This window comes from Gymnoscopelus braueri (assembly GCF_963280865.1).
Source record: "Gymnoscopelus braueri genome assembly, chromosome: 7".
In the NCBI taxonomy this organism is placed as follows: domain Eukaryota; kingdom Metazoa; phylum Chordata; class Actinopteri; order Myctophiformes; family Myctophidae; genus Gymnoscopelus; species Gymnoscopelus braueri.
In genome coordinates this window covers 37,637,915-37,782,093 of record NC_137608.1, presented here as the reverse complement: position 1 = coordinate 37,782,093, position 144,179 = coordinate 37,637,915, and the positions used below count along the sequence as shown (strand labels likewise).

The 144,179-nt window shown below is 40.9% G+C and overlaps 8 protein-coding genes across 13 annotated transcripts in view; 2 read left to right on the top strand and 6 right to left on the bottom strand.

The window, feature by feature from the left end:
- The window catches only part of kansl3 (KAT8 regulatory NSL complex subunit 3), a 25,196-nt gene extending 9,899 nt beyond the window's left edge, over positions 1-15,297 (bottom strand). For 3 of the 4 annotated variants that reach the window (XM_080432453.1, XM_080432451.1, XM_080432454.1), the window contains exons 1-14: positions 15,129-15,296; positions 14,204-14,478; positions 12,721-12,891; positions 12,493-12,583; positions 11,603-11,788; positions 10,829-10,960; positions 10,051-10,167; positions 9,855-9,953; positions 7,020-7,091; positions 6,824-6,898; positions 5,976-6,133; positions 5,786-5,849; positions 5,480-5,668; positions 899-1,055 (exon numbers count right to left, since the gene is read on the bottom strand). In XM_080432453.1, coding sequence (XP_080288579.1) covers positions 899-1,055; positions 5,480-5,668; positions 5,786-5,849; positions 5,976-6,133; positions 6,824-6,898; positions 7,020-7,091; positions 9,855-9,953; positions 10,051-10,167; positions 10,829-10,960; positions 11,603-11,788; positions 12,493-12,583; positions 12,721-12,891; positions 14,204-14,415 — 1,723 coding nt within the window. In that variant the 5' untranslated portion in view covers positions 14,416-14,478; positions 15,129-15,296. Of the gene's footprint in view, positions 1-898; positions 1,056-5,479; positions 5,669-5,785; positions 5,850-5,975; positions 6,134-6,823; positions 6,899-7,019; positions 7,092-9,854; positions 9,954-10,050; positions 10,168-10,828; positions 10,961-11,602; positions 11,789-12,492; positions 12,584-12,720; positions 12,892-14,203; positions 14,479-15,128 lie in introns of all 4 variants that reach the window. The other variant, XM_080432452.1, reaches the window with a different exon arrangement.
- A 1,560-nt stretch (positions 15,298-16,857) lies between these two features.
- Positions 16,858-46,294, top strand: antxr1a (ANTXR cell adhesion molecule 1a). Its single transcript, XM_080432872.1, has 18 exons — positions 16,858-17,340; positions 20,393-20,464; positions 20,916-20,987; positions 24,546-24,627; positions 24,995-25,028; positions 25,536-25,615; positions 26,374-26,442; positions 26,568-26,648; positions 27,706-27,766; positions 28,697-28,795; positions 32,160-32,229; positions 32,389-32,467; positions 32,633-32,728; positions 35,136-35,177; positions 37,562-37,657; positions 39,471-39,638; positions 41,495-41,575; positions 44,341-46,294. The coding sequence occupies exons 1-18, from the start codon at positions 17,177-17,179 to the stop codon at positions 44,770-44,772; spliced, it is 1,878 nt and encodes a 625-aa protein (XP_080288998.1). The 5' UTR covers positions 16,858-17,176; the 3' UTR covers positions 44,773-46,294.
- A 3,925-nt stretch (positions 46,295-50,219) lies between these two features.
- Positions 50,220-72,163, bottom strand: gfpt1 (glutamine--fructose-6-phosphate transaminase 1). The gene is made up of 19 exons (XM_080432547.1): positions 72,097-72,163; positions 69,376-69,483; positions 68,313-68,420; positions 67,893-68,018; positions 65,363-65,421; positions 64,421-64,555; positions 64,273-64,334; positions 63,678-63,757; positions 63,479-63,587; positions 62,693-62,856; positions 60,831-60,926; positions 60,207-60,304; positions 59,044-59,164; positions 58,499-58,656; positions 55,646-55,760; positions 54,454-54,581; positions 53,876-54,043; positions 53,234-53,395; positions 50,220-52,740 (listed from the first exon to the last, which is right to left on the bottom strand). The coding sequence occupies exons 1-19, from the start codon at positions 72,101-72,103 to the stop codon at positions 52,696-52,698; spliced, it is 2,049 nt and encodes a 682-aa protein (XP_080288673.1). The 5' UTR covers positions 72,104-72,163; the 3' UTR covers positions 50,220-52,695.
- LOC308088165 (GPI-anchor transamidase-like) lies at positions 65,444-67,881 on the bottom strand. Its single transcript, XM_080432548.1, has one exon. It carries the CDS (start codon positions 67,024-67,026, stop codon positions 65,827-65,829), a length of 1,200 nt encoding a protein of 399 aa, XP_080288674.1. The 5' UTR covers positions 67,027-67,881; the 3' UTR covers positions 65,444-65,826.
- A 1,018-nt stretch (positions 72,164-73,181) lies between the features above and the next one.
- Positions 73,182-76,099, bottom strand: LOC308088717 (NFU1 iron-sulfur cluster scaffold homolog, mitochondrial-like). The gene is made up of 8 exons (XM_080433276.1): positions 76,007-76,099; positions 75,083-75,189; positions 74,863-74,998; positions 74,362-74,428; positions 74,122-74,239; positions 73,968-74,031; positions 73,697-73,871; positions 73,182-73,576 (listed from the first exon to the last, which is right to left on the bottom strand). The coding sequence occupies exons 1-8, from the start codon at positions 76,063-76,065 to the stop codon at positions 73,541-73,543; spliced, it is 762 nt and encodes a 253-aa protein (XP_080289402.1). The 5' UTR covers positions 76,066-76,099; the 3' UTR covers positions 73,182-73,540.
- Positions 76,100-76,935: 836 nt separating this feature from the next.
- cUnh9orf78 (chromosome Un C9orf78 homolog) lies at positions 76,936-80,956 on the top strand. Its single transcript, XM_080432338.1, has 9 exons — positions 76,936-77,087; positions 77,986-78,045; positions 78,140-78,191; positions 78,308-78,378; positions 78,828-78,908; positions 79,113-79,310; positions 79,436-79,572; positions 79,676-79,786; positions 79,972-80,956. Exons 1-9 carry the CDS (start codon positions 77,011-77,013, stop codon positions 80,070-80,072), a joined length of 888 nt encoding a protein of 295 aa, XP_080288464.1. The 5' UTR covers positions 76,936-77,010; the 3' UTR covers positions 80,073-80,956.
- Positions 80,645-85,077, bottom strand: med22 (mediator complex subunit 22). 3 transcript variants are annotated; one of them, XM_080432339.1, is made up of 5 exons: positions 84,961-85,077; positions 84,232-84,391; positions 84,010-84,090; positions 83,453-83,661; positions 80,645-81,400 (listed from the first exon to the last, which is right to left on the bottom strand). In XM_080432339.1, the coding sequence occupies exons 2-5, from the start codon at positions 84,349-84,351 to the stop codon at positions 81,208-81,210; spliced, it is 603 nt and encodes a 200-aa protein (XP_080288465.1). In that variant the 5' UTR covers positions 84,352-84,391; positions 84,961-85,077; the 3' UTR covers positions 80,645-81,207. The 3 variants fall into 3 exon arrangements, with proteins under 3 accessions (XP_080288465.1, XP_080288466.1, XP_080288467.1); XM_080432340.1 differs by having other exon boundaries at positions 84,950-85,074; XM_080432341.1 differs by lacking the exon at positions 80,645-81,400 and having other exon boundaries at positions 81,480-83,661.
- A 25,243-nt stretch (positions 85,078-110,320) lies between these two features.
- Positions 110,321-143,724, bottom strand: aak1a (AP2 associated kinase 1a). Its single transcript, XM_080432124.1, has 20 exons — positions 142,899-143,724; positions 133,922-134,040; positions 132,768-132,876; positions 132,186-132,328; positions 131,935-132,056; positions 131,772-131,853; positions 131,205-131,337; positions 130,807-130,910; positions 129,905-129,987; positions 129,659-129,822; positions 128,177-128,361; positions 126,919-127,173; positions 126,134-126,321; positions 125,624-125,817; positions 125,460-125,528; positions 124,840-124,935; positions 122,356-122,460; positions 121,991-122,092; positions 121,000-121,182; positions 110,321-113,817 (listed from the first exon to the last, which is right to left on the bottom strand). Exons 1-20 carry the CDS (start codon positions 143,068-143,070, stop codon positions 112,934-112,936), a joined length of 3,492 nt encoding a protein of 1,163 aa, XP_080288250.1. The 5' UTR covers positions 143,071-143,724; the 3' UTR covers positions 110,321-112,933.
- Positions 143,725-144,179: the final 455 nt, after the last annotated feature.

Below are 144,179 nucleotides of genomic sequence, written 5' to 3'. Positions count from 1 at the left end.
TGTGTCATTGAATAAGGACTCTACGATATATGTGAAACAACGATGGGAAAAAGAACTTGACATTGACATAAGTGATGAAGTGTGGTCGGATTCATGGGAAACACAATCAACGACTACTAACTCCCTGACCTGGAGAGACTTTTGCTGGAAAAAACAAATCCGTTTCTTTATCACTCCCAAACAGAAATCTAAACAAACTGGGAACCAGCTGGACTGCTGGAGGGAATGTGGAGATACTATGGTTGACCATGCACATGTCTTTTGGTCTTGTCCTGCAATTCAACCTTTCTGGAAGGAGATAGCAACACTTATCTAAAAAATTCTGGGTTTCAGTATCGATAATACATTTGAATCTTTGTATCTTGGACAAACCTCGGATGGACTGAGTCCGAATGACTCTTATTTGCTTAAGATCCTACTTGCAGCAAGCAAAAAAGCTATTACAAAGAACTGGTTGCAGAAAAACTGCCCTACTATGGGACTATTTGTCAGTATTGTGAGACAATTGCATCTCTTAGAGCAGATGACCTACTCTCTGAGGCTCCAAAAGGAGTTGGGTGAAAAAAGATGGGGGAAATGGCTGGACTATTTAGATAGCGTGCCAGATCTCTGATGACGGCTGGTTGTCCTCCTATGGTATATTGTACTTAAAATCCTGCTAACATGTTTCAATCTTATTACTGGTACCAAATGTTCCCATGACCTCTTTTTATTTTCTCTTGTTCTTTTTTTGTATGTTTCTATTTTTACTGTTTTTTTTGTACTATTTGATTTTATGTATGTATGTATGTATGTATGTATGTATGTCTGATAAAACTTCTGAAAAATAAAGAGTTTTAAAAAAAAAAGAATGCTCACTGTGTATGTGTGTGTATGTGTGTGCATGCGTCCAACCAACCTTGAGCTTGTCTGTGTGTGAGTACCGTGCCGGACCGCTGCATGTGCGTCTTGAGAAGTTGTGTGGCTGTGATCAGGCTGGACTTCTGCGCTGGAGACAGGCCTGACGTTTTTGGTTTTGGGCTTGAGGTGGGACTGCTGCACACACTGGACAGATCCTAAATGGACATGGCAAAGAACAGGCACACCAATTGATGAGTAATAATGATTCTGCCATGGAAACTGAAACAATTAAGGATGTCCTCATCGTGGACTGTGATGCCATTCAGACATACAGCGGCTAAAAGCAATATTTTGGGAGAATCGTTCACTTGGTGATACAAGCGTGAAACTTGGTACAGATCATCTTTAGAGGTCATTTATCGATTTTTTTAATCGAGCCACTTGAAAATCAAAGATGGCGGCCATTTTTCAAGATGGCCGACATCTTAGTGGGCAGTTAAGTGATATGATGGTTTATTTGGTGATACAAGCATGAAAATTGGCATGAGCAGTCTCTGTGGGTCACTTGACAATAGGCCACCCACAGCTACTTGAAATTTCAAGATGGCGGCCATTTTTCAAGATGGCCAACACTTTAGTGGAGCAATTAAGTTATATAATGGTTTATTTGGTGATACAAGCATGAACATTGGCATGAGCAGTCTCTGTGGGTCACTTGACAATAGGCCACCCACAGCTACTTGAAATTTCAAGATGGCGGCCATTTTTCAAGATGGCCAACACTTTAGTGGAGCAATTAAGTTATATAATGGTTTATTTGGTGATACAAGCATTACATTTGGCATGAGCAGTCTCTAAGGGTTGCTTGACAAGAAAACACTCCCAGCCACTTTACATTTCTATTTTCAAGATGGCCGCCCCCTGGATCCTCAAAAGATACATTTTCTCATAGAAATGTATGTTTTTTTTTCATTAAGGACGATTATACGATTATTATTATTATGCTAAAGAACAACTTTTAACACATCACAATATAGTTGTGTTGATTTGTTGATCATAGATAGATTAGATAAGAGTGAATATCTGCACTACCAGGGCACACTGGTGATATATCACTGCTGTTAAACTCAGAGTGGGGTTCAATGTCAGCTAATTGAAAGTTGGTATCCCAAATGCTGTCTAATTTACCCCAAAACAGTTAGATAGCCGCACCTGAATTGACAGGTTGTGCCAGCACGGGAGAGCCGAGCCAAGGTTAATGGGGTTTTAGTTAACCGGATGGTGTACAGATCGCTCAGGATTTAAATGGCATTGGATGAACGATCGAACTAAGTGTAGGGTTAGTTAGTTGTATCCCATACATCAAAGTGCTTGGTAAAAGGTGGTAAAAGGATAAACCCTCGGCCTCTGCCTATGCTGCAGACATGGCAGAAGCCATCATAACAGTTGTGAAAACTAACTGGGACAGATGTTTAATTTGTCAGCAGGTCACCAAGGAAAAACTCATTCAGCCGAGTTTATTCAACAGAGAGCACGATCGTACTGGTTATGATACCATTGCAAGAAATGTTCCATTATTTCATAAGATCAATGCTCTGCCTATCTTACTTAGTCCAACCCGACTAGATGAAGGTGATGGCATAGAAAGCACATCGACAAGAAACAGAGCAAAATATAATTCAAGCTGTAAACTTAGGTTCAACAACACAGAGCTGGAAAGGGCCCAAAAGAGAGCATCTACATCTGCTGAAGACACTGAAGATACCAAAGATATCCATGTCAAGAGGCCAAGAAGATCTAATGTATGACCGGTCCAGCGATGTCACAACTGTGAACGAGGCCAGGCTTGATCTCTTTGCCAGAAAGCAAAGACAATATGACTTGATCCCACCAACTCAAGCAGCACTCAAAGAGCATGCCAAACATGCTTCTTATGAGGCTGGATACGTGTGGGGACAGGCATTGAAGCGACATCCACAAATGCCGAGCCCATCTGACTGGCGATGGGTGGAACAGGACGAGAAGTGGAAAGTCTTCTGGACTCCACTTCCACCTATTGCGGAGAGTTGTTGGGAGTTGACCAAATGTGAGTGCTCCAAGGCATGTACTGGAAGGTGTAACTGCTTCAGATATGGACTCAGTTTCACATGCCTATGTAGTTGCCCCTGCTAGAACCTATTTGCATGTTTATTTTGCCAGAGTTATTCCCTGTTGTCCTCTGTGTTTTCAAGTGGAGGCCTATGGCTCGGCTTCCCCTCGTCACATCGACGCATCATGTTTTACTTTTTATCTAGTCTATTACTGTGTAATTTTCAGTTGTTACTTTGTAACATTGCTTCCACTGCCTTCCACTGCCATATCTAACAGTGAAGCACATTTTCAGTTTAGTTCCTTAGTATCGTTTGTCATGGTTCCGTGGCTATTGCCATTCAGTATTAGCCATTACTCATAATTTTGGAGCACTGTCCGTTCAGCACCACAACTGTGCTTATCAGCACCACAACTGTGCTAATTTATTCATCTTATTTTTTGTATCCCCACCCCTTAGTATTTATTTGACACATGTAATGGCTGTTAGTTTAAAAAAACCAATATATATATATATATATATATATATATATATATATATATATATATATATATATATATATCCTCCCTTGTGACTGTTACCTTGTCGTGGTAAGGGAGCTTGTTTAGGCCTACCTCAGTGAACCCTGAGAGCTATGCCGGTGGGAGGCAACTCCTGACAGGTCTTACCAAACTGGACAGGTCGTGGGCGAGGAGTCAGACAAAACACAGTCAAACAACCTCTCTTGACAGAGCTTTTTGAGGAACCCAATACATTTCTATGAGAAAAGGTATCATTTAAAGATTGACATCTTGAAATTTCAAGTGGCTGTGGGCGGTTTCTTGTCAAATGACCTTTTGAGACGGCTCATGGCAATTTTCATGCTTGTATCACCAACTAAATGATTTCTTAAGCTTAACTAGTCCACTAAGGTGGTGGCCATCTTGAAAAATGGCCGCCATCTTGACATTTCAAGTAGCTGTGGGTGGCTTATTGTCAAGTGACCCACAGAGACTGCTCATGCCAATTTTCATGCTTGTATCACCAAATGAACCATTATATAACTTAAATGCTCCACTAAAGTGTTGGCCATCTTGAAAAATGGCCGCCATCTTGAAATTTCAAGTAGCTGTGGGTGGCCTATTGTCAAGTGACCCACAGAGACTGCTCATGCCAATTTTCATGCTTGTATCACCAAATAAACCATCATATCACTTAACTGCCCACTAAGATATCGGCCATCTTGAAAAATGGCCGCCATCTTGGATTTCTGAGTGGCTCGATTAAAAAAGTCAAAGAGTTGACCTAAAGGAATGTTCATGCCAATTTTCACGCTTGTATCACAAAGTGAACGATTGTTCCTACTATCTGCTCTACTTAATACAGTATTGTGTGTGAGGATGCTGGCTTTGAAAACATTAAGGATAAGGATAATTCCTTTTAACAGGACGTGCGGGCCTGTTTTAACAAGTCCTTGCAGGCCTGTTTCCAATGAGGGCCTGTGAGCAATTAGGGGTTAAGAGTCTTGCTCAGGGACAAATTTCATTTCATCGACACATATGCTGGCGTGGCCTGGAATCGTACCTGGGGCAACCAGGGCCTCTGGCTCCCTAGGCGGGCTCACTAACCACTCAGCTATGGCCGCCCCTAATTAGCTTGTGTTCACTTCCAGCATCCTAGCTTCAAAGTCTCCTTATCCACAAAATTGTTGTCATGCATCATTTAAAATGATCTGTAAATAAAAAACATACGGTACTTTCTTTTAAGATGACGTTCACGTTTTTGTTAATTCCATGCATTACATGTGTTGGACTAAACAGTTATGCTGATTATTCTCTTGGTTTGGCTACTTCACTCTCTTCCATGGATACACCGGACTAGCGCGAACACAGCTAATTGCTGGATTATGATATTAGGTACATACGTTATTCAACAACTCCAATCTGTTAACCGCTATGACTCCAATACTTTATGGGCTTTATCATAGCTAAATGACCGTTTTACTAAACTTGACATTAATGGTGGCCTCAAAATACTGCTGGTGTCATCTCCACCCACGGCAGCAGATGCTAATGTTTCATTGTGGATGATTCAAGCAGTCAAATACACAGGATTTCTCTGGTCTCTAATATATGCAGTGCACTAGATGTTTAGTCAAAAACACCCAAACAAACATTAGAAGCCTTTATAAAACTATTGCCAGAGCATGGGGAAAATAGGTGTTTGGACAGGACGACAAGCAAGTGCTTCTAAGCAGTCTAAATAAGTAATTGAAATGCATTCTTGAATCAAACCACTTGCTCCCGATTACCTAAAAGGACTGACACAACAACCAACCAACAACCGACCCCCAACCATACTAATTTTCCGTATTATGAGAGAGGGGATGACATGCAACAAAGAGCCTAAGGTTGGATTCCAATCCTGGCCAATTGCAGGAAGGACTATAGCCTTATTTACGTGATGTGTTATTACCAGGTGAGCCCTTCGGATTATAATTTTATACATGATTGATTGTGAAGACCCTACTCTACAGCTGTAGATACAACACCGTAAGACTATCAGACTGACCTCAGAGCCTGAGGGGGATATGGGGACTCTCAGAGCCGGGGAGGAGGGCCGTCCTCTCTCCATGTCAAACGGAAGCTCTCTTCGAAGCCTCTTCTTCTTCTCTGTGTCCATATCCCTCATCTCCCCCGAGCCGTGGCCATGGCCCTCCGCCCGTGCCAACACCCCAGACAGGAAATCAGCTATCTCATCCTACAGGAATACAAAAACAGCATTTAAAGTAACTAGATTTTAAGCTTTTATTTTCCACTCAATCACTCATTAAAAAAATACCTGCTTTGTACAACACGAGTAGTTATGTAGCCTCACCTGAATGCAGCGATCCACCATAGTCTGTGTCAGTCCCTCGGCTTTCATCTTTGTCGAGTTGATTCTGAGGAAGTAGATGATTTATTTTAAACTGTCGTGATAGTGATCATAATCACCCAACCTTGAATTATTAACACACACAAAAACACACAGACCAAATAAACAAACAGATAGGTGAATGTTAACCCACTTGAGGTTGTCATCAGCTCCTCCCACCACCACCATGCTGTTGTCTGCCCTCAGTCTCTCTCTGAAGTCCTCCATGTTGTCTATGCTGCACTGCAGAGCATTCTGGCCAACCACAAACAGCACCGAAGTCTTCATGTCCAACAGTGGGTCGTCCACATCCTGCCGGCAAGTAATACATTGACCAGCCATTAGGATCGACTTACCAAATGGCAAGACTTAAAACAGTCACGTAAAACAAATGCACAAAGCACTGTCGGATGCTACGGTTCTCCTGGCGACCTGTAATAGAAGTTTGCTAGTCTTACATTGTACCATGCAGAGGTGTCTAAATTTGTCCCCGATACATAATAGTAAAAATGCACTAGTAGTGTACTCGCCAGTGCAGTGAACACATAATGCCAATCTCACCAGTTCAATTCTGTCTGGAGATCAGTGTTACATGATACATGATACATCCTGTGTACTGGGCCCCTCAGCCATGATTCATGGAGTTAGGAGTTCCACTTCACGCTATGCGACTGTACATTCACCAAATACTGCCACCTACAATTCGGTCAATAGACAAATGCTATTAATAGGTGGCAGTATTGAATGAATATAAGTTTCTCTGTCAGGTGCATTTTAGTTTTATGTCAAAAAAGTGGATTTTACACAAACAGTAAGGTGCTGAGAGTCTCCACACTATGGAGAATAAGCTTTCAACACCATAAGACTGTCTTTGTAAGTGAGTAGCAAGAGTTATTTATTTTTATCTACAGTGTAGACATTGTACAACCGGGTCAATAAGGAAAATACATATACAGCCCCATTCTCAACTTTGGGCTACTGGGCGTCTCTTTCATTTCTTACCCCTCGTGATCCGTTGGCTGTTAACAGTGGAAACCCGAGACATATCACTGCTGTCAGATACTCCATAAGAGATACCTGCAGTTGAATGCAATAGCCATAGTTAGCCAACACAACAGGCATAAATTGAACATTTAGGTTTATGAAGAACTAAAAGTCATTATGGTGCAGAGTCACAAAGTGACAAAAAAAGCCTTACGTGACAAGCAATGAGAGCGCCCACATTCCAGCCAACCAGGATAATGGGTTTATGAGGGAAATGACTGTGAACCTGTAACAGACAAGTTAATATGGCTTTACTAACATGACTTTAACTTGGAGATCTACACGGTTGCAATGTAGTAGTGGCAGCAATATGTACAATAATTCCAAAACTATGTACAACGTATCCACAAAATCATAAAGACGAATCCTATATTAAAATTGGCTGATGGGAGGGCCGGCCAGCCGGCAGACCTATGACTCAGACATAACCCCGTCACTATGACTCAGACAATAACCATACATAGAGGCCGACCGGCGGCCCACCACTAGGACTCCGACATAATCCTGTGACATGCCCATGTATGGGCATATACTGATGACTTCAGGTATCTCTATATATGGGTATAAAAGGAACAGGGAATGACAGATAAAGAGATCTCCATAAATGGGCATATCGGTCGGATCTGCGTGTGAGGGCCGTGTGGTCGGCCCGAACAAAATGCATTGAATCTGTCATACATGGCAGACATAAATGCAAAGCTTTGACACAAAACACAGAAAATAAATATTAGGATTAAGGGTAACCTAGAGGTTAACACAGAGCTTGACCTTTGACAACCAAATAATTGTGATTGTTTCATGGTATGATGTTTAATTGGCTTTGTGTTGTAATTTGACTATAAAGAGTAGGGATGTGATCTCCAAGATCAGGACCGGCATCAAAGCACATTTGATGTAGCCTCGGAAACCCAGGCTTTTTTTTTTGTTACAAAAGAAAAAAAGCCTGGGGGAGCTATGCAGGAACGATGGTCTTGGACCTTCAGAGTCTCTAACCAATCAGAGTGCAGAGGGGCGTCGCTCTAAATCTGGTGACGTCAGCGTGCTCCGTGCACAGGCCGAGGGGGGGAGGGGAGGCGGGGACATAGATTGGAGAAGCAATAGGAAGCCACGCACAAATCCGGACGGCTGTGTTTGGATCCGCCCTTCAAGACCATGGATTGAGCTCGTAGCCTCAGGCTACATTTGATGTGACTGGGATATTTTGGGCCCAATCAAATTACAATCCTTTTAACATTTTACCCCATTGCACGCTATCTACAGTACATCAGTTGATATATTCATAATATATCATATCAGGGCATGAAGGGAGTCTTTTCCTGTTTAAACAGCGTTTCACTTTGAGGCTAATTGCTAATATTCCAGAAAGAACAGACAGAGAAGTTCTTATAAAAAAAAGAAGGTACAGACACACACTAGTTGTTTTTTATTTGCGCCAATAAAAAAGTGCTTGACTGCATTTGTGTGCTCCAGCTTCTTAATTGTTTGCAATGGATCACCCTACATCTGAGGAGGACCAGATGTTTTATCTTCCTCAATGGCATTTCCACATGATCTTCCCGACCACCCGATGCGCATAATATGGGATGCATATATTATGCGATTCGCAGATTATGCGATGCTGCCTTTTTGAAAAAATTATGCGCATAATCGCATATTAATCGCAAAATCACGTTTTTCTAGAAGGCCAATATATACTTCATTGCACATCAAATAACAAAAATAGCCAATTAACAAGCTCACAAGGTGTCACGTTGCAACATGTGAGCATGCAGATCTGCTATTTTCACTGAACATTTAACTTTTTGGGCCGAAGGTTTGCCTATTTTTGCATATTGCAACATAACCTGAATAGGGATGCTGGGGTTCATGTGATTAAAGGTGAGAGACATTCTGTTCCTATCAGCAAGTGGTGCGCACTATAAACACTATGTCCCGGTTGTCTCCTCTCTCTCTCCTAATAGCCTCTACACACTGCCCGACATTTGACCCGATTTGTCTCTCGGGGATATTTTTTGGTGATCGCCGAGAAAACCACCGATCTCAGTCCAGATCGGGCGTTCCTCGGCGAGATGTTGATCGCGCAGTGTGTAAGGTACTCCGAGAAGAAACACCCCGATAAATTGCGCTCGGCGAGCGGTTCCCGATAATTTTTACTTTTCTACCATGTTGGATATGAGCGAGCCTGCTCCACGACGGAATAGGGCTTGCAGACAGAGAGAGAGCTGTGTGTGTGTGTGTGTGTGACGCACGTATCTATCTCTGAACAGTATTGCCAGGTTTTGCGCGAGAAATAAGCAACCAGGTCTATGAAAACAAAGCCCAGCAAAGTGACTATAGGCTGCATGAGCACTTTAAACCTATATACAAATAAAATATCTACAAGCTCACAACGCGTCGCAACTACTTTCAAAGAAAAAAAGCAACATTAAGAAATAAAGCCAAATAAGTAACTACACCTTGGAAATAAGCTAAAAAGAAACGCAACCACCAATATTTTTTACCAGCAACTCGCTTATAATAAGCGGAGACGGCAACACTGCTTCTGAGCTGAACTCTGGTTGACTTTTGAAACGTGTGTGTGTGTGTGTGTGTGTGTGTGTGTGTGTGTGAGAGAGAGAGAAATAGGACGCTAATGATTGGCATTAAATAATTCTCTGTCTCACGCATATATCACGGGAGCCTTTCACGTTTTCGTGAGACGTTTGGAATAAAAACAAATGTATGTATTGGGTCGGGATCACATCGTGGTGAAATATCTTGTAATCAGTGAACCCCTGTCGTCGATCAATCAATCGTGCGAGAATCACAACGATATATTTAGCCCGATTTCAAGAGAAAAACTCGTGCAATGTGAAATGCTTAACGATCTGTTCACTCGCCGACCATTTCAAATGTCGGGCAGTGTGTAGAGGTCTTAAGTTGACAAAGATGTGCCATTGTTGTTTTTGGATGACCTCAGAGGGTATAAAAGAGAAATAGGAAGTCCTACCTCCATGACCTTTGCTCTGACTGTTCCCAGCATGTGCTCCAGGCACTGAGTAATGCCAACACTGGCTCCGCTACTCACATGTGTGTTCACTGGGATGACCTAACGGGGACACAGATGTTATGGGACCTTTTCGATGAGGAGCAATAAAATGATTCTCGGAAAACCATGTGGATAGTATTTGAGTGGGACTTCAAACCTTTCCCAAGCAGGAAAGCTGAGTTTGCCAGAATCTCATTCGGCGTGAGGTAGAGAGCGCAGGATTGGTAGGGCCCGATGGCGCAATCAGGATGAGCGGGGAGCCAGGAAGCTTGCTCTGAAAAATGGAGAGCAAAGACAGACGGACATGTGGCATTTACTGATACATCCTACTGCCGTTACATCCTACTGACTATAAATGAAGAAAACTGTCTGCTCTCAGTCCATTTTTCTCTACAGTGGGTTGGTCAATCGAAATTTTGTCCAAAATTTGTGAACTCTGTCTAAAAATTAGGGTTTGAAGAAAAACTAAACTGAAACTGTGTATTGTGTGTTTACAAATCTAACTAAAAATCATAGAGAATATTTTCTTAGTTTTAGTCTTTATCAATATTTCATACATAAGCCTAATATTTTTGGTGGATATGAAATCTTCCAATATTTTAGCTGCAGCAGTTTTTAGGTGTGTGGATTGACCATTTTCTCACCCCTTACTTACACAACTCACAAAAAAAACTAAAACACTAAAACGAATTAAAACTTTTTTTTAAAGAATAAACTAGCAAACCCACTTTGACAAATAATCCAAATTAACAGAAACTAAAAAGTTAAAACAAAATAAAAATGAAAGCTAATGAAATACTAATAGCAATACTATAATAACTATAACTACTAACTATAACTTTGGTCTGCACCTAGTTAGTGTGCATGCATCTCCAGTATGCGCTAGTCATTATAAAACCAATAAACAGAAAAAAGGAAAAAAAAGAGAGGCCTACTGGTTTGTTGTGAGACAGAACCCCCACAGCTGGGTCCCATGGTCGTTTCAGTAACAGCGAGAGGGCCTCTGAACTCGGGGCTCCACTCTTGGCTGATGACATCAACAGCATCCTATCAATCAGTGAGGGCAACTACCCAAACATAGAATAACAGCAAGTTAGTCCCAATTATTTTTCCACTTCTCTGTAACAATTTCCAAACATTCATTATTTTGTGTATACACTAGAACTATATAACACTATATAATAGCTAAGACTGATAATTACAATGTAGGCATTTGTCATTTGCCCTGGATAAGAGCAGACGCTCTTATCCAGAGAGACTTAGAATAAGCCAGGTTACCACATACATCAAATGCAGAGACAGTGTAGTGCCTCACTAAACTAGGATCACAGGTAAACCAAGGACCTAGCATCAGTCTAAACAACATAGTATCAAAATAATAATCTTTACATTTAAACTATTGGACACCAGGTAAACAATGAACCAAACATCCGTTTAAATAACATGCCATCTAAATTACATTTTTAACATTGGGGTCAAGAAAAAACAAACAAACATGAGAACAAACATTGAGTTGGTAGGTACTTCACTGGAAATCTGTGCACATATGATAGCAGTATACATATCTAGAATACGTTTTTGGCCACACAGGGATGTAAACCTAAATTCCTTTTTTGTAGACTTCATTTATGTATATATTCGTTCCGCTGCTTGCTGATGTAATAACTATATTCACACGTGTTTGTCTGAGAACAAGTATCAATACATACCTTGCTTTTGAGAGTTTGTAGCACATCCAAGTAAGCAGCCAGCATTGCAAGACTCAGGGATTCAATCATGGTGATGTGTAACCACTGTGTCAGCTTGGTGTCCCAGTTCACACTGGCTAGTGCATGACGCACCTTCCTGGCACACTTGTCCACGGCAATCCTACGCAAGACTGGCTCATTGGAGGCCTAGGGAAGAGTTAGTCGATACAGTATGAGTGAATCAATACAATACATATTTAAAATGGTAAATGGTGCATTTATATAGCGCCTTTATCCAAGGTGCTTTTACAATGATTGTGCATTACATTCACCCATTCACACACACACTTCATACACCGATGGCGGAGGAAACCATGTAAGGCACCAAACTGCTCATTGGGAGCAATTAGGGGTTCAGCATCTTGCTCAAGGACACTTCGACACTAACTTGACACTAGAAGTAGTAGCAGCGCAAAAGTAGGGAAACGCATCATACACTTTTCCAAAGGTGGATGACTGTTCTAACGAACATAATTTACATATTTATTAGGGATAGGCATGAAAAGTAGACAATGTGGAAATGATAGTAAATAGCCAATGTGGAACAGTTAGTGCCTACAAGTTTGCAGTAAAGCAGCTGTAGCACCTAACACTATGGTATTAATGATAGAAATGCTGACTGCGACATCACGAGCACCTCTACAATCATGTCACACCTGCTGAAAACCAAATCATTCCAAGAGGCTCAGTGCCCTTGCTAAGCTGTGGGGCAGACGGTCAACAAACAGGTTCTGAACATTCCTATCCTAAAATTGCCTAATGTGTCGGCGGGCCGGCCAGTGGACAACTGCGGCCCTTGGGGGCCCCAGCAGGTAAATGTATTAAAAACTAACAAACGGACAAATACTCACAGTTTCATTGGCCAGTCGGGCTAGTCTTTCACCTTGCAGAGCTTTAAGCACTTTATTGAACAACTTGTTCTGAGTCACAGACCATCCAGTTCTGAAACAAAAGAAAAATGTAAGGGATACTGGCCATTTTGTGAAAAGACACATGTGAGAAATGATGGAAGTTACAAATGTCTACAGTATAAGAATGAGACAAAGAGTTAATTGTGGACAAACTAAGTGTTTACATACTTGTTTACGTGTTCTTCCCAGTCATCAGGGGGTGGGGGGTTATCAGCCACAGTACGAGCAAACAAGACATGGCGTTCACATTCCTTCATCACACTCAGAGCTTTATGGTTGTCATAGAGGGGAACAGGCGTAGGTGTGACCGTTTCCACATCAATTAAAGTGTCAGACTCTCTGCAGAAAAGATAACATTTTATAAGTCATTAGAGGCGAGCACCTATCAAACTGACCAACATATCACCTGGGCCGCTTACAGGAGTCAGCATTCAGGCAACTGACACGTATCTAGGCTATTAGAAGTAGGGCTACATCAGTGGTGCGTGGGTTGACTCAAGTACACCCCCTAGACATGACCCAATCCAACCATTGATGCTGAGGAGGGAGGCATTGGGTACCATTTTCATAGTCTTTATTTAATTGAATATTGCGAACCCACCAAATTGAACAGCTTCAGCTAGGCATTGCTCAACCAGAGTGGGGACCAACTGCGTTATGATATTTTGTTCTGGCCATTTGACTTTTGAATTTCAGTTTATATTATTGATTTACAAATTACAAGCATAACACCCCCCCCCCCCCACCCAAGGATCTACTGTATATCAGGGATGTAAAGGTACACCGTTTTAAACAGGTATACCACGGTATCAAACAACCAAGATAATGTGAGCATTTCCGTGACCACGGTATTGGTGCATCTCAGCACCCATAACACATTTCAGTTTAATATAGTAATAATTTTCTACAAAATCTTTTTTTTTGTATAGGCCATTGGAAATTAATACCAATGAAATACCATATGCTGTGGCATTTTGTTAAGATACCTAACCGTACTGTGAAACGTCATATTGCTACATCCATATATCATTCTTTTGAAGTCCACAAGTGCCACCCGTGACTTCTGGATCTCATGCCACAGAGAGCGTAGACAGTATCCAATAACTAGGGCATAAAAGATGCCCACCATAGACACATACTCCACACACTACATCCCATAAGCCTGGACGGAGAATTGATCTGTTATTGCCTAGTTAGATCTTAGGCCAACTGAGGCTGACCAACACTGTAACTTCAGTCAGTCAGTTAGTCCAGTCATTCTCAAACTGGGGTCCGGGGACTCCCAGGGGTCCAATTTGGTTCCATTTGTACACTCTCAGAGTTAGGATTACATTGTATAGACAGGGGGTCCCGGGGTCCCAGAGATAGCAAATGGTATCAAATGGGGTTCCGTGACCTAATGCTTATCATTATTAGTTATTAGTCTTATTAGTCTATTGGTCTGGCCCTGCAGTGCTTGTCCAGCCAAAAAGACAGACCGGCGGTGCAACATCACTAGCCTTCACGTCATTTTCCTTGATGCACATCACTAGCCTTCACGTCATTTTCCTTGGTGCACATCACTAGCCTTCATGTAATTTTCCTTGGTGCACATCACTAGCCTTCGTGTACTTTTCCTTGACCAAGTTTTGCACGTTTTCTTAACACTCACAATGAGGAATCAGGTTGGCGACGGGTGACAAACAGGGTCCTGGTGGGCCGGGCACTGCTTGCATCCGGGTGGGCATTCCACGGCTTGGAGTAGCTGTGGTCCAGGTACACCAGGTCGAGCTCTCGTTCGTGAGCAGACAACTGGAACAGCAGGGAGGTACCCATCTTCCGAGCTGACGTCTGGAAGTCCCTGTCTCCTCCACCACGGTACATCCTCTTCCGGGCCCCGCCACCACCAAAGGGCCCTAGAAAGGGATGGGGATTCACACCAACCACCTGGGAGGAGGAGGAAGGTTGACAATGTTCAATAGGAAAATAGTCCATAGTATTACCGACAAATAGCCGATCTACAAGCTCACAATGCGACGCATTGTGAGCTTGTGGGTCTGCTATTTTTTATAGCCTTAGATCAAGACTATCGTAGATGTATTTTATCGAGTCTGACTTTTACTTCGTAGATATATATTTTTTTTAATCGATCAAATACGTCTACGATATTCTTAATCTAAGGCTACTATTTTTTATACATGTTATACATTTGAAAACTTGAGTTTCCACCGAATAACTGAAGTACTGTGTTTTAGTTTTCTAGAAAGAGATAAGTAAACAAAATATCAATATTAAGAGGTAGTAGTTCTACTACTGCTATGCAGCCCAGCAGGTGCTGCCTTATAGACAATAATGTACACGCCAGTGATCGACTTGTGATGATGTTATTATCATATACTGTATACACAATCCTTTAAGCTATTGTGTCACTGCTGAAAACCACTGTTGAAATAAAACGTATAAACAAAAGATATGCATAAAAAAACAACCTAACCCAGAACATTTACACATCTAGCAGCCATATCTAGATTCTAGTTAGCCGCAGACTGGCTGGTTAGCACCATGCTAACCAACGTTAGCGTAACTCTATTACTTACCTTTAGGCCTTATTCCAACCTATTATTCATGAATTTGGAGGGTTTATAAATCTTCTTCACACCAAAACGGTGTAAAACGAGGCAGTAATCCCGTATATATGATCAGATATCGCAACCAGAATTTCTAATGCGCACACAGTCTCACTTCCTTTTGTTGTGTGAGCGGTTGCCATGTTTCGTTCTTCCAACCCCCTTCTACGCAGTGTTGCCAGGTTTTGCGAGAGAAAAAAGAAACTTACTATGAAAACAAGCCCAAAAGAAGCGACATAACATAAGCGCTTGAAAATAGCAGATCTACAAGCTCACAACACGACGTGTTGTGAGTTTTTAGATCTACTATAAAAAAAAAGTGAAACATTTTGGATATTTTTTTAAACATTTTAACAACACAAATCTATGGGGCGGGGGTTCCTGGCACAACATATTTTAGATAGGGGGGGGGGGTAGACACATTCATATAAATTTGGGGGTCCTTGACATGAAAATGTTTGAGAACCACTGGTTTAAACTACATTAGGAAACAAGCCTAAATAAGCAAGTTCACTTTAGAAACAAGACCAAAAAACCGCAACCCCGCAACTACCAATATTTACTAGCCTGGCTCCACCCCTGCCTGAATGGAGTGAAACGAAATGAAAATTCAGGCTGAGTGTCAGGCTAAATATTTACAAGCAACTTTACAGAAAAACAAGCACAAAGTCGCTTATAATACGCAGACATGGCAACGCTGCTTCTACTACGTCTTTAAAAGAGTGCTGCAAGAGTGAAAGCTGACACCGTGGCGTGGAGCTGTTTTTCCAACCTGGCAACTGACTTTGTGGCGCGCCAGACTGTGTCTGATGCAAAACATGGGCTGGATTTGAACAGACAATACGTCTGTTTACTTGTTTTGATCTTACATGGACTAATTCTAAAGGAAGGGAGTAGTCATATAAATTATGACACATATTTCCCAATTTTGTTTTGATGAACAAAAGCTATAGCAATATACTGTAATATTTCCTTGCAGCGTTTACTTTCAGGATAGATACATTTACGTAATTACGTAAGTTTAACTACTGTAGTGTATCTAGTACACAGTAATGGAAACAAAAAACTGCAACTAGGCTGATGCGATGCCAGCTGGAAATGATGGTAACTAGGCTGATGCCAGTTAGTTGGAACTGATGATGGGAACGCTTGCCCCCGGCGTTATGTCAAAACATCAAAAGATTATTTGTCATCTCAACACACAGTAGCCTAACTCTGACAATTATTCAATTATATGTAATTGGTGTTTGTATATTTCAACTGTAGCTGGCTTCTATGCGTGTAGATCACCATACATTGAGAGAGTAGGCCTATCTCTAGCTGAAACCATGCGTCTCAGTTTTATATTAAACCTGATCGTTTTTACGCTGCTTGAAGCTTTATGAAACATTAACTATATATGACCACTAGGTGGTAGTGCTAGCCCAGATATTTAATCATTACCCCAATGAAGCCATTTGTAGGAATTCACTGAAGACTTCATCATCCTCTTCTTGGCAGAGCGGGAGAGAGAGAGGGAGGGAGAGAGAGGGAGAGAGAGAGAGGGAGAGAGAGAGAGAGAGAGAAAGACTTGCAAAGCAACTTTGAGTTAGACATTCAATAACAAAGCCCATTGCAGAGCTTTCTGAACTCCACTGGCCAGTGTCACAGCCTTGCTGCAATATTGTACACAAAACAAATGAATAGAGAGGTTGGAAGAGGATGTGGAGCCCACTGCATGACCTTTGTGTATGGTACCTTGGGACCCGGTGGTGATGAGTGTCTCCTCACTGCTTTAAGACACATCTGATCCACACCATTCATGCATTCTCTTTTTGTGCTGCAGTCTCACAGTCACACTCTCTGCAATTTGATGGATTACTGCTATTTCCAGTACTGAAGAACCCTGAAGAGAGGAGTTTTCCAGAAGGATTATTTTTGCAATTTAAAAGGATTCTGTATTTTTTTTATTTTTTTTATTTTTTTTAAGTGGCTGTATCTGTCATCTCATCTGAATAAGGATTTCTCAAACAGGGATAATGCTGAAGATGTGCTACGGTGGATGGTCCTGGTGGTCCCCAGTGGTCTTTGGAGTTGCCCTGGTGGTTTTGACTGCAGGAAACCCAGGAGAGACCCAGGAAAGGGGGCACATCGGGTCATCATCATGCTTCGGAGGCTTTGATCTCTATTTTGTTTTGGACAAGTGAGTTGGTCCCTCTGCTCTACCTGACACACTAATGGAGCAATAATGACTAGCATGGCATCCGTGAAAACAATGCAGAATCAAGTTAATCTGAATCATATAACCTATGATATGTCATCATAACACCATTTAACTCTTTATTTCACTTATGGCTAATGTATGAGCTTCATGGCTCACTCAAACAAAACACAATAACAAATATTCCCATTGAATACTTCATGTTTGAATAGGGAGGCTATGACAGGTCTTTGCAATGGGCGTTTTGTTGTTGTTGTTGTTTTGCATGGACATCATGCCTTTCCATCAGTGTAGCTCAAGCAAGATTTGTTAAGTGCCATGTTGTGTTTTATTGTCAATATGCTTCCTGCTATCCTGCCCTTCCACATAGGAATAGATTACTGCCATGGCTAAATAGAAATTCATAGTCACACACCACAGAGAACAATAAACTGCATGTCATACAGTACACTTTTGTGTGCCGTGCATTAACCCTGACTTCAGCAAATTTTCAACAACAACAAAATTAATCCCACCCCTTTTAAAATATTTTCAAAAGAGTGAAAATAGAATTTGTATAAGCTCACAACGTGTGTCACAATGCGATATGACAATGATATTTTCGCTATTTGTTGTACAACAAAGTACATAGGGCTTAAGTGGTTAAACAGCTAACCATGATGGCAGATGGCAATGAGCAGTGTTAAGTATTGGCTATTTCCTTATTCAGCGATCAGCTGTGCAGAATACAGTTCCATACATGAATGTTGTTCTATATCCTTAACATAAAATATACTATGACACAGACTCTTTTATTCCAAAAGCATTTCACAGTAGCATAAAATGCATGTTTTCATCTTATGATTCCCCAATGAGAATCAACACCTCTAACCCATGCACTTCCTGTTGAGCTATCTGGATATAGGACCACAAGTCTAATGACATCAAGTTAAGTAATTTTTCTCAGTTCATGTGTATGTTGCTCAATGAAAACAGGTAATGTCTGCACAATCATAGTTATGATTCTATTCCGTGCTTAATTGATTCATTAATCAATTACTTTTTTTGCTGGTCAATGAACCTTGTCATCAGTCTCTCTAAAACTAATTTTATCAACCAGTTCCTACAACTGAAATGTCCTGTTTCCAAAGGGCAAGAACACATGGCCTACAAATGACTATAACATGTGAGGAAGGTCATTGTTTTTTTCACCCATTTAGATCAATACTTGCATGGCTCTTTTGGTATTAACATTATCACTTGCCATGGCTGTTGTCCCCGCACAGATTGTGCAATTACCGAAATAGCTGCGCAATTACCTAAACAGGTAATTACAAAGAGTTTCACACACAATGAGCAAAAAGACAGGGTTTCCAGTTAGGATCACGAACACCATTGCGGAACAAGTCCCAACAACATTTCGCTGCTTGTACTTGTATAAGTCTTGATTCTTGACCATTAGAATTAGTAATGTATGTAGTATGTGATTGGGACAGAGGTTAAGTGTATCACTAGTGGGTCGATTTAAAGAGTCATCCATCTTACCAAGGTGTTATTTATCCAATAAAGAAGTCATTGCAGCATTGATCTCCAAGTCTGACTGACTTGCACCCCCCCCCCACACACACACACACCATTTTAAAAGTCTCTTACTCATATGGTGATGTTTTTTCCATTTGTCCCACATCTGAATGCCAACTCCAGGCTGTGGCAACACTGTTGTTTAGCCGAGGGGAAATTAGGCAACAGTGGGTAATGGAGAGTAATTGTTACCAAGGGCTATGCTGTACAGTCAAAGAAATGATGCAACATTTCAGTTTCAGTTGTGTACAGTATGAATCAAAAATATCTGGGTTGTTGTACTCACTCTCCCTCCTCTAAACCTTTTCCGCCACTTCTCCGGTCACAATATCAACAATATCAGCTTAACCTGTTGCCAGAATGATGCTATCTTGCAGTGTCCCTTCTATTCTGTGTTTTTTTCTGTGTCTCTTCTCTGCCTGCACAACCTTTTCTCCATTGGGGCCAGATGTTCCAGTGTTTTAGTCTCTTGGCTGGGCTGTCTGTGCTGTGTGCTGGGACTTGTATCATGGTAACAATGGAAAAAGGTGGTTTGAGTGATGTTGCAAGTACGGGGGGGAGGGGGGGGATCTACATATATGACATAAATTGGGAATTTATGCTTGTTAGGCAACATTTTGGAAGACAAGCAATTTTAAGTTTGGCTGCAACTGTTGAGTCTGAATAACAATAGCATGTTTTCTATGTATTCAATTTGAAAGCTAATGCTTTCCTATAAATAACCTCATGATCCAATTATCCTTTCATCTTTATTTCCCACACAGTGATAGGACATGAATTCAGGAACTATTAGTGTGATTGTAGCTTGCAGACTCCAATGTAATCTCAAGTAAAAGATACACAAAAGTGAGCTTTGCAGCTGGCACCATACAGCCCTGCAGAGAACTGGCACATTTCCATGATGGGAAAATAAACAGCCTCATCCTCGTTTTGCTTGCTGATTGTAGGTGGGGACTGAGTGCTAGATACGTGTATATTACAGCCTCATTGACCTAATTCTGAAGCTTTCTCTGGCATGGAGGTATAATGAGGGTTAATTTGTCTGACTCCAATAACACTGAGATCATTGCTGGGGCATTATAAAGACATTGACGGCAATCTGAGACATACGTCACAGCCTTTCCTGTACACGAGACAGCTGTGCTGTTTGAAAACGGTAATCAGAACAGTTCTGCAGGGTCTTTATGTTGTACTGATCTAGGGTATGAGAGTGTGAAGCCTAATTTATACTTGGTTGCACAATGTTGCTCACTGAAAATAATGCATTTTCAAGTTAGATGCATAGTGTCCACATGGTTAGTTTGAAAATCTGTATTTTGTGACACCATTGTGCAATGAAGTCGCTGTTATAGTGACAACACAGTTGCGATGTTCATTTGACCCTTGCAACAGCTCATTCTTAATTAGATGCTTAATTACTGTGCTGGTTCAGAAAAGGACAAAAATCTATGCACGTTGTCATTTTCCTTTATAGATCTGGGAGTGTGCAGAATCACTGGACTGAAATCTACCACTTTGTAGAACATCTGGCATATAAATTCATAAGGTAAAGAAAAAAGAATATTATTGCATGGCAGCCATTCTGATATAATAAACCATAAACCAGTAGTCAGTACCCATCCTCAAGAAATGAAATATAAACTTAAACATCCAATGTTCATTAATACAATAAGGGATAATAAGGTAAAGGCATCTTGGCTATCTAAGCTTAATCAGTTATAAGCATGACTATTGTTTTGACTATCTTAACCATTGAAGTACAAATTATTATCTTTGGAGAGACAAAAAATATAGATTTGTATATAATTCTGATTATAGTATGATTTTCTTTTTAGGATTATGACTTCTCTTTCGATAACATAGTATAGTATGACTTTTTTGACGAGATGTGGCTACAAAATACAGATGCCCCTGGTTTAACACCTCCATTTGCTGTTTTCAGACAAGACTCTTTGCTACTGTCTTAATGGCGTATTCCTTGCCTCTTGTCATCCTAGCCCACAGTTGCGGATGTCATTCATTGTATTCTCCACGGAAGGAAGGATTCTAATGAGGCTGACAGAGGACAGGTAGGAGGAGACATGTTGCAACACAATGCCTCTGCTATTATTCAGCTGTCTGAATGATATTGACCAAGATTCAAGATTCAAGACCATAGGCAGACCATATTGATTGATTGATTGATTGAATACTTTTTTAGTCAAAAATGTAAACAGTCGGTGGTATAGTAAAACACGTAGGCTAACAGGATAACAAAAAAAAGTCCTGGGAACCAGTGTGGTACTATGAATTCAATTCATTATCAGAGCATAGAATATTATCACATTAATACATGTCATCAACAAATACAAAGTGTATGACCCCTCATTTCAAGGGGATCTAAATGTATATCTTCACCTGTAGTTTTCTGACAGATGCTTTATCAGGCCAGTTTTGAAAGAAGCCAGTGATTTACTTCCTTTAATGGATGATGTCAGGGAGTAGTAGAATGGAGTGTTTTCCCATGTTTGTGCTAAATGTGGGGGGTACCAGATCGTAGGTGCTCCCTCTGGTGTTGTGGCTCGGTTGTCACTCAATTTGGAGAAGTAGTTAGACAGGTATGATGGCACTGTCCCTCTGAGTATCTTATATACCATGCCATTAATATTTGCTTAACCCTGTCTTCTACCCTTAGCCATCCCAAACTAGCAAAGTGTGGAATTAGGTGGGTCATAGGCTTAAGGCCGAGTAGAAGTCTTATCAGTTTGTTTTGGAAGTTCTGAAGCTTAATTTCTAGCGACATTGATGTGTTGGAGAACCAAGAGGTGCAAGCATAATCAAAATGACACTGAATGAGGGCTCCAGAATAGAGTCTTAAGTGCACTCTTGTTCACAAAAAAAGGAAATCCTGGTCAAAAATCTTGTTCTTTGATTGACTTTCGTGATCACTTTTGATGCAATTTTTCACCTGTCAGTTTGTTATCAAGTATACTATAGTATAGGGTGTTCCCACCCTCCAGATTATGACATAAGAGCGCCACCATGTGTCGGCCACCGGCACAAAATAATTTCTGTCAAGTAGAGCAGTTTTGTAAAACAAACAAACAAAAAATTCCTTTGTTAAAATAAGTGTTAAACTAGAAAAAGTGCTCCTCGGAGCACAGGTCTCCGCCAGCTCAGGTAGGTTATTGTGGCCTACTGGTGGCGCTATAATAGGCCAATGTGAAAAGGTAGCCATTTCTTCTTAGGCCTTGCATGGCAATCGGACACTGCATTCATGATTTGAGGCATTTTGTTCAAAACAATTGTTTTGCTAAATTAGACCTGCTGGTGGCACTATAACAGGCCAATGTTAAAAGGGTGGCATTTGCTCCTCAACATAGTGTGAATATGCGTGCAAAGTTTGACCGCAATCGGATGCTGCGTTCATGATTTGCGGCATTTTGTTCAAAACAAGCCACTACCGCAAACTTTATATGTAAATCTTAGCCAATCAGGATGGAATATGAAAAATCAAACACATCCGTCTTGATCACATGACTATAGAGATCATGTGTACCGATTTGCGTGAAATGTGGATAAAATCGGAAGGAGTAATATATATATATATTTTTTACATAAGTCGGCCTCCTGGTGGCGCTATGAAAGGCAGATGTGAAAAATGCAGGGCAAGGGTTTTTCCTTGACCTCTAGGGAGTGCGCTTACAAAGTTTTACACAGATCGGTGCAGTTATAGGTAAAAACACGAATCGGCCTGTTATAGGGCCACCATGAGGCTGATTTGAAAATTTTCTATTGGCATTTCTTCCTCGGCATAGTGGAAATGTACGTGCACAATTTCAAGGTAATTGCATGCTGTGTTCATGATTTGAGGCATTTTGTTCAAAACGGAGCACTCCTGCAAACTTTGGAAGCCATTTTTGGCCAATCAGGATGGAATATGAAAAATCTTTCAGATTTCTCATATATATATATTTTTCATAATGACTATAGAGATACTGAGTACCGATATGCGGGATTTTTGGCCAAAAGTTGTAGGAGTACTGTCAAAAAATATGTTTTGCACAAATCGGCCTCCTGGTGGCGCTATAAAAGACCCATGTCAAAAAATTTGGGCAGAGGTTCTTCTGTGGCATCCAGGGAGTGTGTGTGCACAGTTTCACTGCGAGCAAGCCAACGGTGCCGGAGATTAGCTGTACACAGACAGAATGACACACGGACGGACGGACACACGGACGGACGGACGGACAGACAGACAGGGGGCAAAACATACTCTCTCGCCATGCCTTTCGGCCTGGCGGAGACAATAACTATATATTCTGATAGTATTCATTGCTATATAGAGTGTTTGTTCAGTAACAGGGGTCTCCCTGTATCTCCAGCTCTTTAATAAACAGAAAATGCATTTTCAGGATACCAATTTCATCCAATCAGGAGAGAGAACTCATACAGGATACAGGATAAACAAGTGAAATTGGAATTGATGTCTCAAAGAAATGAGCAGACAAAATTCTAACTGGAACAATATAAAATTTAAGCTGATAAATGGGTACGCTACTCTTTCCTGATTGGCTGAACATTTGCAACCCACCTGAAAATGTATTTTCTGTTTATTAAAGAGCTGGAGAGATGGGGGACCCCTGTTATTGAACAAACACTCTATAGCAATGAATACTACCAGAATATAGTACGTTAACCTTTTAACAAAAAAACTTTTGTTTTGACCAAAAAATATCACTTACCCTACCTTTAATTTCAATTTAAATGTTACACATTTTCCCCCTTGAGCTGTAGATATCTCTAATAATTGAGTGAGAATGACATCAGAAGGGACACACAGTTGACATAGTTAAATCCCTCAAAGTCCCTCATTATTTGGCTGATCCATTCCCATATGCTGATCCATCTATGTGGTTGTCAGCCTGGACAAGTGGACAAGTGCTTCAACATGTGGTTTGCAGCACATCGTGAGCTGCATGCACGTCTAATCTTTCCTCAGGCTCAGTTTCCAAGCAGTCACAAAACCTTTTCACTGTTTATGGTCTTCCTGCTATCTTTATTGTACAAAGGGCTCATTTCCTCACTGTCTGCCTGACACACCCGATCCATTAGCCAACCGATATTTTCTAATGTCCATCATCTGTTACAGAAGGACAGTACTTTCTCAAATGACATAAATCATAAATTGTTGTTGTCCAAACCAGTTACTTTTCAGGAAATGTAAATGTGTGTTCAAATGAATCAAATGTAATTATTTAGTTACAATCTCTTGTCAATACGTTTCATTGGTTAAATATTTATAAAATCTATAGATGGACTTTTTCCAAAACTAGAGTTTTGGAAACTCTAGCTACGCGGCCCTCACACCTGCGTCGCACGGCTGATCCGACCAATATGTCTGAGTCATAGTGTTGCGGGCTATGTAGCTCATGTAGCTCTCACATATTGTATACATGCACAACACAGAATGGTATATAACTATGTTGTACTAAAGTAAGTATTTCTGTACTTTTACGCATCACAATACATCACTTAATTATAGCCCTTTTACTCAGAGCTCATCAATGATGTAAAAAGCTGCCAGTTTAGTTGACTGACTTAGGTAGTTCAGCAATATGAATGACCCTGTCTTCTGTCTGTCGGTTCAGGGAACGCATTCGCAAAGGTCTCGATGAGCTTCAGAGGGTTCTTCCAGGGGGAGACACCTTTATGCACGAGGGCATCCAGAGGGTGAGCAATGTGCTTTTTGTGTCTACTGCAAGCTATAATATTTTTGCTACCTTGCTTTTGGATTTTTATAATTTGTTTGCGATTTTTGTGTTTCACACTTTAGTCTTGCTTTTATGTATTATGATTTATAGTGGTGATCATGCTTTTTGTTTTATCATCATCTGCCTCGACTGGAAAGCATTTTGGGTCAACTCCTGTTGTTTGTGCTATTATAAATAAAGGTGAATTGACTTGACTACTGTATCTCAACTCTGGCTACAGACACAAATACTCAGGGTTAGGAGCCAAAACTAGAATGGGGAAGAATTACTTTACAGTACACTATTCCAGAGTGCAGCGTTTCAATCCAACTTCTCTTCTTTTACAGGCCAGTGAGCAGATATACTATGGAAACACTGAAGGTGTGTAGTACGCTTACTTTTATTGCTTTTATTTCAAATGCTTATTTTTTACTGTATGTCTCTGTTAGTATGCCAGTTTGGATTTGCTAGTTGACCTGGAAACATTAATGTGATAGAATTGAATGAGGGTGGCTATTTCCCAGTATATTCTGCAATCAATTGGAATGATGTATCATCAAAATGTGATTTTGGGGCGCCCGGGTGGATCACTGAGTAAGTACCACATAAATAAGTCCTTGAAACAGCTGGCCCCGGTTCTTTGTTCAGAATCTCATCAAAAAATTAAGTAGAAATGCAAAAGATAATCTTTAAAATGTAATTTAGCTGAGAATGTGATTAAAGTTAAATTGAAAAATATTTTTATGGAAAGTCATTCCAATTATTTTTTACATAATTACAAAGTGGCAATAATTAATTGTTGTTTATTATAGATAAAAACATGGCTGTTACACAGGCAAAGATAAGAGAATTATTGCAGTATGTGTGACCAGATGTCTGTGTCTGCAGGTTATCCCACTGCCAGTGTTATCATAGCTCTTACAGATGGAGAACTACATGAGGATCTCTTCTACTATGCTGAGAGAGAGGTAAAACTAAGTGAGAGAGAGGGTGAGAGGAGAAATATAGATAGATGGATAGACAGAGAGAGAGGGTGAGAGAGGACAGATGGATAGATAATAGGGAGAGGGTGAGAGAGAAAAGCAGAAAGATATGGGTGATTGACGGGGGCACAGAAACTTTAAACAGAGACTATGCATGTGATGGATAGCACAGATGAAATGCTACCACCCTATACATCAGCACTTTGATCCCCACTCTTTAGTGGGTCAAAGTGTCTTTCAGATTTATACATCACATCTGTCTGACCTGTGAATGAAACAGGCACGGCCGTTCTCCCCACATCTGCAACAGACAACAGTGATTTATTTGTTCAGGGAGTGCAGGTGCAGGCACGCAAAGTCAAAACTGTTTAATCAGCTTTGGGTGCCCTGAGACATGTGTGGACAGCAGAGCAACTCAGATATTGATGAAGTGAGCATATACGGTAGCGTGTAAAGATGCATGATGGCAAGGTCAGTCATTCATTGTCAACAGTAAAGTCAATTTCCAGAGAAGACTATTGTTGAGCAATGGCTTGGATTGTGTTTTTGGCATTGAAGCACAAGCCTGACTGTAATGCGTCACTAAATAGTGTTACTCAGCAATAGTTGCATAACATTCTGTAAAATTTTGGAGGACATCAACACAAGCATGTGGTAAATGTTTTGAAATATAATGTATACTATAATTGAACCCAGGTGTTGAGTCTTCCTGTTTTTTTCACTATCTGTGAATAACCTGACAGGCAAACCGCTCCCGCAGTCTGGGTGCCTCAGTTTACTGCGTGGGGGTGAAGGACTTCAATGAAACACAGGTGTGTTTTTCACTACGTTTTACACTGTACTTCATATGACGGTTGTGCTGCAGCTAATGAAATAAGGGTTAGTGAGAGCAATGTTTAACATCACCAATCTTCTGATCTCACTGTTGTCTATTTAGCTGGCGAAGATTGCTGATAGTAAGGACCATGTCTTCCCTGTGAATGATGGATTTGAGGCTTTGCAAGGGGTCATTGATTCGGTAAGAATTTCAAGTCTGCCTAGCCTACACACATGGCCGAGGAGCATAGATAATAAATACACAGTGCTAGCCAGCCGTAAAGTGGAATGCTCAAGGCAACATGCTTTGGAGGTCCACAGGAAATAATTCTGGAAACATGGAATTCATATCAGTCTTCCCATCACTGTGACTTCTTCTCAGTCCGTTAACGCAATTGATCAAATAGCATACAGGAAGCGGGACAAAATTGAAAAATATAAACATCACTATTCCATCCATCAAGTCTTGCCAGGGAGAGTATTCCAGGAAAATCTGCCAAACTGTGACTTCCCTACTTTTGATGTCTCGCTGCTGGAATCCAACCAGAAAAGATCAAAGAGAGTTCACTGTATCCCTTAAGATCCAGTCTCAGCAGTATTGACTTATTTTTCGTGTCCTCAAGACTGTGGGGTGAAAAACAGGGCTTTGTCGTGCGGCACAGGGGCCATTGTCGCACGGTTAAGGGGGTTTGTCAAGAAGGGTTAAAGGTCAGGCAGCTGACAGTCATATGGAGCACATTAGCAGCTGAACTGAAAACCCTTGGATCTGTCCCGAGAAAATGGGGTCAGTGGGTCGTAAATCAATTTCAGCTTCTGTCTTATAGTGCATGCGTTCCTATGGTATAAGGCATATAGGTATGCATGCAGAGCATAAGGAGAGATGGTAGTCACCTTACAACCTGGATGAGCATCGCAAATTTTACTTGGTCATACAATGAATAGCGAAAATCTACAAGCTCACAATGAGTCACATGATCGTCATGACACTTTGTGAGCTTGTAGATCGGCTGCAAATATAAAAGAGGACACTGGAGCAACTCGGACGACTTTAAGCCTCTTTATTTAAGGAGTATACAGAAAACAATGACTGATGTTTCAATGTAACTACATCTTCCTCAGAATCATGGAGTCTTGTAGATCGCCATTTCGAAAGAAAAAAATGCCCAAAATGGGGATGCCAGGTTGAAATGTTAAGGAATGGTGCAGTTCCAAGTCATCACTTTTACTAATCCACAACCAATTTCACTTCACCTCTGCAGATCCTGAAGAAGTCCTGTATTGAAATCCTTGCAGCAGAGCCTTCCAGTATCTGTGCAGGAGGTAAGACAGGAATATGGAGCTTCTGTCTCCGTTCTCATTTGTCTTCCAAAGGCTCCTCTGTACTAAATCAGACATCTTAAGCCTATTCATTATACAACAGGAAGTACAAACACAATCTTCTTTTCCAGGGCCAGTGTAAATAACATCCACACAGTAGCAGTAACTTAATTTGCCCTTAAATAATTTTTAACCACGAACATCGGCTTCAGCAAATTCAGGAACGCACAATTCCCCACTGCTTACTTCTATCCACTCATAGCACATTGCAATATATGCAAGTGACCACTTTCTTTGTTGCAGAAGAAAAGTATTTATATGACATGTTGTGGAGGTTTGTGGGATTGGCTCCAGAGGGGCCCAAGACATTATACCCACACGTCTGTACAGCAGTCTCACTGACCACAACATCTTTCTTCACAAGGCATTCAATGTGGGAATATGAATTTAATGGCTGCTGTGGCCAGGAAAATCATGGGTTTGTGAACTCTTGCTTGAATGTCATACTGAGGAGACGATTAGCTTGGTTGGTTCAGGTCCATGATGACCATTAACACCCGATTCACTCATCCTTCGAGCTGCTACCATCAGTCAGGAGGCTTAGGGTCTCATTAACTAAAATAATTAATTTGTGCCCTCCACTGTGGATATTAAAAAAGAAAATAACCCCCTACCCAACCCCCACAACACATGATCATTGTTGTTATGGGAATGTTTTTTTTATGAGTTTTGTATTTTATTGCATTTTATGTTATTCAGTGTTTTTACAGTCTGTTGTATACTGTTTGCCAGAGTGCCAAAGACAAATTTCCTGTAAAACTTTATGGATAATAAAGTTTGCTTTATCTTTGTTGTCGGGCTAAATTAGTTTAGTTGTACATTCATGTCTAAAAAAAATTGCTGTTGTGTTTTTTCCGGTCCTCACCCCTGCAGAGTCTTTCCAGGTGGTGGTGAGAGGAAATGGATTCCTACATGCCCGGAATGTTGATAATGTCCTGTGCAGCTTCCGAATTAACGACACCCTTACTAAGAGTGAGTGGAAAACCAACTGGGTATACTGGTGTCGCACACCAAAAACAGTCAATCTACTGCCACGCTTTGAGTAGAGCTGCTATTTCCGGCACACAACATCGTCGTATGACAGAGTATGAATTAAGCATAATGATGAATCAAATAATAACTTCTGTGCTGACAACATGTTTGTTTAAAACACGTTTGTCTAAAAACTATGTCTATTATCCTGTGTGTAAACCTGGATATACACATTGAAACTGATAAGTGGGTTAGGAATTTGGAACAATCAGCTTGTCAACTAAAAACAGCAGGAAATATAAAACCCATGCGTTGGAAACTGTAAAGATCTGTTGATACGTGACTGAATTTCCTGAAAATTAAGGCTCTTTGTCATTAACACAGCTGGGATTACACATGATCAAATGAGTAGCCGTTACATGTTTTCTATTGTTGTTATTGATGCATGGTTTTTAAAGGGCACATTTTGGTTTAAGGGTCTGGAATGGAGCCAAATATAAAAGGATGAAGGGGATATTGTACCACACACAAGGAGAGGGGTGGGGGGCATCTTGTTCTTTCAAGTGGCCTAATTAGCTGTTCAACTCATTTCCTAGAAGGCACACCACTATAGCTGCAGGAGGTGCTGTTCCGATAACAAAGCAAGACTTAATTAGCCTTAAGGCACAAACAAGTTTTCCCTGTGTTTGTTTTTTCATTTTTTTGGTTAATTGAATATTTGTACACAAGCTGATGTGGATAGCAGGCATTGTTAACCTAATTTATATCTTTAAATCTAGGGGTTGCCCAAATTAAACCGGTTACACTGTGAATAGGTTATACTGTAGTACGACGGAAATCTCGTGGCCTTCTTTTGATACCAAAGAAATTGCATTAAATTAAAAAAAAAATTGTTCAACTCCAAAATTAGTTATCCAGTGGGTACCAGCCTAGCACACAGGTCATGTTCTTGCAAAAATGCCAAATTGATACAATTTTTTTTTTATTACAATCTATGTGGTCTGAACCAATGAACCATTATTAAATATTTTTATATTATTTTTTACTGCATGGCACCGAAGAGGCCAGCTGCATAGAACAGCATGCATGTATGGAATTCCGATGCCCATTTTTGGGGGAGCGCGCGTTTTGGTTCACTCAACAACCTGGCGTATGTATAGGATTTGCTCACACACACTTTGAGACGTACAGTAAATATGGGTGGGCCTACTGGGCCGGGAGACGAACCGGTGACCTTCTGATTACCAGACAGCTTCTCTACCCACTGTGTTACAGCTACCCACACTACACAGCTCAGCTGATGTTCAGCTCAGCAGCATTACCAAAGTTCACGTTAATAGCTTAGTTGATCACTGTAGGTGATGTGTAGGCATCACGATGCATGGAGCTACTCAACTGATGCTGATACAGTATGCCAATCAGAGCTCACCTCACGCTGCTAAGTGTACTTAGCACACCAGCACATTATTGTTGCTGGTGTGTTGCAAAGATTTGTTGCTCAAATATTTGCTTCTGGGGGTCCCTGGAACAAAATATTTTGAGATGGTGGTCCGCGGCCAAATACATATACATTTCGGGGTCCTTGACATGAAAAAGTTTGAGAACCACTGACATAGTAACATACGTGTTTTCAAAAAACTGTTAGGATTTAGAAGATATTTTGTAGAATCGGCCTCAGGTCTTAATGGGTTAAACTGAAATAAAATTCTCACTGTATGGAAGGAGTACTCTGGTATTATGTCAAGCAAATGGTTAAAAGCATCCCCCACTGACAAACAGTAGACATGGAAGCAATTTAGGTGAAATTACCTCCTTATGTCCCTCACATTATCCCCTGTATGCTCCTCCTCCAGCATTGTGGTTGTGTTTACACTAAATTCTGTGGAACGTATTTACTCCACAGTGCAACTGAAAATAATTGGGTCACTTGAAGCTTCAGTACAGCTAAACAAGACTTTGGACAAGCTAATCTGTACTCTGCTCTCCCTGACCCTACCCCACAGCAGTTCTATAAATTACAGAAAAATGCCGAAAAGGGAAGAGGCATGGTGTAGCTACATGTGTTGAGCAGCTGAATAGATGTTTGAGTCTAATGTCTCCAGGAAAAAGTGGCAGCAAACAGACAGAGACACTATGGTCTTTGGCAGGGAGAGATACTGAGCATTCCATTATTTCGGTGACAGATGTTAGAGCGATGGCTTAGTGAACAACATACATCTGTAGTATGTGAATAACAAGGAATATGACAAATTAATCACAGTATTATTTTCCTGAATTATTTTTCATTTAACATCAATTAGCTTGTGTCAATAAACTCTAGTTTAACAAATCAAGCATGATTTCCGACCATGGAATGTGACCATGGCGACATACATACATACGTCTACTTTGTTACTCTCAAAGATCGGTCTTACAGGGTCATCGCAATATGTAATTCAATGCAATTTATTGAGTAAGCTTAAACCTTGGGTGCGTGTCTGTACCTCTCAATAAAACTTGACCCCTTGTGCTCTGGGAGCAAACAGAGCAGTAAAGAGAATCAAGAGGGGTGACATAACGTGTTGTGACACGAAGCAGAGGTGTGTTTCAGCATCTTTGTCCCCAGAGGGATTAAATGGTAGAAACATGATATCTCAGCACTTAAGTTGTTAGTCCTTCAGCCGCATGTATTAGGCCGCAGCCCTCTGAATATTCCTTTAATAACAGGAAGGCCATTCAGAGTGCAAGGTGGGTGTTGGCAGAGATGAACTGCATGGCGTTTCTTAGAGACGCGCAGCCATGTCCCATGCGGTGCTTGCGTTGATTTCCTCAGTTCTGGGGTATGCCGTCTTTCAGCCAGAATAAACAGGCTGCCCGGGGGGGGCGACAATGCTTACCGGATCCGTTTGCCTCAGTCAGTTGGACACAGAAGAACCAAGATTTACCTAAAAAATAAAAGCTGTGTTTCACAGTGTCTCTGTTGGTGTTGTCAGAGACATACAAATGCATGCAGAGTAGACAGACAGTAGACAACTCAGCGCTCAGTTTGAAGCTTGTCAGGTTAATTTCCTCATCTGAATTTCATCATATGATTATGTTAACATAATTTGTCTGCTTTAATCACATTAGCGGTTTGTCCTCTCCGTGTCCAATACACTTCACGTCAACTGAAGCTCATCAGTCAGTCAGTGAACTCAACTAAAACACAGCTAAATACTGGCATAATATGAAATGAAGTTTGTTATTTATTATTCTTTAGTGTGCAAATGAAGAAAGCAGTGTCAGTGGATACTGGAAGTACTGTCTTGTGCCACAAGACGACAAGAGTGGAATGTCTGGCTGGTGTTCTGATTGCGTTATGACCTTTTTCCTTCTCCTGCTCTAGTGGTGAAGCCTTTGGTAGTAGAAGATACATATCTCCTCTGCCCTGCACCGATACTCCGAGATGAGGGAATGTAAGTCCCATGTTTAAATAAATGTGTGTTTCCTCATGATACCGGCTGCACGTGACAATTATCAGTTACATACTGATAATTGTAGTTGCATACCCTATTTGTCTTTGCTGCATTGTTACTGCATCAATGGCGGCTGATACATGTCTCTGTTAATTTCAGGGCAGCCAACCTCTATGTCAGCATGAACAAAGGTCTCAGTTTTATCTCCAGTTCAGTTACCATTACCACAGTGGGCTGTGTGAGTACTGTACATTATGCCTGCACAGCTCAAATCATTTCTCCCAAAATGGTATAGGTGTGATTTCATTTCACCTAACCCATTTCTTTATCAGTGAATACCAGCTTAGTTTAGATTATTCAGATATTGTTTTGAGGCTTATTGAGATCCGTGTGTTTTTCACAGTCCGATGGGACCATCCTGGCAATAGCTCTGCTCATCCTGATGCTACTCCTAGTGTTAATCCTCCTCTGGTGGTTCTGGCCTCTCTGCTGCACCGTGGTGAGTAATCCCAAAATAAACAAACACTGTTGTTCACATACATATTTTTGAGGGTTATATAATGTGTCTCTGTATTGGGATATGAGGTGCACACAAAGTACTCATGTAGTAAATAAAAAAATATATATTCGTAACTTTTTTGTATAGTTAGATATTGCAATAATTATGTGTGGTTGTCACAAAATCCAAAAGGCACACATGGACTTGACTCACGGCACACCATTTAGGAACCCCTGCGGTGCTAGCCTGGGATCAATACCATTTTCGGGATTCTGAGCCGGTCTGGAGCGGAAAAAACGTCATCAGGTGGCCGGAACACACGACCGGAACCTCCGGTGCCGTGTACCTTCAAAATGATTCCCCTAGTCTAAAATGTGTTTAGTTTGGTTAAATCGTTTAGTTTCGTTTGGTCTAATAATTGTTTGGTATGTCCATCTTTTATTCTAACTTGTAGCGCGACTAGCGAGTCTAAACTAATTGATTCGCATTATGTGGGGAACAAAAACAATGCGACCCAACCGGAACACGACTGTCTTTTTTCTTTTTTCTAAACCGGATCACACGACTCAGTTTTAGAATGAATACCAGGCTTTCCTCCGCGGTGGAAAGCCTGGTGACACGAGGTTACTGCTGTACAGTATGTCCGTCTGTCTTCGCCCTCAAACGGAGACCAATCAAAGTTGCTGAGAAACATTGAAGCCGCCAGGCGGGGAGAAATACATGCACGAGCAAAACATACTGAGAGATATTTATATATAAATATGTAAACATATTATACATAAATACATATGCCTTTACATATAAATATGCATCTCGAGTGTATTTAATAAATATCTCGCGTTCATTTCACACAAAAAGGACACTAGTGCGCATGCTCATAACTATGGTGTCCCCAAAAATGACTCAATAATTCTACTTCCAAGTTCCGGCAAGCTTCCGGGTGCTTCAAGACGCCACTGAGCACATTCATTGAAATGATAGCTGGGGGCGGGGCAATCCGCCCTCTAGTTATATTATACCTCTATGCACTACATGCATGACGTCACTAAACACAACACTTTGAACAGACAAGGAGTTCTGAACATTGCCTTATGTATAACCAAGACATCCCGAAAAGAAACTTGTGAAGAGTGTGAAAGTTATATTGTAGCTGATTACCTATGCATGAAAAACTAATCCTTTTCAGAATACCTACATAACATTGTTCATGTGAAGCAGTTTTGTAATTGTAAAACACTGTTGGAATGCAGTGATATGGTGCACAGACAGTAGTAGCGGGCACAATGTCTTTTCCAGTTCTGTTTTGTCTGGCTAACGCCCCTGTAGGGCATCTTTTATTAACCTAAACAACATTCCCATGGTGAGAGGGTTAGGGTCTGTGTGTTAACGTAGACGGCTCCAAGGCAGATGACGTTGGCTCCATTAGCACGAGAGGTCAAGGTCACCTGCTGAAGGAGTAGTGTTAAAGTAATTATGCTGCTGTTGAAATAATTTGCGTTTCTGGGGGTCACAGCTGTGAAGCCCTCCCAGGTCTCGCCTCTCGGCATATTCACACACTTGAGATAAGTTTTGTCTTGATACGCTGCTATCAACTATTATTTGGCAGGTTGGCAGTAGCCCAGAAAACGAAAGCTAAATCTTTTGGACTTTGTTATCCCCAGGCGGCAGCCCATCTGAATGGTCTCTCTTCACAATCCATTTTTACAATGACAAAAAGAAAATGATGAATTCTGTCTTCACAATATATTTTACAATGAAAAAAAGAACAGGCAGAGTGCTCAAAAAATCTAGCGTCGTTTTAACATTCTACATTTTTACAATGTTGGAAACAGAAAAACTGTGAATAGCCAGAGAAAGATGTCAGTTTCTTTACTACTTGGCTGTCTTTGTCCTTACTTTCTGTGTTCTCGTCAGTTTCTCTCAATTGAAATCCATGCCCAGCTCTGTTTAGAAAAGTGATGCTAGGTTACCATGGCACATCAGTTTGGGTTCCAGGCTTTGGAGAAGCATGGAAGGAAATATTGTAAATAGCCAGAATTCAAGTCAATACTATTCATAGTATTCCAGAATTACCTTCAGTGGTAAGAATAATGCATTTGTGGGTCAGTTACCATTCTCCCTTTCACTACCTAATCAAAAACACCAGTCCAAAAAGAATCTGGATGGCAGATTTCTAGGTCAGTACATAAACGCTGTAAATAGCACAAAAAATAAAAAAAAGAATGAAAGAAAAAGACAAAAGAAGATTCCTCAGGCATTCTTGAACAATGTTGTGTGATACACATTGAACGTATTACGACAAGAAAAAACTAAGCTTTTTGATTCATGTTTCTGTGGATTCTCTTAATGTGTAACAAACCCTGCTTCCTTTAACCCTCACATAACCTCTCTTTCTTTCTCTTGTCAGATCATCCATGAGCCTCCACCTCCAGTTATAGAAGACAGTTCGGTAAGAAGCATACATGGGTTGAATCTTTTCCAGTTTTTCTGCCTACAATATCACAAATAATTCGCAATTCTTTTCTTCAACCATTAACATCGCTTGCATCCATTGCATGAATTGTTTTTTAAGTATCAGTCTGCAAGTGAGACTTTAAAATGCAGATGGTTAGAGGGAGTAATGGGATGATTATGGCCGGGATGATTTAATGACTGCCCTACCTTTAAAACTCAATAATCATTTCAATAAGAGCTGTGGTATTTACTTACACCCCTTGGCAAAAAAAACTCTAAGAAGAAAGTCTCACTTTCTTCAAATATCGGCAGCGCCCTTTCAAGATCAAGTAGTGATCACATCCTGACTATAAATGTGTTTTTCTTACAGACATCTGTTTTTGAATCACTTCCATAGCAGTCTCTTGGATCTCTCTGGATTTTAATTTGAAATGCGCTTAACTAAAAGGATTCTTTTTTATTTCATCACCATGGCTGTATCAAAACATTGTTTCACTCCTCTAAACAACCAGATGCAAAAGCCAAACACCCCGCCCCCTGTTTTTGTTGCTATTACTTATTATTTTTGGCTTTTTCTCCCAGTTTAGTCATTATCCCCCCCTTGTACTGTAGTACCTTATCAATGCTGACCCCTACTGGTAGTTCTTTAAGAAGGGTGTAGACGAGCACACGTTAGCCTGGGACCAGACGAATCTGCGAGTGCCAAAAAAAATGGCACTCTGCGATTTGGGTCTGGCACCGCTCCATAAGAGAATCCATTTCCTGCTCCAGAAGACGTGGGTGACCAATCAGGGCCCAGGATTCAAATATGGGAGACTGTAATTGGTAGTTGGTTGTAGGTCTAACCAATTGCGTCGAGGGCCATTGTTTTGATCCCGCCCCTTGGGGAAAAAAAACGTCCTCATGGACGCACCAGACTCATATCCACGCAGTGATATAGTCTGGCTACGCGAGGCTAAGCACACGTACCCTCCGATATACGTGATATTGTAATGGAGATTTTTTTTTGAGAGCCAACAGACCTTGTTGTCACCTGACAGGGTGGAGTTTCCCCGGTAGGACATAGCGCGTGCAAGGAACACGTTATTCCAACCAGTTCCCTTCCCCTCCATCAGGCGCCCCGGCTGTCATGGGGGAGGCGGTATAGCGACCAGGATTACTATATGTTTTTGTGAGGGTATTTACTACCCTAGGAGAAATAGGTTTCCATTTCTTCACTACAATATCACCAGTGTGCTTCTTTTCACCTGATGGCGAGTAGCCTCACCGGGAGGACATAACTCATGCAGCACGCTTTTCCTCTCAGTTTACGCACCCAGCTGAACAGACACCATGAGCAACCTTGTAGGAGTCGCTAGTGCAGTGACAGAGATCGGCTTCCCCGCCATGCTTCGCTGTTGCAAACACGGCCAGTTGTGTTCGTTGGAGCGTCTGGCCAAGCCGGATGCACCATGGAGGATTCCAACCCCATGTCTCTGTGGTGGTGGTCACAAACTTTGAACCTGCACCATCCGGATGCCAGCTCAGTGGCCACGGCCTTGCGGTTAGAGTGTCGGCCCTGAGATTGGGAGGTCAGAGTTATATTTTGCATCCGGGTCATAACAAAGACTATAAAAATGGGACCCAATGCCTCCCTGCTTGGCACTCAGCATCAAAGGTTGGATTGGGGGTAAGACTCTGCGACATACTAGTGTCATGTCCAGGGGCTGTACTTGTACATCACGGCTGGGGGATGTACTTGTACATCAAGTCACCTCACGCTACAGAAACAGGAGATCGGCAACTGCCCTATGTGCCACACGGCTTGGATTGGTTCCCAAGGCTACTTACCCGGACCACAATTATGCAAAATTCTTTCTGGGACAATAATTTTCCAATAAACACTGCTTTAACAACATGAAAATACATCACAATGGAGCAAGGCAGGATTTAAATTCTTGATCAATTAATGACAAAAGCCAAAATACATCTGGCACTCTTCTGTAATTTGTCACTGCGCTTCTTCTAAAGTGTGTCCTGGTGGATTAGACTAGTCCTGCAAATCAGACACAGTCGATTAAAGAGATCAAACATCAGCAGTGGTCTAGCAGGCTATGTAATTTCCTCTGACCTGACAAACACGAAGGGGGAGAGACATAGAGGTCTTTTCACTTGACAAAAGAGAGGCAGTGTACTGTACTAGCAGAGTTGCTCAGTGACCAACAGTAATTTGCTTATAGAACCAACTTATATGAACATTAAGTGAGCATTTACTTACTGGGGAGTGATTGAACCAGTCAAGTAACTCTTTGAAAAATATGATCCGAGTATTATCATAAAGTATCATAATATAATAAAACACATTCATATCATTGTGCTTTCTCTATCACTTCCACATAGGACGACGAGGACTTAGACTACCCAAAGAAGAAGTGGCCCACCGTGGACGCCTCCTACTATGGAGGAAGAGGAGTTGGTGGAATCAAAAGAATGGAGGTAAAATCCATTAAAGTTCTAGTAGACAGAAAGCCAATGAAGAAACATGGCTTAGATGGTAGAGAAATAGGGCAGTGGTTCTCAAAGTGAGGTCCTGGGTTTTTGAAGGGGTTCCAGCAATATTAGTTAAAATAGCATCAAACTCAGTTTAACCACTTTAACCCTATATACATCGGCTACTTGAAAATAGCCAAGCTTATAGATCTGCTATTTAAAAACATTTTAGCATTTTATCAACACACATCTTGCATGGGGGTCCCTAGCACAAAATATTTTCAGATGGGGGTCTGCTGCCAAATACATTACATTACATGTGTAATGTAAATACATACATTACACATACATTAATTTGGGGGTCCTTGACATGAAAAGTTTTGAGAACCACTGAAATAGGGGACCAATGAGACCGGGTGGTGTAGCTCAGGTTAGGAAGTGGGCACCTCCTATCATAGAGGTTTTGTTGAAATATGGCTCAGGAGTAACACAGAACAGCCACATCTCCTCTACCTATCTACACTTTAAAAGTACCTACTGCACCTTTGACTCTGGCTCCCAATTATACTTTTAGACAAATTGTCCATTCAGCAGATGGCTTCACTTTAAAACACTTCTCGGATCATTTTCATGTCTATTCTGGCTTTTGTATGCACCCCAGACCATTTTTAAGTTACTTGATTCAAGATATTTGATATTCATTTTATACTACATTTGAACTTCAAACTCCACTCATTAGAATAATTTAAAAAGAAACACACACGTCCTTGCTCTTGATGACTGCTATTGTCCTTCAAATGAATGGGGAGAACTTCATTTTCAATGAGTTATTTCATTAGGTTAATATTTTCTCAAGTCCATGCATGAAATAACTTATAGAAGGACAATATCAGTCACCAGCACCAGGAACGTGTGTTTTCAATAAGTGTAAGGATGGAGTTTGAAGTTGATTGGGCTTATAAAGGAGGGGTGTGTGCCTGATCAAATGAGTCTCAAATATCTAAATATTGAATCAAGCAACTTAAAAACACAAAAGTCTGAGTATGTAAAAATGACCCAGAAGTATTTTTTTCTGCTTTACGGTCAGCACTTTCTGAGTAGAGGTAGCATCCGAGAGGCTCGGCGATATGTCTGAAATCGATGTAATGAAAATCATATGAAAATATTTAGATATTAATAGACTATCACGATATGGCTTATGTTTGCAAAGTCACACTGTAAACTAGAAAAAGTTCTCCTTGGAGCACAGGTCAGGTAGGTTATTGTGGACAGATCCGTCTTGATCACATAACTATAGAGATAATGTGTACCGATTTGCGTGATGTTTGGACAAAATCTGTAGGAGTAATATCAATTATTTTTTGTTGCAAAAAACGGCCTCCTGGTGGCACTATAATAGGACAATGGAAAAGGGTGGCATGTCTTCCTCGGCCTAGTGGGAATGTGCGTGCAAAGTTTCACGGCAATCGGACGCTGTGTTTATGATTTGAGGCATTTTGTTCAAAACGAGCCACTCCTGCAAACCTTAGATGCTAATCTTAGCCAATCAGGATGGAATATGAAACATTTGACAGATCCGTGTTGATCACCTGACTATAGAGACAATGTGTACCAATTTGCGTGATGTTTGGACAAAATCTGTAGGAGTAATATCAAAAAATAGGTTTTGCAAAACTCGGCCTCCTGGTGGCGCTATTAAAGGCTGATGAGAAAAATGCTGGGCAGAGGGGAAAAATGACGCACACTCGCTAGAGTCTAGGGAGTGTGCGTGCAAAATCATATAAAATTGTCACCCAAACCAACTGGTCCTTTGTCTCAGGTACGCTGGGGTGAGAAAGGCTCTACTGAAGAAGGAGCCAAACTGGAGAAGGCAAAAAATGCCAAGGTGAAGATGCCTGAGCAAGAGTTTGAACATCTCCCTGCTCGAGTTCTCAACAATGGCATGCGCAAGCCCCCAGGCCCTCGCAAGTGGTACTCACCAATCAAGGTAACATCACTGTCTGGGGACAATGTTTGGATAGTCCCACTCCCACAAATATCCTTCACAGATGGTGCAATTACTGACAGCAACTAAAAAAGCTAATATCATGTAGATTTAATGATCTCTAGCATCTGTTTATGATAAAAAGCAAGTGCCGGTGGCTGACTAAGACTTGCTTAAAGTGTTAGGTTCCGTTTGAAGGACTTTATTTCAGCAAGTGCCGCTTTGAGCACAACCTCTTGTTCAGACTGCACGTTGTTGTGAAATAAATATCTTCAAACAGGAGCTAGTTGGCAAAATCTGCCATTATGCCGTGGCCAAGCAGGGGTTGCTTCTTGGATGTGCGTTAAATATTTGGTCTCTTAATATTGGTCTATCCTTATTTTCTTGACTGTTTTGAGATACCTTATTTATTTGCTTCAGTACATGCCTATCTATATGACCAGTGAGTATGTAAAAAGAAAATCTATAAACAGAACGTTTAAAATAAAAAAATATATATTTGGTCTCTCACACGCGAGACCTGGGTTTGAATCACAGGTAGATACAGTAGATAAACCTTTATTAATCCCAAGGGAAATTCAGTTGTCATAAAGATATAGGTTTAAAAAAAAAAATCACACATTTGAAAGTCAATATCAGTCACCAGAACCAAGGACGTGTGTTTTCAATCAATCTAAGACGGTTAAAATGGAGTTTGAAGTTACAATGGCTTTATATGGTAAGGGGGCGTGTCTGATAAGAATGGAACATCAAATATCTAAATACTGAATCAAGCAACTTAAAAACTGTGGGGTACTCACTAAAGCCAGAGTATATGTTAAAATGACCCTAAACATGTTTGAAAGTGAAATATCCCTTTAACATCGGACCTGGCCTTCTGTGCTAGGATGGCGTGCATAGGCCACCAACAGGTGGAAATAGAGGAGAAAGTAACATTTAAATTCTATCACCAACAAAAACAGCACATAAATAGACTTGTGTATCTCTAGAATCGTCGAGCGTTAGATGGTGGGGTTGTCTAGAACTGCCGATCCAACCGATACGTTTATATATGGTCAGACCGACTTCAAACTCGGCGCACGCATCGGTGAGGACTCGAGGGAGTGCGGTGCCCGGGGTCAAGTCGTTGGTTGTCCAGAACAGCCAATCCGACCGATATGCCCACATCTGTGTTGCAGATCCAGTTTGTACAGAACCGCCGATCCAACCGGTATGCCCATATATGGGAATACCAATACATGTGTGAAGTCTGTAGCTTGCTCCATTTTAAGTGTTAAGCAACCGCAGATATACGTACAAGAACGAAATGGCACAGTTATAGAACAACAAGATGACGTGTTAAGGTAATGGTTTTTAGGTGACTGCTGGCAATTTGGCATACACACTCTGCTTACAAGGACATAAGGCCGGGGGATAAAGGCATTGTTCCAACTTCCAAGCCTTCCCAGTCAGCAGGAGATCACTAATAGAAACCAGACACATGCTGGACTGACCTCCAGGGAGTAGAGCTGCAGAGCCAGCAGTTTTGTGAGGAAAAACAGCTTTGTTTCTTTTCTCTAAGACCCTCCTCACATTTTTGTGCCGAATTCACAAATAACTGGATGATTTTGGTCCACTCTAACAGATTAAGATGGATTGGATGACACTGTGGAGTCTTGATATTCGAGGATCTTGAACAAGATAGAACTCTTCTCTGGGCATTTTGAAAATATAAAATATATCAACAAATACCTGATTTATTTTTTCATTTTGTCTTTGAGAGTCGGTTTCATGAAAATCAGTTTTAAAGTTTAAATGAAGGTGTTTAGAAAGTTCACCAGGAAGAACGTGTTATAACTGTCTGTTCTCCGTTTCTGCAGGGCAAACTGGATGCCTTGTGGGTGCTTTTGAGGAGAGGTTATGACCGTGTATCTGTAATGAGACCATATCCAGGAGACAAGGTAAGAGCTCTGCGAAAGCCACACAAATAGGCATTAAATACCAGTCAACTAGGCATCTTTTTCAGTCTCTGTTTTTAGTGGTGATGTAAACTCTTGGCTTGACATGAGATTTGGCAAGAGGGTAGATTTCTTTAGCAACATAAAATCTTGTGAAAATGAAGCAGCTGTGAGCAATAAAGCATGCATTGAAATGGAGGTTGATGGGAAAGCTTGTGGTGGGTTGGCATTTAGACTGCAGAGTCTGGCCACAACACAGCTCCATGTAAAGGAGTCTGCTGAAGTCATTATGAAAAAAGGTAAAAATGTAACTTCCCCCAAATCACAACTGGAGGGTAAGACTAATATCTGACCTTCAAACATGTAGTCTGTGATTGGGGGAGGATTTAGAGCAGTCGAAAGCTGTGTCTGAGAAAGGTCTGTGTACCAACCCCTTCTTATCCAAAGGAAATTCGTAATGAAATAATCTTTCACTGTGGCTGAAAGTGTCAGTCTTTAACGCGAAGAGTATGCATTGCCAGCAAATTTGGAAATGACAGCCCATTTCCTCCGAGTTGGCTAGTTCACAGCAAATTATGTTTGGTAAACAGTTTGTCAGTGTTTCTAAACTAATCTGGTTGATTTACTGCCTATAGCAAATTACTGCATAGTGCATACAGTAAATCAGCCACACTGCGTTCGTTATTTTACAATGCGGTGAGGAAAACTCTTGGAGACAGCTTCAGCGTGAAGGCACATGAGGAATTGATGATCTGGACAGACACCTGTCTATAATCCTAATGAACCCTATCCTGCTCTCTTAACGTAACTGTTTTCGTCTGGGTGGTAAATGTAATACATTTAAGAAAGACGCAGTTGTGTAATTGGGACCTTACATCCGGGAGGTCACATATTATGTGAAAGAAACAATCAGAAAGTCAACGTATATAACCAACTTGGAGCTCACTATCACCAGACTCATCATAAGGCGTTTTCACACTATAAAATGAGCGCTCTCTTTAAATACTGCAAAACAAACCGGATTGAGTCCTCTCCATAAAGCTCTTCATTAGTACACAGGAAACAAGGAGGGAGGCAGTGTTGCAGTATCCTTGATCATTTGCAGTAAACAGGCCTTCTCTGGTTGCAATTAGGAATCTCTAAGCAGTGCTTTTATAACTTCCCCTAAATGAATGAAGCGATGGGGGGAAGGGAAGGGACAGCAAGATCCCACTTCCTCTGGTGGAGAGAGGTTGAGAGGACCCAGCCAGGTTCTTGTCAAGCGACATATCACTGGATCTCTGATGACTGGCTACAGAGGTTTTGGTTTTCAAATGCTGGCAATGATAAATAAAACAGACACCGTGCAGTCCAGCTGGGATTGCTTGGGACCAGCAACAGACTTCTCAGATTCGTAGGTCATTGTTTTTGATATATTCTTTCTGCACATGAATTGCATTGATTCATTCTGATTGTAGTATACATAGTTATACAAAACTGTCTCTCTCACAGACATGCTCTCGCTCATAGTTACACAGAAATCAATGACATACAAAGTCCCTCTTAGGGAATAGAAGTCTTTGAATGAGTTACCGTCTCCACCTCTGTTGTTCCACATGCATCATTGTGCATGTATTTTCTCTTAGAGAGTACCATTTGTCCCAGAGGGACTACTAAAAGGACGGGCCTGACCATCCTGTCATCCCCTATCACCCCACCCCAATAGTCCTGGGATATTATTTGATTAAAATGGATCAGACATACAATATTTTGCCTGTGACATCAGCCATGATGATAAAAACTCACAGCATGTGTCATTGCCAGACAGAGATCTTTCATTCACCCGTGTGTGTGTCTGTCCGCAGCTAATCACACAATCTACTAGGTCAATCAGCAGATTGTGCAGGCTAAGGACCTCAATTCTCGAATATCTTTCTAGTCGGTCAACGACAACTATGTCATTTTGGTGAATTAATAACTGCAGAGAGATCGTCCCTCCAGGCAATGGGATATGTATTCTGCTAGGCTATAGACTGGAACTAGCCAATCGGGTGCCTGTCCGTCCGGCTTATGGGTTCAATAATACTACATTAGTTTAGAGCCAACATTTGCCAACACATGCACCAAAACTAATAAAGCTTAATAACAGTGCGGTTGTAAAATCCCACTGTACTGTTAGTCAAACAAGCATACGGAATTTGAAATAACATGTTTTGGGTAATTTGATCACACATGCACAAAAAAGTCTCATTCCTGAGACTATGTTGGCATGGTATGCCACAGCCTATTCAGCACACAGATCTGATCACCTCTGCATTGATTTATTAAAAATAGATTTACATTTTGGTCTTAAGGACCTTTCTCGTTCTCCTCTTTCTCTTGAGAAAGGCCCTTGCCACTGAAAAATCGATTATCATTAGTATTATTAAATGCAGAGCTGATCAGTGTGTGTGGGAATAATTGTTTTTCTTTGAAAATTGGCTCTTTGTGGGGGATTTAATTACCTGCACCATGGAAGAGAAAAAGACAGTGGTTTGCATGTTACCTTCAAATTAACCCATCTCATCCTACATGCCATTATTTTTCAGTTTAATTGACTCAACTTGTGTTGGTTCTTTGTCAGTACAATGTGTGAAAGCACTTGTCAGAAAGATTTACTATGCAATCTCAGTGTTCCAAAGCATTCTTTCTATGACAACACATCCAAACAATTATGGTACAAATTATTATTCATATCCGAGAAAATAGCCTTGTGACTCCAACTTCTGGTTTTCTCTCTTCGTTTACAGGGCAGATGCATAAACTTCACCCGGGTCAAGTCAAATTCTCCTCGTTATCCACACTACAGCCACCATCCATCTCCCATCTACAACCCTCCTAAAAGCTGCAGTCCACCTCCACCACAGGGCATGCTCCCACCACCTCCCAACAGCCCTCCGTCATCACCTTCTCCGTCATTTATCTCCACCCTGCCACCGCTGCCTCCCATGCCACCTCCCATCTCTTCCACTGTGCCTCTTTCCAGCCCACCTCCACCGTACACTCCGCCTCCTACCCGGGCTCTTCCTCCAACCACTCCCCACATACCCGCTTCACCAATGTCCCCTCATACCGAACCACCCCCTGCCTCCCCTACTGGCTCCCTGCCCCCGGCCCCACAGGGGCCTCCCCCCGGGAGAGCCCCGCCACCTTCCCGCCCGCCACCACGGCCTTCCCCGTAGAGCTCCTGCAGTGGGAAGGAGCAAGTCGTATGGAAAGTTAAACAAAAAAAAAGCAGTATGGAGTCCTATCAGCTATCAGCGCACGTCGACCACCCTTGACTTTATCTGCCAGAAAGGATTGGCTGATGTCATGGTCAACGCTGTGGCTTTACTGCTTTGCAAATGGAGTACTGAAATAAGCTATTTGTCTACAGTGACTTTTGTACACATTTAGCCCAACAGTGCAACTGATAATATGCTTGAACACAGACATTTCCTAATGGACAGTTCATATGTGAGCAACCCAGCATGCTCAAAAACATGTCCTTACCGTACCATGGTGTGCAGGGAGGCTGCAGGTCCCATCGTCCCCACACCAAACTCAGAAGGCAAGCAAAGGAGTGGCTTGAATCCGATGCATCTGTTGATATAGGTTAAGGAAGGGCTTAGATGAGTAAATGTTGAAGGGTTCCAAAATTATTACATTGCCAAAATATATGTGTGTGTAATGTTGTATTTTTCCTGTTCATATCATAGCATAATGAGGGGAAAATGTATTATGTACATTGTGTTCTGCATACAGTGTATGTAGGAGAAGGATTATGAAAACAATCCATATTCCATTCCAGGAAGATGAGCAATTGCATGAAATGGTGTTTGCATCTGTATTTCTTTCTTCTTTTTTTTGCATTCCAAAAGTAGTTTTATACAATGTTGTTTATCTGTTGTTTTTCAGCTTTTTATTGTGTAGTCTTAATGTTACAGGAAAAAAACAAAACATTGCAAATGATCAAATATACAGAAAGCGTGATGCAATTAAGCTAAAATGTCAGTTTATTATATTCCTGTCCTCACAACTTTTTGACTCAGTAGTATTGACCTTAGCCTCGCTAGTATAAGTTTTTTTTTCTCTTGGTCTCTGTGCATACAGTGTGCACATGAGTGTACAAGGTCACTTACCCAATAATTGGGTAATTGTAATACAGTGCATACATGATTGACCAACATATGATACAAAAACTGGCAGTGCCGATGACTGAAATAATTTGCTTATGGTCCATCAAGCTGCTTCCTGAAAGATTTCATAATGGAATAGTGGCATTTTCATGCAACCATGGCCTTCAACAGAAGTTGAACTTTGTATACTAATTTTGTATAACTGTGTGTGTGTGAGTGAGTGTGTGTGAGAGAGAGAGAACAAAACAGTGAGACCAACAGCTATCCAACCAACACAATTCATCACATCAATTCAGCCTTCCAGGACCCAGCTATTGGAGCATGCAGAGACCCCACAATCCCTTAGACCAGGCCTATTATAGTCTAGACAGTAGGCTATACAGGTATACCTATCCATTGACGAGAGAGTGGAAGCCATCTCGTGGAAAATTGGCTTTCTTATCTATCAGATTCACTAACAACACTTTGAAAAGGATGTCTGGTATTGCACATAAGATTCAATTCTATTCAGTACTCATGCACAAATGAAATGATACAAGCCTACTTTGACGATGCGCAACAAGTTCAGTGAAGCTGTCCTGTGATCATTGTGTGGAGGAATCTCATTGAAATTGGTTGCAGACTACTTGGATCCTTCTTTAATAAACAGACATGCTTCATGTCTTAAATGTTAAGGAAAACTGAAGATGTTGTACTGTTTGTTACTTTCCACCCGTACACATGTACACAAATCAGATTAATTTAAGATAAAAGTAAACAACTGAAAAATAAGATGTAGACTGTCTAGAACCTTTATCTTTCTGTGCCTTCAGGGATTCATTGTTTACCTGGCTGTGACATATAGGCCTAACATTACATTGAAATAGAAAAGCAGCCATTACACTAGCCTATGTTTAACATTCCATCAGGAGTTCGAGAACATATGTGGTTTATTTAATATTTCTTTGAGCCTCTATTAATCCTCTAATCCTAACAATCTTATGTTTATTTTCTCTGAAAATCTTAAAGGTGTTAAGTGATATTTGTTTAATTAAATAACTGTTAGCTATTCGCCTAGTAATCATGGGGTCTCCCTGTCTCTCCAGCTCTTTAGTAAACAGAAAATAGTTTTTGAGGTCAGGAGAATACCAATTTCATCCAATTAGGACTCATACAGGATCCAAGATAAACAATATTGGAAGTGATTGGAAGAAAAAGCAGACAAAATGAACTCTACCACTATAGGCTATATGATAAATAGGTTCTCTTTCCTGATTGGATTAAATTGGTGTCCCGCCAGAAAGTTGACGTTATATTTATTTAAAATATAAAAAAATATACATATTTTACGTTTACTAAAGAGATGGAGAGATGGGGTGTCCCCATCACTGAACAAACACTAGTCTACTAGCAAGGATTACTTGCTGGATCAGATTATAGGTTTAGTTTAAAATAATCACTTGGAGCATGTTTAAACAATGTGATTCCTTGCCTATTATTACACTATCCTACATCCCTACATTTTCCAACATTATTCCTCAGCTTGACTGCAAGTTAGACAGTTGTTATTATCATTGGGTTCAAAGGGTTTGGTTGGTTCACAAATCAATGCTGTGCACTGCTGAGTGAGTGGCCGGATGCAAACAGACCTGTGCAGTGTGCACCTCCCTCAGAAAGGGAGAAAAGAAGACATGGGGATATGTGCAGTGCAGCTAACCGCATCCAGATGTTCTTATGTTGAATTATGTCACATGCACGAATGGAGTGAGCTATCTCGGAAAATATTAGACTAATCCTCAGGAAATATGGAGAGGCTGCAGGAAAGGTGTGCCAGTGTTAATTGGTCATGACAGAATGTGTTCTGGGGACAAGGGGCACAGCTTCTGCAGGTCCCTAACCAACACTTAAAAAATAGGCCATTTGTAATATTAACATTGTATTTTCAGTCACTGTGCATAAATTGCAATGCTGGAATTCAGTATTGCTGGCCTGTACGTCATCCAAACACATTGTGAGAAAAAGTCTTGGCGTTGTTTTAATAGCAACCTCCTTGTTTCTTTGCAGAGCATCTTGTCATTACTGCACGGTTGAACTTGTATGGCTTCACTGATGTATTATTCCCCCTGTAACACCGAAACAAGGACATGAGGATGGATGCTGAATGGCATTCCACAAAGATGTGGCAGATAGTCATATTTTGTGTGAACTAAACAGTGGTGTAAAGTAACTAAGTACATTTACCCAAGTACTGTACTTAAGTACAATTTGGAGGTATTTCTTTTACTTTACTGGAGTATTTCCAATTTTCAGTACTTTTACTTCTACTCCACTACATCTCAGAGGCAAATATTGTACTTTTACTCCACTACAATAATTTGAAAGCTTTAGTTACTATAGTTACTTTGTAGATTTTTTGTATTATTAAAAAACATACATTAACCACTTCAACCCAAAATACATTTTGGGCATAGCCGATCTACAAGCTCACACTGCCTTGCATTGTGAGCTTGTAGATCGCCATTTTCAAAATATTTGTATGCATTTTATACATTTGAAAACTTGTGAAATGGGACAGTCTGCATAATGGGTCATTTCTACTTTTGGTACTTTAAAGTACATTTTGATACCAATACTTTTACTCAAGTAAACGTTGAATTCTGGACTTTTTTTCCTTCTTTTTCTACATAATAATAAATAATAATAATAATAATAATAATAATAATAATAATAATAATAAGTGTAATAATAATAATAATAATAATAATAATAATAATAATAATAAAGAGTAGCTGTTTCTTGACCACCTATACACTATATCAGAAATAAGACATTTATATTAATGAATATATCAACTTACATGTTGCCAATGGCCATATACTCATTCCCAAGGAAAAGGGTCCGACTACTAGGTTGTTGTTCTGGTTAACCTTCAACCTCCAACCTATGTCCCTGCAGCCATCATGGGTGAAATTAATCCCTTTTTCAAGATAGGAAAAACCTTTGAAGGAACCAGCGCAAAATAGGCCAAGATGCAGTAGTATTAGCAGCACCGATTAGCAACAACAATATAGTCATAGAACTTCACCAACAGGCTCTATGCACAGCAACCATATTGGAAAGAAATTGAGCCCACCTTCACAGGTGTTACCAATGATACCAATTAAGGTGGAATTAAAATGTTCCATTCTGGTCAAACAGAGTCAGGGTGCTGATATTGTGCATGTTGGCTCACTGGACACACTCTGCTACACCTCAAGTCAAGGGTCTCAAAGTGAGGTCCAGGGACCCTCATGGTTTCTTGAGGGGGTTCCAAATGGCCCCTTACGGATGTGTAACTCTGAGTGTACAAAAATGCAACCAAATGTTCCATTTGGTTCCATTTGTACACTCAGAGTTATGGTGGTCCTTGAAATTAAAACGTTTGAAAACCACTGTGCTGCATTAAGCAGAACAGAGTCTCAAATAGTATAATTTGTAACACCTGTGAAGGTAGAGGCCCAATTTCCTTCCAATATGGCTGCTGTGCATACAGCCTATTAGGAGCACAGCTGTTGAAGTTATTTAATCAGATTCAGTGTAAACTACTAGTCTTGCCACTTGCATGATGGGACTAATTTGGATGGAGCACAAAGGATGTTATCTAAATTGAAATCTTCGTGACAGAGGTATTTTACAACGTGCCATGTAGGGTTGAGACTTTGCTCAAAGCCATGGGTGTCGCAGAAGCCATTGTTGTTGTCAGTCGTTGCAATCAACATGTGCTGGAGGCTGCACATGTTCTTACTATCAATTTTGCTCTTTTCCTCTCAGCCATGTTGAAAATAAATTCATCTCTTAGGAGGATACTGTTAGGTGTCATCTCGCATGAAGCCTGTGAACACCAAGAGAACCCAAACTTCAAAGACGGTCTCCCCACCCAGTCTACCGGGCATTCATCACAAACTCTGAGAAGCAAGTGGTCACCTTTGTGGTTTACAAGCAGACAATGTCTGGAGTGGGTCAAGACAATCAGTTCAGTGTCGTGTGCTATTTATACTCTTTGCCAAAGCTCCCTGTCTGTTTTTTCAGCCATCCTGGCCCTTGTTCAAGAAGCACTGTCCATCCTGTTCATGATTATCGGCCCAGCCATTGCTCTCATAGTGACTGTATATGGTTTCTTAAACTCAACACTGTCTACCCTGAAGACCATCACTGGATATTCTGCACAGGTGCTTGCCATCATTTGGGACCTGTCATCTTTCTGAAGAAACCCCTGAACATGTATACCTCCTGAACACTTTTTGACTGTTTTACTAATGGCAACAAAAGCCATTGTTTTAAGGGAAATAACTTCTGTGAAAGTTTAATGTCTATTTGGATTTTTAATTTGCTTGTCTTTAACTGTAATAAAACAATATTTGCTTAATGTTGGGCTAAAATCATTAAATTACACAACTAGCCTGTCATACTTTGATTCATTTGGTTTTGTTGGGCCAATAATATGCAGTACCTCTGTTATATTGACGTGTTTTCTAAACAAAGAGGATCACATATTTGAATTGAAGTACATGACACTTTATTGCATCAGTCAGTTCTAATAAATAGTACCCCACTCTCCCAGCAACCCAATAATTTCCAACAGATGTTCCTGGGATTTTAGTGCAGTTCCCTTGACCATGCTTCCAGTCAAGAGACCAATTGAAGATCCTGCATACAGTATTTAGGTTACTCAAGGTACCTGTAATTGTCCTACATCCTCCAGTTTTCTAACCATTCCTTTCACTTGGCTCAGAGAAAGCTCTATATCAGTGGTTCTCAAACCTTTTAATTTCATAACTCTCAGGAGTTACAGACCTGTAAGGGTCCCCTCAAGTAGGGCTGGGCGATATGACTTCAAATCAATATCAAGAGTTCAAATTTTTGCCTTGATTGCTATTAACAAACGATTATTTTTGAAATAGTGATAGTAAAAACGACAAGCTCACAGCGTGTCAATACGATGCGTTGTGAGCTTGTAGATTGCCTATTTACACTACTTTTGCATGCCATCGTTGTAGAAGTATAATACAGGGTTAAGTTGTTAATCAGACTAAACGATTTAGTCTTATAGAAAAATATTATTCAAATGTTTCCGTGTCGATTTGTTGATACAGAAGAAAAACATAAAAAGAATAACCTGCTTCTTGATTAATCAATTAACCTACATGAGCAAGGTTAAGTTGGTTATTGGTTCTAAATATTTTTTCGGTATATTACCCAGCCCTACCCTCAAAGAACCCTGAGGGTCCCCGGACCTCAGTTTGAGAACCACTGCTCTATATGGAAAATTGAATACAGACTATGAATAGACAGTGTATGCCTATTGCCTAAACAGAAGTTAAGGCTTGATTGCGAAAGCAAGATTTAACTAAAATACAAAATGAATAGAAAATAAAAAGCAGTCTTCCTCACAACAATTAGCAACTACTTCTGATCAACTCCATTTCCTTGGCTTATAAAGAAAGAAAAAAAACATTAAGGAGCTGAATTCTGAACCTCTATCTATAATAGCAGCTACAATGAAACCCACTGCTGCATAATGGTACACTCCCTTAGGTCCCGGGACAGGCCCCTTCTTTGCCACACAACCTAGTATGCATACATGTTTTGGTTTCCAACTGTCCAAGCCATTGCAAATGACAGTGACTTTTGGTTTGACAGGGCATATTCTGTCACATTCACATTACAAATAAAAATATAACATCAATAATGTACAATGAGAAAAATAAAATGGAAAATTTAACAACGACAACTACAAATGGTCCCAATATTGCAATCACAGTAGTCATGGTGGCGAGGTTGTGGGCTGGTAACATTGCAAGTTCTACTTACAAAAGTAACTTCATTGTTTTTTATTGATATACTGTAAACTGGAGACAACAAATTGTACAAAAGTTATCTTGAGCTATGAGCCAACAAAAGCCCAAAGAATGAAATAACTGGTATAGTGGCCCACATCAACTTAAAGAAGGATAAGGATTGTAAACATCAAAAGGCATTATGTTTTATCTACAAAAAAGAAAAAGAAAAACGTCCATATTCACCAACTGGTTAACCTACCAATTTATCAGAACTTGCTTTTAAAATAGGTCTAGTCTAATTGACCTATCCTGAAGAGATCCAATTCTGAGATCTTCTACATTAAAAGGAACCAAAGACAGAGGTTGGCCTGGATAGAGCACTTGGTAACCTCGCCAGGCAGACAATAACTTTTTTACACAATAGTGTATGAGCTTTTTTTCTTTTAGCTTTTTTGAATGAGCAGTAAATCTTTCAAGCATAATACCCTAGTAACTCAAGATTCTCTTTGTACAACAATAAAGTGTACTTCAAAGTAACTCCAGAACAAAAGCACAAACTTTGTAAGGTGCTTCACTTAAGGACAAGGAGAAGAGAAGAGACATAATGGCTTGGAATGATTTAAGATAGCCTTTTACTTCTAAGTGGAGTAAAGACACGATAAATGATTAGCTGCCAACGAAAACTGATCCCGACACAGTGCAGATCATTGCACTAATGAAAAAAATGTAACAGTAACTTCAGAAAGGGCATCAATACATCCCACCCACACCTAACTCTGCTGTCAACAATCTGCTCCATGAATACAATATCTTCATTTCAGATGCTCTCTTAGTTGCTGTGGGCCAATTAAGCAACGAAAAACAAAAAATAAAATAAAATAAAAATAGAATAATAAAAGCAGCAGCTAATGTCACTGCCAACCCAAACCTCGCCACCATGGACAAAACTATTTCTAACATGATATGACAACAATGTCGATGTTTCTTTTCTTCAAAATGAGACAGTAAGATGCAATATTTTTGTTTGTCTATAACATTACCAGTTGCATTAAAAGAGCCATGATGACACAAGAAACACAAAATAGGAAATAGTCTTCTCTTGGTATCGGTTTGTGCACAGCAGCTCCAACGCTGTCTGCCTGTGTAGTGTAAGAATATGAATGCGTTGTTTTGTGACAAGTGGTGCTGCTCACTCTACCGTCACAGACTTGGCCAGGTTTCTTGGACAGTCCACCTGTGTCAATGACAAAGAGAGAATTTACAACAAGCCAAAGGACCAGACATAATGGAGATAAATTGCAATGATAAAAACACTATGGTTAAGATTTAAGGATCTTCTCAAGAGTCCATTCTAACTTGAGTGTGAGACAGATATACAGCTGCTTTAAAAGCTGTTTTAATACTCCTCAAATCCTGAGCCAAAGCTGTTCTCATCACACAGGATTCAAATATACTCAGGAATACTTTAGGTGGGTGGGCTTGAGCTATTGAATCGTGTGTCCACATAAACATGTATCCTTGTTTATCAGCATAACATTTGGGCAAGGCCTCCAAAAACCTCTCCATTACTTGAAAACAACAGCAAGCTGAGCCGTCTTGAGCCCTCTATGAACTGCTTTGCCAGTAGCATCAACAGTGTTGTCTAGGTGGCCTATATTTCATGAGTGCCTTTGTGGTCAGGGCTGACTTTCATAGCGATTTTCTTCATCAGTGACGGTACTACTCACGTCAAAACCTCTGAGGACAGCCAGATGGAAGGACAGCAGCTGTAGAGGGATGACGCTCAGGATGCCCTGGAGACAGTCCACACAGTGAGGCACTTTGATGGTGCGGCTCGAGTTCTTGATGGTCTCGTAATCGTCTTTGTCACAGATCACAATGGGTCGCCCCTGTAAACCAAACAAGCAGCTTTAGATTTCCACCATTCTGTCCATTGGCCTGCTCTTCTCCTAACCCTGAAGATACAGAGTCTAAAAAAGAAAAACTTAAAAGAAATCTTAAATCTGATAGTTTGGGCCAAGCCTTGAAGTATACCTGCTTTCAACTCAGACTTTTATACCTTGGAATGCAAGTCAACATCTGCTGTAGATTACTGACAGCAATGATGTCACACAGAAAGGACCCATCCCCAGTGTTTATTGAGATGAATGAAGATTTATGGAGGGGATGTTAAAGTCTCTGTACAGTTTGCATTGTGATACTTATTTTGTTATTTTGGAATACTTGCGTGGTAGCTAGCTATATACCCTTGTACAGTTTGCTCTGTTCATGTGAACATTTCTTACACTCTCAGGGCAAGTAGGTCAGGAACCTGTCCTACTCAGAAACCTGTCATACTGTGTCATACCCTCAGACATACTGTGACTCACCTGGCGAGCGATCACTTGCTGCAAGGCGTTCTGACATTTGACATAGGTGAGATCTCTCATGATGATCATAATGACGGGCATGAGCTTGTCCACCAGAGCCAGAGGACCGTGTTTCAGTTCTCCAGCCAGGATGCCCTCTGAGTGCATGTACGTGATCTCCTTGATTTTCTACACAGGGAGAAAATAACTTTAAATGGTTGATACAACATCTACACCTGTCCAAAGACTCTTTACCTGGATGTATGCATTCAGGCACAAAGTGGTGTATGTGTCAATCTACAGTACATTACATTGCTATTCTGAGGCCTAGACATTGCATGTGTCAGCTTAGCCACGATTACAGAACTGATTTGATGGAAAAAGACTGAACTGAAACTGAACTGAAAAAGACTAAGAGTCTATATATATATATGTTACAGTACGATTGAAGAACCAGTTAGATTAAAAAAAACATTTAAATACATTTTTGGATATGTGTGGCATGGTGTGGCTATGTGGTTTGTCGTTTGTGCTCTGTCCTGCGACAATGTCGCTCACTACAAGCTCACAATGCATTACATCAGGCTTCACTTGCTTACCAGAGCTCCTTCCAGGCAGGTGGCATAATGATAACCTCTGCCCATGATCAGAACACTCTTCTGTTGGTAGAGCTCTGTCGCCAGCTTCTGGATCTCATCATCCAAACTCAGCACCTCCTTAATCTGATCTACAAAACCAAGCGGAGACACAGCGTGGGAGAAGAAAAGGATCAGATTTTGGACAGCAAAGGTGTAACTAGGAAGATGCACTCATTAGAGCACAAATCTCCGCTAGGCGGCATGTCCTAATGATAGCCTTGTATGCAGTGAACTTTCTACGTACAGCATGCATTTACCAGTTGAACATTGTCACCAAAGTCTGCCTGCCTGTCTCTCTTATACTTGTCTACCTTTCTCTGTCTCTCAGATTTGATTTACAAAGTCTGATTGTTAATTCCTAGTGTCACTTATGTTTGTATCACCAGTCAATCAAATGTTGTGATTTGAAATGGTGGCCATTTTATTAGGTAAACACCTACTGAGTGGTGAGCAGGTCGAATTGTCCTCCCATTCTTTTCTCGGTTCGATGAGTTGCGTATTCAATGCAACGTAATAATAATAATAACCAAATATATTCCAAATTCGGCTATTTTTTAAGACCAGAATTCTAATCCCAGCGCTAGTGGAGTGGTAAGTAACCGTGGTTATTTGGATTGAAAAGTGACACATTGCGTGCAGACTGCTGAGCTTACTGCTTAAGATAAACCATTTTGTATCTCTTTTTATAATGAACTGATGTGGAAAAGTCTGTCAGCCGTCCGCTTCCAGCTGGCGTGAGGGCACAAAAAGGGCACAAAAAACAACCCTTTAATCTGGAAGATATTCCAAAGAGTCGTAATTTCAAAACAATTCTGGGATGTGCAGCATCATTGACTGATAATGTCAACACACCGCTGGATGACAGCATCATGTCTATGCAGAGCCAGCCAGACATTCTTCAAGGACCCCCCCCCTCATCTTTAGATCCAAATAACTGTGCCAGGGCTCATTTTCAAATAGTTATTTGACATGGTCTCTCCACATCAGCTTCTTCATCCAATGGTATTGTTTGAACAACAGCAATGAGAAAGTCTCTAGGGGAGGATGTCATTTTCTGCAGGTGGTGTTGTTCTTCTGACCCTAATCTTATGTGATTGGGATATCCCTCCCCGCTGAAACCAGCGAGTTTGCCTGCGTGTGAGGCTTGATTTACCTGGCAGCATTCTCAAGCCCTGGATGATCTCACGACGTCTTGGCTGCATGGAAATCCTGTCGTCACACATCAACAGTGCAAACATGATCAGGGCCACAAACTGGCTGGTGTAGGCCTGCAGAGCAGCAAAACAGAAACAGAAAAGGTAGACATGATTAATGTCTATCTGCCAATTAACAGCCTTTTACATACTTAACTGTTGCTCTCAACAGTGTTTGAAATGGTAACTGAGACTGGAAGTATTGCTAGAGAGTTAGCTTGACCCTGGAAGTGACCAGAGAATATAGGTGTATCTATATCTACAATAAAAACGAGACAGGAGGTGGTCCCAACTTTTCCCCCTGGTGTTACCTCTTTGAAAGGTGATACTATAATATATCTTCCCAGTTTCCATGCTGTACCTTGAAAACACTGTGACTCTCTCATCCCCTGCCAAAGATATAGAAACCCTAAAAGAATAAACACCCAGATCTCCACTGCAGCATGCACCTCAGTTTGTGGAGCTTGAGCCTCTTTGTTTGTCTGCTTTGATCACAAACTGTGTCGCCAGCTAATAATGTGCACCAGATGAGAGGGGGGTGGAGAGCTGGGTTTAAGTATAGGCTGGGTAAGGCAGGCACTGTTAGACAGCATGGAGTGAAGCTCAGCCCATCAGTCATCGTGGCAGAGACACAACTAATGAACACATCTCATAAAAAGGTTGTCCACTGACACACCAACTCTAACATAAAACACCTGCCACTCACTGGAGTAAACTAAAGCTAGAAAACAACTGTCACCCATTTCTGAAAATGGCAGAGACATCAACCCTTGTGAGACTTTGTGGTTTTTGTCGTCTTCTCTCTCTTTTTCTATCCCTTCATATCACGCTCGGCCTTGCTTCATGAATGCTGTTAAATTAAATCTCCCAAATGGGTACAGAACGCCTCCAAACCATTTCACAGGACCCTCTGGGCTCAGCAATGCCAGCATCTTGGGCCAAGGGTATGGTCATAAAACCTTTCTACAGCTATTTTTGCCTGACAGCCCCCTAACCACAGCCCTTTCAGAACTCTGACATTAAATGCTAAATGCAGTCAACACAGTCGTGGACGCAAATCTAATCCGCACAGTAAACTGTGGTGCTATTCAATGGTCGCGTGACTTCAACTGTATAGCGCAAGATGAAGCGTACGTCATGCAGAACATGCCAGCTGTTCACACACACTGATGACACAACGTCTCTGAGAGGCCTTAAAGGGAGTTGAACAAAAACACTGCTTGTTTGCAGTGGGTTGAATTTGTGTTCAGAAATTATTTTTGCAAAATCTTTCTGGGCACTGCCAAAGTATCTGAGAAGAGGGTCTTCTATTACATTTCAATGGACGACCATCATGTTGCATTTTTTTCCTCTTAGATTAAGGAAAGATAGGGAAGAATTTATCAGAAACACAAAGGACAGTCAGCAAGAGTATGCTAAAGGAGTATGTGGAGTCATTTAGTACTTGGGCGAATCCTGTCCTCTCTTGTGATGTGATGAGCTAAGGCTGAGCAGTGCTGGGCTGAGATGGGTGTGGGTGTGTGGCCCAGTCAGCCAAGCAGTAAATGATGGCGTCTCTGAGGCGTGCTCTGCTCTCCAGCCTCGTAGCTCTGGGGCTTTGGAGCAGTGCAAGACTTGCTGAGCCAAGCCCAAGAGTTGGGCCAGGGAGGGACTTGCTGCTTTTCTCTCTGTGCTCACTAGCTAGGATTGGGGGCTACGCTGCCTCAGGTCTTAGCACTCTCCTGTGAGACCCTTCTGGCAACCTTGTAGGCTCCGAGTGGGGGAAGAGAGAGAAAGCCATTGGATTCCAACTTTACAAGAATACAAAATGAGAATATCAGCACTCTCCACCTCTCATATGAGATCGATATGGCAGCTTCCAACTGGAGGAACTCTTATGTCAGAGAGTTCATTTAAGAGAAAATGCTGTCCATTTATTTTAAACTCAGTATTAACAGTAGGGGAAATAACCAGAGCCAATGTGGGATATTGGCATGACTATCTTCTGTCAATAACTACCAGGCCATTATGTAGGGCAATGCAAAACCTTCCCTGGATGACAACGTCTGCAGCAGCTAAATGAAAATGAGACCGCTAGATTTATATCAGACACCACTAATTGGATATGACCAGCTGGGTCGCCTAGGAGTGGAGTAGAAGAAATTCCCCCTGCCCTTAAGCCTAGCCCTTCAGAGAGGACAGCTATTCCCTTCTGGATGGAGATATTTTCCAGATATTCCAACCTGCTGGAATTTCTTCCCACCATAGGAGCTATACAGAAACGGACAATGGTGAAGAGAAAGTGTGCTTTTTATTGGCCACTGAGAATCTATGAGACAATCTGTGAAGAATGGGGACCATGGTAAAGACATCAGAATACCTTTTTTTCCCTTTTTTTTCTTATTATTTATCCAGAGAAAGCTGACTGAACCCAGGTGCTCTTCTACTGCGACGTCCTGCTTGGCACTGCATGCATTCATACATTCAATCTATTAGTTTATACCTTAAAGCTTACTAACAAACTCTCAGACACTAAGCAACTACAGTGGAGCAACCGGGTACTAATTGCCTTGCTCAAATACATGGTTGACTAACAGGAGTGTTTGTGTTTTTCACTGACCTTTTCTTCAGAGGGCTCAGAGTGATCACATTACAAATGGTGGCACAGCCATCAACACATACAACCACACTGTCCAGGGTTCAATTCCTGGCCTGAGACCCACATAATACTACCTTTGCACCCTTACTTTCCTCTCCCTTTTTGTTGTCCCAACTAAGCAGAAGAGCCATGAATGTAATCTTCAAAGAAATGACAGTCGGGACTCGGGGCTCACCTTGGTGCTAGCCACGCCAATCTCAGGCCCAGCATTGATGTGGACCCCACAGTCTGTTTCTCTGGAGATGGAGCTGCCTACTGTGTTGGTTACACCCACAGTCAGAGCCCCTCTCTCCTTACAGTATCGCAGGGCCATGAGGCTGTCTGCTGTCTCTCCTGGGGGCAGGGACAGGCAGGTTACGTAAAATACTAAGTAATATACTTGATAATTATGATTTATTTGCCTGTCAGACCCATTATTTTTGCAATATGGAGCCATCAGATAAGAAACAGCACAACATGAAACACGTGGCATGTCTCAAGAGGTTGTGAACGCCCAACTGTTTTTTACATTGGGTGTGCACTATCTCTGAGACATGCCAAAGCTATAGGACAATTGATGAAGTCACAAAAATATTCACATGAATCAAGATATGTTAAATTCCATTGAGAATTTGTTTTTTCTAGCGACTGAATAAGACCGTGAGGTTCAGTAACTTCAAATGGAAAATTATGGACAAACGTGGAATGCACTTCAGGTCCAGGTGGCACTGAACTCCCCACCTGATTGGCTGATAAAGAAGCAGACATCGTCTCGGAACACGGGCGTGTTCCTGTCCAGGAAGTCACTGGCCAACTCCACCATGACAGGCAGCTCAGTTAGCTCTTCCAGAACCTGGCGGGTCTGGTAAAGAACAGAACAGTGTTGCTCACCATCATTATCTGAAACAAGCCAGCCACAGCGAGGGGACACGAACCTCACACCTGAGTCCACATACAATTAGGACAGTGGTTTATGGAAATGAGTGAGCAAAAAGTTCTGATATAGTAAATAAAAATATACTTAGTTGCAACTTTGCATGATTTCCCACTTGTTTTTGTGCATTGCAATTCAAATTCTAATTAATCTAGGCGACTGAGCCAACGCAATTGAAAAAAAGAACAGTGTGAAAAAGTAAATACAGAATAATTTGCAAAAATAGCAAGTACTCATTCATACTGTTTTTTATTGAGCAATCACATTGCACGTCATGTTTCAGCGATAAAACCTTCAATAGATACACTAAGACGATTAGCATCTATCTACAGCTAATTAGCATCTATTCTAATCATTCATAAATTAACTCATATCAGAGCACACTAGTATGACGTCAACATCAGAGCAGTCTGAAATCTGAGCAGAATCTCAGAGCGTATTTCCAAACACACTGAAGGTTTCAAATCAAAAGTAGTCTTTATTTCCCAGTAGCCACAAACTGCTTGCCATGCCTTGGTGTATCATGTTGTAGATAGCCACAAGGAAACAAACAAGATAAAAATCTAGCTGTCATGACAGAGGCTGTCTCCCCTTAAATGTTTGGGGGGGTGACTGATTTATCTTGTGTGTATGCACAACAGGTGTGTAGTCACACCTAGCTCTGAGTCCAATTAGTTTGACATCTTAAATCAGCCATCCCCCATCCCACAATATCATTTCACAATGACAGTGGTATCCTATACACTGTTGGAAATGTACAATATTATTGTGATGGATGGTTCCATTTGTACACAATTAGTTGAATTAAGATGATTTTACTGTGTACTATCAAAGTCCAGACCAAAGTATGATCTTCACAGTGACTGCTATCCAGAAGCTTATGACATTTTCTGCTCATCTTTGCACATTAGAAAAAACATGGATGTTGCAGTAGAAGTGTTACCACTATTACTGTTATTTGGTTACTCACCGCCACCCCTGCATGGTAGCTGGTTCCGCAAGCAATAAGGATTAGCCTTCGACACCTCTGGATCTCTTTGATGTGGTCCTTCAGTCCACCCAATATCACTGAGAAGGCAAACTTTTACAGTCAATCCATCATTCCTAACCATTTCCCACCTAGTTCCAGGGAGCATTTAAGAACACATGACATGACTCAGTCAAGAAAGAATGTTTTGCCACAAGAACTGCCAACAGGTCATTTAGTTTTGTTTTGCCTTTGTATATTTCCAAATGTATATAATGTGCACTCATATATACTGTGAGTTCTATCTTGGCTCACATGGTTTAAACAAAAATGTATCATGTTAATGTTGAGTTATTATGCCACACAAAGTACACATGATATATGTTTATACTTTTTGGGAGTTGTTCAATTGACAGATTACTGTGGTGTGGTTGCTGGAAAAAAGCATTGAATAAAAGTTGAAACTGTTGGCATTTGGAGGCGGCATTAGAATGTTGGCGATTGTAGTGTTATGAATGTGTAAATGTTGGAGGTGGAAAATGGGACATGGTGGAACATTGTGTCGTTACAAGCTGCGTTATTCCTTTACTGCTCCACTGTGGAAAACTGAGCAGAAACCTTGCTGACCTGTGTTGTCATCAAAGTTGACCCTTCCTCTCATGGTGTTGACCACAGACTCCGGCTGCTCAAATATCTCCTTCTGCATGAAGGAGCTGTAGTTACCTGTTGGGGCACGAACAGGAAAAAAATTAGAATAATATTCAAAGCCAATAAATGTATACGTGTCAAGGGAACATGGTGATGCAAAGTTCATAAAGTGTAAACCCACATGAGGCACTCTGAAAAAGTAGATATTGCTGATACACATTATCAGTCCCGTTGACAATCAATAACACACAAGGTTTGGAAAATACACTTTCTAAACAATGTTTTGGTGATAAGTCAACTCTCTGGGAAGAGAGGCACTAAGCAAATAAGACCAATGCTGTTTTTGGAAGTGTACTTCTTCAACTATTGCTCTAGAAGAAGTCATTTCTTGAATTAAAACAAAACGGTGCAAGTGTTTTTTCTTTTTACAAATAACAATGAGATGTGCAAGTATTTTCCAGCCTGCTTCTGACAGAAATTTGGGTCATGCGAATTAGGTTATTCAGCAGAATGGCTCCAGGAATTGAAACCGTGGAGTTAGTGAGAGAGAGAAAAAATAAAAGCTATTTAATGACAGGACCACAAAGGAATGTCTTTAGTGCTTCCAATAGCAGTGCATCTCTGCCCTCTGCTGGAGCACTGGGGAATAGTCACTGGAAGACAGATACAGAACTAACCACTCTTTATTCTATTATACAATGTATTATCTAGAAAACTAGCTCAGCAGCATGCTCCCTCACAGGGCACTTAAATAAAATCAATATAATAAGGTCATGGTATCAACTCAGCTGGGCGACTGTATGTTTCAGCAAGTTGCATTTTGCACATATTAACCATTTAATACTAGGTAGAATTAATATAATGAAAACAAATATAACATCTAATTTACCAGTAAAAAATAAACATGACCCAAAAGACACAGAATGCAAATCTGTGTGACAGGTTGATTTCAAACCAGGGACGTAATTTTTTACCGCATGGAAAGGGCTTGGCTGTTTGAATACTATTTGTCTATCTTGAACTCTGTATTTATCTCTGTATATTTGTCCCCAAAATGTTAGACCAATCACATCACAGTTCAGCTCACACTGCCATGTGCATACAGCAAACTACACAGCTCAGCTCTCGCTGCTGCAGGCATACAGTGAACCACAATGTCAAGCTCCATAGGCAACATTATCAACGTTAACACATAAAACATGTTTGGAGTGACATTTTATGGTGTGCACAATAAAGCTAACTTTGTTCACAGACTGTACACCTACTAACTATACATAGCTCAAGATTGCACAGGGAAGCTACGTTGTTAGTAGACAGTAGACACTGTGTTTTGTTTTGCCCAAGACCTCTGAGACTGAATTTAAGACTTAAAACACTAAATGTAACTGAGCTTAAATCCTGGACACAGAATTTTAAGACATTTCCCGGACCTCCATACACCCAGCTCAGGTACAGAGAGTGCAAGGGGTGGGTACTGTCCTGCAGCAGGGGCATTTAAAGTGTCTCAGCTGCTCCCTTTGATGCTGTAGTTTCCCTGGGGCAGTGAGTGATGACTACCTGGCAGTGAGTGATGACAACAGGCTCCATGTCTGGAGGCTGTGAGCCACATAAGTAATATAGCAATTAGAAATTCTGTCTGCCTTACCATCTGCATAATAATAGGTTTCTGTGCATAATTACAGGAAAAGGCACGTTAACATGTTAGCACATTATGGCTAAGGGTCATGAAATAAGAGGATGAAGAAATATATAAACACTCATGTTTGTGTAGGTGTCCATTCCATTCCTGACAGAGCTACTGATTGTGGTACAGGCAGGAGATGGAGAATTGAATTCTGTACCCTTCATGATTTGCTGCAACTCCATCTGCAGGGTCTGGATGGCGCGTGCCGGGTGGTCTCCAACGGTGCGTTTTATCCGGTGGATGGACAGTCGTCCGTCTATCACAGCAGCAACATCATCGTCCTCCAGAAATATCACCCGGTTGGTGTGCTCTATCACCGCGCTACCACAACACACCAGGAGAAAGAATTAAAATACAAATCACTCTGGTGACTTCATTTACAGTCCACAGGTTGACAATGTTTGTATAATACGACTAGACAGCGGACTGTAAACTCACCGCCCAAAAGTAAGCAAACTGAACAACTATTGGTGCTTTTCCACTGCAAGGTACCGTCTCAACTTGACTCTGCTCGCTTAACTTAATTTTCCACTGCAGATAGGACCTCTCAAGGTAGCTGTTCAGTGTGCTAAACAATGCTCAAGTTGAAGCTAATGCTGTCTGGAAGCAATCTCTATTTAACGTGTGTAGTCCAACTAAAACAGTTTCTGATTACACTTTAGCAGAGAATGGCTAGTTTAAAAGTTTGTTAACAATATTCGGTAGCTTGCATGCAGTTATATGGGAGTTTGTCGTGATTGTTCTCTCTGACCAATCTTACGCAGTGTTTTCATGTCACCTTTTGGTATCGTCTCAGCTCACTTGGAACCTCGAGGTGATACCAAAAAAAAGTACCAGGTAATACTTTTGCCAAATGGTAAACCCAAAAGAAGAGTAGAGGGTATCATGCAGTGGAAAAGCGCCATATGAGAGCTGGTGGGAAGGGAGGGGGTTAGGTGCTGACCTGGCATCAGAGGCAAAATAGTACTCTACAGACTTCTCATCCTCAGGGAACAGACAGGTGTCCTGGTCCGCCCTCGGCAGAGTAGCACAGCCCTTCTTGTCTTTACCAGCTGGAGGGGAATCCCAAAATATAACACTTAATCTCAGTCATATCGATCATAACACAGGTGATTTAGAAAACGACATAAAGTAAAACTTACTGGAGCGGTACAGGATAGGAATGTGATCCGTGGACAGCTTGTGATCGCTTTTCACTCCAATCAGCAGAGGACCTCCCCTCCTGAATTAAATTTGACAAAAATGACATATGGTATAGTATCATTACAATTATGTAACTTACATCTACACACTTCCCAACAGAGTGCTACAGGGATTATGCATTTTTGTAGACCAACGCTGAAGTTACCTCTGCCATTATTTCTTATTGGATATTTCCAAATATTTGCATTAGATTTTATAACTCAATATATAAGCTCTGTAGCAAACAAAGACTTGTGATATTCACATGTTTTTGCTCAACAAGATGATCTCCACAAATCAACATACACAATTAAAGCACATAAAAGCTTCAAAATTCACAAATAAATCTCTCTTAGGCTTATGGTAACTGGTAAAATAGCATTAGAAATCTGCGAGGGAAAACATTGCAAACTCAGTTCCGGGTTGTAGTACTACAAACTGTAGAACACTATAACAGTTCTGTAATAAGGAAATAATTAGAACTAGATAGAATAGTATAAATAATTTAGGATAGAAACTAGCATGAAACAGCCAGTAGTAGTAGAAGAATGGTACCTGCTGCCAACTGCCTGTCCAGGGTAATGGACACTCTTAAAGACCAGGGCGAAAGCTCCCTCCTACGAGATAAGGCACAAAGACATTAGAGAGACCCTCATCTACTCACCACTTCAGCAGTTGAGCTGTGCATGGAGAAGGCTCTTACCAGTTGCTGGGTCACCATCTCCACCAGAGTGGCAAAACTTATGTCATCGTTCTCCCGATTGTCATACATGTACTTCACCAGCTTGGCAATGGTCTCTGTATCGGTCTCAGACTCAAACTCATAACCTTTGCTCTCCTGTAGAAAATGAAGGAGCCATTAAGAGGACTGTCCGCACGCGCACGCGCACACACGCACACACACACACACACACACACACACACACACACACACACACACACACACACACACACACACACACACACACACACACACACACACACACACACACACACACACACACACACACACACACACACACACACACACACACACACACACACACACACACACACACACACACACACACACAAGGGATGGGCAATATTATCGATATATCGCAATATTTTATTTCGCGATATTTTATTTTGCGATACTGTATCGATACTACAGGCCGTCGTATCGCGATTTTTTGGGGGGAATTTTTTTGAAAAAAAAAAAGATACAGGCTTTATGAAAAAAACATTCAAAGAACCTATCACAGATCTGCAGCTACTCAATATGTAGTGTATATATATACAATATGTAGTTGTGATATATGTATATATCGCAATATATCGTATCGTGACCCAAGTATCGTGATGCGTATCGCAATATAATCGTATCGTGATACGTATCGTGAGATTGTTGCCAATACCCATCCCTAACACACACACACACACACACACACACACACACACACACACACACACACACACACACACACACACACACACACACACACACACACACACACACACACACACACACACACACACACACACACACACACACACACACACACACACACACACACACACACACACACACACACACACACACACACACACACACACACACACACACACACACACACACACGTGTCTGTGGCTCACAATGGCTTACCAGGAATTTCCTCAGGTCTTTGTAGTTTGTGATGATTCCATTGTGAATAACAATGAATTCTGTGAAGAAAAAGATCGGCAAAGAGTTAAAGTGACCATTAAAAGCACCAGCTAATGTAAAGCTCAACTGATAGATGAAGCGGAACAGTGTCATTGTTTGAGCACACTTTCTTATTTGGAGTAAGTGTAAAATAAATCTGGAAGAAAAATATCTAACATGATTGAATTCTACCATTGAATGGAAATACATTAGCATGACATTAAAGATTATAGTTTTTCTGGTTTCTTTCTTTGGGACAGATACCGTATATTGATCCAAAAAAAAAAACTATGAAATCTTAAATCTGATGTATGATGTTGGTTAAGTGAGGAATCCTTGGAGGGGGGAATCGTTTTTCATTCCTCACTCTGACGTTCCTTTGAGTAACGGGAACAGATTCTGGTCTGCTGCACTGGCCTCCTGGTTCATTGGACGGATGAGAGTGGCTGCGAGGTCTTCAGCAAGATGTGTTTGAGGCGTTCAATGCCATATGCCGCTAGGAAGACGAGGAGGACGAGGCTCCAAAGGCCCAGGATGAAGCCATCTGGAGGGTGCCAGTCCTTCTGCTTGGGTTTCTGACGCATGATCTCAGACACCGGGAGCTGGTCGACGTAGGACTGACCGTCCCTCAGCAAATCCCCACGCACAGACTTCTCCTCCATTGGCTGCTCTTTGAGATCGGTCAAGTCAACGGTTTCCACGGTGAGCTCCACTTTGCGGAGGACACCACCAAAGAAGTCGGTGACGAGGACGCTCCCCGGGTCCCTCAGGAACAGGTCGGTGCGGTGGCTCGGAGTGGACCCGCACTGACTCTTAGGGCACACCTTGAACAGATCGTTCATGCTGGCGGGGTGGATGCCTTCCAGGAACTGCAGCAGATGAAAGGTGTAGCGGTCCATCAGGGAGACGCCTATGTCCAGGTCTGACTGGTGAGCCAGAGAGCTCTCTCCAACCAGGCTGCTGGTCAGGGCCATGACGTTAGGAGAATAGAGCTTCTCGTACATGGAGGCCGCTTGGCAGGTATCGATGATCAAGAGTAGCTCGTTGTACCGTCGTTTCTGCCACATTTGCTGGAAGGCGTCGGCCAGCTCGAGGTTGCTCATCTCCTGAGAGTCCTGGAACTGCATGAAACCGTCGCCGCCGTGTCCAGTGAGATATATAAGGACGTTGCTGTGGCCGTCGGAGAGAAGGCGTTTGGAGCGTGGGGTGCTCGGTGGCATCCTGCCGGTCAGAACTCGCAAGAGGTTCTCTACCGTCACTTCGAATCCACGATAATCCACCTCCACGTCGTCTCCGTACTCGTTCAGACCCATGTTCCTGTCGCTGAACACCGTGGCGGGCTTGGGGTTTCTATGGTTACAGGCCATGTCGTCCGTCAACATCAGTATTATGTGACTGTCTGGAATGCCCAGTCTCTTGACACTTCTGTACACAGACAGGGTGTTAGCCGCATGGCGATAGTTGTACCAAAATCTGGATGTGGACACTAGCACTGCCCAGTTGTTAGTGTGACCACTGCTGAAGAACTCTCCAGGTCTAACCTCAGTGTTATTGCTCCATACTACCAAGTAGGCGGAAAATAAGGTAATTAAAGTGAGTAGTTTCATTGTGCAGTACCGAGCCATACTGATCGAGATTTAAAAAAAGTACAAATAGCCGGAACATGACATGCGGGTCACCTTTTGCCCATATATGGAGTTCCTCAAACTCTAACATGTTATTAGAGTTGTTGTAAAAGAGACTTTGTCTCAATGTATTTCTTACTGGTTACATAAAGGTTATATATTATATAGTGCGTCATCGAGTATCTGCCAATGGATATAAACATAATAGTTAGTACCCAGTGACTAGTGGTGCTGCACTAGTGACAAGGAAGGCACATGTACATGTATTTCATATCAATGACATCACGATGATGACGTCAGTCATCACCAAATTTGGGCACGGTTTCAGTCCCGGACGAGCCCCCATGACTTGCATGATAAAATTAGAAAAGGTGCGCTCCTCTGAGGGCAGAGCAGTGCAGTGTTTGCCTGCAACCAGGGCCCGCAAAATGTGGGAGGCAGTCATAGCCTATCGCTTGTTTCCCAAACAGTGGTTCGGGACTCATCTTTGGGTCGCGGACCAAGTTTTTATGGGTTGCGAGTTAATATCCACTTTTTTTTCGTTGCCTACATCATCTAAAAATATATTTATTATTTCAAAATATTGACTGCCAGAATTTATTCATAATGTACTCACTGCCAGCGTTTTTAATGATTTTTTTATAGAAAAAATGTGAATTATTTGTCCGTTTATTTTTTAACATTGAAGTGAATGGATTATTATATATTTTTTTATTTTATCTCCTAATTCGTTGTGAATAACAAAACAAAGATAATACTAAAAAATTAGAGAAACATTTTAGAAATTCAAAAACAAAATTTAAAAAAATGACAAAAAGGGGAGAATTCTCCCCTTTGGCGGTGAGTGTGTTAAGAGCATGACTAACCATTGTTCTTGTCAGACCTCTGTGGGTGGCTGTTGACAGGGCTGGGCACACCATGGGTAGCCCAGCGGGTGTGAGCAATGCCCACATGGTCTTCAAACTCCACATCCAGGTCCATGTCCTGCTGTTCTGTTTATGCACACAAACACAACACCCACATTTATTCTACTAGGAATCATCATGTTCAGTGCTCTGTGCACCACGATGTAGGCTGAAATACCCAGAGGGTCACATTCACCACTTTATAGGTCCTCAGCAATACACCCACCAAGTGTGAAGTCAAACGGATAAATGGTTTTCGAGATATGCGAAGGAGAGTCAGAGATACTGACATTCATGCAGAGATCCCTGGAATGTATAGCTTAGTCATACTGGGACGTCACATACTGTGAGATTAGGGTTTGAGACTTCAAAGAAACTTACTGTGTATCTCCTCCTCGAGAGCTTTTACTTTGCCACGCTGCTTGATCAGTTGTATAGGCCTGGCATTAGACTCCCATTCCTTGCCGTTACCGCCATCAATTCCAACACCTGAAAAAAGCAAGGATAACTCTTAAGAGACTCAGAGATGCTTAAAACCATAACATTACTATAAGGGTCTCTGAGATGTTTAAACACATCAACCCAATGTACATTGACTGTAGACCGACTATTTTCACCGCACAACACCGCTGTAGGAGGAAGTATAAAATGGCTTAAAACTTTTAAATTTGTATTCACAATATCACCAGTTTGAAATGCATATTCTCCAATATGAAACATTCATACTGTGTTGTGCAAAACGTTGTGGTTTACAAGGGTCTTTCTTTATATCATAAGAGTAAGTCCAATTTTGTTATGGCACATATGATATGTGGACTGTGTGTTAGGGCTCGTTCACACCAGGACTGTGTTCACGTACATCTTATAGAACAGCAGAACTTCACTGTTAGGGTTAGACCCTCACCCTAACCCTAACCCTAACCCTTAGAAGGTGCTTAGCTAAGAGGCCATGCAGGCAGAACTCACATAGGCTGGTTAAATTATTACTTCACTCATTATTGTTTCACTCCATTGATTATTTTTTATTTGTTAGGACTACATCTACAAACTGTAGATGTAGGCCTACTGTAAGTGTAATTGTTCTATAATATTCTTAGCCTTCTTTATGATCTAGTTAATATAAACGCAAATACTGTTAACCTCGGTGGGAACAGTACCCAACTGGATCACTACTATAACCTTGAAACTTGGACGGCAAAATGAACATGGGGCATTATTCTAAGTAGTAGTAGTCTAAGTAGTCCTAAAATCAAAGAGGCAAAGAGGGAGTCCATAGTGCATTCAAAATGTGTCATAAATGAGACGCAAACACAGTTTCCTGGCATTATCAAATACAATGTGAACTTCACATTGTGAAGCACGGTTTTCCATGATGGAAAAGAAAGCTGATAAACATGCCAGTGGTGACAATGCTGTTGATGCAAGGTTTTTCTATCTGTCTCACCAGCAGAGTCATAACCCCGGTACTCCAGACGCTGCAGGCCTTTGAGCAAGATCTCAAGGATCTCACGGCGAGTCCTTGGCACATGGTAGTTCAGATAGGCAAAGATTCCTGTGGAGGGAAAAAGAGGGTAGTATTAGCCTAATTATGTTTTATTCTGTATGTCGTACATACAGTCTCTCAAACCAAATGCATTGCATAGGCTAACTTGTCAACTAGTCCGGGTCTAGTAATGTTATTGTTGGGTGAGCCCCATAGCATCATGATTGAAACTTGGTTAAACCTGGTTAAATAAAGGCAACATTTTAAAATATATACTGTCGAAAAAATAAAAGTCAACTGGATAGTGCATCAAGCACATAATCGCAATATCTAAGGTTGGATTCCAGCTGGAGACCTGCATTGTACCGTATGTCCTTTACCGTATGTACTCTCTGCCCTCCCCCTCCTGTATCTCTACTATCTTTGCTAAATATAGTAACAAAACAAAACAAGCTCAAGAGACCAAATTACACCTGTGATGCCAAACCCTTTTATTCTATGTACAATACCAGAGTAGTCAACAGAGAATGGGGATGAACAAGAAAAACCAGTTTAACAATGGGACAAACAACGGAGCCTGATTTTATTCTACTCAGGCAGTACAACCTGACCTAACAATGGAGATTGCCTATGGCATGGGTGTTTGGTCTGCTATCTCTTCCTGGGAGTGAATGGTATCTGTCAAACCACACATGATAAGCATGGGAGGGAAGCAGATTCCATACATGGTCTATCTGACATAATGGTGTTTTAGTTTGTTCTGACCAAGAAATTATAAATGTAACATTTACATTATAACATTTATTTGGGAAATGTGTAGAACGTGCACATCTACACAGGGTCAGATTCATGTATGTAAATATTGGGGCAACATGTTCAGACTCCAGTCATAGCCAAGACTTTGGATACGTTCTAAATAAATGTGTCTGTGTTCAAGCTCCAACCTTAAGAACCATTTAATGTTCAATTTAACAGAGCATCCATTGAAAGCGGTCAAGACTGAAGGGGCGGGGGGCAGCAGAAGGTAGCTAAGGGCAAACTGCCTAGGAGTGTGTGACTGGGTGTGGGTGCAAAGTTTGCGCTGCAAACACAAGGCCCATCTTTGTTTATGAAAACAGAGGGAAATCTGAAATCCTCCACGCCAACCTATGCTAAATTCAAGCTGGTCAGCACGTCTCTACTCCGGTAGCCCAATGCCTTGCATTTCCCTTTTAGGTTACACAAACATTACAGGGTGAGAGTGATGGGAGACAGGGTAGCTGTTATCACCTATGAGTAACGATGAGAGTGATTGAGAGAGACATGGGAGACAGAAAAGTGCCACAGGCAATCCTTGAACAGATATCTCTCAAAGAAATCACTGTCCCGGTGCGGTTATGCCAATTAACGGGTGTAGCCTTGGATCAAGACTCTCATAAAATGTATTTTATCAAGTCTGACTTTTACTTTCGTATCTATAAGATATGCAAATGTCAAAATCAATAAATCACATCTATGATAGATGATAATCCAAGGCTAAAACGGGTGCAGTGTCAACAAACTCAGCCAAGCCATTGAGCACTACGTTTTTCATCTCTCATACTCAAGGATCTGATTATTATGATTATGAACATGTACAACTTGTTCATAGACGATATTAGCCTTGGATCGAGGCTGTCAGAGATGTGTTTAATAGATTCAGAGACACACACGTCAGAATCGATAAAAGAAATCTCTGACAGTCTTAATCCAAAGATAAGTTGCTATGTGACCGTCTGTGCTGCTAGTAATAACAAGAGCATTACACAGAGAGAAGGGTCGAGCAGCGATGGCTGGGCTATAGCCTATAAGCCCCTTTCGGAACCCTGTAGCCCAGGGGTCTTCAACAGGGGGTCCGGGACCCCTAGAGAGTCCTCAGAGCTACTTTTATATTAACCACTTGAACCCTATAGCATCCCTATTCTGAGGGGAACATTAGCCAATCTACAAGCTGTGAGCTTGTAGTTGTAAATCGCTATTTTCAGCAAAGAGGTTTGGTGTAGAGGGGGAAAAAAAGAGCAGACCAAGTACGTAGTGAAGGGTCAAGTTTACAAATTATTGACAGTTTAAGTGGTTAAACATTTCTGAAAATACACATTAACATGAGTCCAACATGGCAGTGGTGTCAAACAAGTCTATGTCTTAAGCTATCTATGAAATCTATGAAAAAGTTTAATATGAAACTCAATTGTATACAATATGTAGTAGGGGTCCCTGCTTCATCTAGCTGTCAACTAAAGGGTCCTTGGGGTAAAAAAAACACGTTGAAAACCCCTTTTTGTATTTGGGATGACGGGTATCCCAAATACAGGGGCTAAGAGATGGGCGTAATCTGTGCACAGACAGCAGGCTAACGAACAGACATCATCACTACGGTTTAACCAACGTTCTGTGTCTCACATCAACAAGTAACGCAGCCGCATAGCTACCAGATATACAATATAACCACAATCCTTTGGGAAATAAATAGCGTTGGCTGGCTAAAGTTAGCCACCCTAGATCATTCATACAGCATTGAAATGTCTGTTACAGATAATATGGCAAAGTGGCAAACAGCTGCGACAGCTATGCTCTCTGATTAAATGTTGAGCGACCTTATGGCCCATAATAGCCAAGTTAGTATAATGCACATTTGCTGTAATGCAGATTTTATTCAGTACTCACCACACATGTCTGCAATGTCGATGCCAATGAATAGATGATGTTCAGTCAGTTCCGCATCTGGTAACCCACTATCAAGTATGACCCGCCTCCTTACAGTGTCATTGGATCTGAGTCAAAGCGCTACATTCCCATACGTTCGTTCCGATTGGTTCCAGCTTTCTGACGCTCAACTTACAACCATGGTTGCCATGTCCGCTTATTATAAGCGACTTTGGGGTTGTTTTTCTGTAAAGTCGCTGTAAATACAGGCGGTTGCGGGATTGCATTTTTTTGGGCTTGTTTCTTATGTTGTTTAAACCAGTGGTTCTTAAATATTTTCATGCCAAGGACCCCCAAAGGACGCAACCTTCTGAAAATGTTGTGCCAGAGTCTCCCACACAAGATTTTGTGGATTTGAAAATATCCCTACATTTTTACTTTTCCCCCCAAGATTCTTGTACATCGGCTATTTTCAAATAGCCAATGTATATAGGGTTGGAGTGCTCATGTGGCTACTTTTGGGCTTGTTTTCATAGACCTGGTTGCTTATTTCTCTTGCACAATCTGGCAACACTGGACGCAGGCTCTCCTGACGTGGCAGCAGGATCTATGGGCAGGATGCAGATCCGTGTCTGGGTAGGCGGCCAGGCAGTGGTGGCACCATTACATCTCATCATCCACATGATTCCACAGTCAGTCACACACCTTGTGACTTGAACTAAACATGTCCACGAAGAAGGAAACTACATTATATTCCTACTGATAATCTCGATTACAAAATGAGTCAGTTTAATATAGCAGGATCCTGCAGGGCAGTGGTGGTTGCACCGGTCGCAGCCAAATACATGAATACATGGGGGTCCTTGACATGAAAAGGTTTGAGAATCACTGCAAGGACATACAGAATATATAGGTTACACAGGTTACTTACAACACTGTGAAAGATGGTCGACCTAATTTAAAGAGTACCACCAAATGAAATTAATAGAACATGTTTGCCCTATTCAATGTTAAAGTTAGGCCTTGTTGAAACCATTCAAAACTGACACAACAAACACAGTAATCAGATATTGTTTGCTGATAAAGAAGCAGCCATTTCAACAAAATACTCATAAATAATAAAGTTTATTTACATTAATAAGTATGTTTCATACAAAACATCCTCAATATATGCATGTTGAATGTTGATGACTGATTCAGGACAGGTGAGACAGTCTGAAATAAGATACTGTATTTGAGTTCTTCCAATACTAATAGCTCTGGTGTTTCAGTATGCAGACCAATTGTGTGTTAAGAAGCACTGTCAAGGTTGACAAGAATGTCTCTGGATAAACAGGATCATTCTCTTTTGACTATTATAATGTAGCCTCTAAAATGCTCATTATGTGCATTGCTGGGATGTAGTGAGAGTAGGGTGTGGTGAGGGAGTGAGAAATGTCTCGTTTCAGATTGTCCGGTTTTAGATTCAAGCCTGGGCAATTTCCTCCTCCTCATCCTTCACCTGTTGAGGGAGATCAAGAAAATGCATGAGACATTATCGGTATTAATTGTTCTAGTACCTAAAACAATATGTAATATACAATATGCCGTTGACAGGACATCTTCTTGGGAAGTCACAAACCTCCTCCACTGATTCTACTTCTGGGACGTAGAACTGTAGCATATTTTGAATTCCACTCTTCAAGGTGATCATGGAACTAGGACAACTTGTACAAGCGCCTTGCAGCTTCAGTTTTACAACGCCGTCTTCAAAGCCTCGATACACAATATCTCCGCCATCCTCCTGTACGGTTGGCCTGGCAAGGATTAACATCACCATCATTATATGGAAAAGATGAGTTGATAAAGTACAACTGTGCACAATAACCTACAAGATAAGAGCAGCTAGCTACCTGATTCGAGTATCTAGAAGTTCTTTGATCATGGCAACCACTTCATCATCATCATCTGATGGCTCTGCAAAGACAAACTGATCATTATTTTCATTTAAAAAATACAAAGTCTTGGCCTATTTACCCCCCTTTTATGGCTGTGTGGGTCCCTTGCCTGTATCTTCACGAGGAACAGTTCCGTCGTTAATAACAGGCAGTCCAGTTGTGAAAAAGTCCATTATAGCAGCAAATACATCAGGTTTAATTACTTTCCATTCCATATCTGCATCACTCTAAAAACAAAAAGAGATATTTCAATGAGATTACATTATAACACAGTGTATTTATAATGGTGTATTAAACAGTGTATAAAGTGTATTAAACCATGTTTTGTAGTTTCTGTGTGTAATATTACCTTTGTTATAGTGATGAAATCAGGGCCTAGGAAAATACTCTTGACTCCATCAATTCTAAACAACTGCCTGGAGGAATAAAATAAAAAATAAAGAATTGTGTTTTAAAATCAAAATAGGCACTCTCAACTTCAACTGTGCCATGGAATGTAAGTTTTTTTGTTGCACATACTAGTCACTGCCTGGTATGTGCAAATAAAAAAGCACTGGTAGATGGAAAAACATGATCCACTGGTATGTGCAATCAAAAATCAAGCAAATACAATTATTGAGTGGTATATGTAGGCAACTAGGCATACTGTTATTGAAATGGCACTTTTTATAATTGTTGCCATTCCTGCTTATTACCCCTCACATAATTGTGTGTATGAGTGCATTAAAAAAGTTATTTTTTTAATGAATATACATCTATTATATTCATAAGTCATAGCTATAGCATTGTTAATACTAACTGGGTGGAATTCTTCATTAATAAGTAGCCTCCTATTTGACAATTTATATACCTGGCCAGAGGTGATCCATATGCATCACGAGGTGAAGCAAAATCCATTGTTCCTGATTCAAGAACTGTGCACCCAGGCAGAAACTTTAAGCTGTTTGGATTGGGTGTATCCTGGGTCTGAATAAACATGGTCCTCGCTGGGAAGAGATACACGAATATATATAATATATTAATCATGAAAACCCTTTCTGGACGCTGCATTCATAGTCAGGTCTACCTACCCGAAATAAAAGAGAGGGGTGTCTGTGGCCATCTCCTTTTGACTCCTGTGTTCTGTGAAGCCCAGTGCAGTGCAGCTCGCTGACACCCATGCCCTAAGCCTGAAAGACTGAGAGCACAAATTAGATACATTTAAACAATTCTAACAATTCTCAAGTGGCATTCATTCATCATTTTTTCTTTATTTATTGTATGATTCTTTTGTTTGCCATTTTATGCTGTATTTATAGGAGAGTGTAGAGAGACAGGAAACCTAAGGCCTAAGTCATCATGATTTGAGTGCACGGGGATCTCATTTTAAATAAGCCAAGTGCTTTTATATGAGCGATCCAATTTAGAGGACCTTGTATTGTGAATTGTACTTCCATGTACTGTTACCATGTCTTTCTAAATAAAGTATTCAATCAATCAATCAAACGGGAGACATATGTGATCGATTGAATATTTTATTAACAGTTTGCAAATAGTACAGGTAGATTACACATGATGATGCTAAAAGGATAACACAAAAAGCCTTATGGGCTTGTTTCCATTGTGGTCCTGCGTATTCAATTCAATTCAACACATTTACTTTTGGTACTTTAAGTACATTTTGATTACCAGACTTTTACTTGTAACAGCGTTACATTGCAGTATTGATACTTTTACTTAAGGAAAAAATGTGAGTACTTTTTCCACCACTGGTAGCTACTTAAATAAATAATACCAAGTAACAAATACAATCACAATAGGATCCCACACTGAGTTTAGAAGCTCTTATCTATATCTGCGTCATTCCAGTTATTCATCATGTAATGTTACCTAACGTTGACCAGGGTATCGATGGCTGAGACGAACACAATACTTTAGCAATGAAAAGGCCAAACTTTGAGGGAATTAAAGTCCACAATTACATAAAACACAAATGCATAATGACGAAAACATACCGATAAGAAAATCTGGTCGAAATACTCAACAACCTCCCGACCTGTCTGCAAGTCGCCATGTTTGTTATGGTTCTTTTTATTTTTTTCAAGAAAACTTTATTATATCTTACATACAGATTAAATGCCTGGCATAAAAACAAGTACGTTACAGTAACTGCAACAAGGATACATTAGATGTAATAAATAAGTGTGAAAACAAGCTATAAGGAACAAATAAATAATGTGTTTGTTAGATTATAGTAGATGTCGTAATCAGTGTTGCCATGTCTACTTATTATAAGCGACTTTTGGCTTGTTTTTCTGTTAAGTCGCTTGTAAAGTACTGTAGTAGCATGCGGGTTGCGGTTTTTTGGGCTTCTTTACCAATGTTGTTTAAACCAGTTGTTCGTAAACATTTTCATGTCAATGACCCCAAAATTAATATGTATTTGTCCTCAGACCCCCCCCCTCTGAAAATATACCCCATACAATATTTGCTTTGTTAAAATGTTTTAAATGACCAATTTCTTCCCAAGATTATTTTTTCTTAAAAAAAAAAAAGCAGCTCTACAAGCTCACAACTCGTCACATTGTGACACATTATGAGCTTGTAGATCTGCTACTTTCAAATAGCCGTAGCCAATCGCTTATTTTGGGCAGTATAGTGTGATATGTCTGTCTCTTAATGTCATCATGATTTGTGTGCATGGGGATCTCATTTTAAACAAGCTCAGTGCTTAATGAGTCTTCCAGTTTAGTAGACCTTGTATTGTGAATTTGCACTTCCATGTAGGCTACTGTTGTTCTCATCATGTCTTACTAAATAAAGTACATCAATCAATCAATCAGGCTTGTTTTCATAGACCTGGTTGCTTATTTCTCTCGCACAATCTGCCAAGGCAACACTGTTCGTCATTCCTGTTTACGGAAATGGTGGAATAAAACGGTACGTTGGTCAAATCATTCCCCCGGGCCGACGTAATACCACAATACGCGTCAATACTCCACATTAAAGTAGAAAAAACATGCCTTCTAATAGAAACTTTCGGAAGAGAAGGGATTCGTCTGATTTAGAGGAAGACGAGGTAACAGAAGAAGTGAGGTAATGTGTGCTAACTTCAACGGTTTGTCTTCCTCACTTTATTTATAGGGATCCTTTTAAATGCCACGGAATGGATCTGTGTAACTGTTACTTTGGAATGTTTTCTTTCTGTGTTTCTTCTTTCTTTCTTGCTTACTTAGCCTTGGATCAAGACGATCATAGATGTATTTGATCGAGTCTGACTTTTGCAGAGATGGAAGAAATACTCACTTGTTTTAAGTAAAAGTGTCAATACTGCAATGTTACAACAAGTAGAAGTCCCGTATTCAAGATGTACTCGAGTAAGAGTATCGGCATCAAAATATACGTAAAGTACCAAAAGTAAAAGTACTCATTGCGCAGAATGTCCCATCTCACAAGTTCAAAATGTATGACAAATATTTTTTTAAATAGCCGATCTACAAGCTCACAATGCATGGCATCATGAGCTTGTAGATCAGCCATTTTCAAATGGGCTAAATGTATAAAAGGGTGAAGGGGTTCGTTTTTTTTTTTTTTTTTATAATAATCAAAATGTGCAAAGTAACTAAAATAGTTTACATACAATTGTAGTGGAGTAAAAGTACAATTTCCCTCTGAGATGTAGTGGAGTAAAAGTATTGAAAATAAATAAATTATAAATACTGAAGAAAAGTAAAAAATACCTAAATTTTACTTGGTTACTTTACACCACTGGACTTTTGCTTGAAAGAAGATAAAATAGACTATGATGGTCTTATCCAAGGCTATTGCTTACTGTTATTTACCTTGCTGCATCTATCCTGGTTTATTCACTCAAAATTGTACCCTTTTGTATAACATGTTTTGAAAAATACTAAATATAACATTAGCTAGGAAGGGATTTTGAGTTTTCGTACTATAGTATATATGTTCATAATGTGTTTTCCCCTTCATTTAGAGCCAAAGTGGATGAGGCAAAAGAACTACAGGGTTTGCGGAAAAGACAGACTGGAGTCAGGTACAGGGGTGTAGGGGTGGCTTTTTACAAATTACCAAGGTTAACTTATATACTGTGAATACATTAACCGATGTTTACATTTCCTTCTGGTTAGTGTTGCCGCCTTATTGGTGGGGGAGAAACTGCCTCTTGATGATGGGATTGATGTAAGTGACCTGTTGTTTACCAACTGAGTAACAATATTTATTACAACTTCATGAACTATTTCATTGGCACACATTTTAAAATTACACATAATTGTTTCTTTACACTTTCGTTACAGGATGACCCCTTTAAACTGAAGAGTGGAGGTGTTGTGGATATGAAGAAAATAAAAGACAGGAATAGGGACATGTAAGGAAACCTGGAACTGTTTTGATTATTTGATCGAATACTTTATTAGACAGAAATGTAAACAGCATGTGGTCCTATGTATTCAATTCATCAACATAGCATAAATGATAACACCAAAATACAATATCAACAAATATAAAACACTATATGTACAGAGTAGAAAAAGGGGGGAAAAAGAAGAAAAAACTGTTGGCAGTGAATGCCATCACCTTTCTATGGGAGAAGTGGATTTACCTCCCTCTTTGACCTCCTGAAAGATGGATTTTCAGGCCAGTTTTGAAGGAAGCCAGTGATCCACATTTTTAAGGAGAATTTACCCATGTTTATTCTATAGTTTGGTGGTACCAGTGGGTGTTTTATTTTGGGCTGAGTTACATTGATGTGCACATTCCATCTTATGTTAAATATTATTCATGTGACATCATGTTGATCATGTCTTCTCTTTTCAGGACAGAAGAAGAGACCTCAGACCTCAGCCTGGGCACCTCTTTCTCAGCCGAAACAAATAGAAGAGATGAGGACGCAGACATGTATGCACAATTTCTACTCTCCATCTTCAAAATGCACACATTATCTCTTTTAGATTTGGTGTACTTATGTTTCATGCAGACATTACTCACACAAAGACAAATACTAATGCAAGCATTGCATGCATTGTTTTTGTATTAAATCCTTGTGCACAAACTTAACTTGAATCAGAATATGCCACCAACCCATTGTTCTTCCTCTCTCAGGATGAAATACATTGAGACAGAATTAAGAAAGAAGAAGGGGTTGGTAGAGGCAGAGGTACAGAAGGTGAAGGTGAAGAATGCAGAGGACTTACTGTATGAGCTACCGGAGAACATCAGGGTCAACTCAGCCAAGAAGACAGAGGAGATGTTGTCCAATCAGATGCTGAGTGGAATCCCTGAGGTTGACCTTGGTATCGAGTACGTGGAAGAGTGTTGAATGCACCAGTTTGACTTACTTAATATATCATTTTATGTCACCCGAAAGCTGGCAAAAGGATTTCAATGTCACTTACATGCTACTATTTCTTTCATTTGTCTTCTAGTGCAAAGATAAAAAACATTATCTTTACAGAGGAAGCAAAAGCAAAGCTCCTGGCAGAGCAGAGAAACAAGAAGAAAGACCATGGCACATCATTTGTACCCACTAACATTGCTGTCAACTATGTCCAGCATAACCGCTGTGAGTTAGACCAAATGTTTTAAGTTGGGTAAACTCTGTTGTAAAGATTCATTTAACATAAGAAGTAAATGGCTGGCTAACGGCATGAATCTCTTCTCTCAAGTCTATCGTGAGGATGTGAATGCACCACAGAGGCACCACAACAGACACAAAAAGGAAGAGCCTGTGGCAAGGCCACTGCGTGTGGGTGACACAGAGAAACCAGGTCCAGAAGGTAAGCAAGTTTCGTGTTTTGTTGTGTAGGCAACTCTGCTTAACCGGTTGCCAAACACTGCACTCGCAACAATTAACAGTAGAAAATGTATGAGTATCTTACATCAGACACTTGAATAAAGCAATGGTATACCTGTATGAAGAAGTCTGGAATGAATAAAAATGTCTCCCGTCTTCTTTTATAAGCTGCACCATCGCCACCCAACTACCGCAAACGCCCTAACAATGAGAAGGCCACTGATGACTACCATTACGAGAAGTTCAAGAAGATGAATCGGCGCTACTGAGACTTTTTATTTATAATTCAACCTGATGTCTATCCCGTTTTCTATTAATATCCATAGAAGAGCTGTATAATTTGTAGATGGTATGCTAAACATCAAACTATTGACAGAAGAACTCGCAAAAAGTGAACAACCATTTTTCTTTTGTAAATGAGTCATTTTATTTTTCCTAAGAAATCTGTCGAGGTCATTATTAAGATTTGACCATTATGGTTGCTTATTGTATGTGTTGTGTTAAAGGGTAATTCCGCTCAAGTACATGTTACTCCTATGGTCAGTCTGACTTAAAGGACATTGTAGTAATAGTTTTGAACCAATAGCTGTATTCTTATGCTTTTGAAAACTTTGTACTCAATATTATGTTCGGGCATTCCTACAAAAGGAATAAACTGAATGTTTGGATATTCCTCTTCAAAGTCTGGGAGACTCAAACATTTAGGATGAGTTTCACTCTTTATTGCTTTGTTAAATTGTAATCAATGTGTTTGAATATATTTTCACTACCAAAACATAACTGAAATTGTACTTTGACTAATGCTTCATCACAATTAGTAATACACAAATCCAAGACCATGGTTTTCTTTGTTTTTTATTTTTGGAATTATTTTGAAACTTGTATATACAGTATGAGGTAGTCTCGCATAGCCAGACGATCAGAGATCTACATATACGTCTGGGGAATTTTTAATTCAATGTAGGCGCTAGAACCAAACCAGCGCTACACTCACTGCTTTGAAAAACCCAATCTGACACTGTCCCAATATGAAGGACCATCCAGTCTTTGCATTGGTGATGGTCTGGCTGTGCAAGATATTTTTTGAACAATTCCATGGAAGCATAAATATGTAACTTGATGAATAAAGATTTACAATGTGAAATTTACACAATGTGATATTTTTCATTTGGATGAAATTAGCTTATTTATGGTATGTTTCTTTTCTCCTGTGGTGTGTAGAAATGCTGCATTCCAAAGTCTTAAATTCCAGTCCACCTCCACGTGAATACAAGTTCAAAAACTTGAGGACTTAACACACTAAAGAGACATTACTAGCAATGACCTAGGCTATACCATTATATACAAACCATGTTGGAGATCTTTTATGTGCCAAACTGTTTGTTTGAGATATTCTCCAGTGTTTCAAGGTTTCTCTGTAGATGTGGTTCCATGTCCGTTCAGATGGTGTTGTGGGTTAGTCTCCTGTGAGGGAGGTCCATCAACGTCTTCTCTGCCCCCCTGTGCAGAACCACAGCTGGCACCTGGGGAGGCCCAACTGTCTCGTCGCCGGTAGGCCTCACACAAGGGTAGGTCGGTACTGTCCCATTGACTGTAGCTTTTCAGAACAGAAACCAATAGGAGGCATAGAATCAGCGCAGCACAGCAAGAAAGGAGCAGACAAGAGCGCCCAGTCACAAAAAGCGCATTCAGAGGAATATGGAAAAATGTGTCAAGGGACCAAAGAAATAGGACGACAGACAACAAGGATTAGGCAAAAGGCCATGAAACAGCCAGTGTGAACAGAAAGCTTAGATGTTCCGGCATTGCCTAATGGGGATAATTTGCCATTTTGTTGCACAACACTCAAAAGTATAAATTTGGCTTGAGCCTGCAAGCTTGGCTACGAGTGCTATGATACTTGTATGAGGGGCCGGTACGGAGACTAGTTTTTAGGGGCTTTATATCTATACATCTGATTAAAGAATTTGATACAATTTGAGACATGACCCAAAATATCCCAGTTCTTTACATAACTACTATGGCTCTGGATTAACTTGGGTATTTCAACTAAATGAAGAATCTGAATAAAATGTAATACAATATTTAAGTACAATATTATGCATTAGTTGGTGGTGGAGAAGAAGAGAAAGAGTGCAGCAAGGCAGAAAGGAGCCCTACATCTGGCATGCTAAAAGCAGTTTAAAGAAAGAATTCTCAGCCCTTTCTTACACAAAAATAAATTAGACAAACTACATTTTATGTTTCTGTTTCGTTTCTACTTTATTTCTTTATCGTCGTGGGTCTATACTGATATTGATACAGAGTCACTGGAAGCTTAAGGACGGAAGGAAGCTATAAAATTCACCACCTGAATGTAGGCTATTTACAGAAAACAAAACCTTGGGAACCTTAATTAATTTTCACCTGGCCTAGTTTGAAATTTGACCTAAAAGAAAAATATAAAGTAACAGAAAAACGCATACATACGTCTACAGTTCATACTCAAAATTACACATACAGGCTTTGCACTTTATATTTGTAAATTTAGATAGCATATAAATATTAAAAATTATGTAAAATGTAGTATTAAAAATTAATGTACATTTTCAAAATACTATTTTCAACATAGTTTTGGTTCCTTGAACATTGTTTACCCCCATTAAGTATTTTATTTCCTTTCATTGCACGATTTCCCTTGATACATATCCAACATCCATCCATTAATGACCATATCTGAATTTGCCTTTGAACGTGACATTTTGTAAACGAGCTGTTCTGATTTCATGCACTTCATGCAACATGGTCATCAATTCACTCCTGATATGTTTTAGCCCTGGAGGAACTAAGGAATAAATAATACAGCATCATCAGTGCATTAAATAGGAACACCACTCAATTTAGGCAAACATTTCTTTTGACCTATAATCAGTCAATTAAATATTTCTATATCTCCCAGGATAGATACATCAAAACTGTGAAGTCTTCACAGCCATTGACAGAATTTGAACACATTTTTTAATTTGTCTTAACATAGTCAATATATCCAAATTTTACCTCACCTTTATTGGTAGTTCTAAAGCTTTTGCAAGTGCTGTGGTAGCAAATGTATCCTGTCCCCAGATATTAAGCAATTACCAAAGTCAACATTTTTTTTACCATTGCAACTTATTTCCAAATGAACCGCACACTGGTAAGACAACAGGTTAGGAGGAATAATAAGTGCTGAAAAACAATACTAATTATACAGTCCTAGACAAATGTCCATAGACATTTTTATATGCCAAAATTCAGTGGCATGTCCCTTTAATCATGATATTAAGCAAATATAAGGTCTACTATTGACAATTATAATACACAACATGACGTATAATAAAATGAAGGCACTTGATCATCAATTACACCATGAAGAAGATATAACCTTGTGACATGTTATGTTTTTGTCTGATACCACTATGCATCACTTAGTCAATATCAGTCACTTCTTTGAAAATGAATGGCATATGGTAGCTAATATTAAACTAAATTTGAGGTAACCACAGTGTTAAGGCTTTCGGGCAAGGAATGGGGTAAGACCTTACATGAGGCTTGGTGGTGAACGAACAAGGGGAAGAACAGCATGATGCTATGGAGGAGCAGTGGAATAAGGCCTGTATGAGCCTACTTGTACCTGGATGAGTAATATTCTTCCTCTAGCTCGTACAGGTCGATGGCGATCTCGTCACGGAGATTTATGAGTTTCTTGTCACACTCCTCCTGCAGTGAGCGGAGCTGCTGGTTCTGGAGGCTGATCGCATCGTTTACAGAAGGGAAGTCGTTCAGAATCAGGAACTGCTTCAGGTCAGAGACCAGCTTCATCAGCGACTCACCCGCACGCACCTGTGACAGCAATACAGAGAGAAAGATAGTCTTGATTTGATTTGGGGATAAGGATAATTCCTTTTAACAGGTCGTTCATGAAAGTCCTTGCGGTCTTGTTTCCAATGAGAACCTGTGAGCAATTGGGGTTAAGAGTCTTGCTCAGGGACAAATTTCATATCATCGGCACATATGCTGGGATAGCCTGGAATCGAACCTGGGGCAACCAGGGCCTCTGGTTCCCTAGGCGGGCTCACTAACCACTCAGCTATGGCCGCCCCGATATAAAAGAAATATGATTAAACAAAATATAACTTAACTTGTGTCTCTTGCATAAGAATCATGTGTGGACAGTTAACAAATACTTACAATGTTGGCTGCTCTAACGTGCATCTCATAATGGTCTTGCTCCGCTTGGGTGGCTCGAGCAACCTGCGTTTCGTCTTCTATCTGTTGGGAATATGTTTTCCAAAGCATCAAAGAACCCATATATAGACCACAGCTGGTAGTATCAGAGTGAGACAGAAAGGAGTGTCAATGCAATGAAGTAAAAACAAACTTGTGGCAAAGTAGAGGGGGAGTGTACGCTACCTTTGCTGTTTTGATTATTTCAGTGAAGTTGTCCAGAATGGACCTGATGTCATCCTTGAGTCTTTTATTGTAGTTCTGGAGGAGCGTCTCTTTGCTCTGTGAGACTCTCTGAGTAGCCATGGTGCTCAGGAGACAGCAGCGGGGCTAACTTTACCTGACACTGGCATAAACACATCCAGAGACCAGGACATTTGTATACTATCACAATCAGGCAATACAAGAGGATAAAGGATAGGTGGGCACTAGAGACATCTGGGTACCTCGATGTAAAATTGGCTATTTTGTCCAACATGTTAAAAAAATATATATATTTGAAAAATGGTCGTAAAAGTAATGTAAAAACATGTGAACATGCATCATTATTATCAGACTTTATTGTATCCTTCAACTTCTTGTTTATGCCTCAAAGCAAGTGGCTTTGTAGCAAGTGTAGAATCATTATACCTTAATTGTCGAATGTTTAAGCATGTTCTAACCATGTATCATTTTACTTTTTTTTTAAAATAATCCATTTTTTATTTATTTTTTTACATTTTGGTAAAAAATAGTTAATTTAACACCGAGGTGCCCACTCTTACTTGATGCCCACCTATCCTGTTAACAATACAAGAGATCACGTCCATGATTGCACAAAAGAAACGGACATGGCGAGCAAATACTGGCTATACGAGCAAATGAGAAACAACGTGGCGTTGGGTTAACTACTTTAAATACTTCCATAATACGTACCTCCTACTGCATAGTTTGTAAACGTTACTTTGTAACTCCGAATGAACCATAAAGGTATTTACACAACGCGTGAAGGGAAAGCGTTCTATTGTTGTCATCTATTTCCGCTTCCGAGTCTGACCAGTGTTGCCATATTTTGTGAGAGAAATAAGCAACCAGGTCTAGGAAAGCAAGGCCAAAGGAAGCAACTAGGCCACATGAGCACTTTATCGGCTATTTTAAACTAGCCGATCTACAAGCTCACAACGCGTTGTGATCTTGTAGATCTGCTATTTTCAAAAACTCTTGCAATAAAATGTGGAATATTTTTTGAAACATTCTTTAACAACACAAATGCTCCCTAGCACAACATTTTCATGAAAATATTTGAGAACCACTGGTTTAAATAATAATTAAGAGTTTTTGGAAGCAAGTACACGTTAGAAGCAAGCCCACAAAACCGCAACCACCTATATTTATTTACAAGCTAATTTTCAGAAAAAGAAGCCCAAAGTCTCTTATAATAAGCCAACCTGGCAACAGCGAGTCCGACCCGACAGTTTGTAGGAACCGTGTTTTCACAGATGAAGTGATTGGTTCCACTCGTTGAAAGAATTCATGAACTCAGGGAACATCACTCACACGTATCATCATTGTTCTTGACTTATATATAATAGCTTATATATGCCCACATATATGCTACAATCAGGTTCATATATTTGCATATATGTCACAAATACCTACATATATGCCTACATATATAGCTAATTAGCTAATAAGTATCTTGCCGAAAAAAATCTAATTTACAAATTCCAATCTGGTTTCAGAACAAACCACTCCACTGACACATGCCTTCTCTATTTGAACGACTCTATCAAACAAGATGTCGACAAGGGCAAATATTGCGGCATGGTCATGCTGGACCTCCAAAAGGCCTTTGACACCGTCAATCACCCAATTATGATCAATAAGCTCAAAGCAATAGGTTTTGATGATACGTCAGTGAACTGGATGAGATCCTACCTGGAAGGGAGGGAGCAAGTGGTGGAAGTAAACGGCACCCAGTCCCCCCCCTCCCTGTGACTTGTGGTGTCCCACAAGGAAGTATACTAGGACCTTTACTGTTCCTGATATATGTGAATGACATGTCATCGGCCTGCGACTGCAAGCTGTTCCTGTTCGCAGATGACTCGGCCCTGCTAGTCTCGGACAGGGACAGGCTGCAGGTTGAGAAAACTCTCAGCTCCGAACTCAACAAGATCTGCATCTGGCTCTCTGACAACAAACTTTCATTACACCTGGGTAAAACTGAATCCATCCTCTTTGGGTCCAGTCCTAACCTTAGCAAGGCAGAGAGTTTCACGATCAAAGTGGGTGATAATGTCATCAAAAGAAAGGATGAAATTACCTACCTGGGCTCCATCTTGGAGGCAAACCTCTCTGGTAACAAAAACGCCGAAAAAGTGATCAAAAATGTCAACCGAACAACACGCTATTTGTGGAGGATTGATCACCTAGTCAGTAAGAATACTCTGAAGATTCTTGCAGGGGCCCTCATTCAAGGTCATTATGATTATGCATGCACTTCATGGTATCACAACACCTCCAAGGCCTTAAAAACAAGGCTCCAAACATCCCAAAACAAACTTGTAAGGCTACTTCTTGGCCTCAATCACAGAACCCATCTAACCCCTGCTCATTTTGCTAGGATTGGATGGCTTAGGGTTGAGGACAGAGTACAGCAACTTGCTATGGGCCTGGTCTTCAAGATACACCACAACATTGGGATCCCCCTGTATTTGTCAAAATACTTCAAAAATGTTAATGAAGTCCATGATCATAACACCAGAGGCAGCTCCACTGATCATGTTCAACCCAGATTTGGCTCAACTAAGGGTATGAACTCGTTCTCATGCTATTCATCAAAAATGTGGAATGCCCTACCAAAAGGAGTAAAGGAGTGTAAAACCCTACTCACTTTCAAAACTGCCCTAAAGATACACCTTCAGGAGGCTGCAATTCGAAAATGGCCCCTGTCTAAGTCTTAACCTACCCCTCCCTACCCCCCCCCCCCTCCTTCATTTTCCTCTTTTGTATATATATATATTTTTTCTCTCGTCATACCAGTAACCTGAAAGCTGATTGTATGACATTCTGTATAGTAGTGTGTATATCTGCCTGCCTCTTATATTTCATCATGATTTGTGTGCATGGGGTTCTCATCTTAAACAAGCGTAATGCTTAATGAGGGTTTCCAGTTTAGTAGACCTTGTATTGTGAATTTGTACTTCCATGTACTGTTATGTACTGTCATGTACTATTCTCATGTCCTTCTAAATAAACTACATCAATCAATCAATCAATCAATCAGCTGTAGTATACAACCCTCGTAGACGTATTTATGATTCTGACGTTTTCAATCTCGTAGATTGAAAACGTCAGAATCATAAATACGTCTACTAGGGTTGTATACTACAGCTACTTCTACTCTACTAAATAACAGGTAAGTTTAATTAGTTTATGGAATTAAAATGTTATCCAACTTGTTAGTATCGTAAACGTGCAGTTATATTAGTGTATTAGCCATGGATCACAAGACGCTCGTCCGTCACGAGCGTCACGGCCGAACTTCAACCTGGTTTTTGCACTTTCTCCATTTACAACCTGTACATCTACATAAACGTTCAGGTTTTAAATATTAAGTGCTTACTCCATGGCCATGGATGTTACAAGTCTACTCGGGCACTCAGCAATACCCGTATCGTTTGTATTGTTCAATAAAAAGCATTTGAATTCGATTGGTGGCCATTTCTTCCATATTTCCGTACGCTTTCAACTACTTGACCCTATCGGTTGGGAGGAGTACTGCACTCTGTTAGGTTATAACTCTATGACAAAATGGCCACCGATCGGAGTAAAATGCTTTTTATTCAACAATCCGGAATATACGGGTACTTACACCAGCCCGAAATGAATTGTAACATCCGTGGCCATGATGTAAGCACTTTATATTTGAAATCTGAACGTTATAGTAGATGTAGGGCTGTAAATGGAGAACGTGCAAACACCAGGTTGAAGTTTCGTCATGACTGTCGTCGTAAGACTGTGTTGCATGCCCAAACATCACTGATCTACAAGCTCACAGCCACGCATTGTGAGCTTTTAGATCCGTTTTTTTGGGGCGTGCAACACAGTCTTAGACATGGCATTAGCATATTAATTCCCATGTGGTGCATGATGTCATTGTTTATTTCAGGTATAATAAATCAGACCACAGCAGTGAGAGCTAATGTTGGCCTCATTTGTTTTGACTGTAATTCATTATTATTATTATTATTATTATTATTATTATTATATCTATGAATTTTGTTTTGAACCTACAGTACAAAGTAAAATCATTTAATTTAGGGAAAGAGAGTACAAATGGTACCAATGGCATGAATGGATCCTTAAGACAGTTAAATTAACACTGAGAATTTTAGTGTGCAGACAGATTTGGTAATCCGTTTTTTAACTTTTTGTTTTGCAGACAGTAGCTAACAAAAGCAGGTAATGTTTATCAGTGGTTCTCAAAGTGGGCTCCAGGGGTCATTGGGGGGTTTCCAGGTGGTCCCCAGGTAAATGAGGTTATATAGCATCAAAATAAGTTTAACCACTTAAACCCTATAAATTGCCTATTTGAAAATAGCAGATCTACAAGCTCACAGTGCAGCGCATGGTGATGCGTTGTGAGCTTGTAGATCAGCTATTAAAAAAACACTGTAAACAAACTGTGTGGAATATTTTGTAACTCAAATCTTGAGTCCTTAGCCAAGTACATAGACTACTAATTAGGGGGTCCTTGACATGAACATGTTTGAGAACCACTGATTTGTTCAACATTAATCAAAAACACTTTGCCAAATTCATCAGAAGAACTGAATGAATTATGAGAAGGGGGCACGGTGGCGCAAATTATGAGCAATCTGATGAGTTAACATTACATTTTAAATTACTGACGCACAAATAATATCTATGTCTATTTCTACTATCACAGATGCTGAAAGAAACACCTGGCTGGCAGTGAGCACTGATCACCAGTGCAAAGACTGGACACGACAAGAAGAAGACGATTTTCAGGTGAAAAAAAAATCTGCTGCTACGTGATGTCTTTACTTGCAATAGAGTCTGAGGATGTCTTTATTTTTTTATTACATTTTGGGATACCTTTTACTTTCGTTTGATACTTTTCTTTTTTGTTGTTTGACATTTTCCTCCTTTATAATTCTTAATACTATGTATGCAAATACAATTAATGGGTAGCTTGTACAAAAAAAATTACACCTGTAAACTTGTGTTATGCCCAAGTTGAAGCTGTTACCCTCAACTGTTGAGCTGGGGTCAATGACTACACATTTTGTATTTGTTTTTCTGTCTTCTAGGTGTTGGCGACAGCAGCAGTTGTTGAAAGGATAATAATAATAATAAAATAAATAATAATAAATTGTATTTGTAATGCGCTTTTCATTCACAAGGAATCTCAAAGTGCCACATGGTAAAACATCATCAATCATATAAAGTTAAAAGCAAGATTTAAAAACAGACTAAACAACAATTCAACACGAAAATGCCCTCTGAAACAAAAACGTTTTCAGGCCTATTTTAAAAGAGTCCAGGGTCTGTGGTGCTCTCAGGTTAATAGGAAGGCTGTTCCACAGGCGCGGCGCTGCCGAGCAGAAGGCCCGGTCACCCATAGTACGTAGGTTTGTACCATAATGAAGCTTCCCGACTCATCTAATTGTCTTAGGTAGTGTAAACTGTTTTTTCTAATCTGTTTTAAAGCATTGCAAATACGGAGACTATATGGAGGTCATGTTTTAGTTTAACAATCTATTGTTATGTGGAAAGCAACAGACGAACACTGTTAACATGCAAACCATATATGTCTAATTATGTTTATAGTTAGGGAATTTTAGCAAAATATTTGGACCATCTGTGAAAAAATTTACTACCAATAGCTTTCTTCACCAATGTGTTCTTATAGGTGTCTAGAATCACCTCTCAAAAAGTTCAACCCCAAATCCTCGTGGAAAATCCTGGAGAGCCAATCAAAGTTAAGGAGCCCAGAGGGCTTGGGTGAAAAATATGAAAAGAAATAAAAGTCTTGTGAGGTGTCTAACTAGGGGTTTTCAGGGGTGCTGAATCCATTCCAACCATTATTTTTGAGTAAAAATGTCTCCCTGGCCATCTAATATTGGTATATTGGTTATTGTTAGTGTATAATCAGTGTATAATCAATGGTAGGGGATTGGGGTGTTGTTGAATTGATTCTATTTTGAAAAATAAAATAAGAAAATATTGCTAAACACTTGATAAGAGTGTACACCTACTGTGCACATGCTCAGTGGGATACACTGTCTGCATGTGGGGAAGGAGCGGGAGTGTTGCATCCTGGCAAATATGTCTGGACGATTTTAAGGTACGGTAGTTTATCTACTTTTTGGCATTTATTTTCCTCTGCTGGCAAAACTTTTGATTACTGTGAACACTTGTCTTTTAGTAGACAACATGGAAGAGGATTCTGTAGCTTGTGGCTTAAGGTGCTTCATCTGTGGTGGTCCTGAGACTGAGATTCAAAAGCTCTCAAAAGTCACCCAAAAAGGCTATGCACAGATGTTGTCTTATTCTGAGAGTGTGGATGATGCAGCATTAATCAGAAGACTACATGAGGACTGGAAAAACTGAGATGACCCCAAACTAAGATACCATTTGGAATGCAAAACCGAGCTATACAGTCGTGCAAGAGGTATATCCACTGGAAATCGTACGTTTTTTTCAATGTGATGAAAGTTGCCACTTGCAGATTTCAATCCTATTCTATGTTGTGAGTGACATCATAATTTAATAAAAACTTTAAACATAATCTATTCTTTAGAGCAAGATGAGCAAGACCAACGGCCAGACAGGAAGAAAAGACGCAGGGCATTGTCTGGGTCAAGTAGTTCAAGTGCTAGCTGGCACACTTGATCTACCATAATACTTGCATCCTTTGCAATGAAGGTATCAATGCTGGCACATTGAAAAGAAACCCTGGTAAGTCTTTTGTATGTAAGATTCAAATGAATTTTGATAATTGTTTTTCTTGCTCCTCATTGTAGGCTTCCACTCAAAGTAGAATAATTTAATCATGCACATACTGTATGTGGCTACCTTTTATCCAGACAGAGCTCGGCAGTTGTATCGTGCACCTGATAATGTCTACCAGGACCAACTGAAAAGGAGTTTGATGCAGAAAGCAAAGCGACGAGGTGATGACTGGGGACGTGAAGTTGCTGGTCGCCTGGTGGCAGAAGAGGCAGTATATCATATTCGATGCAGAAGAGACTTTGAGAACCCTGTTACAAAGTCTGAGGTAACATTATATGGATACACAATACAGCTGTACAATACAACTCACATTTCTTATCCTGAGGGAAGAAATATAATTTCTAATAGTGAAACTTTTGATTTCAAAATAATTTATTCTGCAAGATTGATATGGGTCCAGGAATGAGGGGGACTAATAAAGGATAAGAAATGTGAGTTGTATTGTACAGCTGTATTGCGTCTCAGGACCACCACAGATGAAGCACCTTAAGCCACAAGCTACAGAATCCTCTTCCATGTTGTCTACTAAAAGACAAGTGTTCACAGTAATCAAAAGTTTTGCCAGCAGAGGAAAATAAATGCCAAAAAGTAGATAAACTACCGTACCTTAAAATCGTCCAGACATATTTGCCAGGATGCAACACTCCCGCTCCTTCCCCACATGCAGACAGTGTATCCCACTGAGCATGTGCACAGTAGGTGTACACTCTTATCAAGTGTTTAGCAATATTTTCTTATTTTATTTTTCAAAATAGAATCAATTCAACAACACCCCAATCCCCTACCATTGATTATACACTGATTATACACTAACAATAACCAATATACCAATATTAGATGGCCAGGGAGACATTTTTACTCAAAAATAATGGTTGGAATGGATTCAGCACCCCTGAAAACCCCTAGTTAGACACCTCACAAGACTTTTATTTCTTTTCATATTTTTCACCCAAGCCCTCTGGGCTCCTTAACTTTGATTGGCTCTCCAGGATTTTCCACGAGGATTTGGGGTTGAACTTTTTGAGAGGTGATTCTAGACACCTATAAGAACACATTGGTGAAGAAAGCTATTGGTAGTAATTTTTTTCACAGATGGTCCAAATATTTTGCTAAAATTCCCTAACTATTAGGTGAAGTTCTCACAGCTACAAAATGGATGCTGAGCATTGAGGGTCCGGTCGTTGTGGCTCCACAGATCAACTTCCTGGCTGGACTGGCAGCTTTTCCAGTTATTACAACTTCACTCTGGTGCACAGGAGCACGCCTGTTACACACTGGAATTCATTCAAAGGTAACTTTCTGCTTGAAGTAGGACCATCATATGTAACTCGAAAAATGTGCTCTCTTGTAGAGCAGCTATGAGTGCACCTTTTCCATATGTGATTTGTGATTTCAGATGTTTCATTGGGATCAACCCATTGGCGGTGGCACCAAAACGACAAAGCTGCTCAGCCAGAAAAGTGGGTCTATCCTCCTGTCTCCTCCCTCCTGAAGCGATTGATGGACTTCGATTGGCTTTGAGTGTAAGTTATGTGCAAAACATTTGGACCATTCTCTTCCCCACTATATGAATGACATTCTTAATATGTTGCTTTGCCGTCTTAGGTCATATTGTAGTAGAGTTTTATCATTTATTTCGTTTTTTAGATCTCTATCTCAAGCTCTGATTTTAGGAGTTGTTCAGAAGAAAAGAAGTGGTCTTCAGTTACATTTTATTTATTTATCTATTTGTAAGAAGAAGGTTTCGATTAGCTGACCTTCATCAGGTAGTTAACCGAAACATTTTTCTTCAAATAAATCCTAAGTAAGTGAATATGGTGTGCAGGACCACTTATTTTCTTCTCTACGTTGGCTGTCATCTCCTGTGTACGTAGGTGTGCAAAATGACTTTGCCTACTAGGTGTTGTTCAGAAAAGGGAAAGTCAACTAATGTAATCACAGGGCAGTTTCTGGATTGCCCTTCACCTCCCCAGACCTGCCATCTTTTAACTGTCCACACACCTTTCCTCATCACCCGTCCATCACCTGTCCCTCCCAGACCCATAGGATGTGCCAACCAAGGTCAACCCTGACCAACGGAGGCCTATATTTGGTAAAACCTGTGCAGATTAGCGCTGTCGTTGTACAATTTCCCTATTTTCATCTATTTTTAAATCAGGCCATTTGGAAAAGCCTAACTTTACCGTGATAATTGTAACCAATAACTTGGCAGGTTCTTCGACAGACTCAATAAATGCACTGACTTTTCATGAAGTTCTAAATGATTGTAATAATAATTATGAAAAAAATCTACTAAAATAGTTAATCTAACAGGGAAGATTAAACTCACAGGGAAGTGTCGTGTATTTGAGGCATTAACTGCGTGTCATCAGGCCCGTTGGTGGTAATAATATGGAGGAGAATAGAAGAGAAGACGTCAGGGTTTCCAGGTTTCCATGTTCATTTATTCATCCAAGTACAGCATCATCATAGAATCCAGGGCAGAGAGCCCTCTCCAGCAGCCCCCTCTGGGCACAACCATCTCAAACAAACATTTTACACCGTTCTTATAGCAGAGAAGCCATTCTAAATAGCCATTCTAAATAGCCATATAAGGTATGTACTAAAATAAGAGCAACACAATGACCATTTGGCTCAGCTGCAGCTGTTGCTGCGTTAGAATATAGCAATTTCACCAGTCACACTCTGAGTAGCAGATGGCAGGCTGGCTCACAACACATTCATGATTCTCTTACTTTAGTAAACTGACTTAATATCATTTCTTAATATGTTTTGACTTGTACACTGTCCATATACCACACAACTTCCCCCCACGAAAGAATCAAACTTCTTTCGCAACCAGGTATATTGAATAAACAGTTTGCAAGAGAAAACATCAAAAACAACATTCTTCTACACCCCCCAAGACCCATGACTGGAAGTTTAGCAAAAGGACATTCAGCAGATTCAACGCAAACAACACATAAGACAGAACAACTTAGATACAGGTATAAAAATTACACAATAGTCATACAGTGGTTTACATCAAATTTCAAAATAAAAATAAAATCTTATTCGCAGAGAAAATACATCAATATGCACTTCAACGCATCGATCTCTCCTTCCGCCTGCCGTCGCTTTGAGAAAATCTTTTTCTCCTAGCCCCCTTCGCCTCTCATTATCAATCTCAGTCGCATACTTAACATAAGGGAATCAATTATCTCAAGACCAAACTTTTTATAGCCTTATTAGTTTGTCAGAGACACCCCCTCACGTCGCATCCAGTATGCATTTCCCCTTCCAATCAGTGTGCAGGCCTTTCTGTTTACTTTAAACTCTAGAATAAAATGTGCACAGCAAACCATAACATCCTGTGGTATGAACGAATGTCTCCTTTACCTGGAAAGGGATCATAACACACGCCCACCCTAATATGATAGGTTCAGCTGTTGTCGCAAACTCCTCGCGCAAATAAAAAACAAAAAACATAAGGGAATCGCCCTCAAAAACTCCACATTTAACCCTAGAGACCAGAATAACAAAATCCTCACTTCACACTTTTACGCACGGCAACAAAAATAACGCTCCGTAGTTTAAATCACTTTATCACTAAATACAACCTCTCTCCTGCATTGTTCGTTGTTCCCATCCGATAATGCTGCTTTCGTCGCCTCTAGCTCAATGTCCACGCACGTCATTGTCCTCCAGCCAAGAAGATAGCCGCTGTTCACACCACCTCCCCCCACGGAGAACTGCGACCAGCAAGATCTCCGCCCCGCCGTCTCCACAGCCAAAGCGCTCCGCTCGCAACCACCATGAGAAGAGTAGATGTTTCCCGTAGCCATCTGAACAGGTCATGAGCGGTAGTCATCACAGCGCTGCCGTTGCGAGGTCCTTCATCATAGTAGAAATCCAGGTCGCGCTGACGTCCCCATGGCGGTGGTCCTCCTCGCCGTAGGAAGACTCCCACGGGTCCGATTCACCTCACAGGCCCGCATCATGGCCACCTCAAAATACACAGGTCCTTTAATCGAAGCACACACTCGCAAAAGTATGCACAACGATGGAGCTGGCTCGCCAAATATGTCGTGTATTTGAGGCATTAACTGCGTGTCATCAGGCCCGTTGGTGGTAATAATATGGAGGAGAATAGAAGAGAAGACGTCAGGGTTTCCAGGTTTCCATGTTCATTTATTCATCCAAGTACAGCATCATCATAGAATCCAGGGCAGAGAGCCCTCTCCAGCAGCCCCCTCTGGGCACAACCATCTCAAACAAACATTTTACACCGTTCTTATAGCAGAGAAGCCATTCTAAATAGCCATTCTAAATAGCCATATAAGGTATGTACTAAAATAAGAGCAACACAATGACCATTTGGCTCAGCTGCAGCTGTTGCTGCGTTAGAATATAGCAATTTCACCAGTCACACTCTGAGTAGCAGATGGCAGGCTGGCTCACAACACATTCATGATTCTCTTACTTTAGTAAACTGACTTAATATCATTTCTTAATATGTTTTGACTTGTACACTGTCCATATACCACAGAAGCTCCTGTACACTAAAACAGGCGGTGTAGCAAATGTGTCATGGAGTGGAATGCTTAAGAGTCTGTAGTAGACTTTGGTCCACTGTTTTCTCGTTATCTCCTTTTCTCTTTCTCTGTAGAGACAACCCAGAAGAAGAAGTGGCCAGGCACTACCAAAGGCTGGCTGGGTACATGGATTCAAAGCTGACAGAGCTCAGATGTCACCAAAGGCAGAATAATTAAGTTAAGAGAAGAAGCCTCTATATACTTCTTTATACAACAAATAGTTGCAGACCTACCAAATCAGATGCAATGTGTTGTGAGCTTGTAAATCAGCTATTTCCTCTTCTTTTTTTTGTTTTACATACTGTTTTGGATAAATATAGAAAATCTGCCCAAGTGATGGGAAGAATGTCAATATTAATGTGGTTGGCTAGTTATTATTTAAAAAAAAGAAATTTGAATAAATAAATGTGACTTGTAATGACTTCTGGATTTTGTGTTTTTTTTATAGGCATGCATATATTGCTGATGTTTAAATAAACATATATTTAACATATATATTACACATGTGTACGCATATATGTGAAACATGTATGTGCATATATGCTGCACCCATATATGTACATATATGTAAAACCTATATGTGTATACATATATGCTAAACCCATATATGTACATATATGTGCATATATAGATATAACATATGTGACATATTCGAAATTGGCCGCCTACATATATGTATATCTACATATATGTACATATATATTATATATGTACATATATGTAGATATACATATATGTAGGCGGCCAATTTCGAATATGTCACATATATGTTAAACCTATATGTGTAATATATTAAAAAAATGTATGTTCATATATTTCCTTTCCATGTGGGTACGGCTCTAGCAGTGATTTTCAACCATTTTAATTTCAAGGACCCCCAGTTTGACATGCATTAGGCTACGGACCCCCATTTTATAGCATTTCTATCTCTGGGACCCCAATTTATATAGTAAAATCAATGTTAATTTAACTGAGAGTGTACAAATGGAACCAATATTCAGAAATAATCTTTCATAAACACATTACATTTCATCAATGGCAAAAATGTGGCATTAACATCCTTCCTGACATTATGAGCAATGATGGACTTATGTCATTTCAAGAACAAATTTTCCTGGTCCGTAATTTTTCTTTCATTTACAGTTATGCACTGCAATGCGTACATATGGAGTGTCCTGGAAGGATAACCTTGCTAAACATCCAGTAGTCGAAATGGTTAGTTACTTCCAATATTCACCAATGGTTTTGTCTCTCATGTTTATGGAGAGCTACAACAAGTGTTGAATACTTACATGGGGATCACAACAATATGGAATATAAATTTGAAAGACCATGGGCCATGGACATATAGATTGGAAGAGTGTGGATCAACATTGCCATAACTTCCCGCAATTACGATCATCAGATGGTTCACTATAAATTGATACACAGATTTTATTTAACTCCAAGAAAATATTGTCAACTTCAAATACCCCTTATGCACTTGTGTCAACACACATTTAAAACCTTGGGCACATACAGTATATGCAGATGTTCTGGGAACGTCCCAAATGTCCTGGTCTCAGGTGGCCAGTGCATCAGATTTGCTTGAGGTTGAGTTTCCATGTTTGCTATTTTTTGCAGATTTTCTTATCAAAGGGCAAGACCACTTTGGTAGAGGTTTGGGTTGTGTAGTTACCTTGCCATGATGTAACACCAAAGGTGGACAAGAAATCAAAAATAATTGCTCCATTGATTAGAAACTAATATGCTGCCTGCAGAGTCAAAATATGCTCCTTATTGACTTACATTGTACACTGAACGAAGTTGATTCACTATACTACTACAATTATTAACAGTACAGGTAGTATAGTGAATCTACAATGTAGATTGGGGTCCCAAAATTCTATCAAATGGTGGTCCGTGGCCTAAGCTCACAGGGATTCTTGAAAGAACAGTAGAAGTTTGTTCTCCCACACGGGAGACCGGGGTTCAAATCCCAGTTAGGACACGAACCTTACACCTTACAGCTTTAATGATGTATATATTGATTTTGAAAAAAGCTTGTAATTTTCACTTTGAATGGATGATAATTTGTCATTTGTTCATGCTCTGTCTGAGATGTCTGGAAAATGTGCATCATGCAGTGCTTCCCATTAAAGCAGTATATGAATAAACGATGTATTAATCATGTGTGTTTTTGAATGATATTTACTGTGAGTGTTACATGTTTTCTTGTGGCAACAGTTTAACCGCAGCAGCATCCCTAGTATTCTGGGGGGGAACGTTCACCAAAAATAGCCGATCTACAAGATCACAACATGTCACGTTGTGAGCTGATAAATTGACTATTTTGGCAAAGAGATTTGGAAGTACAGTTACAACTCAGGTCCATTTTACTAAGTAAGTAAGGGGTTTAAGTGATATTTTGTTAGAAAACAAAGACCCTTATCAGACTATTTTTTTTGTTCCATCACATCCACTTTTTTAAATCCTGTATGAGCTCTCTCTCCTGAATGGATTGGTGTCCCAACCAACCTGTATTTTAACTAAAGAGCTGAAGAGTCGGGGAGACCCGTTACTGAAAAGACAATCTATAGCAATGATCTGAATGAATGAACAATGATGGATCTAGACTAGAGCAACTACACAAGCTTCAACAAATGGTGATTGTATTGCTCCCATGTGCATAAACTCATTTGGACAGTCTGCCTTCTCAGTAAAGCTGGTCAAACTTTGGAACTCTTTGCCTATGGATCTAAAACGAGAGAGAGGTAATGTGTTTAAAAGGGCTCAAATTATGGTTGAAAGCAAATCAACTGCTCACATGAATAGTTTGACTGGTTATTGGAATGATTATATCTACTTTTGTTTCACATGTATTGGGTCTGATTGATTAACGGTTAATTATTACCATTATGATTGGGTTTTAGATTAGTAGTGTTATTCTACTTAGAAAAGCCTCCTGTGGACAGGTGTTAAATTATCACTCGTGCTATAACACTGGTTGTGATGTCCAATCAAATAAACATACCGTAACGTAATGATTTCTATGGGAATACAGAGCTACTTAACACTTATTTAACCAAGAAATTATCACACTGCTTTCAACTTTAAAATGTAATTTGGTACAACCGGTTATACAATATGACATTCCATTTCCTGGTTCAACTCCAGACTGAATTTACCTGGATTGTAACTTGGGTCCAAGTGCCTGCCTTGTGTTCAACATAGAAAAGGCTATACAGATTGAACTGAATACTTGATTGAATACTTTATTAACACAATTAACAGTACAGGTAGTATAGTGAAAGGTTATGCTAAAAGGATAACAAGGGGCTTGTTTACATTGTACTCATTCATCAGAAATACATCCTTTAAAAGTGCTTGAGCAAACACGGTTTAACATACGTCTCATGCTGTTATACATCTATAGAAACGGTCAAATGTTTGTATGCTACCAATAGTGTAGGCTAGGCTAATATACAGCAATGTTGTTGTTGGGACAGATCAGATGGCTCCTGTCAGAATTGAAAGGAGACAATGATAGGTCTTTATTCCTGAGGTGGGAAAACATGTTTTCTGGGAAGTTTCAAGTATTTTAAGTGGTGCAATATCTAATGGGTTTCTTTATTTAACAAATAAATAACATATTGCACCCATCTTATGGAATGACCGCATTAGATGGTTACTGAAGTATTCAACTCCATTCAGTGCCTTAGAATCAATGCAATTTGCCCAACACCATTAGGCGTAATGTGTGCAACACCGCCATCTCCTGTCCATAATAATTTACTAAAATAATTAACTACCTGACTCTTGTACACGAATTTCCAACATTAACACCATCTTAAAAGGTCAAGGAAGGGTGTCTCGACCCCGAAGGTTTAACAGTTTGCAAAAAAGGTACGGTTATACAATAACACAAAAAGCCCGGAGGATTTGTTTCCATTGTGGTCCTGTGTATTCAATTAATCAAGACATACAATGTCTGAGTTGTATACGGATTGGAATGATGCTTCTTTAAAAGTGCATGAGAAGATATTAAAACACACAGTTTAAATTGCTTCAATATACAACGACTATTTAGGCATTTAGCAGACGCTGTCATCCAGAGCAACTTACAAAAGCAAGGTAAACGCATACAAATGCAGAGACAGTAGTGCCTCAGTAAACTAGGATCACAGGTAAACCAAGATCCTAGCATCAGTCTAAACAATATAGTAACAAAAATAATCTGTACAATGAAACTATGTGATACCAGGTAAACAATGAACCTAGCATCTGTTTAAATAACCTGCTATCTAAATTATATTCTTAACATTGTCAAGAAAAACAAGCCTAAGTAACAAAAACCTAAGAAAGAATGTCTTGGTCAGTGGCTAGCATGAAGGGAGGCAGAAGGTGGCAGGAAGGGGTACAGGGAGAGTGAAGTGCTAGGGACCCCCTAGCCTAGGGGGTGAGGTGGAGTCTGAAGGCTCCACCTCACTCCCACCTTTGGGAGTGACTCTGCAGTTCTGACTGCAATGGTGAGTTTGTTCCACAGTTTGGGAGCCAGAGGGAGAAGAGTCTGGGATGTGTGGAGCGTTGTCCCGGGGGTTTTAGGAAAGGTTCAGACAGCTTTCCTGCGTTAACTGATCTGAGTGAGCAAGAGGGGTTGTAGGTTTGGATCAGGCTTTGAAGGTATAGGGGTCCCATGCCTTTGGTTGCCTTGTAGGCCAACATCAGTGTTTTGTGCTCTGTGCAGGCAGCAACTGGGAGCCAGCAAATTGGAGCCAATGGAGGGAGTGGAAAAGGTGCGAGACGTGAACATTTTGGCTGGTTGAAGACCGGGTGTGCTGCGGCATTCTGGATCATTTGGAGGGGCTTAAGTGAGCATGTCGGGAGGCCAGTAAGGAGGGAGTTACAGTAGTCGAGTTTTGAGATGACGCCTGGATAAGGATCTCTGGCTGACTATTCTGGTGCTCCACCTGGAGTTGAAAAAAAAGAGAATAGATTACTGGATTGTATTACTGCAACCTAAATAAAATCAGATAGAATGCACTCTGATGTTCAATCCACAGTAACAAAAATATGAAGAAATCCATCTGAAAACAAAGAATTGAGTATCACCTCTTTCTCCCTGTCCAGCTTAGCGTGGAGTCCTGACACATCACTGGTACTGAAATGGGCTGAATTCAGCAGCTGGAGAGGACAAACACACAACATCACATTAAGGTGGTGGAGTGGAGGACTGGGGTGATGCGACTAGTTCAGCTTCCTCACAGGGCAGGATGCATCATTTACAGCAGTATAATTACTACAGTGAATGATTGCTAATAAATCTACTTTGTGATTGATTGCACACCCGCTCCTGTATGGTCTGATGAGAAAAGTGTTGCTCCTGGTAAAGTCAGACTGGGATTATCTTTCTCGTTGCTGCTGTGTCGAGGCGCATAGTCAGAAACATTTACATAACTGCACCTCTTAACTTTTTTGTCTTAATGCTTAGAGCAACACAACATGTCGCAGTAGTAAAATAATTATAGTTTTCTTTATAGTGATTGTGTAGGGCAGGCTATACGTGAACATGCTTTCCAGCATGCCTTTTCTACATGCTTGAAAATGTAATGAGAGATCACATAACCATGAGACTTGAGACAGGAATTGTAGGCATTACATTTAGTTTGACTCTGTTCCGCAGATAAATATTGTGAAAGTAGCCGATCTACAAGCTCACAACGCCTCGAGGCGTTGTGAGCTTGTAGATCGGCTACTTTCATAATGTTTGCCTCTTTCTTACATAATATTTGACAATTTGGTATTAAAAAGGTCTTAAAAGTCCCTAAATTGTCACTTTAGAAATATGCAGATACCCTGTAAACACCTATACTGCATGTTGGTTTGTTTACTGTTAAGTGAGAAAACAATGTTGCACATTAAGATAATCATCTAGGAGTAGGGACCCCCACCAAAATAATTTGGGGACCCCCAGTTTGGGAACCACTGCTATAATCGATGGTCGTCATCAAGGGAAAACAAGATGTTTGTAGAAAGAAATGAGCTGTAAGAGGCTTGCTGTTCCATTCCAAGACCAAGCTTTTTAGGCTCAGAGGACAGAGAGATTTGCTGTTGTGTTCATAACATACTGCAACTCCTACTAATCTTTAAGATCATTTTACACTGGTTGACTGATCCTGTCTCCTCTGCGACCCCTTCAGTTAAATCTACGGTATTAAAAGCGATGGGCGGCTGCACCACTCCTCACCTGGTCAGCGGTGCTGTAGGCTACAGCTTCTCCTGGGTGGAGGTCAGCTCAGAGCAGACAAACTGCTCCTCGGTGAGATGTTTCTTTTTGTCTCCTCCAGGGCCACCTGCAGTGTGAACAGAAAACCAGGACATTTACTCAATTTAGTTTACAATGCAAGTCCTGCATTATCCCTCCCACCACCAGTGGTAGAAAAAGTACTAAAAATGTAAAGTACAAAAGTATTGGTATCAAAATGTACTTATAAAGTACCAAAAGTAGAAAGTACTCATTATGCATAATGTCCCATTTCGCAAGTTTTCAAATGTATAAACATCTTTTGAAAATAGCAGATCTACAAGCTCACAATGTGCCACGATAAGACGCATTGTGAGCTTGTAGATCGTCTATTTTCAAATGGACGAAATGTTTATAGGGCTGAAGTGGGTAATTTGTAATAATAATAATAAGTAAAAAGTACAATATTTGCCTCTGAGATGTAGTGGAGTAGAAGTAAAAGTAGTGAAAATTAGAAATACTCCAGTAAAGTAAAAATACCTCAAAATTGTACTTAAGTACAGTACATGTACTTAGTTACTTTACACCACTGCCCACCACCCCTCTGGTTTAATTATTATTATTATTATTATTATTATTATTATTATTATTATCTTTTCCTTTTGGACTGTAAGGTGGTGCAGAAACTAAACCATGACAACTCAAGCAAAGACTCTGCCTTAGTGGTTCCCTAAGCCAGTGGTTCTCAAATTGTGGTCCAGGGATCCTTGAAGGGGTTCCGGGGGGTCCCCAGCTAAATTAGTTAATATAGCGTGAGCGTCACAAACATTGGCTATTTGAAAATAACCGATCTACAAGCTCACAAGGCATCACGTTGCGAGCTTATAGATCTGCCTGATCTGATTGACACATAAATCTTGTATGGGGGTCCTTGGCACAATAGCTTTTCAGATGGGGGTCTGCTGCCAAATATATCAATTTGGGTGTCATAATGAATTATGACCAGCACTTATAATACTTAATTAACCTTGTTATAAGTTGTTATAAATATTTATAACGAGTGTTATGAAGCCTTATAAGTGCATTAAGAATGCATTATAGACCTAGCCTTTAAGTAAAGTGTTACCCCAGTTTCCTTCACAGCAGAGCTCTGTTCTGAACAAATCATAAACAATACTAAAGGAATATTGGCATAATGAGTCATACAACATGTATATAATAGTTCTTCTTACATACCAGGCTCCATCACTGGTGGTTTCTTTTGGGTCCAGGAGATTCCATTTCATGCCCAAACCTTCTCAGGAGGGGCTTCTACCTTGCACAGGTGTTGTCGTGGCTGGTACCTCCTCCCTGGAATGCTTTGGTTTCTGTAACATGTTTGTTTTAACTATGGATTGTCCTTAGTCTGATCCCTTACCCTTTGAGCTGCCTGGCATGGTGGCACCTGCCAGGAGCTTAGCTCTCTGGGTCACTGGGATAACGCAAGCTCCTCCACCAACGACAAGGTGACAATCCTAGGAGGAGATCCCAATTTAGTCATCGCCAATTCCCAATTGTCCCCAAGTGTCCTTAAGTCCCCGTTGCTGGCATCACAACCACCTCCACAGCTGGAGAGAGGTATAAACTACTGTGTGCATCCTCCCATACACACTTGCCAGTAGCTTCTGCAGTGCAGCAAAAAGGACGGTCACTTGATCCATCGGCAGATTAAGTTCCCACCCGTAAACACGGCCAATTGTGTTTGATGGAGCGCCCGGCCAAGTTGGAGGCACCACCGTTACTGCTGGGTGTTGAACCCAGCTTTCTGCTGCGGTGGTGGGAGAGTGCGTTTACCTCTACCACACCCAGACGCCCCATAGATACACAGACAAACAGATAGACACTAAACACTCAGGTGCAAGACGCTACCTAAAGCCTGACCCCGCAAGACGCCAGGGCTAGAGACCATCACATAGATAGACAAATGTTCTTTTTTGTTTTTGGGGTGGGGGGGGGGGGGGGGGAGTGTGGATTTCCTGAACAACACACATTTTGAATACAACTATTACTACTTGATGTTAAAAGTCAAAACCCTAGAAAGTTGTTAGTCAACAGAAAAGCTCAGGCGCAAGACGCTACCTAAAGCCTGACCCTGCAAGACGCCAGGGTTAGAGACCATCACATAGATAGACAAATGTTTTTTTAGTTTTGTTTTTTGGGGGGTGGGGTGGGGGTGCATTTCCTGAACAACACACATTTCTAATACGACTATTACTACTTGATGTTAAAAGTCAAAACCCTAGAAAGTTGTTAGTCAACAGAAAAGCTCAGGTGCAAGACGCTACCTAAAGCCTGACCCCGCAAGACGCCAGGGCTAGAGACCATCACATAGACAGACAAATGTTTTTTTTGTTTTTTGTTTTTGGGGGGTGCATTTCCTGAACAACAACACGCATTTCTAATACGACTATTACTACCTGATAGTAAAAGTCAAAACCCTATCAATTCGTCAGCCAACAGAATAAAAAGTCAACAACCACCCCTTAATTTAACCTCAACTTAACATTAAACGACCTATCAATATCACAAACAACATACAATCGGAGCAACAGTGTGCCCCAGAGGCAAGAACACACCCTGGCATCAGCCAACCTGATCCTATCACGACGCACTGACATCAGACGCAGGGTTAGAGGATGAGTCTGATGTCAGTGCCTCCGTAAACAAAAGTTGCACAGGGCAGATATGACAACAAACACATAAAATAAAACATTAATAGTGGAAATAGCTGATGTACAAGCTCAAAACGCGTCGCGATGCGTTTTGAGCTTGTAGATCAGCTATTTCCACTATTTGTCATTTTTTGAAAACATATGAACATTTTTAACATGGAAATGATTAATACGATTATGCAAAAAACAACTGCGATTATCTCAAATAATTGCGATTAGGTAATAATTGTGACAGGCATACTCACCTACTCACAAACTGCGCCTTTCCTTCAAGTGGTGTCCCCGTCACATCTACACATACAGTACCGTTTCCACCAGCATCTACTCCAGTCCCGGAGCTGTGATGTCCACTGAGGCTACTGTTCTCTACCAGCATCTACTCCAGTCCCGGCGCCTCCTGTCCCTCCGCTCCTTCAGGTGGTGCCAGCAGCCCCTTTCAGGGGTTCCAGGTGCCCCATGCGCCTCCTATTCTAAGTGATTTTCCCTCCAGCTTTGAATGGGTGTTTCAACAATCCCACGTCTGTCTGCGTTACAGTCTTAGACGTGGCTTGCTTCGAGGGGGGTTTCTGACGATGGTCTCATCGACATCAGCCTCCCTCTTCCACCGGGTAGAAGGGGCAGGCGCCCCGTCTTCGCTGAAGACGATACGCCTCCGTACCTCATCTCCGGGGATTGGGAAGCTGCAGAACACGGACAGCATCATCTGTCCGTCTGTCCTGTACACGGACACCCTGAACTGGCGATGGAGCACCCGTCCCCCCTTCTCCCATGTCGTCTCCACACAGGAGATGACTCTGGGCAGCTGCTGACCAGAGACCTCCACGAGGTCGTACTGGTTGCGGGCGTGCCTCCACCTGAAGGGTGATGTTAGGGTGGTGGGATGGGGCGGAGTCACCAGGGACCCGGAGAAGACCTGGTAGAGAACAGTATCCTCAGTGGACATCACCGCCGGTTGCTTCACGGGGGGTGGGGATGGAGCGGGCCATCCCCAGGCTTTGCTGAAGCCACTGTATGTGTAGGTGTGACGAGGCACCGCTGTGAAGTACCTCCCGAAGTCCTTTGGAGGTCTGAGCAGCTCCTTGTCGCCCAGTGTGAGTGAGGAAAGGTCCCTCGTCTGGTCGATGCGAGTGTACAGCTCTGGGATGCACTCTGTGATGACCTCCATGTCGTCATCGGACAGGGGACGGTCCCTAAGGTTGTCCACGTGAACGTTGATCAACCTGTTCTCCCTTCTGCCACGCTCTGCAATGGAAAACACATTAGTTTACTATTGTTATTCTTAACTGAAAGATTCCTTAAATTCCAAATCTAATTGCATTAAAAAAAAAGAATGTGGATCTAGTGAGGTGAACGTCAAACAGCAGAAATTGATTACAGTAATGAATTATCGGTCAAATAAGAGTAACTTACTTGCACATCCAGAGGAAGGCCCAGGGACCAACTTTCTTGTAGAAAAATAGGAAGGCGACTTGTTGATCAACTGGATGCGATACAGCTCCATCTTGCTCTGTGGAGAGAGAGAGGAGGGAGAGAGAGAAATAGAGAGCGGGAGCGAGCAAGCGAGCGAGAAAGAGAGAGAGGCTGAGTGCTGAGAGGGAGAGAGAGAGTTGAGAAAGAGAGCTGAGACAGCTGTGAAAGGGAGAGAGAAACAAAGATATGTCAGTTTATTATGTTAGTGGTGGAAAGTCACTAAACATTTACACAGATACTGACTGTAGCCTAATTAAGTACACATTTGAGGTTGGCTACTATAGTAATATGGAAGTAAAAATGGAAATACTGTACATAGACTGTTCCCATTTTTCAATATTGTATACATCTCATTACAAAACATTAGTTACAAGTTACAGTGTAGATTTAGATCATTACATAACATACATTAACCAATTAAGCCCTATTTGTTACTGCATCTATTCAAAAATACAAATCTACAAGCTTGCAATGAGACACATTGTGAGCTTGTAGATCTGCTGTTTTTGACATATTGGGGCCAAATCCCCAACAATTGTGAAATGCCAGTCATAATGAGTAGGCCTACTGTTACTTTGGTATGCTACTTCAAGTAATTTACTTGCAACAGAAACTTCTACATTGTGAGATTACTACTTTTACTTGAGTAAATAAAATCATCCGAGTAGGCTTGCTTCAGAACATTCAAAATACTCCAGTAAAGTAAATAATACCTCAAAACTGTACTTAAGTACAGTACTTGAGTAAGAGTACTTAACACCACTGTACACAGGACCCTAATGGAAACAAGCCATTGGCTTTCTTGGGTTTATCCTCTTAGCATCCTTATGAACCGTTAATAAAGTATTCAATCAATCAATCCCATGCAGGCTTCTTACATGGACCACACAGTATGACGGTTATCGTTTGCCAAAGTAGAACAGATCTAACAAAAGCTAACAACGGCCCTAGCTCTGATCCATTCCATAGTGTTAGAAGGAGTTCTCCTTAACCTTCTAACGCAGTGGTTCTCAACCAGTGGTCCAGGGACCTTGAAGGGATTCCAGGTGGTCCCCAACTAAATGATAGATAGTTAGGAACCGTTAGGAACCAAATGGACACTTATGGGTCTGCAACTCTGAGAGTGTACAAATGGAACCAAATGGACCCGTTAGGTTACAAATCCATTGAGGTTGTTAGCTTGACGTCTTTTGAACGACAGCGCCAATCCCTTTGATTTCAAATGTAAACAAGCTACAATGAGACGTTTTGAATGCACGAAACTCATTTCAACGGTACAACCATTTACAATGACATTTACACCTTAATCCCAAGAGCGTTTTGAAAGACAACAAAACATACACGAGACAGACGTTACACAGCTAGAAACAAGCTAGCGGTTATTTTGACAACGATCATAACGACGACAGCAACAGCCATTAACGGTAAACGGTAAACTTCGGTTACCGGTAGCCGACGTTATTTAGTCAACATGACAGCAACGGCTGTTAAAAAAGCAGATCTACAAGCTCACAACGCCTCACGACGCATCTGGCGTCGCGTGAGTTAACATGACGGCAACGGCTGTTAAAATAGCAGATCTACAAGCTCACAACGCGTGGCGATGCATCTGGCATCGCGTTAGTTAACATGACAGCAATGGCTGTTAAAAAAAAGCAGATCTACAAGCTCACAAGGCGTCGCGATAACGCCATGCATTAACTTGACAGCAACGGCCGTTGAGATAGCAGATCTACAAGCTCACAATGTCATAGCTACGTGTTGTGAGCTTGTAGATCTGCTATTTCAACAGCAGATCACGCTACAATCAAACATAATCAATAAAATAGCATTAAAATGACAGTTACCCCTCGGCCTGAGCATTATGAAAATAATTCAAACTCACCAGTTGTAGAGGAAAAAGCTGGTTGAAAAGCAACAAATTAGCACTGCTGCAAGAAAAAAGTAGATAAAACAATCTGTAGAAGTTCCTCTGGTTGGTGGTTCCGTCCGTTAGTGGCTGTTAAAGCAGGTAAAGTGGCTGTTAAGCTCTGGGTAAATGCGACTGAATCTATGAAAATCTCAGACACATCTGACGCTGCTCGCCTTGCTTAACGACTTTATACCTGAAGCATCCAGCGTGAGCTCGCCTCTCGCTCGTCGCTGATTGGTCAGCTGTCGGTAAACAACTTCAAACGCTAGAGTAGTGATGATGACGTCATCGCGCAACGTAACAAATCGGTTACGTACGTGTGTTTTTTATTGCAATTGTTATTATTTTTGTTTTGAAAAGAAAAGACTGTTTCTGGTCATTATGTGACACATATACGTTTAGAGGAGAAAATATTAATCATTTAACTTAAACAACATATCACGTATTTCCATCACCTGTGTGCAGTGATGGAAAAAGTACTCACATTTCATACCTAAGTAAAAGTATCAATACTACAATGTAGAAATACTCTGTTACAAGTAAAAGTCCAGATTAAAATATGTACTTGAGTAAAAGTGTACTTAAAGTACCCAAAAAATAGCAGATCTACAAGCTGTGAGCTTGTAGATCTGCTGTTTTCAAAAGATTTGTATACATTAAAAAACTTGTGAAATGGGACATCTTGCAAAATGAGTACTTGAATACTTGAATACTTTTAATGTTGTTACTTTAAGTACATTTTTATACCAATACTTTTGTACTTTTTGAATTCCGGACTTGTACTTGTAACTGAGTATTTCTACATTTATACTTTTACCTAAGTAAAAAATGTGAGTACTTTTAACTAGTAACTAAAGTTTTCAAATAATTGTAGTGGAGTAAAAGCACAATATTTGTCTCTGAGATGTTAGATGTGTAGTGGAGTAGAAGTAAAAGTACTGAAAATTTGAAATACTCCAGTAAGTAAAAAAAAGTACCTCAAAATTGTACAGTACAATACTTGAGTAAATGTACTTAAATACTTTCACTGTGAGCTTGTGGATCTGCTATTTTCAAAAGACTTTTAAACATTTTAGACACACAAAACTTGTGAAATTTTACTTTTGGTCCTTTAAGTATATTTTGATGCCAATATTGTTGTACTTTTACTCATAGTACATTTTTAATACCGGCCTTTCAGTTGTAACAGAGTATTTCTACATTGCAGTATTGATACTTTTACTTAAGTAAAACATTTGAGTACTTTTTCCGTCCGGTGTGTGCGTGTGCGTGTGCGTGTGCGTCTGTCTGTGTGTGTGTGTGTGTGTGTGTGTGTGTGTGTGTGTGTGTGTGTGTGTGTGTGTGTGTGTGTGTGTGTGTGTGTGTGTGTGTGTAAGCGCGTGCGTGAGTGCGTGCGTGCGTGTGTGTATGTGTGTATTTTTGCTCACCAAAAACAACAACAAACAGCGCATTTTGCGGAGCTAGTCTTTAGAGACGTGTTTAATAGTGAAATGTGAATAAATGAGTGAATGAAACATGGAGGAAAGGGAGTTAACTACGACCACGGCAAAGAAAAGGAAATGCAGTTACAACAAGGACCCAAACTATTTATCCATGATGGGTGAAATGTCTATCCAGCTCCTGATATCCATGGCTAATAAGAGCTACTTCTTGTCACTGGGAGAGAATCAGTGCCCCAAAACACTGTTGCAGCTGATTAAAAAGGATCATGATGGTGAAGGGCAGTGGTTCTCAAACTCTTTCATGTCAAGGACCCCCAAATTGACACTTATTAGCCCGCGGACCCCCATTCGAAAAGATAAGCCAGGGACTGTATGTTCTAGAAGACTAATGGTGCATCTATTTAATTTTATTTTAAAGACACTCGTTCCGTATATTTGTCTGTCACTATATGTTTCAATGAATTGAATACACAAGATACCCCACTGGAAACAAGCCATATAAGTGCATTCTTGGGTTCAATGCTTTTAGCATTGTATTTGTATTAAACTGTACTTTTCTGTGATTCTTTTGCAAACTGTTAAAGTATTCAATCAATCGCTGTTCAATTACTGACCTCTAGTGGTGGTTAATTCACACGCCCTCGTTCAAAACCCCACACCCGTTATAATCCTCAACGTGGGCTTCAAGTTTAATACCACCACGAGAATGGCAAAGTAAACAAAAAATATATATTCAATTGTGTGTGTGTGTGTGTGTGTTTGTATGTATATTGATTTAATACTATTTTGTGGGTGGTCATTTCTGGTGATACTAGTGTGTGTGACGTGTGTGAGAGAGACACGCACACATTTATATCACACCACTATTCTAAAGGTCCACTTTTATTATCATAGTGTAAGTTATGAAAGAAAGACAATGTTGCTTGTTTTACATTCATTTAATATTCTTCTTATGACATATGACAGTTTTCAAGGCAAGCTTTGCAGCATGACTCAAGTATTTTCATAATGAGTGCTTTAGGGTTCAGCATCTGAAGCTGTTGAATCTGCCATAAGTTTCTTATTTGACAGACTGTGGTCAAAATACATTTTATATAAACCTCATACGTGTCATCATCAAAACGCTCTTAGAAATTGACAGACAGTTTGTCAGCGGCTTTGTGCAACCTTCATTTACAGAGGTTGAGTGACATAAGTAAGCATTTATAAAAGATTGTACACTCCAACAAGAAAAAATAAGCTGATTTATATGTTAACATAAGGAAGGAAGGAAGGAAGGATCACACTTTGACATGAATTATGTGTTGGTAGTCCATTGTTAAATGTGCCATGTAGGGGTGGAAAAAGTGCCTCAAGACTTCACAAAGTAAAAGGCAACAACATTTTCATAAGGTTAAAAAAAAAAAAGACTCACCACTATGAGGGCTCAATTGTGATCATTACAATCCTCTGTATCATAACATAAAGCACAAGAGCTGTAGTTAATTGCATGATGCTGAAGGCAAGCATTGGTTTAGTTAGAGGGAGTTATTTGTGCATGTAGTATTTTCACTTCAGGTGCTTGGTAATCTCTGCCAGCCAGTACAAATTCAGAGATGGGCGTAATAAACAAAGATGAGGTGATGTAGAAAAAAATAGTCCAGGTTGATGTACACACTGGAGACAGCAAAGGGAACATGATTGTTCAGAAGCATTTGGTTGTCATTGCGAGTGCAAAAATATGATCCAGCAAATGCATCGGCTGATTAGGAAGGATACAACAAAATGGCAGCTATGTTGTGCATAATTGTGTGTGTGTGTGTGTGTGTGTGTGTGTGTGTGTGTGTGTGTGTGTGTGTGTGTGTGTGTGCGCGCGTGCGTGTCAGTGTTTTTTTAGCAGAACTTTAAAAACCGACTGTAAAGAAAAAATGAAGCAACAAATTAAAGTAAAAATTAAAGTAATACTAGGTAACGTTTTCAACAAAACTAAAGTTAAATTGTATATCTTTTGCGAGTGGCAAAAGTTTCACAACACCCACTCCGTGAATTTCACCCCCGGAAGCCTTTTATTTATATATTTTCTATTGAACGTGTACGGGGGGGACTTTCCCGGGAAAATGACGTTCCTGGCCAACGTCATGACGTCGTGGCCGACGTCCTCAGGAACTACCGCAACGGTTTCCTGTTTGGCCAGGAACTACCGCGCTATTAACAAAAAGGAACCTCACGCTGATTTTAAGATAATGTAGGATTGGGAGATCGAAAAAGAACAGAAAAAGAAAGCACAGCTCATGGTAACTAATGCTCCACTGGCTAAGAGAAACGATCCGTAGATAGTATAAAACAATTAAAAGATCGCTTTTTGAAACGCTTCCGGCTTCCGGTGAAAACGAATGGAATTCTGGGTAATCGAGGACTAGGGAAATTGTATGCAGTGACGGTAGTGACCAGCAGAGGTTGCTAAAAATCGTTATTTGTGATTTTGCATTGTACAACTTTAAGGACTACACATCATACAACAGGAATGATTTTGACCGTATTGGGTATGTCGTGCATTCATATAAGGCTGGCATTTTATGTAGAATAAGCCCTATGTTAACATTTTCATCACACAAACACAGGGCAGGACACAACACAATACACAATACAAAGAGACAGACAAGTTAGACTGACATTAAGCAAGTACAATTTCAAATCATTAAACATTATTGTGTGAAGTGTCAATCCATTATTATCCAGCATCTGATTAAGGTAAAAAATATCAGGCATAACAGTACTGTTCAGATGCAACGCTTTTCATCTTACATACTGAGACAAAGGGAAGAGGAGTATTCAGTGGGATGGGAGAGCATAAGAAAGGTAATATAATTGCAGTTCAATTCCTATGAATGAATGAGACACGAGGCTGTATCATAGCTTCGCAGATTACAAGTGCTATAAGGGCTTTTTTCTTCTTCATTTTAAGCCTTTGTCAAGTTATGATCATATGAGCTGACCAAGCTCAGCACTTCCATTCTTAGAAACTTGTGTCAGAGGAATGGAAGTTTAATGTGGCAATGTCAGTCTAAAAGGTACAGTTTCACAGTAAAGCTCAAATGTCCAGGAAGCAAAACTGCCAAAAAGGTTGAGATAAATTAGTCCCTAACTGAGCAATATTTAAGAGCTGATATGTCAAACTGTAACTGAGGTAGGTAGGAAAAGAAACAAATATTGACTACCATAATCCTCTGTGAGTGCGTACCGAAGGTTGCGTGACACTTCATCGGCCATGTCATATTTGGGCATAATCCGCATAATCCATGATATGAATGAAAAGGACAAGAACAAAAAAAGCCAACAGGGACTGACGTCAACTTCCTTATCCTATTGCAGCATTTAAGTATAGTGAAGAGTCTGAAGACCATCTACTACTATTAAAACTAATTCGAACCATCTAAGAATGAGATCCATGAAGGCCTGCAGTCCAGCCAAAGCGCTGGTGACAGCATGCAGTGTGCCTGTTTTAATGTGCATAATTTAGTGGCTCCAATACATACAGCCCTTATCTGTGCCTTCCTTTAGGGCTTTTCTTGTGGAGCCTTGAGGTGAAAGGGCGCAGAAACAAATGGGTCTACAGCACCCACCTCTGAGGTCCAAGAGTGAAGCGGTCCAACAGCCACCGAGCCCACAGCCGCTTGTCTGCTCACATTAGACACAACCCTATGAGCTGCTACAGGCTGCTGGGGCAAAGGTCCCTCAAAGTGTCGAGAATATTTGGCCAGGGCTTGTGGGCGGAATGGTTGTGGGGCAACCTGTCCAAGCACTGCTTGTTCAGGTGTTACCGAGTGAGCTACAGTGGGAGGAGTGTATGGATGGGTCTTGGGCTGAGGCGACATACCATCGACTGATAGTTTCCTCCCAAAAGGAGCCTGCATGAACACATCCATGTTGAGTGGCGTTGCGGAGGGGGCACGGGAGAACGGAGCATTGGCAAACACGTCACTCGCTTCATCTTGTGTGATCCGAAATGGGGCTTTAGAGAAGACATCTGGAACTGCATCTGTCCCCCTTGTTGGTTGGGGTGCCGGCTGAGAATGATTCTGAGCAAAAGTGTTTGGAGCATCTGGATAGAAGTCAGCAGATGCTTGTGTTGGTAATACAGAGTGCTGCGATGGTTGGTGGTGTAACTCAGGCCCTTGCTCCTCTTCATCTTCAGAGTCTAGTAGCAATGGTCTGGAGCCACTGCAGTCATGGGTTCCTGCCTCACTCTCTGCTGCTTCCCGGCTGTGCTGTTCTTCCATCTCAGCTTCCTCCTCCTTCTCTTCCTCCTCCTCCATTTCGTCCTCTTCTTCCTCCTCGCTCGAGTGAACACAGCCCTCATCTGCTTCAGCCTCTAACACCGGTGCAACCGCCTCACCCTGCTCGCTGAGCACAGTGTAGCCGTTACTCTCCCCTTTTAGTTCTGCAGCACAGAGAAAAGGCAAAAACAATGAATTAAAGGAAGCACAATTTCAGGTTATCTTCTAGTATTGAACACATACTGTAAATGTCAGTTACAAGACACCTCACCCTACAGTTCCAGCAGTGTTAAGTCCAGCTGTCCTTCGAAGCTTATATATCACAAATGTCTTAACAGCTATTAACACTTCGATGGAAGTGGCCTTGCAGTCACAAGTGACCACAAGTGCAACAAAAAACACTAGACATACTCTACTCTACAGAACTACTAACACAACACAGACAAGACGAGCCATCACTACCACTACAACATAAAATTACCTTGTTCAGCAAATTGCTTTCTCAACAGCTGCACAATCCTCTATGCACATTTACTCAACCACCAGCAAAACCTGCCCTGCTCAGCCTGGAGCACCGAGTCAAAAAAGTAGCAAGGGTGACAGCAGGTTTGGATATTGGGGGTTGGAGCAGACACTGTTGAATGAGGAAGGAGCTCAGAGAGGAGTGAGTAGGTCCATGGAAACAAGAAGCCAAAGCACTCACTGGAATCACAATATTGTTAGAAGCCAGGGACAGACACAGAGGAGCAGAGACAGAACAGTCTTACCTCAGCAGTGTAGGTAGCAGCTGTTAACTGGCAGCTCTAGGGAAGATGGTTAGTGGCAGCCATTAAAGGAAAGTACCAGCTTTCAGTTCAAACAATATCTCTAGGTCTAGGACTATATTGTTCATGCTTAGCTTACTAAGTTGTTGCTTAAAATCAAAGAGGTACTTTCCCCTTGGAAAGCAGATGTCACTAAAACTATACCGATGGAATTTCAGATAGAAAGCGATAATATGGACAGTTGACAGTAACTTAACCTTAAAAAACATAATTCACAATATGGGTGGGCTGTAATACCAGAGAAATGATCAAGATTAGTTGAATGATGCAATTTGGACAATATATAAACATAAAAATGTAAACACTGGTATGTCCCTTTAAATCTTATGGCACTGCTCTGTCAGCCAAAGGAAAAGGCACTGAGTGAGTTGTAAGTGTTGATACACCATAACAAAGTGAGACATGATCAAGAAATGTTTCTCTCTGGCTGCCGTTCTCACCCAGGTTGCTCAATTTGGCAACCTTGGTAAGTGAGATAGAGGGTCCTAGCTGCTACCATAAAGTAGGATTAGATTTTAGCCAAATTTTGACATAACTGACCAAGGGAAGGAATAGCCCATCAGTTAAAAGGAAATAAATACAGTATCTAAATATTAATTCAATACAGAATATTCAAAATAGACCAAAAACAAAGACTGCAAGCTCCTGCTTTCTTTGGTAGAACAATCAATACAGAAAGACCAAAGAGACTGAAGTTACATTCACATTTACAAGTTTTATTCAATGTCCCTTTCATTATTTTCAATTTTTCCCCCTCAATTCATAAAAATATAAGTACACACTGGATAATAACTCTGCTTTGACATATTATGGACATTTTCTGCCAAATCATGTAGCTTTTGATATAATCAAAGTAATTATACCGGTCACTGTTTAAACCCAACCAACACACTAGGTACATCGGTTCCACACAGCAACACAAGTAAGACTATACGGGCAAGGCTAGAACTCTACAGAATACAGCACTGTGGTGTCTAAGAATATTGTAAGCATTAATGTAGAATTGCATAGGTTAGCCACACCAAAACTTGCAAATGACTGCACTGTTCAACGTTACTTGTGAAAAATAACTTGTAAACAACAAAATAAAAGCAGTTTAGTGACTAATTATTTGTCGCATAATTGATGCAATTCTTATAATGACCCACAGGCCAATGTCTGTGACTAACCTTAAAGATTTAGACGGTTTCAAACTGCTAATATGTTTCAAGCAAGTAACTTTCTTTACATTTCCTGGATACAAAATAAGCAAAGCCTTGCTTGTCAGTCAGCTATTAGGTTAGCTAGATATGAGCAATTATTATTGTGACATTACAAACCTGGAAATAAAATCATAATGGGATAAATTGTCTTATGGGATTATCCCTGTCTATATAGGCTACAGTCAGTCGCTTGTTTACAAACAACATGAGAGCACTGAAATGAAACCGTCTATATGGCATTGGGAGGAAGTGAGAATAGAACCATTATTCATTTCACAAAAGAAGAAATAACTTTAACTTAAAGCATATAGTAATGGTTACATCTCAATGGAAAGTTATGCTTTTAACGCATTTCCAAGTTGTGGAAACATAGTTACCGGTAAACACTTCATGTAATAGTTAACTGGAGGTTTCAATGTCAGTGTAATTTCTGATATATTCAGCAACTGATGTGATATGCACTATACAATGGTAACTTCTGTCTATGCCAAGGATGTTTCGTGACTTTCATCTGAGCTGAAGGCAATTCAAATGAAAAGGGAATGCTTACTGGGTTTAAGGACTTAATCCATCTTAATGTCGAAGGAAAACCCTTCCCATGTAATGTAAGTTGTACAGTTGGTTTATAAGATTCACGTGTGGCTCTGCTCAGCTTATGATATGTTATGAGCAGAGGAAACCGAGAGGGCTACAGGATCAGAGATATCAAGAAGCATGTTCCGTCATAAACTCTGCCTTGCACTGAGAGTGCCGTTTCCAAGATGTTGAGGAAACCTATTCCAGTCATGCAACTTAAAGGTCAAATCACCAACATTATGAAAATAACTATGAAATGAGTGCTTAAATTACTATCCCAATGAGAATAGTCACAAGAACAGAGTTGCACCTACAGATTAGGATAGCTGATGCTCAGTCTTTGACATGAATGGAGAAATAGACAAAATGACTTTGGACAAAAGAGGACTTATCATTGCACTCTTAAACACTCTTATAAAATACAGCTTAGCAAATAATACAGAGAAATAAAAACGTTCTATATTTTGTACTTTTATAGATTTCATATTGATACGTACTTCATACATTCATTCTAATTTACTATCATGTCACATTTATTCATACCATGATATATGAAATGCTTCTACATATTGAACACTTTGTAGTCTACTTTACTAGTGCTGCCAGGGACAATTGCGGTAATCTAAACAGTGGTTTTATATACAAAGGAATGGGTAAGAATATCTTTCCAGAATGGAAATTAATAAAATATTACACTGATCTACTGTAGGGGGAAGCGACATCCAAGGAAATGTGGTACAAGAGGAGAGGACAAGATAAGTACAAGACAGAGGATGTGAATAGGAAACGGAGAGGGAGTAAACATGTGCATCATCACACATAAACCACAAATCCTATACTTTATTGTATGTCAAATGGCGAACATAGCAGATCTACAAGCTCATAACGCTCATAATACGTTGTGAGCTTGTAGATCTGTTCTTTTTGCCAAATGTTCGCCTATTACGACATACCCAGAATAGGGATGCTAGGATTCATGTGGTTAAAGAGGAGACAACACCATACAGCCTGTCTGATCAAACCTACACTGCATAAATGGATGAAACACATTCCCACTTGCTCTCTATAGTGGCGTACAGAAACAATCTTCTCAACTTCATGGACCCTGAGACCAGACATAATGGCAATTTTGGCAGAGCTGGCACACCTCGAAACCTCTTTTTATCTAACTTTGGCATGTTTACCATCCCTTGTTCTTTCCACTTTTCTTGCCAATGGGGCAGCAAAAAAGATATTAATTCAAACCCATTCACAAAAAAAGCCCATCCAAGTCCTTCATAGTTTTAACATGCATTGTAGGTGATGCCAAGTGTGCTGCCATGACCAAAGTCACAGAAAATCTGTCAGCAAATTCATATGATTCACATTGGTTTCCTTAGTTTTCATGATTTCAATGTATCACTATGATTGGTAGTTTCCAAGGCTACAGTACCAGGAAAAGAAACACCAGCTCAAGAGCCACAATGAGGTAACAACAAAATTACAGGTAGAGCAAAACTGCATTTTTTACACTGCGTCAAAGATCAGCCTAACTAAAGCAAACATTACACACAAGGTTACTTACTATTTGGGTGTATCTCGGAATAGTTATATAGAATTCAAATGATTTGATGACAATAAACGGCACAGATTCTACGTGTGCATTGAGATTGCGTTCATCCAAACCATTTGAAAAGCAGCAGAACCTTCCTTGTTCTAGTGTTGCAGTGAACCACAACTTAAGCATTGGTCACTTCCTAGTTTATGGCCATATTAGTTCAATCAATGCAAGCAGCCGATAATTCACTTTGGGCGTGTTGTTGCCTGGTCCATAGTTAGCCTCCTAATAGGCATTCACTACACATGTTCAAAGCTAATGTCCTAAGCTAATGCAAGAAGTGCATCAAATTATCCAGGAGGGTTAAAGCATTGCACTGATCATGCTACAGTCAGACCCATGACACATATGAGTTTGCCGAAAAGGTGGTTCGTACGGATAAAGCGTCAACCCTGAACAAGTATACAAATACAGTGAACACAATGTAGTGGGGTTGAGCCAGATATTATGCACATGTAATGCAAGGTGGTCCCCAATGGCAGCACACTGGATGAGGGATGTCAATGATTGACAGTATGAGGAAAGCATGGACAGAAGCAGCAGCCAGGACAGAAGCAGACAAGTGCCAAGGGGGTTAATATAAAGGTTCATTTAGACCTTTTTGCACAACCCCAACAAAAATGACGTATTTTCAATACTTCAGCTGAAAAATACCTCATTTTCGTCAAACACTTGTTGTACGACAAAGTCTAAATTCGCATTAGGGTTGTTTCCAGAATGGAACTGTCAATGGCCAACCCGGATGTTTGAAAATGAGCTTATCAGGCAAGTTAAGATGGAGTTGAGGCCAAGGAGGCACATAAAGAGAGCGGTTCCACTGAACCAATCTATGCTGGCTCCTCAGCTTCACCTTGTAAGGTGCTACAATAAAGGCTAATTTATACAATATCGTACGACACAAAAATGTATTTTTGCGGAATGACACTCATCAAAAGGGTCGTGCGATGAAGTATAAATCAAACCAAAGTGCCTCTGCTTCCCCCATCTCTATCCCCCTTTGTTACGATTGCACACCGCCCCTTCGACCTCTCTCCCACAACCCCTATAGGTCGATGAGCTGATCCACCAGCAGGAGAGAGCGGGCCAAGTTGGGGATGCTGGACTCTGAACTGCCACTGTTGCTGCGCGAGTGACCACCTGAAACGTGCAAGAAAGAGAGAGAAAAAAGAAAGACAGACAGAGAGAGATGGACATGGAAATGCCAAGGGAGTGTAAGAGCGTGAAAAACAAGCAAAAGAATAAGTAATATTAACATAGAACGTAAAGGTGAGGAGTTGATGAGGATGAGGTCAGGATGATGAACAGAAAGATGCATATGACAAACAGGGGTAAGGAAGAGAAAGACAGAGATAGATTGTAAGCTGGGTGTTATCTTAATACAGCTGCATAATTTCAGGGAGAGAGTAGAAGTATGTACATCCTAACTTTGAGAGGCGATTGCTTTATTCTATTCTTTTTCCAATCCCATTTTGGCTATTAAGAATCAGACAAACTACAAAGAGCCAAACACGTGCAAAGTGGAAGGATCCCTGGCAGCGTGACACTGGCAATAACTAAGGAAATGTGAGAGAGGAAAGAGCTCACTGATGTGAGAGCTTGATTGGATGAAAAGCCGTAATGTCATCCAAGACATCTCCCATCAGCTTCACATCAATGGCCACAGCATGAACACTGATGATGTAAGGGCTTTCTGAATGAAGGGCTCATCATTCATCTTTAACTGGCGGATGCGCTGCCTGAGGGGGGAGACTTCTACCCTAGGCTTTAGCAGGTGTGGGAAGTAGGCTTGGGCCAATAATCGAACATTGCGATATTTGATACCATATGTGGATATGTTATAAATACATCACATATCCATTCATCTAGGGCTGACACGGCAGCTGACCAATCAGTGCTAGCTAAAATGCCACCACACACTATACACACACATATATACATATACACACACACCCACATATATACATATACACACTCACACCCACACAGCATCTAGAGTTGGGTCCACTACGCGGCCCACACCTACGTTATGCCAATCCGACCGATATGTCTGAGTCATAGTGTCGGGGACTTTGTCAGAGTACCCGTTGTACTCGTCTGTCTGTGTCCCTTTTGTACCCATATATGGAGATCTCTGTATCTGTCTGTCTACCTGTGTCACTTTAATGCCCATATATGGAGATCCCTGATGTCATTAGTATATGCCCATACCCTCGCACTCCCTCGAGTCCTTGCCAATGCGCATGCCGGAATTTGAAGTCGGTCTATCCCATATATGCACATGACCATATTATGTGCATAGCGGTCGAATGTGGCTCTGGAAAACCAGACCATATATGCCTATATATGGGCATATTGGCAGACGGGTTTGTCTGAGTCATAGTGACATTCCTATGTATGGCGTATCGGGTTTTGTTCATGGTTATGTCTGAGTCATAGTGACATGACTGTATATGGGCGTATCAGGTATGTTTATGTCTGAGTCAGAGTGACGTTAGAGGTCTGCCGACCGGTCGGCCTTAAGCCAATTTTAATATGTATACACATATACACACACAAACAAAATATGACTTACAAATGTACACCCTGATGATGATATTGAATATCGCAATATTTTGAGGACTAAAATTTGGGATGTCGGCCAAGACTAGTGGGAAGGTGCTCATCTCTGTATTATGCTAGCCTGCTTACCTTGGTTGGAGTTTTTGGAGATGAGCACAGGAATGGGATCAAACTCGTCCTCAGTGCCCTTCTCCCCACCCGACATGAGGAAAGCAGAGTCTGCGGCGAAGGAAGAGGAAGTAAAGGCGGAGGCGGGAAGATAAAATGCAGCCCAGAAAAAGAGCAAAAAGGGAAGGAGGATGCAAGGAGTTTCTAACAAAATAGTTGCAGCCAGGGCAGTCACAATGCTTAAAAGCCATGCATTTTATGTGGCTTTTGGCTCTTCTACAAATGAGTCAAGGGTCTGTTTATGGTTTCATTAGATGTGTACTCATCACATATCACATTAGACAAAATAGTATACTCCTCTACTCTCTATAGAAAAGCTTGGAGATTGATTGGTGGTCTGGTCTGGTTTGGAATGCATTGGCCTAAACACCTGATGGACATAAGGCTCACTTGTGAGGTACTGCAGAGAGAAGATCTTACCAGAAGCTGTCTGACCAGGGGGCAGTGACACAGAGGCCAGCTCATCCAGACAGGAGCCAGAGACGGAGCCAGCAGGGGCAGAGGAGCAGGATGAGGAAGGGAGAGCAGAGACAGACTGGGATCCAGGAGTGGTAGGGTGAGATAACAGATCGCCCAGCAGAGAATCCTCCCCAGCCAGAGGGTCTGAGAGAGGACAAAGCAAAGCCAGAGCAGACCAGAAGAATTAGAAAAGCAAGAAAGTAAAAAAAAAGTAATTAGCTTACAAGGCAGAAGAGAATGCACAGAGTTAGTAAGTCACTTCATTTAGGGTGTGGGCCAGAGGTTGTCAAAGGCCAGCAAAGGCAACCAATGCAGCCTGCAGGGTGATTTTGGGAATAATATAATAATATTCACGACCATTTATTACAGCATTTGTAAGGAAGACGTTATCAAGCCGCTAACACAGACAGCCAAACACAAACACACGGACAGGGGCAATACGAGGTCAAATTCAGGAGCAACAAACATGCTTTACTGCTCAGGAAAATCTATGTGTTATCTATTTGTGGGTCCTGCAAAGTCAACCATTGCAGGAGTATTTAGACCATGGGTATATATTGAGCAAGGTCAGCATTGCCAATTAAGTAATGCAGGTTTTCCTGTTTCAGTCTCAAGAAAACACTTGGGACATGGATGTTGCCCTGCAATTATGCGACACTCTCTCAATCACTCCAGACAACACAGCTGGCTGCATATAAAACAGTGACATGTCATTTGAATTGGGTTATGAAGCCATCCTGGGTCAAAGAAATAAAATGTTATACTGTCAGTGTCAACCACAAATTACAGCAAACCATAAACAATTTTAGCTGTAAAGGTCCTGGAGTAAAAACCCTGAGTGTAAACAGCAATGAGGAACAACGGTGGACGAGAAGATCATAACCTCAGCTGACTACAATAAACTGATTTAAGTTCTTATTTGATAATTGCTGTTCATGTGGAAGAAACTGACCTGGTAAGCTGGTGGAGATAAACTCTGGTTGGCCAGCATGTCGCTGGGTTTGGGGGGCCTCCAGGCCAGGAATCAGGGAGTCCAAACACATTTCTGTCGTTGCTACATAAACAAGGGTATGAAAACATAAATTAAGATAAAGTATTGAAATTCTTTAAGAGTAAGTAGGGAGTCAGTTGTGTGAATATGTAAATATTCATTAATTAGATTCCCCCTCCTTTTACCCCTTCTGACTTCAAGAAGGTTATAACTATCTACATATGTAGAGATGGAGAAAGAGAGAAGAAGCAAAGCAAGGGACAGGGAAGACAGATGCATGCAGGTGATTCTAGGGCCAGGGAGCGGAAGGAGATGAGAGCCTGTACCATTGCTGGAGCCCTCCGCAGAACTGCTGAAGAGGTCAGCCAGGGGTAAGAGGTCAGGGAGCAACAGAGAAGTCTCTGGGGACTTCAGTCCCTCAATCAGCTTCTCTATGAGCCATTGAGAGATAGAGACAGACAGACAGACAGACAGAGAGAGAGGGGAGGGAGAGAGTTAGAGAGAGAGATAGGGGAGGGAGGGAGAGCAAGAGATGGAAGGAAGGTGGATCAAGGATATAGAGAGAAGAGAGGAAAGGAAATGAGGAAGGATTTTGCATTGCGTTGGAATAGGAGCAGAGAAAAACAAAGCCTGAAACTCGGGCAAAATCTTAGCATGATACCTGAGGCATGATAAAACAACAGTATAATACTACATAACACAAGATCATATTAGTAAATGTTTCCATTTCTAAAAGGGGTTAAGAATGGTATCTGGATATTGTGAGTTTGTAAAACATTGAAATCAAAACCATTTTATGGAAATTAAACTGATGTGTTGCCAATGTGCTTGGGTGTTGAGTGAAGTTAATTAAGCTATTTGTGCAGACCACAGTGATATCCAACCAAAGCAGTTAGTGGGGTGAAATGCCATGCTTTCCAAGGCACAAAAAAGCCCTGCTATCCTTTAAACAGCAATATTTCAAACCTAGACATCCCAAAAAAACATTCTAATTCAAGGGGGCGAGAAATGCAGACTTAACAAAAAACCATTAGTTTCTCCAGTAGTTTTGATTCAGCAAACAAGCATACACAGTGAAATCCTCAGTTTTAATTTAACTCTGGGAGTGTACAAAATGGAACCAAATGGCCCCATGGCCAATTTGGTTCAATTCGCACACTGTCAGTCACAAATGAATAGATTAACACTGAGGATTTTATAATGTTATAACTGAATATCTTTCTCCACAACAAGACAGACAAACACAGCTCCACTGCACCACCCCTATTCCACATGCCAACTCTCACAACTCTCCACAAGGGTTGGACCCGTGCTAACAGACAGGGGGACATATTTGTTATGTCGCTTTTGCACAGTGTGCCAACCCCTTCAACACAGGCAAAGTATAATGATCAGCTCAGATCACAGCATCTCAGATGAGACAGAAACCGACCTAAGAGGCCAAGTTATAATCAAGAATGAGGTTAAGTGCAACTAGACCATGCGTTTAATTACCAGTTAATTCCTTCTTTATGTAACTCATGATCTCATACTTACAAGTGACTGCTATGGGGTGAAATGGGGATAGAGGACCTGAGGCAGGGAATGCGTGGCCTCAGAACATGACACAGCAGATGTGACCTTTTGGCCCTTTTGCAATGGAAGACAGGTCAAGAATCAACGCCGATGATAAAATGTTATAAATCCCCACTGACAAAAGCTAATTCTGCCTGTAAACTCTGTAGAGCATGAAGGGATTATTTAGTAACGCCAAGCTACATCTTCCTCACATATAAATTCAATTCATTACAATGATTTCGTCTTTACTCCCTTTGTGGTTTGGTCTCTTATCTACATTAACTTGGCAACTCCTGCACAGAGAGTTGTGAGCTGAGAACAGTCAAATCTCTCTGTGTTCCACGTGCAGATGTTTTAACGCGTTTGTTTGTGTGTATGGAAACATAAAGAGATTAAGAGCGTAGGGAAGAGGATTTACCACACCCTTGATTATGCAACGGTCTTAACACTTTATCCTCTCAGTTCAGTCCCCACTGAGCGAATACACAGACAAAGTGCTGTCTGCAGACCTGCGGTGTCGGAGAGATAAAAAAAGCCCACAAAATGGCTAAAGGTTGAACGCTAACAGGCTAAGAACTGACGACACTCGACAGCATAAAAGACCAGGTCAGTGTTTAGTTAGCAAACATCAGAGAATGGCAACTGGTAACCAGCAGTGGTAAAGCAGACACCTCCGACTGTATGGCAATCCAATTAACAAAAGAAAATGTGTCCTTGACGTTACTAGGCAACCGCAAAAGGCATAGATCTATGACTGTGATGCAATCTAGTGGTAGCTACCATCTCTATTCATTAGGAACGGACAATGGACCACTCAGAGACTGCCTGCTATGTCCACAGGATAGGAAGAAAAGTGTAAAAAAAACAAAGCTATAAAGCTAACAGACGATTTCCAGGTAACCGTACCAATAAAAAAAGAAATGAGAATATCTGCTCAGGAGCGAAAAGCACTAGGTGTTCAATTTCCACTGGAGCCATCCAAAACGAAATGTACTGATGGTAGTAATGAGTAATGGACCAATTCCACAATATAGTATAGATATGAATTATGAACAGTAAAATCCTCAGTGTTAATCTATCCATTTGTAACTAAGACAGTGCACAAATATAACCAAATGGAGCCTTAAGAGTCCATTTGGTTACATTTGCACACTCTGAGTTAAATGAACACCAAGGATCTTGGTGTGTAATGTTATATATATAACTATAGGCATGGTGTATAATGCTCCATGCAGCAGAGACAAAATGTTTACCTGGACTGTCAGAGAGGGAGAGGGCATTGAAGGGGTCCGAGACACTCAGCAACGCTGAACCTGTATCCAAACCCAGGATGTCTGCAGATCTTTCTTCTTCATATTTCAGCAAAGAGAGACACATTGGATGTGAGGAAGGACAGTGGGACAACAGAAGCAAATAGAAGGACGGATAGTGGGAGATTGGGGTGGACATAAGCCAAGGTTTATGACAACACTACACTGTAACATTTTTAGAGTTATTTAACTCTGAGAGTGAACAAATGGAACCAAATGGACCAGTAAGGGTCCATTTGGTTCCATTCGTACACTCTTGGAGTTACAAATGGATAAAGTAACAGTGACGATTGTTTTGTGTAGGAGCTTGTTAACAGACCAAGAGATACAGTAGCTAGAGTACAAAACACAGCATGGTAACTGGGCCTCTGGGTCTCTTGTCCCAGATGAAACAGTCAAAAAGAAATATCTACTTGACATGAGCTGACACATCCTTCATAGAAGAATGGAAGCCATGCAGAGCAAGGAAGAAGAAAGCAAAACACTGAATGCATGACCGCAATGTCGCTCTGGGAATGTATATGACCATTGTGAAAAAGAACACTGATTAATGTGAACTTTACCTGGGAACGCTTGGAGCCCTGGAATGAGGTCCTCAACGGAGCCTGTGCCCATCTCTCCTGGTATAGCTGCTATACAAGGAAGTAGTAATTTAGTAGTAGTAGTATACATCCTTTTGCCAATGTTGCAGGTATACAATATATACACTGAGAAGTGCTGGTCTTACTCTCTGATAACTTTGCAAAGTCCTTGTTGAGCAGTTCCTCTGCTGTAAGTTTCGAGAAATTGTCGTCCCCGAAGGGGTTCCAGCTGGGTTGGGCACTGGTGCCCTGAGGGGCTGAAGGGGCACCACCCTCACCTGGCTGGTAGACACTCTGCTGGGAGGAGCAGGGAGAACCGGATGGGGTGGTGCTCGCTGATCTGTGGACAGCATAAACACATCCATAAGCAGCCTCCCCCCAAAAAAGCATACAACGGATCAGCAGTGTCATCCATCTCAGTCAATGCTACATACGTATATATACAGAGATGCTGATGTATGCAAATAGGACTGAGTCAATAGCCTACAGAGTTATTTGTAGACTGAATGAAGTGATTCTTCCTGTGCCGAACCCACAGGGCCGTAAAAGGCTCATTTATTCTCCTTTGGGATTATCGGTCTCATGAATGGGCTGTTTATTGCCTTGAATGAACCACTGATCCCACAGATCGTCAAAGAGGAGTTAATTCCACCCACTTGGACTTGTTGAGGCTAGCCTCCGCTGCAGCCGACTGGAGGAGCTGGGTTGACTTGCTAACCGGGACTCCAAACACAGCACTGTGGGTGACGTCGCTCAGGATGCGCCTGTGGCCACTCTTTGGGAGCATCTTTGGGGATGAGGGTGGTGTCAAGGAGCCCACTTTGTGCATGGCTGGGCCAGGGGTCTGCAGGTGGAGGTGAAATGACAGAGCAAAAGATGATGAGTGGTGCTCTACAAAAAGGTACATCCACCACAACCCACAGAGAAAAAAGAAAAGATATCTGAAAACAGGAGCACAAAAGAAAAGATCGATTTTGATTCTAAATTTGACAGCTTATTGATTTCCTCAGTAATCAGGGTAATGAACAAGGCAGAGAGAAGAGCAAAATACACAGGACATACAGAACTGGAAAAAGATGATGATTCAAGGGTTAAGTTAATCAAGAGACTACTGGTTTTTCATCATACAATATGTATCTCTACAGTAAAGTCAACCAAAAAAGAAATATGTATTTTGATTAGTTGATAGAAGCTGTCCAAAAGGCAAGTATATGGTGTAATCTTCAAAGGATTTGAATTCACATCATTGCAACAATGACATCTTTATGACTCACAGACAGTAAATCCCAGCAAGGAGCATGACCCAAGTAAGTGATTATACGATACAAAATGACTCCAAGTGCAAGGGAAGATTGAATACATGAAATAGAAGAGAAGAGCCGGTTAGCAACCCTCATCCATCAAGCAGCAAACGGCAGCATGAGGCGTAAGGAAAGGTTACCATGGCCTCAGGATCGGCTGCATGGTAAACGGGCACAGACTCAGGGATGGGAGTCAGATGGGGAGCTGCAATTTCAGAGACTATGACCACTGCAGGGCATGCTGGCTGCTGGTCATGGTGGTGCAGCTGCAGGGTAGCAACTGCAGGAACGGGCTTAAAACTGAACTGTAGAGGCACTGACTCCTGAGATGTTGTCTGCTGCTGCTGCTGCTGATGCTGTAGCTGTTGATGGTGGTGATGGAGGTTCTGCACCAACTGATGATACACAGGAATATCACACAGCCAACAATGATGACGCAACTCGCCTCCAGTTTATAGTAGCTCTAATATATAGAGCTGCTATATTTAGATATTATATTTATCATTTTTAATCCATGAATTTCTTGAACTATGCTGAACCTAGTAGAATGTGTGAGCAAAAAATATGTAGAATGGGTCCTGAAAAAAAATGGGACAAATAAGAAATGCAAAAGAAAAATATCAAGGGGGTCCACAATATACTCCGCTATACTCTTTTATTATTTAGTGTTTAATCCGTTAGCTGGAACCTCACAAGGACCGGTGTGCTGTGAACCTTTGGTAACCGCATATCAAATGAGATCCACTGGGAAACAACCAGATACAATCCTATATTAAAATTTGCAGGAGGGAGGACAGGGTCTGGCGGGCGGACCCCATATAAGGAGTTCCCAATGCAGCCACGCCCAAATATGGAGCATGTTGTCTAACCTCAATGTGTCGTCATGGCATCAGGCGCAAACAAATCAGTCAGCTCCATATATGGGAACAAAAGGGGTCATGGCCAATTATATGGGCATATACTGATGACATCAGGCATCTCCAGATATGGGCATAAAAGGGACAAGGGCTGAGAGATAAACATCTCCATAAATGGGCATAAAAGGGACAAGGACTGACAGATACAGAGATCTCCATATACCGGCATGTCAGCATGCTCTAGTAAACGAAAAAAGCTCTGATGTTGTTTTATAAAGGGCATTTGCGCGCACGCGCACACACACACACACACACACACACACACACACACACACACACACACACACACACACACACACACACACACACACACACACACACACACACACACACACACACACACACACACACACACACACACACACACACACACACAGGCGTGGTCTGTGGCTGCATGTCAGTGTGCACACGCACACAATTCTAAATAGCAATTAACGTTTTTATTCAACAAAACTGCTGTATGCCCTGCTGGTACGCCTACCTGCTGGCTGCTCTGTTGTGGGCTGAAGAAAGATCCAGCCTGCTGCTGTTTCATAAACATCTGCTGATGCTGAGGTGTGGTCTGTGGCTGCATGTTAGCATTCTGAGCTGGCTGGGGTGTGGCCTGTGCAGCAGGGGATGGAGCCTGTTGAGCAGCAGCCGAAGGCGGGACACCAATTCCGACACCTGGAAGGAAGTGATGATTAAAAGGTTGCCTCGTTAGACAAAAACTAAAATCAGACAAAGAGAAGTCATTTAAAATTAACCTACCACTGTGCCACCAGCTGTGGCACCGTATTTGTCCTCTTTGAAGAGACAGTATCAGAAGAAAATGATAGGTGAAAATAAAAAGAGTGATAGGGAAAGGGCTTGATCAGACGAGATGCGTTTTAGCAGTAGGGGGCATCTTTTTGTAATTGTTATCAATGAGAATGAAGGTTTTTGATGGCTGCGTTTACATTGCAGGGTGCCATTTTTGTGTGCCTCAGGTTTTTGGAGGAGCACTCTGGATGCCCCAAATGTTTTAATATTCAACTCAAATGAAAAATGTGCTGCAAGCTGCATTGTGGATTGCACAAAAAGGCAGGGGGGGGCACCCTGCGTCTGCAGCCTGCAACACACCTGATCGGGCTAGCCACAGACAAGGGGCTGTCTCTACCCATTGTCTGACAGTGAATGTCAGAAGCCTTGATACTAGACAGCCTTTTAATAATGGGCAAACTGAACCACTGGGAATACAAGGCCTTGTTATGTCAGCTAAAGACCTGAACAGTTCAATACGCTCAATACAGGATGTCAGCTCCTATGAGAATGTTGTCACCAGCATAAAGAGAAGAAAGGCATATTAGCAGAAGCTGCTGGCCCATCTCCCAGCATATAGGTTCATAACATCCCTTAATAACGCCTTGTGGGACTGTTTTCTTAATCCTGCTACCGCCCGCCCCCGCTGGATTTCTGATCATTCCCGCCTGCACCCTCAATGGTCTAATTTCAGACCACCCGCAGTTAATTTCTGTCTGCCTCTCCCGCCCTCAACAAAAATGTGCCGTTTATTCCCGCATAATACCGCAATGTTACAGTCTAGTACCCCATAATCCCGTAATGAATCCCGACCAAAAAACATTACAAGCAGAAACACAATATGAATGAATGAGAGACAGAGGGGGCTCTTAACACGAGCAGCAAACTGGACATGGACCAGCTTTATGAGTTTGTGTTCATTTGCGACGGGTGAGAGAGATCTCAGTGAGAAGTGGACAGCACTGCTCAAGTACCCAATTACACCAAACATGAATACTTTGGTATCCTTTTTTCTTAAAGACATGCTTCAGGTGCACTATATCCGGTTCGTTGCGGGATGGTGTGGGTTTTTCAGGGACCCGCAGGTAGTTTTTTTATTATAATTTTATTCATTCAAATCCCAGAGTGGAGCTTCAATGGTCCCAAATCCTGAAACACAGTGGTAGTAACAAGTTGTGCATACCTATAGCCTGGGACCCTCCTGCAGCCACATTAGGCCTCTTGCGTGGAGTGAGGGTGGGCTGTATGGGCAGAATGCCTGATATAGGCTGGGGCTGGGCCTGCCCCGCCTTGGGGCGCTGCCGAGGTACAATTGAGGTTTCCATGGTGGGAATGGGGTCTGTGAGCCTGATAGAGGGGAAGGATCAGAGGTTAAATCACACTCATGGATCACTACAGTATACTCTGAAATGCTCTGCGCTTTAGTCACCTGGCTTTGGTTTGGTGACTCTTTTTGGCCACAGCTTCACTGGTTCTGATGGGCTCAGGGAGCTTTGCAGGAATGGCCGAAGTCTAAGACAGCGAAAAGAAATGAAGCATCAGGTTAGTTCATGCAGGCCACGGGAGTTATACTATAATCAGCTGTCAGCCTGCTGATTGAGTCAGCGTTCTAAATCAGCCATGCATTTATATGCTTCAATCATAGCCCATTCTCAGAAGAAGGTGATCCATTTAAATATGGCTCCTTGATCTCTGCTACACCAATGCTGCTGCTGGCAACACTTAGCCTCCAACATTCCTCCACCTTTCTAATTCAGAGTCCTTTCCTTGCCCTACGGTTAAACTGAAATTCACAGCTTTGGGTCCAGTCTCGTATACCTGTGGGGGAATTCTGCATTGTGCTCCCTTAGCTTAGCATGGTTCTTGGCTAATTCAGGGAGCATCTTAAGAGCAGAGCCATCAGTGCCAAGTATAACTGTATTCCAGTTGTTGCAGTAAATGATTAAATCTATGATGAGAGTAATTAAAATTCTTAAACAATCTGTGAGAAAAGTGATAGAAATCATCTGAGCCTCACTGCATTGACTGATTTGCATATTCCACGAAGGCTGCTTTGTGGATGAGGTTGGAAAGTGCTGACTCAGAGGACTGGGTGCTGACGTTGCTTTGTCAATACATTACAAAAGGGGCCTAGCTAATGGAAGGCAGCCAACTGGCAAAAGCCTAAAAAGCTTGTCTACTATTCTCTGCCATTTTGTTATGGACTAATGTTTTGTGGAGCAATGAGATGCATTTAAAGCCACTGTATGCACAATGCTGTACTATGCTTTGCAGTGCAAAAACAGATTTAGTCCATCAGCAGCTGCTTAACACCAGATGATAGTGACTTACATGTACATTTTGGACTGGACACTCTCGCCTAGCCAGCTTAAAGGCAAAATAGGATACTTGGTAGATATCTGGTCTCGTGTCAGGGTCAGGTTCCAGCATGTATCCTGAGACAACAACAAAGGGTACTTTAGAGGTAGACACTTAAAATTTCTCATTTAATTAACTGTCAGACAGTACAAACTAGGCTCAGCCAATATCCAAAATGTTATATTGTGATGTAGACCTGCTAAAATATACATAATATGCTAACAATATCACTGAGATATTGTGATATTAAGGCAGTATTGTGAAATATAATAAAATATTGGCCCAAGACTAGCACACACACACACACACACACAGACAGACACACACAACACAAGCTCATTGAGCATTTTGTAGGTGTGAAGTTTACTTACTGATGAGGCAGTGCATGTCCTGGGAGTAGCGTGAGTTATCGGGGATGGTGAAGCTGCCATCACAGATGGCCACTTGGCTCTCCCCAAACGGTAGTGTGAAGTAGCACAGTTTATAAAGCAGGCATCCCATGGCCTGGGTAGACAAGAAAGAGGATATTATCAACACACATAACCTTGAATTGGACACCAGGAAGTGGGTATTTATTAACACAATTGTAGGAATATAATGCTGTGGGCACAGAGTAGCACCGCTGTTGTAAGTAAGCCTTGCCGAGCCCTGAAGCCCATAGGGCAGGAGCCTATCTCCTGTTTCCTTAGCGTGAGGCAGTTTGATGTACAAGTACACCCCCTGGACATGACCCTAGTATGTCGCAGGGACTTACCCCAATCCGACCCTTGATGCTGAGTGCCAAGCAGGGAGGCACCGGGTCCCATTATTAGAGTCTTTGGTATGACCCGGCCGGGGATCGAACCCCGACCTCCCAGTCTCAGGGCGGACACTCTAACCACAAGGCCACTGAGCTGGTCTACCGCTGTTGTAGCAGTCATGAAAACAGCCCATCTCACCCAAACGTCTGCCTTGGTAGTGATGACCTTCCCACCATAGAGGTTGACCATCTCAGGAGCACGATATGACAGAGTAGTGTACCTGAAAGACAGAAGAGACAAGGCGATGAATTGAAGTACTTTGTACTTTCAATCTTAGTGGGGGTGGGGGGGGGCAACCTACTTCTTGATTTCCTCCTCCACCACTGGTACTCCCTCTGTCTGGGGGTTCTGGAAGCGATTTGTGGCACTACCGAAGTCACAGAGTACATAGTGTCCCCGGTCATGCAGCAGGATGTTTTCTACCTATACACAGAACAGATGAAATGACAAGTCAGGACAAGACTGGAACTTAATTCCAAATAATTAACATAGTGTGAAATCAGATATTACGAGTACGACATGCTCTTTCAGCGTTCAGTATTGAGGACATGCCTTCAGGTCTCGATGTACGATTGGAGTCTTGCACTGGTGGAGGCGGGCCAAAGCCTCACAAGTGTCACAGAAGATCTGCAGAACCTCGGCTTCGGTGAAGCCTGTCTGCAGCCGCTGGTTCATCTGGTTTACCACCTGTCCTCCTACACAAAACACAAAAGGTCATCTTAGCATCCACAATGGCCAACTGACATTCACGGACAAAAACCAACACAGAGTGCATCCAGTTGCAATTCATACAAGGCCAGATACTGTATGTTTAAATAATAAAACAAAAATATATACTGATTCACTTGTATTCAGCTGCTCCCAAGTGCATACTATGATGTTTTATAGCAATCAGCTAGATTGCAAATGACTTGCATGTTTTTGCTCTACTGGGAACCTGTCAGCTGGATGGGCAGCAGAAAGCAGTGAACTTGAATTATATCCACTATGTTTTAAATAACCATATTAGAAGATCGGAAGTATGAAAAATAAAATGAGAAATATAACATTTCTGAGAGTGGCAAGAAATATTTTGATATTTAAATGAGCAATTGAAACTTGACCGACAGGAAGGGATGGGGCAGTAGGAATTACCTCGGCAGAAGTCCATTAGGATAAAGATTTCCCACACATCGCCTGCTCCAACTGCAGTTATGCTGGAGTCCAGGAAACCAACTATGTTTTTGTGGCCCACCAAGTCTCTCTGTGTAAACAAACATGCAATTGGGTTAACATAACAGATAATGAGAATATATCTTTCAGGGATTTTTTCTTTTTTTTTATCCTTACAAATGCGGCTAAGACACTGACTAAATACATCCATGTGTGCTCAGCTCATTTTGGCTCATTTGTCGGTACAGGACTGTTGGGTTCATGCCGAAAGGCCTGGAAGTAATAATGATAACCATCCTGTAATAGTCATGCCCCCCCCTCCCCCAGGGTGTGCCTCCAGGAAGCTGCTTAGCTTCCCTTACAGTAAGGCCTTCAGTTAGGAAGTCGACGGGTGAGGGAGTTCAGCTCGAAAAGTGTCAGCTCGACATTTTTGACGAGAGAAAATGACTCACTATCTGTCCTTGCGCTCCTTCACGCTTCCTGCGCTTTCTTAGTGGGGATTGGCAGAAGACCTGGGACACGCTAAGTCTCAAGTCTTTTTACTAAGCGACTTGATGGATGAAATGGGTTTTCGGCAAGGAGAAGGCAGTAATGGAGTAAGGAGAAATGGATAGTTAAGGGTTTAACCACAATAGGAATTTGAAAGTAATTCTTTTATACTTTAATAGAATGTGATGCCTAAATTAACTGACACTGAATTGCACTGAATTAGGAATTATTGCACTATTTGAAACAAATCTGACCAGGGGTGCGCCAATACCAATGCTGGCATGGGGTCAATGTAAAATGATACTCGTATTTGGCATTGGTTAACTCCGCCTAATACTGTACATCAAAAGGCTTCGAGTGTTGGGCAGAAATTTTTCACCCTAATACAGAGTCACCACCAATATATAAGTAATGATTGAGTAGGATAATTTTAGGATTAGTTTAGGCTATTTCAAGGAGGAAACTCTTGCTCATTGTACGTTTAAGCTAAAATGCTTTAAACGTTTTAAAATCTGCAAAACAACAAAAAAAGACATCATGTCAAAAACCTGCACTCTGTATCAGCACGTACTAAAACACTATCCACTCTTGGCGATTGGCTTATTGCACTATAACTGTTGTCAGATGCATTGATTTATCTTACTCACCATAATCTGGATCTCCAGATTGCAGATCTGGAGATCATGTTCATTGTTGACATACATCCTCTTGAGTGCACATCGCACCCCTTGGTGTGTCCGCACCAGGAAAACAATGGCAAAGCCCCCTGCAAAATTATAAGAGGGATGAGGGAAGATGCAAAGAGAGAGAATGGGGGGAAATGAGGGAGAGAGGGCCAGCGAGACGGTGAGACATACAGTGGCGGAGTGTCAAACATCTGAAATATGGACAACAGAGCATACATCTATAAAAAGACAGTGACATGATGCTCTCTTCTCAATATCCATGAGCAAAAACCTCCCCAGGAGGTTGACTCAGAGACCACTCCTAAAACAGTCTTGGGATCGGCCTGGTAGCTACTGTACAAGCCCAATACACCCACTGCAGAATGGCTTTTAGCAGGCCAAGCCTATTCCAATCTGTGCATTACCTCATCAGGGCAGAACACAGCCATTGGCAAAACAAACACACAATGGAAACAAGTCTGCAGGACTTTTTTGTATTATCCTTTTAGCCTAAATGTCTGACTGTACCCTCGTGCTGTTTACATTTTTGACAAATAAAGTATTCAATCAAAAACAGGCTTACTGTGCACTCACATTCACACAAACTGCCGTCTGATGGGAATGGTGTTAAGGGCAAGGCAGCAGAAGAATGCTACAGTGCAATATGTATTGAGTGCAGTGTAGGCTGGTGCACTGTTGAGAGCAGCTCAGGGCAGCATTGTGTGAGTCAGCAGTAGCGCTGTGCAGGAAGGTTGTTGGTGTGCTGGAGGAGCTGACATAGGAGACAGAAAGTGTGACTGAATGTATCATCCCTTCTGCGTACTCACATGGTGTTGTTGACACACCAAAAGATGCAAGTTGTTATCATTACAACTGGGTTATCATTGAACAACAGTCAATGCATTAATTATTTTACACATTGATAGCAAAATGGACTGAGACAATATATCTTAACAATACATCTTGTTGATGATCATGTTCAAATCCAGTTGGGAAGCCCAGCCAAAGAAAGCTTGGTTGGAAGTAGTACTGTGTTTTTGTTGTGTCTTCTTTACAGGTCTACATTTTTAAAAAATCAATCAGATGACTGCAGGTGATTCAGAATGCTCCCTGTTTGTCAAAGAATTTATTTGTGTCTTGTCACAAAAAAATACAAAAGAAGAAAGTTTGTTTATAAAGTATTGAATGGTTTAGGGCCGAAATAATGTTCTGATCTTGATCTACATCATGAACCTTCAGGTCTGCTTTCTGTCCCCAGAATCAGAATTAAACGTGGAGAAGCAGCGTTCCGTTTTAATGCACCAAATCTGGAACAAACTTCTGTTATTTATATCAAAGCTATTATCTATTATTATTATATCAGAGTCAGAACTCTTGTGAGGGTTGAGAGGGGTTAGACCAGAAGAAATTAGGTGAAATCTGAAGAGGTGGGATTTCTGCCTGTTATAACGCAATACTTTACACATTTTCAAAACAATGTAAATATTAGCCCATTTAGACCTGAGGCCGATTTTTGTCCAACTTTTTCTGAAACGCAAAAGGGGTTCCAGCTTGAAAGGTTTAGTTACGTAATGGGGTTCCGGGTCTAAATGGGTTAGGAGAGCAAGGGGAGAGCAATTAAACACAACCTAGAGCCAACACAACCTTAGGCGAATGCTACGTGCAGCTTGGTTCTCTCAAAACTGTATTTTGTAATAGCAGCACCATACAGAGAGAACCAAAGATAAAGACAATTTGTACCATGATTTAGTCCAGTCACATACACCCTGCAATTCTACTCTCTCAAACACTCATACTGCTCCTGTTCGAAGGAGTGTGGCCCTGTCCTCTCCAAGGCTAGTGCTTATGCTTATGTATTGGGCTGACTCATCCAGCTGGCATCACTAAGCCAAGGACAGTGGTGTTTAAGGTTTGGTTAAGACTGCCTGGAGCTACTATATATCTGGCTTGTGCAATGAAATAAATGAATGGAGCACAAAGGGGCCATGGTAGTAGGCAGGATGCTACACTAAATAACAACTTGAATAAGACTTGCCTTAATGGAAAGTGTAGAGCTACTGTGAAAACATTCATTTGTTAGCACTATACTGTATGTAAATGTATGTACGGTAAATGTATTGGTAATATCTTTTGAATTAGGCCTAGGTCTTGTCTTTTAGCTAAATAAGCGTGACGGTTCAGAGACCCCTCCAAATCTTCATGACAAGCTGATGAGTTGTCACAGACAATATTAAAACAATCTTGCTCAGGTCTATGGATTAAACACTTTAATAAAGTACTTCATTGATCTTGGACGAGAGTACCCAGGGGGGTAGTGGGATAGGGGAGGCACCCACTCACCTGCACATATGAATAACAAGCCCGCGAGACTCAGCCACCTAATAATTTACAAATTAAGCACTGAACAGCACCTACCTGCTTTGCATAATATTAGACGACTACGTTCTCACACACTGTCTAACAAAAGTTGCAGAGTGGCAACAGCAAAAATGAACATATGAATATGCATAATGCATATCAATGGTCCAGTGTGTGATCATGATTATTTTGGGGGGTCACGGCCTGAAAAAGTTGACAGATACAGAAATCTCCATATATCGGCACGATGACTCAGACATATCGGTCGGATTGGCATAACGTAGGTGTGAGGGCCGCGTAGCGACCCGTACTCTAGTGGTGGAAATAGACGATCTACAAGCTCACAACGCATCGCACCGTGACACGTTGCGGTTGAAGCTGGATGGATGTAATGGAACTTAAATGCAGATGAAGATGGATGGATGGATGTAATGGAACTTAATTGATTATTTGCCCAGATTCGTGCAATTGCAAACTCCATACCCTCCCAGTGAGATCACTTGACTTTAGCATGTAGTGGAGCATTTATTCGTCCATCCAACACTGTGGCAGTCTTTTTATATACATTGTAGAAAATGTAAAGATGGTCAATATATAATAGCATGTTTTCCTATCAGTCAAACATTATTTGACTGTGAAGTTCACAAGGATGTACAAAAAAATGCAGAGTGTAACTAGAAAAAGTGCTCCTCGGAGCAAAGGTCTCCGCCAGGTCAGGTAGGTTATTTTGGCCTCCTGTTGGCGTTATAATAGGCCAATGTGAAAAGGGTGCCATTTCTTCTTAGGCCTTGCACGGCAATCGGACACTGCATTCATGATTTGAGGCATTTTGTAAAAAAAAATTGTTTTGCTAAATTAGACCTGCTGGTTGCGCTATAACAGACAAATGTTAAAAGGGTAGCATTTGTTCCTCAACATAGTGTGAATGTGCTTGCAAATTTGGACCGCAATCGGACGCTGCGTTCATGATTTGCGGCATTTTATTAAAAATTGGCCACTCCTGCAAACTTTAGATGTGAATCTTAGCCAATCGGGATGGAATATGAAAAATTAAACAGATCCGTCTTGATCACATGACTATAGAGATCATGTGTACCGATTTGCGTGACATTTGGATACAATCGGAAGGAGTAATGTAAAGAAATAAGTTTTACATTAAGTCGGCCTCCTGGTGGCGCTATAAAAGGCAGATGTGAAAAATCCAGGGCAAGGTTTTTCCTCGACCTCTAGGGAGTGCGCATACAAAGTTTTACACAGATTGGTGTAGTTATAGGTAAAAACACGAATCGGGCTGTTATAGCGCCACCATGAGGCTGATTAGAAAAATCTCAAGTGGCATTTCTTCCTCGGCATAGTGGAAATGTGCGTGCAAAGTTTCACGGAAATTGCATGCTGTGTTTGGAAACTTTGGAAGCCATTTTTAGCCAATCAGGATGGAATATGAAAAATGTGAAAGACGAGTTTAGTTTAATCACTATAGAGATACTGTGTACCGATTCGCATGATGTTTGGACAAAATCTGTAGGAGTACTGTGAAAAAAATTGTTTTGCAAAAAGCGGCCTCCTGGTGGCGCTATAACAGGGCCATGTGAAAAAATTGGGGCAGAGGTTCTGAATTGGCATCCAGGGAGTGTGTGTGCACAGTTTCGCTGCGATCAAGCCAACGGTGCGGGAGATTAGCTGTCCACAGACGGACAGACGGACGGACGGACGGACGGACGGACGGACGGACGGACGGACGGACGGACGGACGGACGGACAGGGGGTAAAACATACTCTCTCGCCATGCCTTTCGGCCTGGCGGAGACAATTACATACAGAAGGGCAATGTGATTGGTAAATTCTGTTATCTCCACCAGGCCGGAACGGCAGGGGAGGATTGTTTTTTCACCCCCAACTGTGTGTTTGTGTCTGCAGCTAATCTTGTAAACTACTACACCTATCAGCTTCATATTCCTTGTGCACACTGCCAGCAGGCCAAGGAGGTTTATCCCAGAGTATTTGTTCCAATCCGTTGACGTCAACCATGTTATTTTTGTGAATTCATTATCTCACACCCAAAGTCACTCCAGGCTATAGGACACATGTTCACAAAGCAATAGAGTGAAACTAGCCAATTAGGCAGCTTGTCTGTCCAAGGTATGGGATTTACAACTAGCAGAGGGCATGCCATGCCTAATCCAACACCACTGTTTTACAATTTGTCACAGAAACACAGAGAGAAACTGAGAGAAGGCGACACCTACGGCAAAGACAGAGCCACATATACCGCGGCACCTATCAACAAGTTTCTTAGGGCGTTGTGGGCATAACTTCCTGTCGATTTGATCAGGTATCAGGGATCAAATCGACAGGAAGTGATGCCCACAACGCCCTAAGAAACGTGTGGATACTCTGCTTGCACCACAAACAGAGTGTCAGACACAGAGAGAAACAGAGGGGAAGAGAGATGCAGTTTTACATGCATTGCACCAGACTGTAAATATTATTATTGGGGAAGTGCCTCCTGGTAACATTATTAAATACAATAATATAATTTATGCCATACATTTCTGCTTCAACAAACTGTTTATTTTGATTTACTCTGCCACTCTGGAATGCTTTGAGCTTCGTTACTCAATGGGCGCTAAGACATTCCGGCAGCTTTATGCTCCAATATTACAACAGTGACACCTAATAATCTAAAAACACTAACACATGTATACACATATGCCTACTAAGGATGTGCAAAGCAACGAATAACCATTTAGCATTTAGACGTCTAAATTAAGCAGATCTACAAGCTCACATCATGAACCATGGTTAACTTTGCTGGATGGACATGTACTCCAGCAAATATTCAGATTGAATCGACCATCCACAACACACTGCTTGTGTTTACGTTGGGTAAGGAACTATTTTGCTTTATTACAATGCTGAATACTGCATGGATGCTGCATGGAACACAGGAAAATAAATTACCTTGATCACTTCAGCAAGTGAAGAACGAAAGTGTCTTTTTGCAGAATAAAAGCATGTTTTGCAATTATGATTATAAATAATAGGTTTAAATTAAACGACTAGTTTAAGTAAACGTTTAGTAGAATGAGTGGTCTTGTGTGTCACAACTGACATGAAGCTGACACTGTCAACTCCCTACTGTCTAATCTGACACGCCTGTAAAAGACATTACGGTAGAAGGATTACGCCTTCTTAAGCAGCATCCAGCAGTGGCCTACGCTCCCACTGGCTGGACAGAACATCTGAACAACAGTAAGTGGAGCTACAAATAGCCATTGCCACTTGACGCAATAGCCTGCCAGGATTATACCACTCGAGCTCAGCTAATACATACTGACTCAGGTAAATGCATATGAGAATAGTACACCTTCAGAGGTTGTTATGAGAAGATCGGTGAATGGCACAACATTGGCATCTTGTCACCAGTGCGATGGAAATATGTAACAGCCATGCAGGCCTTAGCCGGCTCAAAATATCCACATGGCTACTATAGTACTACACTGTTTACAATCATGGATACTACAAAACTACATCATGCTGCAGCTGCACTGACATCAGGAAATGCCCCCATCTCAACGACTACTATTAACAAGTCATGGGTTATCCTGTTTTAGCTTTAGGTCATAAGTAGAAAAGTCCATGTTGTTGTTTTTTTTACAAGTGAGACTACTTGACAAGTGAGCTGTTTTTCCCCAGCATAAAACAGTAAACTATTATTTGTCTTGTGTGGTCACAAGACAAATCAAGTTGAGAAAGTCTTTCTGCAGGAACTGGGCAGATATCCTCCCTTTACAATGCCACCCACACAGCTCCAGGGATGGATAGTGTTACCAGCAGTAATTGTACACGGCAAGAAGAAACCCTATCTTGTTGATAGTGAGGAAAGAAAGTCACGTCACTGAAGATCCTCTGAGACATCAAGTGGCAAGAACAAATCACAAATGTGTAAGCAACACCCACTTGTCTAATTGAATGATAATAATTACTTCAATAGAGTCCAAAGCATATAGTAAAGTTAGGCCGATGCCAGATTTGTGGGTCCAATGCTATTTTGATTTTGGAGAGGCCCAGACCAACGATTACTGATGTTTTGAACAACACTTTGACACAAAGTGAAGTCTACAATTTCTAAAATAAACGACTTTTTTGATAGATTAAAAAATAAACAAACTGAACTGCCCCTACAAATCTACAAAGGTAAATCTAACATTTTTAGAAACTTTTTTAAAACCTTTGAAATGTTTCACCTGTAATGAAATTACCAAAATAGTGACACCAGGTTGAAAGTGGTATCAAAATAAAAAATGTATACAAAACGGGACACATTGGCTGCATAACTGCCCATGTTGTTAACAAGTCAAATGATGGCCGATATATCACCCAGACTATTAATTACAAGATTAAATAGATTCCAAAGCATGAAGCCTACATAACATTGATACTGTTATCTACACTTCTACAGGACTATGACCCTCAGGCTCTCACACTGTCCACATGTACACATGAAACATATAGCCTTATGGGCAGACACAGTTCACAGAGATCACGAACAACATACAGCAGTTGCTGAGAAGAACTAACACCATTTCCAAATACTATAGTAGTGTATATAGAACATAGTAGATAGCAATGCACAGACAGTTGCACACAGACTAGACTACAACCAAAACCATCTGAGCAAACAGGACTGGAATGAGTCAGCATCACAAGCACTGCCAGCGCAGGAAAATATGATCCACAGAATAACATTCCAACTACAATTTTATGTGAAATGTGCACATTTAGGGAAATAATCTGGTGCTACATTGTAACCAAAATCTTTCCAACAAGCCCTAGGCCTAACCCATGTAAACTACAAATATATACACACGTGTATCGTGTGTGTATATACACGATACACACGTGTGTATCGTGTGTGCATTCACACATGTAGGTAAATGTATAGTAAAAGTCTAGTTCTAGTTATATGATATAACTAGAACTAGACTTTAATTACTTGAGTTTGTAATATGCGTGTACCTCTTCAGATATCTCAAAATTGGTACTTTCAATACAGCATCAAGGCCCAACTGAACTACTTTCACCACTCAGGGTGTCTGTATACAAGGCAGGAAGTGAGAGTACAGTAGATGGAGACTCCATTCATATAAGTAGAAGCATGGTGTGGCAGTGGCTCAACAGATGGTGCCCATCTATAGTACTGATGAATTAATCACTCTGCCCATCCATTATTTAGTAACCACTGTTCTTAGCTCACTGACGAAGCAGGACAGACACGCTTTGTGATGAAAGATTACGTGGGTAATCTCTTGCATTAAAACACTAATGTTAGGAACACATGAAATGTTGAAGTAAAATGTCAAACAACTATGAGTGAAATCAACGGTAATGACAGTCAGTGTCTCAGTAAGATATGACAACTGTCTTTCTTGGGAATGCACCCCTTTTTCACTTGAGCATTGTTATTTTTGCTCTGGAGGAAGGCATCAAAGTATTTCAAAATATAGTAGATTCAAAATATATGATTGGAAACTTTTGATTGAAACAGGGTCGGTGCTCTTGGTCCGTGTCTGTTAGACACATGGAAATGTCACATAAGACTATTAAAGTGAAGAGGCCCTCGATATGATACGAAAGTTTCATTTTGTCAGAAGGTGATCTTTTTTTTATTTATTTTTAACTACCAATGACTTTCCCCATTCAACAAATCACAGATAATGACACAAATGGACACTCTCATTCCCTTTATCAGTCTTTTCCAGATGAATGACTCAGCATGGTTTGAGATCCAATACAGCCAAGCTGGCAATGAACTCATACATGTCCCTCCCTGCCTTGGAGCTGTGAAATAATGTAATCAGAAACAGCAACAAACTCAATAGTACAGTAAATGCACTTTGGTTTTTAAATATAGGGCTATTTAGGAACAAGCTAGACTTGCAGTAAAATATGTTGGTTACTGTATGTCCATAGAAGAGGTTTGACTTGCATACCAGGGACACAGAGACAACTGGTCAACAGCTGAATGAAATGGTCCATAGACCACAGCAGCTCCAAGAAACGACAACAGTAATATAGACTTGACCATGTCAAAATAGCCACTTTCTTGATGGTTTTACTTTCATTTCCACAATAAAGTAAAACCATCATGTTTTTTATGTTGCATCCATTTAAGAAGGGCCAAGTCTCAGTGTTGTGGTTATCTTTGTTGCCATGTCGTATAGTTTTGGATATTTGCCCATGACCATGATGCATCGAGATGGAACTTGGCTTTTAGCCCTGTTACAGAATTGGTCGCATAATCTGCTCTTTCTCTTCGGGGGGTATAACTGTATAGTCTCTCCCAAAGATCCCAAAATGTCCTGTACTGTAACTGTAGCACGGCTAGCAATGGCTGTATGTATGGGAACCTACTAGCCTTGGATCAAGACGATCATAGATGTATTTGATTGATTTTGACATTTGCATATCTATGATACGAAAGTAAAAGTCTGACTCGATAAAAAATACATCTATGATAGTCTTGACTCTTGATCCAAGGCTAGGGAACCTACAACCTATATAATGTACATACACGTATACAAAAATAGCTATCATTCACCTTCAGCAATGATCTCCTCGATGGTGACCTGATACCGTCCAATGGTGAAGAGCCGTCCGATGAAGCTGCCTTGGTTGCTGGAGGAGCTGCAGCCTCCGCCTCCTCCTCCTCCAATGGCTCCACAACCAGGCCCAGAGCTCAGCTCCCGACGCGAATCAAAGAACTTCTTCATTCTCGCCCCCAGTCAATGTTCAGTACAGTACCCCTTGTAAACAACGATCAAACCCCTGGATGATAGCCACAGCTCGTTGCTGTTGCTACCGTGAGCAGCAGGGAGGCTATGCTAACGCTGGGAATAATTGAATGAAAACAGCTTAGCTTTCCAGCTAAATGCTAGCTGGATCTCAAGATATTCCGAGCAACTTTGTGGCTTAAACGTCGCCTAACCTTTAACTCATGGTGTGTCCTTAAAGAAGGACAGTTAGGCTAGTCTAAGTCAAGCAAAAATGCACAGTTGATAAGATGAATAAGATAATATTGTCCATGCGGAAGGAAGGAAGTGCCCGCCGACTCAAACGACAGGAGAAGCAGCTAGTTAGCCAGTGTGAGACACAGGAGAAGCTAGTTAGCCTCTGGCTAAGCTAACTAGCTACGTGCGATGACAGCTGTCAGTTGATGTTACACTGACAGACAGGCAGTTCCTTAGGGTTACATGCAGCTTATTACTCTCATCTCCTCATGGTTTCCTCCGCACGGAATGCTAATTATTCCACGTTTGTAAGGTACAGCACAATATTTGTAAATCTCCTGTACGTCCCCCTGCAAGCTGCAGCTAAGGCTGGACAGCTAGTGTTACAACTTGTAATATGAATTATGCTGCTTTCCTCCTGGCCTCTAGTCTTGCGCTGTTCAAGACGTCCTGTGTGATTTTGCTTGATCTGATTGGTCAAAGGAAGAGTCAATATCCCATAGCCCGGACGGATATTCGCTTTGTGATTGGATTTGTTTGTCAGGCAACTGCTGCAACTTGTTTGTCAGACATTCAAGGAAAAAGAGAATACAAATATATATATGTATATATATGTATAAATATATATGTGTGTATATATGTGTGTATATATATATATATATATATATATATATATATATATATATATATATATATATATATATATATATATATATATATATATATATATATATATATATATAAATATGTTTTATTATTATTGCTTCCCAGTTTATTCAAAATCAAACTGCCTCTCCCCTTTTGAACAAGGTAATATTTTGGAAAAAGGTACATAGATGACATTTTAATGGTGTTTGTTGGCTCAGAAGATG

Bases quoted from the DNA above. Each gene is read 5' to 3' on its own strand.
- antxr1a (XM_080432872.1), top strand. From the start codon at position 17,177: ATGCTGAAGATGTGCTACGGTGGATGGTCCTGGTGGTCCCCAGTGGTC. The intron at 28,796-32,159 runs GTGAGTGGAAAA...CTCCTGCTCTAG, and splicing joins TAACGACACCCTTACTAAGA to TGGTGAAGCCTTTGGTAGTA. The intron at 41,576-44,340 runs GTAAGAGCTCTG...CTTCGTTTACAG, and splicing joins GACCATATCCAGGAGACAAG to GGCAGATGCATAAACTTCAC.
- LOC308088165 (XM_080432548.1), bottom strand. From the start codon at position 67,026: ATGGCTCGGTACTGCACAATGAAACTACTCACTTTAATTACCTTATTT.
- cUnh9orf78 (XM_080432338.1), top strand. From the start codon at position 77,011: ATGCCTTCTAATAGAAACTTTCGGAAGAGAAGGGATTCGTCTGATTTA. The intron at 78,192-78,307 runs GTAAGTGACCTG...CTTTCGTTACAG, and splicing joins CTCTTGATGATGGGATTGAT to GATGACCCCTTTAAACTGAA. The intron at 79,573-79,675 runs GTGAGTTAGACC...TCTTCTCTCAAG, and splicing joins CTATGTCCAGCATAACCGCT to TCTATCGTGAGGATGTGAAT.
- LOC308088717 (XM_080433276.1), bottom strand. From the start codon at position 76,065: ATGGCGACTTGCAGACAGGTCGGGAGGTTGTTGAGTATTTCGACCAGA. The intron at 74,429-74,862 runs GTATATAAATTG...TTATTCCTCCAG, and splicing joins TATGGATCACCTCTGGCCAG to GCAGTTGTTTAGAATTGATG. The intron at 73,577-73,696 runs GTTTGTGACTTC...CTCCCTCAACAG, and splicing joins AAGTAGAATCAGTGGAGGAG to GTGAAGGATGAGGAGGAGGA.
- med22 (XM_080432339.1), bottom strand. From the start codon at position 84,351: ATGGCTACTCAGAGAGTCTCACAGAGCAAAGAGACGCTCCTCCAGAAC. The intron at 83,662-84,009 runs GTAAGTATTTGT...TTGCTGTCACAG, and splicing joins ACGTTAGAGCAGCCAACATT to GTGCGTGCGGGTGAGTCGCT. The intron at 81,401-83,452 runs GTACAAGTAGGC...TGTTCTGAAAAG, and splicing joins GAAGAATATTACTCATCCAG to CTACAGTCAATGGGACAGTA.
- aak1a (XM_080432124.1), bottom strand. From the start codon at position 143,070: ATGAAGAAGTTCTTTGATTCGCGTCGGGAGCTGAGCTCTGGGCCTGGT. The intron at 131,854-131,934 runs GTAGGTTGCCCC...TCTGTCTTTCAG, and splicing joins GTGGAGGAGGAAATCAAGAA to GTACACTACTCTGTCATATC. The intron at 121,183-121,990 runs GTCAGTTTCTTC...GTCCTCTCTCAG, and splicing joins TATCTCCACCAGCTTACCAG to ACCCTCTGGCTGGGGAGGAT.
- gfpt1 (XM_080432547.1), bottom strand. The intron at 63,758-64,272 runs GTACCATTCTTC...AATTTAATTCAG, and splicing joins GGACAGGCAGTTGGCAGCAG to GAGGGGAGGTCCTCTGCTGA. The intron at 60,927-62,692 runs GTACAGAATTCA...GTGCCCCAACAG, and splicing joins GTTGCAGCAAATCATGAAGG to GTAACTACAGCTCCTTCATG.